General features: G+C 39.4%; 1 protein-coding gene across 1 annotated transcript; it reads left to right on the forward strand.

Annotated features, from left to right (window-relative positions):
• Nucleotides 1-58057: 58057 nt before the first annotated feature.
• Ntng1 (netrin G1) lies at nucleotides 58058-117459 on the forward strand. The gene is made up of 2 exons (XM_032897449.1): nucleotides 58058-58694; nucleotides 117214-117459. The coding sequence occupies exons 1-2, from the start codon at nucleotides 58066-58068 to the stop codon at nucleotides 117392-117394; spliced, it is 810 nt and encodes a 269-aa protein (XP_032753340.1). The 5' UTR covers nucleotides 58058-58065; the 3' UTR covers nucleotides 117395-117459.
• The last annotated feature ends 14591 nt before the right edge of the window (nucleotides 117460-132050 follow it).

Here is a 132050-nt window from a genome sequence, read left to right on the forward strand (position 1 = left end):
TTTAGCATATGTTACTATTGTTGCCACTATGATTACTAAGTTTATAGTACTAGGGCTAAGTATAAAACCTTGAGCATGGCAGGAAACAGTTCTAACACTGAGCTACATCCCAGCTTTTAATATTATTTAGATTTTAAGCAATAACACTTATATTGCTCAAATGCCACTTGTCCACAATAATATTAGATATATACAATGTTTCATTAGTTTCAATACTAAGAAAATAAACTACATACAGTCAGTAGAGAAGGAATTATGATAATTTCAAACATAAACATGCCCAATTCAAAGATATGAAAATCGAACCAAGTACCACAAAAAGTACTTGTTTAGACACAAATTGTAAGGCTAAGAAAATTTAGTTCCAACAGCTTTGTCAAAAATATCTGTTGAAAGTTTGAATTTCCAAATACTAAAAGTCAATCCAAAATTCTATTGCGATTGTGATTTGGGGATTTCAGATAATATTATCACTTTCAAATACATTTTAATTGGGAGGTGTCAATAAATCCAGTCTCAACCAATATATACTCTTTAAACATGGATCTATCTGTTTGTTTATGACCTCTATGTTTTTTTCACACTTTGTTCCAGCTTATGAATGATTAACATTATATACTAGGAAGTTGTATATTAAATGACAACAGCATATTGCTAACTGGCAGACATGAAACACTTCAATAAATCTGATGAGTATATGAATAAACCCCCTAAACAACTGACTACAATCCCAAAGTTCTACACTCTATTGAAAGCTTTTCTTCTGTGCATTGTTATTTAAATACAAGCATATAATAAAGATAGGCTTATATATAAATGTCCTGCATGGAGAAGGATTGTTGACTCTCAGGGTATTTTTAGAAAGATATATCCTCATCTTTAGGTCAAAAATGATGCTAATCTATGACAAGAATAAAACAAGGCACAGAGCACTGCAGATAACAGTTCCGATTGTGTTTACCTCATGAATATATATTAGTGACTCTAGAATGTAGGGCATGAGCTGTCTTTTCAATACATTGAAAAAACTGACATTAATGAAAAGAAGGAATTATGGGGAGGTAAGACCTTGTTCTGTCAAGTTTGGTACCTCTTCTAAAAACAATGATTCCCAATTTTAAGCTAAGATCGTCTCTTCTAGTTAAAATTTCCTTCTGACCAAACAGCGATGCAAAGAACATTTAAAAGTCAAATGGAAGTCAGCTTTGCTGAAGTATCTTTGGGTTTTCTCAGTGACTGACAAATACTTAATGAGTACCATCTTGAAACAGTGTCCTGCTTTCCAAACGACTCAATTACAACAGCACTGTGTAGTTTTGAATAATGTCATTAACAGTATGACTAATAACGTTGTTGAAGGGATTAGAAGGGGCACACTTGGTCCTTTTAGCTAGCATTTCTTTTTCTTTGTGTCAAAGTATTTAAGAACAGAATAATCAGCAGCTTTCCTCCTCTGAGTTTATCTTACAAATTAGTCATTCTTCACATGTAACAAGGGATGACTTTTTAACTCTCTGCTGGACTGATTCAAGCATCAGAATCTTTGGCAGTCAATAAATGAGCACTTTAGGAAAAATATCCACTAAGAAATTGATACTCAAATAAGACCTCCAGGGCGTTTTGTTCCAGTGAGTTCCCTCAGGTATGTGGAATCTGGAAGATGAAAATGCTCCCTTGGGAATCTCCCTTGGGAAGGTAATTTATGTGCTTCAGCCTAGCTGGAGAGAATAGCTGAAAATCCTCAGAGGCAGCCATCAACCCTCAATGAACCCATGTTCGTGTGTGTGTGTGTGTGTGTGTGTGTGTGTTGTATGTGTGTGCATGCACGTGTGCACATGAATATACACACGGTTGAGCAAGTATAATATAATATGGATCTGAGGCAAAGTCATTGAGGGACGGTGCTGAGATTTGATAGTATTTAGCAAGTCATATGGGGAAAAAACTCTTCAAAATCAGATGCAGTATATAAAATTGGCTTCCCGTGCTGATGTATTAAGAAATCAGGCTATATCATGGTGTAACCATTTAGTTAAAAAGCTTAAGTCATTTGAAGCACTAAAGCCAGAAGCACTTAGAAGTCCTATTAAAGTTGTCGATCCTACAAGCTAGTCTGAAGCATCATAAATACTTAACAATTGCTTTGCATATTCTTCCTAGCATTGTTTTCAAATAATTTTCTTTCGCATGAACAATCATTCCTGCAAACACCAATGGCTTTCCTCTTTGTTGGTAAAGAAAAGCAAATGTGGCTGGGTTTTCCTCCTCTGTGAGGGCTATTGGTTTTGGCTATGATATTTATTTACTGAACGGAATCGAGCCTTGTTATGGGTAACTCAGAAGCTGATGTCAAGGAAAAGAGTGCCTGATAGCCATAGCAAGGTGTGGCCCAGCAGGGACAGAAGCAGGAGAAGACAGCAGCTAAGCCCTGTGGCAGAAACTGAATGGAACTGCAAGTGAGAAGGAATTGGATGCCTGGGTGTTTAAATCTTGATGGGCGAGTTTGTTGGTTAGTGAAACAAAGGGAATTTCTATAAACTTTATGAATGTCAGCCTTCGGCCCTTAGGGGAATAGTTCAATAGTTCACACAAGCATAAGGACCCTGCTTCGGTCTCCAGAACTCAAATGAACAATAAACGTGCAATGTGGGGTGCTCAGGGCTAGGGAGAGAGCCTATCTCCAAAAGAAAGGGTGACGTGTTCTTAAGACCATTTTCTGCACACATACATGCATGCACATGCTCCTTCATACATACATGAGTGTACACACACACACACACACACACACACGCACGCACGCACGCACGCACACACACACCCCTCAGCCTCAGAGAACTAGAAAATGCAAATGTAAATCAATGGCTGTTTGTTGTTGCTGCCCTGTGGAGCACCGTTAGTTTTCTTTCCCCTCTCCACTGCTGTCTTCCAGAGCTTGCATGGGACTGCGTACCTCACTATTTTGTGCCTAAAAGGTATGGGATATGTATTTGAAGAATGAACAGAAACTTTTCTCCCTCCTCTAGACTTGGCACTATGAATTCCATACTTGCTTATAATGGTTGTGCTATATGTGTCACTGCTCCTGTTTGCGGCCTTCCTGGTGACCACCGTGTACTCATGCAGACAAGTATGAAGCTACTGCTTCATGGCTGTGTTCAGCAAACTGAGAGTGAGCAGGAGAAGCCTCCATATTTTGTAGTTATACTGCAGTAATATTTTATTTCCTGGTGTTTTCTTCTCTCACAAATTTCTACAGTGATTTATCATTAGGATCTGGTGACTGGATTACGTGCTGTGAATATGAGAACCCTGTCAAAGCTCTGTCTGTGTGCTAGAAGCTTAAAACTTACCAATATCAAACATTTAGCAACCACTTGCTAAGTGCTCCCTTCCTCGCTAAAGACCACCAATGTCTTACTTCTCTCTCTCTCTCTCTCTCTCTCTCTCTCTGTCTCTCTCTGTCTCTCTGTCTCTCTGTCTCTCTCTCTCTCTGTCTCTCTCTCTCTCTCTCTCTCTCTCTCTCTCTCTCTCTCTCTCTCTCTCGCCTCTCTCTCTCTCTGCCACTGAGGTTGTAAATAAACCCACAAAGATAGCTAATACTAATCACAGTTTACAAATCAGAGGGATTAGAATTTAGGAATCAAATTTTTCCAAGTCTGCAAGTGAGTTTTCTTCAGGGGCCATTCTGGGACACCAGCTAGGAGAATGGCAAGAGATTCTGTGCTATGTCCCCACACAGTTTCAAGTGGATCATCACATATAGGAGCCCAAAAGATTTCTACATGGGTGCTCTTTGAACAGGACTGACAGAGTGGGCAGAACTTGAGCTTGAACAGCTATGAGCAGGAACGTGGTTACAAATTCTTGAGGAGACTCAGCCTGTGCTGCGACCATTTGTTTACAACAGTCATGTGTGCCTCAAAACATGCACGTGATGGAGGCACTGATCTTCCTTTCGCTTTTCAGATGAGGACTCAGAAGCACAGTGGTTAGATAGCCTACCCGGGCCTCCCTGCTAGTGCAGGTCAGCCCAAGTGGGCATAGGCTATCCAGATGCAGAGAGAGATGTGCTGGGAACTCTAGAAATAAGCCAAGCACCCTGTGCTCACTGAATGGCCTTTCAGTCTAAGCAGTGGGCAGGGAAACTCTGGAAACAAATTATTGTCTATGGCTAGGAGACAGTAAGTGCTAAAATATCAACCCTTGACTGCATGTGAGCATGGGAGGACTGCGAAGCCTCAACTGCTTAATATACTATCCGTTTACAGCCTGCTTCAGGAAGCTTCCTGACCACCCCTCTGGTGACTGCAGTGCCTAGCCAATGGTACTCTCTGCATCTAGCGATCTGAGAACTCACACTATTATGGGGTCTCAATAACTTGAATGTCTTGAGGCAGGAATGGTCCTTTTTTTAAAAAAAAAATCTTCTACCAAGGAGCGCTACTCAAGACACGTTAAGTGGTGTGGATACGGATATTAAAGCCACTTGAAGGCACTGGAGGTCTAGGTAAGCTGTATCTATTACCTAATTCCGACAGTTTAGAAAAAATACTACATTGAACAAAATTAAAATACTGCAGGAAATTCAGAGCAAGGATAGCTGTCAGAGAAAAATAATCAAGGATTTCCGCTTTAACATTCCCTTTTTTCATGAGTAGAATTTGACTTAGGTCAAATGTATTTTGGGTCTTAGAGGTTAAATTTAAATGACTTCTTCAAAGGGAACACATTTAACAAACTTTAGATGCTGTGTACCTTGTGAGAAAGGACATGTGGAAGTCCATTGTGTGGGGCAGAGCATATCTAATTTACAGGAGGTTAAATGACAAGCCTTCTCTAAATTCCAGAAGACTTTTGAAATTTGCATTCTTATAAATAAACCAGTTTCTCATAGAAGCAAACTTAATTCTAATAAATAAACAAAAGACCAACAGTTATTTCATACAGCAATTTTCATGCCAGAGAGAAATGATTCAAGATAATGCACGGCATAGCTTCCAGAAGGCAGCTAGATGAAACGCTACTTAGCATGATTTCTCTGCTCAGTGTCCACATAACCTGGCAACCCTGCTCTTGACCACAGTTTACCTGTTTGGATATTTTCTCGTGAGTTTCATCTCGTGGACAAAAGCCTTTTACATTTCTTTCCCCTCCTCTGTGAGTCCATTATTTCTTCGAGGATACCTTGAGTTGGTAAAGGCTAGCCCCTTTCCTGAAGAACTATTTTATGGAAACGATTTATAGAAACGATGAGATAACACTGTCTCGGTTCCCCCAGGTCTTCCACAGGTGTACTGAGCACACAGCACTGGGTCTGTGTTGACTTCCTATGCTTTCCTAAAGTTGAAGAGGGAAGATTGGGGGGGGGTGTAACTGATTACTTCTTTTTCCTCTACTTCATTCACAACAAAATCTTCACCTATCTGCTTCTTCTATTCCCTCTTTAAAACCCCATATGAGTGATCAAGAAAAGAAAACCCAAGATTGAGAGATGTTTCATTTATTCATTCTCACTGCCCAGAGCCAACCTCTTAATTATTTCAGGGCTTTGATTTTATGGCATTTCCATCCTAATGTGCATTTATCGTGCTTTCTTCGTTAGCACTTTTACATATCTGCTGGCTCTCTGCTATGAAACGTGAGAAAAAAAAATAAAGACATGCTACTATTTTGACTAATTCTCCTTTCCCCACTATTTGATCAGTACTGGTGTTAAGCCTTCTACTAATGGTTTTGGTAGCGTTAAAAGAAACTGTCTCTTATTTCTTGCTCTGCCAACTTTAGTGAATGTGATTTCCTTACAGAAAAGCTCCCATGCCCATACATGTTCTTTCCCTTTCCTCATCCCGCTGACCAGCTTCCCAATTATTCTTATGTTCTCAAGACTCCATGTTTTGCCCTTTGCTCTACACAGATCATGGATAGGCAGGCTCTTCCCTGACTTTTTTCCGCATCGCTTTGTAATCTCTGGCGATGGACAGCAGCACGTGTGAGGGAGCAGCTGCTGGTGATCCCCTTTATGGTCCAGCTCTTGTTCGGCTCTGGCAGAGAGGCCCTGAATTCTATGCGTTATAACACTGATACAGGCCTGGGGTCATAGAACTCCTTAGCCCTTGACAGCAGCTGCTTTTCCAGCTTCCTGGGAAGGCCTCGCTCATCAGGATCATCAGCCCTTGGTAGTGGAGACCGTCACAGCTCTCAGGCCTGGCGGTGTCTGAGCACCTCAATTCTGAATGTTTGACTACGCTTTGGAACGCCTAGGGCCAGGTCCTGTAGTTTTTCCTCCAGTGGCGATTCGTAGCCTTCTGTCCTTCTCCAGCCTCGTCTTCTCTCTCTTCCTGCCCACCTCTCCTTGTTCCTGCTCTAACTTCCTTTAACCGTTCAGCCACCTCTCGTTGCTGTGGCCTCTGTCACAGTTGCTGCTGGAGAGAGGCGGCTACTGTCGGTTTTTTTATTGTTTCTGTACTTTCTTTTAGCCTGACCTCCTTTTGCAGCTGTCCATGTAGTTAGCCACTCTGACACTCACACAGCGTGGCCTGCCATCTGTTCGGCTTCACCTCTTCCTCAGCTTCCAAAGAGCCAGCCTGTCCGCAGCATCCTCATCTTGGCATACTGTCACCACTGCCGGCTGCTACCGCTCCCGCTGCCACTTTGCTGTTTCTGCAGCTTCCCATTTCAGCTGTGGAGGCTCTGCTCGAAAGAGGCAGACTCTGGAGAAGCCTTTAATTGGGCCTAATGTTCCAATATTACAGGAAAAAACAGAGAAAACTGTCTCCTCGCTTCCTGGCCAAGTGAGGAAGCAGACTGCTTACAGAGCCGGAGAAGACATATTTGTACCAGTCATGGGAACTCTCAAATGCTAATGAAGGTTTGTGCTTCCCCAGTCACACCATATTTTCTTTAGAACAAGCCACAATGTCCCTCTGCTATGTCACCAAGGTTTGACTGATGTGGAAGTGATTGCAGGGTTATCTAGACTAGATATCTAGAGGTGTGAGAGCAAAAAGCCCGGTTTAAAAAAAAATTAAAACAGTCCTAATTGAACGTGTGGCCTCTAGAGCTGGACTCATTAGCTGGGATGGTTGGATAGTTCTCTGAATGTATCTCAGAACTCTTTGTGGTGGTCATCGTGGTAGGATCCTTTGCTGTGTGACTGAGAATCTTTGAGCGACCAGACAGAGACATACCGCTGCCAATGAAGAAGTTAAATTTGCTCTATCCTAGCACACTTGCTTATTTACAAGAAATGGATGTCAGAAATACCTACAATAAAACTTAAGGAACTACCACAATGAATGAATGAATGATTTAAGTTTTTATGCTGTTTTGATATCAATATTTAATACCTTCCATATATCCCAGGAAGTGGTTGCTGTCCCCCTCCCATCCCTACACTGTAATAGTGTCAACTTTGGTGTTATGGTAGAATTGAATACTAAGGGTATATTTTATTATCTATACTACCAATGTCTTGATGCTAATCACTCAAAATCACCAATGTCAAATTGATCAGGCTAACAAAATGTCTAACTGGTTCAAAGCACGCCATGTAGGATTTTTGATCCATATCTACTTCATATAAAATTTCTACCTTCTAAATAACAGCTCTCTTTCTTTCCTGTGTTCTTACTGATAAAGGCATGTTATTTCACCATAATCTGAAGTTTTGTCTACTCACGTTAAAATCTATTGTTTTCTTTTTATAAATGATTTCCTTCTTACATCCACGCTGAAGTAGAATTGTAAACAACAAACGGTAGAGCATTGCTTATCAACCAAGGCAGAGTTCACCGACCAATCAGGAATGCCAACGAAGGCAGATGACCTAGGTATATGACCAGCAGCCCTGTTTTCTTAGAGCCAGCTGCTGGACACAATCCTGGCGTTCCTCATTCCAGTTCATCTGGACTAATTTAATAATGTCCAAACTTTCTTGTGTCCTGCTTTCTCCTTCATTTTCTGGAATACTGCTTCAACTGCCTTAAAGGGTAAAATGGGACTTTAATCTTATAAGAATGAAAGTCTTTATCTCCCTTCTAGTCAATAATTGGCTAGAAATGGAATTCTGGATTCAAAACAATATTATTATAGTATTTTAAACCACTGTTGTATTAACTTTTGATTTCTAAGTGCTGATAAAAAGTTGCTTTCTGAACCCCTCTTCCTCAATAGACATGTGCTTCTGTCTATCTAATTGTCTCTCTGTCTGTCTGTCCCTGTCTCTGTCTGTCTGTCTCTCTCTCCATATATATATGTATATATATCCATATATATATCTATCCATATATATATATATGTATATATATCCATATATAGTTTTTACTTACCTTTTTGAATTATAATCCTTGTTTTCTTAGACTTGTAAAAGATTAGCAGTGATTAAAACCCTTTTTACTTTTTCTTTTTGAGATTATGGACTAAAACAGTGGTTTTCAACCTATGGGTCTCGACCCCTTTGGATTCCTCCGACCTTTTCACAGGATTGCATATCAGATATCCTATACATCAAACATTTGCACTACAATCCATAAGAGTAGCAAAATTACAGTTATGAAGTAGTAACATGATTTTATGGTTGGGGGCCACCACAGCATGAGGAACTGTATTAAAGTGTCACGGTGGTTAAAGGCTGAGAACCACTGCCCTAACCCCCTTATACCCTTTCTTGCTCTATTCAAACTCAAGGCCACTTTCATATTTGTTGTTTCTACATTCATAAATATAACATGCTCAATCTCTATAATATTTCTTCTACGTGTGTTTTTAGGGCTGACCATTTACTATTGGGTAACCAATTCTGGGGGAAGACAATGTCCTTCGCTCTCAGCATTCCTTAGTTGCGTGTAGCTCTTTGTGTGAGAACATGGCATCATGGTCTTTTCCCAATCTACTTTGGCATGTCTATTGTTGGGCTGCTGAGGCTTTGTGGATGTAGCATCTCATATTGCCGAATTACAGTCTTACCACAAACTTCATTATGGTCTACAATGTTTCCTTCAACTTGCTAAAGCTGAGTATTGTCTTGACCATTAAAACAAACAAACAAACAAACAACAAAACCAAAACCACATTTTTTCTATAAGGCTTTTCAAACCAAAATTAGTTTCATTCTTTACTTTTAAAATTGTTTTAATTTTTGATCATTTCTTATTCTGCATATTCCCTGCTCTTTTCCTCAAAAAAATTTTTTATTTATTCTGTATCTGATCCACATATCACCTCTCTCTCTCTCTCTCTCTCTCTCTCTCTCTCTCTCTCTCTCTCTCTCTCTGTGTGTGGGTGTGTGTGTGTGTGTGTGTGTGTGTGTGTGTGTGTGTGTGTGTGTGTGTGTGTGTGTGGTGTGTGTGTGTGTGGTGTGTGTGTGTGTGTGAGATTGTGGGTGACTGTGTGTATATGTGTTTTCCTGTGTGTGTGTAACTTTTCATCTATGGGCACAGTAATTATAATTTTTATCCTGGTCTTTGCTCCCTGAATTATTTTTGTTTCCTTAAAGGTCAGTTTTCTTTTTGTTTACCTCAAATCCTCTAGTTATTTTTCTCTAATATCTCCTGATTTTTGGTTCTTCATCCTTATATATGGACCAAGATTTGGGAAGTTGGCACAGTTCCCTTTGACTTCTTGTTGAGTATATCACCCTATACAGTTCTTTCAAAGTCTGATTTAGAGCTCTCCCTGTTATTGGGCAGGTACTCCCAACTAGTAGCTTTTGTTTAGGCTAATTGATAAGGAATCAAGAATGATCTGCAATGTGCAATTCTTAGGACCATAAATGCCAAAGTAAGAAGGGATTTTCACTTGAGTTTTAAAACCCAGGACACTAGATTTATTTAATTAAAAGAAATCTTATTTTGTTTATTTATTAAATTATTTTTAAAATGTGATTAGAATCCAGGCAGTGATGGCACATGCCTTTAATCTCATACTTGGGAGGCAGAGGCAGGCAGATCTCTGTGAGTTCAAGACCAGTCTGTTCTACAGAGTGAGTTCTAGGACAGCTAGGGTTATATAGAGAAACCCTGTCTTGAACAAATATAAGTAAGTAAGTAAATAAATAAATAAATAGTTATTAGGGACCAATGCCAGGGACCTTTGCAGTGTAAGAGAGTCCAGTTGCTCTTTATGAAGCCATTATTCAATTTCCAATTTCAAGCCCCAATTCTTATCTTTCCTCTCATCTAATCCCCTAGCCCTTGCCTGGAGCCATTGTGTTTCCAACACTCTCACATCCTTAACTCCCTTGAAATTCTTTTTCTCTTATCTCTTATAATTTCCTTCTATTGTCTTCTTTAATAATGCTACAATCAGGGGTTGGAGAGATGGCTCAGTGGTTAAGAGCACTGACTGCTCTTCCAGAGGTCCTGAGTTCAATTCCCAGCAATCACATGGTGGCTCACAATCATCTGTAAAGGGATTGGATGCCCTCTTCTGCTGTGTCTGAGGATAGCTACAGTGTACTCACATTTCTAAAATAAATAAATAATTCTTAAAAAAATAATGCCGCAATCCTGTACACATCCAGTGAATCCATGTTGTTATCTTTGCCATTTTGTAGTCCCATACAACTGTAGTTCCATATAATTACACATATAGTATAATACTCTCTCTCTCTAGTTCCCTACCAGAACTTAGAGATGAGTGACTAACCTCAGCCTGCCTTCTCTCATGAGCCCATTTGGTGACTTTGAAATTTACAGTGAGTAAAGTATTATGCATATATTTTCATATACTAAATAGCCTATAGTTGTGCATGAGTGACTAACACTTTCTCAAACAAAAGAAGGATGTACTTATTGGTTTTTGTCTAACCTCCATAAATCTTGATGGCTTTGGTCAAGAATCTTCAAGAATTCGAGATAGTTCACAACTATTTGAGAGCTGTATGATTTTCAGGTTGTTAATGTAAGATGGTGTGGTAATGATCCAATCTTAAATTCAATAACTGCTGACCGTCTTTCCCTCAGCTACATATCGCAAATCACTTTTGACTTCTGTACCTGTTCCAAGGGTATGTAAAACTCTGTTTTGCCTAGAATGTGAGCTGTACATTCTGTATTCTTTGAGCTGCTCCACGTACAAGAAAAGAAACTTGCAAATCAGGAGAAACTACTAAGCACCCTCCATTATTGGCTGACATTTTTTTTTCTGGTGAAACTCTCACAATGAAAGAAATGGTGAATTAATTAACATTTTGACAAAAGTTACATACCATACTGTAGATAGGTAATGGTTTGGGGATCAGTACAGCCTTTAAAGCACACATTGAGAACACTGGTAGATATCACTTAGCATGAGAAATGTCAGAGAAACTGCTGGATGAGGTGTTAGTTCAGTAAGACACATGTAATTCTGGAATTAAACTTGAAACAATCATTAAAAAACACAGGATGGTTGCTTGTGGGTTTTTTATTTTAAACTAAAGTAGTAAAAAGAAATTTGACTAGTTTCCCATGATGGAATATTTGTTTGTGTTTCTGGTTTTTTTTTTTTTTTTAGTGTAGTTTAAAAAAAAAAGAAAAAAGAAAAGAAAGAAATCCAGAAACTCTCTTGCTTTATTCAATAGAAACAATCCCAGTCGCCAAGAAAACAACAGCCAAAACTGTTTCAAATGTCTCCTCCTTGCCAAAACCTTGCCTGTCCATTCTCGCTCCAGTCCAGAGAGTGTTCATGCTCCAACGTCATGCCAGCTGATTCCAATTAATATCCTGGAGGCTGTAAACAGGTGTATTTTTGCTATCAAGATGGGTAATAAATAAATATATCAAGATTTGTTTTTTATAACACGCCCCACCCAATTTGGAAATGCCGTCTTCATTTGTATGTTTTTTTCAGTAAAAAACACACTGTTTATGCAATGCCTCTGAGGTGTTATTTCCTAACCGTGCACTATGTCCTGAGTACCATTTGGTCCACATCCTTTAGTAGATAATCTGGGTTCTTTGGTTTCTTTCCTTAGTATTCTGGCTCAGAATGAGACCCTAACCCTAGCTAAGTGTCTTGTCCCAGCTAGCCATTGGTTCCAGCAAGCTCTGGATTCCATCAGTCATGTCATAGCTTTGTTCTTCAATCTCATTTGGAACAACTTTCTTATATAGTAGATGGGTTTCCAGGTAAAATTTGCTTTAGTGTCTTAAGGCTACTGTAAAATAACAAAATAAATATTGAAAACTGAGCATCTTAAAAACAACAAAACCTATTTTTCACACCTCTGGAGGCTGAAAATCTCACATCTATCTGCCAGCAGACTTGGAAACTGCTAAGTGGCCACTTTCTGGTTCATAGATGACCAAAATGAACCATAGATGGTCCTTTCTCTCGCTGTAACTCTCTGAGCTAGGTAGTGGAGACAGCTCTTTCCAGGCCTTCTTTTTAAGTGTTTTGATCATGTTTCTGAGGCTTCCTCCCTCATATCTCAAAGCCCCCCAGATCTAAAATCCATCAGACAGGAAGTTGTTTTCAGATTATAGTTGTAAGAGCACAAACATATAGACTGCAGCAGGATGTGGTCCTCTTTATTTCATACTCCAAGATAATACCCATTCCTCCTCCTTAGAGATATCCTTTGTGCTAGAGAGAATATTCCATTAGCAGCTTAGCTAGAATCTCTATAGCCTTCCACATCCACCAAAGTTCTATTCTCTTTTAGGAGCATTTCACTCTTCCTTTACTGGTGGTCTGCTGTTAGGATTTCTTGGAAGGTTGTTATAGCTCTGCTGGACTTTACCTGTAAGCATCACTCTGTCCAAGCCTTGAGACAATGCCCATCAATAATCCTGGCTCATGTTAGTGAGGTAACCCCAATACATCAATATTATTTTTCTGTATGCAATGGCACCTTGGAATGAACATGTCAAATTTATACTGCAATTTTCAATGAGTTGTCCTTGTCTGGGCTAGACCATTTTAGCAGCTCTGACCCAGATACCTTGTTACTCACTCTCAGCCAATTCAGTCCTAAAATGTGACACTTTGGTTCTTCGGTTTTCTGCATAATTTCTCATACCTGTATTGAAGGATCTATAATGAATGACCTCTTAGAGCAAAACCAGATACCATCTCAAAACTACCTCCTGATGATTAAGCTATGTCATTATGTAAGACATTGACTTTTACCTCTTTCAATTATCCAGTAACACATCTTTAATTGTTGCTTTTAATTTTGTTCTAATGGTTAGAAACTAATCTAAATGTTAGAAGTCTTATTACATTTTGTTGTTTCTATTTTTATCTTTTAAAACCCACACAATATGAGCTCTCTTTGGAACACCTTAATAATTGTGACCAAGTATGACCTACATTTTTTAACTTCTATTTTATTTACTATTACTCTATCATTATTTCTCTCTCATCTTCTTGATATTGGATGCCTGAAAATAAATGACGCTCCTTCATCAGTCGATGTTTTGCTACAGATACTAAAACAAAATGTTCATATAGCTGATGATAAACAGCAAATAAGTAATTATTATATATCAAGAAAGGTCTAAGAAAGTATATAATAGTTGCTTCATGAAGATAATTTGTAAAAGTATGAGATGGACTTTGACAAAAAGAATGGAACCACTTTTGATGAATTAAACCTGATTGATTCTATTTTAGGTCATTTGACTATCCAGTGTTTTGTTCCTGGCCATCCAGGCAATGTAGGACATGGGCTCCTCTCCTGGTGTGGGCTTCAAGTTAAACCAGATCTTGGCTGGACTCTCCCATAGATTCTCTGCTACCCTTGCAGAGTGCATTGTGCAGGCAGGAGAGAGTGTATATAGGTCAAGGGTTTTGTGGCTAGCTTGGTGTTCAGGTTTCTCTTCCAGTGGCCTGTAGTTTTTAAAATAATATGTGTATGATAAGAATTGAGGGACTAATTCAATCAGCTACCAAATGGTAGAGAATGATCATTACTCCACTATAACTATGGGTCCCAGATTCTAAGTAATTTTATTTAATGCATTCTACATTTTATTTGATGAAGATACAGTAATACTGTACATAAAATGATGAATTAAAAATGAATAGAAAAGTACCAACTAGAATGAAATCCAACTCATTAGTAACTCTTGGTGGCTCAATGGCCTTTTGGCTTGGAATAGAGAATAGGAAATGGCGTATGTACTTTTAGGAGCAGCAAAAATTTCTTCATGGAACATAATTTTAATTTGGTTAGTCATAGATACATCTCAATGTGTCATTTTTATCTTGTTGACTGCTACTCACATACATAAAATATTTTGACATATCTTACATTTTTGTAGGCTAATTAGGAAGTACTGGGTTTTCTAAAAATTTGGTTTTTGTTACTTGATCCTGTAGGAAAACACAAGCTAAATTAAGGCATGAGTCTTCATAACTATCTAGTATGAGACAACGAAGATTAGATAATAGCATAGTTTCTTCCTAAGGGTTTTGCTTCATCATTTGAGAGCACAGGAAAGTCTAGCATCATCTCAGTGGTGGGAGGTACATTTTGCTTTGTTGTGTCCAGAGTTCTAACATTCTCTGTCAAAGGTTTCAGATCCTGTAATTGTTGATTATGTATAGCTCCAAAAATAAACAGCTGAGTGGATTTTCTTACAAAAGTGAAAAGTTAGGCTCCACTTAAAATTTTCATCTGTATTCAATGTTAAGCAACCATTGTTCAATGGCTCTGTTCACAAGGACTGAGAGCTGAGAGATGCAAGGAGGAATGATCAAATTCAATAAAGGGAGGATGGAATTTTATGATATGAATAAGACATGTTTTAATATATAATGCAGCATCTCTGCATTCAAGCAGATATTCTAATTGTAGTACTCAACTTTCAGTTAATCCACCAACTCTCAAGCTTATTAAAAATGGCAGCAGACACACTGGCAGCACAGAAGCTGGTCAGAAGCTGTCAAACACAATGGCAGCATTAGTATTAGCCTCAAAATGTTGATTGTCATATGAATCTGTCTTTTGCATGGAATTCACAGATATCCGATCAATAGCTGATAAATGATGCTCACAATTGCGGGATCACTTCATTGGTTGTTTTGGCTGTTGTCTTCGTTTTTTTTTAAACTTGATTTGTGGCTCCTCACTGCACCCCGTGGAATTAGCAATAGAATTAAAAATAAAAAATAAATGTCAGCCTTCCTTCGGCAAAGACAAAGAAGGAAACACATCAAAGAGGCTAGGAAGCAGCTGTGGGAGACCTGCAGTCACTTTGTCATTTGTGAAGGTGTTTGCTACAAATTCCCTTAAGCAGGTGTATAAGGTTGAGAGAGCTATTTATATTTTAGCTTCCATATCTAAATTCATCTAAAAGCCTCCCCTAAACACTTAAGTCCTTAATTATCCATATGCCATGGGAAAAGGGACAAACCCTCAATGGTATGGAAATTGTTGAAGGTGTAAAAGGGGGTATCATCTAATTTGGTGTGGTAATTTTCAGGTCCTCACTAAATGATTAAACCTGAGGACCTCATTTGTATTTCCCATCCAAACCCTATGCTTTGCAGCGTGTCTGACAAGCAAATCGCTTCACTGTTGAGTCCAGTGGTGAGATCTCCTAATGATCCTGAAGCCTTCTGCTGAGAAAACAAGAGCCATTCAAGGAAAGATTAGTAAACGGAAGCTGACAGCATCTTGTCCCCAACAGCAATTAATGGCTAGCATGAAGGAACTTAGGCTCCCCAGTCTTTGTATCTGCACTTTATACCTGGTTTTCAAAACATTATACAGAGGCATTGTGTGAATATTTGTTGTAGCTGTATCATCAGGGAAGCAATTAGCATTATTTCATAAACAGGTGGAAGGAAGAAGGGGAAATGAGTTGAAGCTCGCCATTTTAGAACTCTTCAACAAAGTATGCATCTTTGCAAATATACTAGCTAGCATTTGTTTGCTAATAGTAGGTTTCTTGGCATTAAAAGAAAGTCTGTTCTTTCCTCTCTCTGTACCCTTTCTCTTTCTCCTCCTGCCACACCTTTTTCTCTGTGGGAACTTCCCTGGCCTCCTTCTTTGAACCCAGTGAACTCTCTGGAGAACAACTTCCCAATAAACCTGCTTTTAATATAATCTAAAAAAAAGTCCTTTCAAGTAATTATTGTTTCCTGGTAAGTGATGCTGGTCACAGTGAGGCCTATGATCTTCAACTCCAAAGATTTTCCTAAGAGTGTGAATCTCTTCATGTAAACTGGTGAAATGGGTCACCATACTTCCCAGACCAACAGCAATGTGAAATATGTAATAACACTACTGTATTCATTATGTAGTACAGGGATTTTATACATTTAAATGATTAAAATGGTGCACAAAGCTTTGCAGACATATTCATCATTGTATTTGTTTTTCTGAGTGATTGTGAAGATGCCTTTCCCTTGTACTTCTATAGAACTTCTAATATACGAAATTCGAAGGAATCACAGAGTTATTCAGAAACATAAAACTAAGTCGTGCTCATTGGGAAGCTGAAACCCCCAGCAAGTTATAAATAGCAAACATATGGCTTTACATAAATTATATCAGTACGTTATTTACAACATATTTTGAAATATTTTCTTCATTGCCCTTCCAAATAAATTAGAGCTAGTTTACCAAAAAGAATGGCCTCAAAATGTAATCTTGGGGCTAGAAAGATGGTCCAGCAGTTAAGAGCACCGGTGGGTCTTACTGATTTGATTCCTAGCACTCACACGGTAACCCACACTCATCTGCAAGTTCAGTTTAAAGGAATCTAATACCCTTTTCTGGCTTCCACAGGCACCATGCATAGAAGTGTTGTATACATACAGGCAAAAATACCTATACACATAAACCAACTTTAAAAATTATTAAACAATGCAGTCTGTTGTCAAGGCATTCCTACTTATTTAATTAAATGCTGCAAAGAACATAAAAGTCACACAGCCCCTGTCCTTTGTAGCATTAGCATCTACAAAACAGTATAGATAGATTCTTGGGATAAATCTTGAAGACACTTGGTGTGAAGCCAGAGTCTGACCTTGCCTGTCTTGATAGGAAAACAATGGTAAGGAACACTCTGCTCAAGTCATGGCTGTAACAGTTGTTAATGTCTGAGTCCTACAGCACCCGGTTATAAAGCAAGGACAGTGCTCCTGTCCCAGATTGCAACAATGAGAGAAGGATACACAGTAAAAGTGTGTACAATAGGCCCACTTATGAAGAACTTAAATGACAACTCTTACACATGAAAGAATTTTAAGCATGAGAAAGGAATCACAACTGTATCTTAGGATAGAGACAGTGGAAAAAGTTTTGAGGGAAGAAAAACAACAGGAATATAAATACTGCTATAATTATTAAACCAATTGTTTCTGAGAGGCTGCAGAAACTATATGCATTCAGATAGATGTGCTCTAAAAAGCAAAGAATCAGTTGAGGTTGGGTCATTGATATGGAAGTAAAAATTACAAAGTAAGGAATTAGAAGAAAGTTGACAACAGGAATTAGCAAAGCCAAATGAAAAGAAGTAGGGCTTGGGCATTTTCTGTGCACAGCCACAGCAGACAATCTAGATAGGCCATTAAGAGACAAAGACCTGGGGGACTTGACTAGCTTACTTTTTGAGTTGTATATTTGGGAAGGATCTACAATAAAATGCAGAACATATAACACGAAAACTTGCAATTGTATGGGGAAAAAGAAAAATTCCCAAGTCACAACAGTGAAATATTTCAATGCTTTTGACAGAGCAGGAAGAGAATTAAAAAGAAATGGCAGTTATCCCAAGAGTCAATGAAAGCATTTTAAGAGGGCAGTAGGGGAAGGGCTTCAAAGATATCACACTCAGAGCAAAGCCAAAACAAGATGAAGCCAAGAAGTTGCCAATGAAACCTTAGTTCTCTGAAGCCTCAAGTGTTGTTGTTGCTGCTGCTTCTGCTGCTGCTGTTGCTGCTGCTGCTTTGTTTTAGCTAGGAGTGAAAGTAAGTAGATGATTGACAGGAAAGTGTGAAACTATGAGTTTTGATACTGAGTAGAACTCAAGAAAGCTCCATTTTCTGAGAAGGTCTAATTTGTTTCTTGTATTGGAAGATTAAAATGTAAGGGTCTATGATTCACTGAAGAATGAAACCCCAGACTCAAATAGTATGTAAATGCAAAGAGTGTTTTATTCTGCAGAAGTCCAGCATGCTGGGGTCTCCCCATTACCAAAATAAAGTTACACCCAAGTGAGCTTGTAGGCCTGATTTAAAGCACATTAGGGAATTCCGGAGCAGGTGACCCCTATATTAATCTGTTGGGTCCATCTCTATAGACTCTTCATTTCCACCAGGGTATGGGGGCTGGAAACTTGCAGGGGAGAGCTGGAAACTGTTCCTGAGGAAGTAGCTGAGGAATCCTAGAAACTGCTACATACCCATTGTTTTTGCTTCAGGCCAGGTGGCTGGGACACTCTATTACCTGGACAATGAAGGCTGGAGACTGGGCTTGCCTGGACTTGCCCATTTTTAGGCCTAGTCTCTTTAACTGCCAATTTGAAGTCTGTCATGGAATCAGCCTAGCATTCACAAATAGTCAATTTTACTTGACTAATTGTTTTTACTGAAGTCTTATTGGAATCAGGGTTCACCAATTTTCTTTGTCCTAGCTTCCCTCGTCTCTAATTTCTCAAGTGACTTCAATACAAAATTCAAGATGATTTATATAATCCAAGTTTATACATAAGAGACTTGCTCTTATTAATGAAACGTCAGCTGTTTCTTCATTGTCCTCAATGACAATTTCACAAACATCCCATTCTTCCAAACAAGTCTCCCATGCCTTCCTTCCCTTCAATCTACTCAGTAAGACTACAAACCACCAGATACGATAATTCTCCCATCTTTGAAGCATGAATTTAAAACATGTATGGTCTGCAAAGGCAGTGTTCTCCACGCTCTTTTAAATTAGAGAAAGTCAATCCCTTTGCCTAGTGCTCTTGGCTTTATCTCCCCTTCTCTTCCCTAAGAACTCTGCCCGCTCACTTCTCGCCTCAGTTTTACCCTTGTGTTCTCCTTGACGTCTTCATGTCAGTAATCAAGTAAGCTCAGCCCTCTGCTAACTTTTGGAAAACTTCTTTCACCACCCTTTTGTATTTGTGAGTTCCTCTGCGTTGACCATTCTGTCTCATATGCTTCTTCCCCCTCAGCTTCCCCCATCTCTTCAGTCTCAGTTCAATGTCGCTTCTGTAGGATAACGTTCCTCAAGGTGATCTTTTTTGTATTTATAAACTGTCACACTTCAGATTATATTTTGGATTTCTGAACTAAAATATAGTAAAATTTCTTGGTGGAGAATTTCTTGGTGGTCTTTCTTCCTTTTATTTTTTTCCTTTAAACATCATTTTTATTTTCTTTGAAATTTTTACATATATATGTATATATTCATACATACATACACACATGTGGTATTATACATAATGCTTGATGTATTCCAACTTGCTCTGGGACTATTTTTCTTCCAAACATATTCTCTTCCAGTTTTCATGTCTTAAAAAGTCCTCTGAGTTAAATTAAGCTTGTTTGCACATGTATGTATATGTTATAATTTCCTGGGTCATGAGTAACTTATAAGTTACTATACACTTGAGAAAGAAGAATGATTCTCCCTTTCCTAGCAGCTATTAATGCTAAATGCTCCTCACCTAGGGGTGAGATTTTATATCCCCACCAACACTCATGCTGAAATGTGAAAAGCTGGCTCTTATACAGGTATTGTGCAAGTTATTTCTGCTACTACGAGTTTATGAATAATAGCTATGTCATGTCTAAAAGACACAATTTTCTAGGACTTTCCCCATCCTTTGTTTCCTGATGTTGTGGAAGGGGCAGAAATACAGATGCTTTATTTAGTACTAAGCACTCACCAGTCACTCATTCTAAGCCCTTTGATCAATTTTGAGTGTCTAACCATTGCACAGTGCAGACATAAACTTTCCTAACCAAAACTGAGAGCAGCGCTGATCTGTAGATATAAGCAGAAGTATTTAGAAGACAATTTGACAACATCCCCATTTGGCAAAACAATAGTAATAAGTCATCCCTGGACCCTGTAACCTTTCAACCACGGGTACTTGACTGGGTTTATATTACCAGAAATGAATTCCCACCCATAGAGTAGGTTTTAAATACAACCAGCAAGTGGTTGCTTAGCCACATAACACTAATTTCACTATGGCACCAGTGGTGACATCTTGCCTGGAAGGTCAGTATTATAGCATGCAGTGTGTATTACAGAATAATGTGGTTGATGATTTTTCTCTTCCTTCCAGCACCATGGAAGGTATCAAGGAAAAGGTTTCTCTATATCCAGGAAGTAAATAGTGTAGTGTGTTCAGCAATCATCATCTTTCTTTCTAGTTATGGTGGGTAACCCACAGCCACAGCAATACCCAGCATTGTTTGGGGGAAAGGGGCTTTTAGAATATTTATGGTCAATATTCCTAGGGAGATATTCTATATCTGGCACTGTGACTTTTATTTAATAACCCATCTCAGCTCTGGGGAGTCAAATTACCTACCCATATTTACATTTAACTCCTGGAAATGTGTTTACACACTTACAAAATAGTAGGTGTCTTAAGCTTTTTCAAACATTGTCAGTTTTGATTAACCACTTGCCCTTTCTTCTCTTCTACCCCTTTCCCTTGCCCTCTCCCTGCATAAATATTTTCATCTACAGGAGTGCTGTAGTCTCGCATGTCACATGAACTCTACTTTAACCCCTGCCTAAGACCTCTTTTACTTCTTCTTTGCTCATTCTTATATGATGAATGCTATATATAGCCTAACAAGGAGTAATTTCTTTAAAATGTTGTGTTGATGTTTATCGCACATTCTTATTAGTAGATAGGGTTTCCGGCTCATATATTATGATATAATTTGCCTAAAGAATAGATTTGTATTCAATTGATTTTTATGTTAATTTTCATGCATTGATTTAACAATAAAGAAAAGAATATTTTGTATGAAATCACATTCCAATGAAAAACAATTATACCTGCAGATAAACTACACTAAACAAGTTTTGACCTCAATATTTGGTAAAACAATCTTCAACTTTTTTTGTATTTAATTCAGTGAGCATTATTTTTTGCCATGTGTGTTCATTTTCTGTATTCAATTCTCCTATTTCATTAGGTACTCATTCAGACAGACAGACAATGTGTAAATAAATGTATGGAGAACTATTTCTCAAACTGAGTTTGTCTATGACTTCCTAAGTTACCTAAACTTACACTCAAAAGCTCTAAGGACCCACCTTAGTATCAACATGCACTGCAGAAGAGATTCAAATGGGACACTATTAGAGAAAAAAATGTCACAGTGAGAGCCTTAAGATGATGAGGGGGAGTTCTTGGATGTGAACCTAACATAGCTAACACAGTCAGTGATTTACTGGATGACTCAGATACAGAATTTGTTAAGTAGTGTGAAAGGTATTGCTAAGAATAGGCACAACCTGCATCTATCCACAGCTTCTGTTTTTCATATGGACACAAATAAAATGGCTCCAAAAGTACACAAAAACATGCTTTTGTATGTGAGATAGCTAAGTGCCTAATAAAGAGGAGAGTCTTACTTAAATATATAATAATAATAAAATTGAAAAAAATTTTAACTCTGTCCCTTGTCTGTTAAATTGTTCATAAATATGCATAAACTGGGTAAATGATACCAGATGGATCAATCAATAAATTAGATTGCTTATTGATTGCATTTGAAGGGATATTTAAAAATCTTTCAGAGGTATACAGTACATGTATTCAAGGGCAAACTTTCACAGAGGAAAGAATGAATTATTCAAGAAATATTGCTGACTTAGCTGATTAATTGTATGACCGAAGAACAAATATAAAATAGTTTTTATATTGTCTACCCTTAAGTTATGCTGCAAATGTACCAAAGGTAGTGATTTGACATATATAAATGATACTGAAAAGTATATATGAATATTTATATTTGGTGTAAAGGGAATAAATTTTCTAAATTCTATCTAAACCCAAAGTTAGGTGTGCAAAGGAAAATATTTATAGACACAACCATGGCAGAAATGACAAACTAGAGGCATTTAACGACTTGTATAAGTTAATCATTGTAATATATGACTCCTTTGAATTAGTGAGAAAAATATTTATATCTAAAATACTTTGTAAATAATTGTAAGACACCACAGGAAAGTTGGAAAATGAAAATTAAAAGTGGCGAGTCAACAAACATGAAAAGATGATCTAATTGGTTACCTCTTCAACATATAGATTGAAAGAAGATGTTCCATGTTGACAAGAGTTTAAGGAAGCAGCCATTCACAGCTTTTGCTGATGGGAATAAAAAGGTGCCCTTTACAACAGACAGCTTAGAAATGTTCTCAAATATTAACAGCTTTGAAAATGTGTGTACTTATTGATTCAGCAATCCCTTTAGGAATTACCCTCAAGAAACAATGAGAAATGTTACCACAGATGCATGAATGGATATGATCATCTGTAGTAAATTGGTAGGAAAAATGAAAGTTGGCTGGCTTATTATTTTGGTCAGGATAGTTTTAAGAATTAAAAATAGTTTCTATAACCTTTTTAAAAAATAATTTGGCACTGCATATCAAGAATTACATTAAATAAAATATTACATTTAAAATATATTTTTATTCTTTGGCATGTTGATTTATTTTCTGGGACTTTCTCCCAAGGACGGAATTGGGAATACATATAAAGGTAAATCATATATTCATCTAAGTGTAATCCATTTTTGGATTATGAGCATTTGGTGAGTGCATGGAAGAGTCTTAATTCCAAGAATATGTGATCACCATGAGTGCTCCTTCTAATGGTTTGTAATATCTGGAAAATATGCCTATGTTGAGCAAGTAAGAAGGAAAGATGATATTCTTGTGACCAAACCCGGAATCAGTCATTATCTCTATGGCCCCTCTAAGCTCCAGCTTCATAAAATACAATAGTAGTACGTAATGATTTATTCCATATAAGGATGTAATGATGTAAAGATCACATAATTTCATTAATTAATCCATAGGCATGTATTCAATACTAATGAACATGATTCCGTAAATTGCTATAACTGTTTAAGAACACAATGCAGGTAACATACTACAAGATTAACAACAGCTACCATGGACCAGTATGGTAATCAGTGATTATCTTTCACGTGTACGTTTTCTAGATTTCTCTACTTCTGTGTTTTTAAAAGTATGCTGGTTTGGCTTTTAGTTTTTCTTTGTTTCTAAGTGGAAGAAAGACGGAGGATTTTTAAGGAGAGTAGATTTGACAGGCAGCAGCCACTGCCAACACCTAGGCTACCAGGCCAGAGCCTCCGCCATTAGCACCATCTGCCACACAGCAAATGATTACAGTCCAGGCTAGAAGGGGCTGAGGGCCAGAGAAATGGTTCTGTAGTTGTGATTGGTATCAGAACCAGGACCAGAGCTGAGGGCAGCAGGATGGCCAGGGGCCTATCTCCAGAGATTTTCATGTAATAGGACTAAAGTGGAATCCAAGAAATTTAATTTTTAATAACACCTCCACCTGTGATTGTAACTCACACCAAAAATTGAAAAACCCTTGGGCTATACTGTGGTCTGAATGCAGCCAAAGTCCCATGCTGTATCCCCAAGGGACTTTCACAAGGAGCGTGTTTGAGGACCTGCAGGCTAAAGGCATGTTTAGCACCATATGTCTCAGTATGCCAGAGCCAGGTTAGAGCATGAATGGGAGGGTGACTATTCTCTTCATCTGCATTTCTGTCTCTACTAAGCCAATAACTCAAAATGCAGGGGCTTCTGTCAGTGAATCCATAACATCGTCTTTGCCAGGCCAAACAAAGACATGTTTTGAAAGCAGATAATCTGAAAAGCTGGTCAGTGTGGTGGGATTGATGTTTGAGAGGACAGAATAGTTTTGCTTTTCCTAGAGATGCTTATAGATGTTGGTCAGTGCCCACAGTTAGTGTTTGCACATAATCTCCCTCAGCGTTTCCTTTATGTTGGTTCCATTTACTTATCTATAATGTATAACTTTGCCTTAAATACATTGAATATTTTGAATTCTGAACTCATCTGAAGTTCAGAGTGTCCCAACACATAGGATCAATTGACCATATTTAAGTCAAAAGTCCTTTTACCCAAAGTAATGCCAACCTAAGAGCACCCAACATGCAGTCTCTGCAACACTCAGACATCTGATTTTCACTGGCCCTTATGCAAATTCCATTCATGTTTGCTTTTGAAAATACTTTTTAATTAAAATCGTCCTCAGAATTTTACACTGTATTCAGTTTTTCAATGTCAGAAAGAAAGTGTATGATTACACTGGAGTTGTTTGGGAAGTGTAAGAAGCATTGTTTGAACTCCTGCTTTGTGAATCTGACCTGGTGGAGTGAATTACATCCCTGACTTTCCCACATATACCCACTCCCACTGTGTGTTTGTGGTGTTAGCAAAAAGTGAATGGGGCTTGGCATCTTCACGATTTAGCCTCAGATCTGTATTTCATTACAACAACAAAAACATTATTTTTCCATTTTAAAACAATAGTGACCATGCAGGTTTTACAGGTCTGTAAATGGACGATTTATGTGTACAATGTGTGTAAAACTCAGGGTTGTCATTTATAGTTATTGCTATAAATGCAAACAAAAGAAATATATATAGCATATTCAGCATATATATACATATATAGCATATTCAGATGATGTGAACAGGAAATATTAGCTAGTATAAGGCATGGCAGAGTATAGACGGCCTGTAGTCCCAGCTAATCAGAAGGCTAGGACAGAAGGACTACAAGTTCAAGGCCCTCTGGAGTTACAGAGCTTGGATGAGGCCAATTTAAGTCACTTAATTAGACCCATTCCAAATTACAAAGAGAAAGCAAGTTGAGGGTAGAACTCACCCTAGAGTTGCTACATAGCATGTAAAATGCCCTTGAGTCAATTTCCAGAACCAAACAAACACTTTCAAACAAATATTTAACAAATATTCAATTTAGAGTCCAGAAGTGGATGATTAATTGCTGAATTCAGTAGACATCTCCCTAACATCTTTTTTCCACTGGGCTGTTACTATTCATTGGTCCTTGTTAACTACTGGAACTATCTGTTACTTTATCCACTCTCACTTCTTTTAGCCTATCCATCCCTATGCCTTTTTCATCTGTATTTACCCCGTCAATAGTGGTATTATTCAGATTTCATCTTCAGTCATCTGATCTGGCTATTTCTATAGCCTTTTGATGCTTGTCTATGCTTTTCCCCCTCAGCATAGCCTAGCCCATTGCTCTTGGCCCAAGGTGGGTAGGTGCAATGCAGGCACTTGGTTGATAGTGAGTACTTGGATAAAGAATACTCCCTACCCCTGAAGAGCTTCAGAGAATTGGTTCAGGTTAATGGGGTGGGGGATATGTGAGAGAAAGGGGTATTTATGTCCCTAGGGAGGTGGTCAGGGTCTCTGAGGCAAGGTTTATATGGCTGTGTACAATTGGCCAGAACAGGAGTATTGGAAGACACTTCATACGCGTACTCAGGGGGTCTGGGGTAAAACCTTATCAAGTGTAAAAAGGAGTAAAGTCTGATAAGTGTCAAGGTAGTAAATTCTTCTAGGGTTGATAGTAGGGTGGCCAACTTCCTCCTTTAATCCTGGATCATTACAGTCCCACAATCTTTCGTGAATTTGACTGTCAAATTCCCTGATGAACACAGGATTCACATAAGCTGCCCATACATCCTAGATTGTTCTGAATACCTCACACCTGGAACCTTTCTGTGAGTATTGGCAATAATACCTTTCATTCTCAAAGGATACGTTGAGACATCAGTATCGTCTGTGTCTATAGCTCTCCCCGTCCCCTGTCTGCTTTATATCTCGATGTTTTTAAATGGTAATTATTTCACAAACTCCCATTTCACCAAGTCTCTCACTAGAGCACTAGAGCTTGGAAAACATACATTTTATCTCATTTTTCTTTCCACCATTGACTTCTAACAGTGCCAAGAAAGTATGAAGTTCTACATATTAATTACATTCTTCTATTTTTCTTATTCTATTTTACCCAAGTGAAGTAAACAAGATCTATAAGGAAGAATTAAAAAGTTAATGGAAGCTAAGTTCGATCTCTCCTGTGTTTACAACACAATTGCATCAGCTATGGTCACCATTGAAGAAGGCCTGCATTGAGCATGTTGTCCTGCCTGGCCCATCATTGCTTCTTGCTATTCAGCTCTATTTCTGCATTTCTTTTTTGTCACCTGCCACAACATTCTGCATTGTATCAGAAAACATTTATAAATGTTAGGGTTTCTTTTCTGCCTTCAATGACTGACTATGTCTCCAAATAAGACTCTATATGACTAAGTAACTATAACAATATCTTGCCTTTAATAAAAGGTTATCTTATGTCAGCTATCTTTAGGCATTTACATACTATATATTTAACTATGTGAATGTTAAACAGTGAGTATCCTTAGCGTTATAGTGCAAAGCTGTACTACAAATTTGCTTTTAGTTCTAGATTTCGTTTCCTGACCCACAGTTAAGGCAATTCGTGTTCATCTCCATCCACCATTGCTATAAGATAGAATGGTTCCAGTATGTGTGAGTAAAACAGCTTCACAAACTACAGAAGAGCTCTTGGATTACTAGATGTTAGAAATGGACTGTCCTGATGAGCTTTAAAATGCTCCTTTTAATGAACTAGAACGGTGATAGATGATCAATGTAATTGTCTAAAGAAAAGGAGTCTCAACAGATGGGAAAGGTTTTACTAGATTTGGAAGGATGAATGATCCTGATGAGCTATTAAGAAATATATTTTACATGCACTATATGTGATTTATCAATTGTAATTGTCTAAGGAAAAGGATCTCAACAGATGGGAAAGGTTTTACAGATTTAAGGATGAATGATACAGCACTTAAGATATATTTTACAATATTACACCAAAATATTCCTTATCAAAATGAAGAAAAATGTGAGCTATGATGAGGGAAGAATCCTGACTAGCAAAATACAGATGTTGTCCGAAACAATGATAGATGTATACTGGATCACTGTATCACTGTTTTAATTTTGTGCATATCTAAAATTTTCATATTATGCCCATAACAAGTGATGAGTCTGGATACACAATTAGGCTTACACTGAGCTACAGACAGAGGGGCATAGGTCCTAGAATCTAGATTCTTAAAAACATTCTTATTTGTTCTGAAGTTTGAGCGCTACTAGTTGAGATTTAAGTTGGCAGAATCAACTCTCTAATAAATCCTTCTCTCCCCAAAAGAACCATTGCTACTGTTTAAGGTACTCAAGAAAAACTTAACGCCAAGGGCAACGATATCAAGACATCAGTCTCAAAGATGAAAACAACTGCAGTAATTCTGCATCACAGCAGAGTTGGCGTACAAATGTTTAGAGATGTGGCTGTCGGTTTCGTGAGATGGAAGGCATACTTTCAGAAATTACCTATGATTTACTCCTAATGAAATTAGAGAGGTCAGTGCCATTGTGGAGTAAAAGCAGACCTGGGGAAGCAGAGCAAGTTCTAGAATACAAATGACAATAACTGAAATAAAACTCTTATTTGAAAATAGGAAAGAGCAGACCCAACATTGCAGCTAATCAAATCACCCAGATGCAGGATATTGAGACAATGAAATCAAGAATTAAAAAAAATCATTCTGAATATAATGAGCAGAGATGTTAGTCATGAAGATCAAAACAATAAACTGTACAATTTCTTAATTACTCAGTAAAGATACAATAAAGTAAAATTTAAATTTTAGAGATATAATATAGCATTATATATTTATGATGCTCAGATAACATTAGTAAATCGGTTTTATAAAACAGGAACACCTTTTTATTATTTCTAAGATATAGAATATAGTAAGAATGAAGTCCACCTTTAAGCAGAGACAACCCTGATCTCCTCTGTAGGATCATATCTTTACTGGTTAATTGTTTTCTTAGTTCTTAATTGCATCATTCTATGCTCAGAGACAGCGGAAGTGTTTGGGAGGAGGATAGGCGATTTTTAAATTGCTTTTGATATGAAAAGGCATCCTGGGATATTACATAGCAGAGAATATGCCGTCCAAGAGTTTGTTTTGGTGAAGTCATTTGTAAATACAATTAATGCCACTGAAAGAGAAATCAAGTTCTTAAATCTCCTGGGTTGTTTTGTGATGTTGTGCTATTGTGTCAAACTGAAGGTACAGCTCTGCTTGTCATTTCCACATAGATAAGGCAAGATGTTCCTTCCTATCCTTAGTGTCCTATGGTCATTGCTTGACAGGTGCAGAGGTGGCTCTTTGTCATTATCTACATGTGCACAAGCCGGGCTGGAATGCTTATGACATGACTGGACAAGGACAGCTCCTTGATATTTGAAAAATAAATCATATCAGGGTGACTGGGAAAAAAATAGAAATCCAGATCCTTGCCTGAGAACCTTCCTTTGAAGGTTTTGTGCTAATATAAAGAAAATGTAAGCATCAAAACTTACAAAATGTTAGCAGCTTGGGAGGAAAAAAACCTGCAGATGGGGGAAAAAACCCTTTTATGAAGATTGCTGCCCTAGATTTTGTGTATTCCTGGAAAGGGTCACCTTGGGTTATGAGCATACTATATTATTCTCTATACTAATATGTGTCTTGTAAAAATTTGAAATTAAATTCTTTTTTTTTTAAGGGAAGAGAGAGGAGGAGGGAGAGAGAAAGAGGAAATTATCATGGTGTATTTTCAACCCTCCCAATTGTCGGCTCATGTTGGACGGAAATATGGTGGTATAGATAGCGCCAAATCGCAAAGTGTTCAGCAAAGATAATACAATCAATTAAAGATTCATTGTCCTTTTCATATATGTATACAAATAGTTTCTATGAAATTGTATGTAAAGGCCTAGGGACTTTTTATTTATTTATAAAATAGATTTTCTACAAATAAAGCATTATAATTTGAAATTTTTTTTCTTTCCTGGGTAGGACTTGCAATGGTACTTTTAATAATAGATGGTTTATCAGAGCCTGAGCTACTGAAATAGCCATCGTTTCATATACGGTTGCCATGTTCCAGACATACTTCTAAAGGTTTCATGTCGCTTTTTATTAGAACCCTATAAGGTAGGTCATATTATCTCCACTTCATTATGATATTATATATCCCATGCCTCTCAGAGGGCATCCCTTGGGATTTAAAACCGGTCTGACTCCCCTGCTCTCAACTCTTAACCAGTAGACCAGTTTCCTGGACTGACTTTAGAAACCTGAGCTGCAGAGGCCTCTCAGGAAGCAGGTGGGAAGGTACTGACAATTCGCAGACTTTTCCCTTTCTACATCCTTTCACAAACCAGAAGCCAAAGCACATCATGAGAACAACGCAGAAAGCTTAGAGGAGGCCCCAACTTCACACAATTGCTCTGCTTCTCATCATTTGGCAACAACAGTAAAGAAATCATTTAGTTTTATTAGAAGGGAGCCTGGCTGTTTGTTTACATCATGTAACCATCATAATAATGCTTCAAGGCTATTGCCTCTGGCGTCTGTGTAGCAGCTGAAAACCTTGAGGAGATCAAGAACTTTGTGCCAAGGTTTACCTTTCTTTGGTGACAAAACAAAAGTCAAACCAAAGGCAGACTTGCCTGGGAAGCCTGGACTCTGATTTTGCCAACAAAAATCAAACTGATCACTGAAAGGAAGCTTGTTGCTACAGCACAAATTCCACTGGAAATCGTGACTTGACTTTACCCTTAGATATGGTCACCTAAACTTAGGGCTTTCAAGCTTTCCCTTGAAAAATACAATCATAGAATGTGTCAGAACTGGATATGAACTTCTAATGGGTACCTTTGGCTCCCTTCTCTGATGTATAAACTCAGGGATTTCTTCTAGATTCCTTCAGTTCATCCCATTTACGCAGAGCACCTCTGCCTACCTGGTTCATTCAAGATTTAAAACTGCGGCTTCAGTTTTTACGTGAGTGTTATCATTAAGACAGCCACTCAAGAACACTGCAGTGTAGTCCTTATAGAAACCTATGAGGATTTTAAAATTAGGGATGAGTATTTTGATCTGTTTTGTGACCAGAATTAATACTTACTGTCTGTTAGAAAAGAATCTATATTAAGAAACTGCCTCCTTACTTTCTAGGGATGGGAGTCATGTTTGTGCTTCAAAATGTAACATTTTACTGTCATATTTGTCTTTATGTGTAGATGTGCTCACCTATAATGGGTATGGAGAACTAGAGTGTCCTGCTTCACGTCTCTACCTTATTTTGGAGACATAGTCTTTCAATGAGCTTACAGTGCATGGTTGTAGCTAGACTCTTTGGGCCACCAAGGCCCAGAGATCCTTCTGTGTTTGTCTACCCAGCATTGGGATCTTGGACCCAAGATACCATGTCTAGCTTTGATCTTGGTTCTGGGGGTGTGAACTCAGTTCTTGATGCTTGTGTGACAGGCATTTTATTAACCACATTCTCTCCAGTCTTTTCAGGTGTTATTAAAATCCCTGCAGTGTTAAAATCATAAGACTTAGGAATCCAAGCAAGATTGGGTATTTTAAGGTTAATAATATTTTAGCAAATCCAGATTTTATTTTTAAATTCACAAACTTATTTAGAGAGAATTTTAAGGGCTTTGCAGAAAAGGATTTTATAAATCCCAATAACTACAGTGACTGAATGGCTTTTCTCCTCTCTTCTTTCTTCGTGTTTTTCTACCTGAAAACTGAGAGCTTTTTGAGGTCAATTCTTTGAGAATGGTAGCTGGGAGGCTGGGGGTGGTGGAGGGCTTATAAAAATCTTCTATTTGAAATCAAATAGATTCAATATTAGACCTAAAATAATTGTTGGTTTACACTTCAAAAACCTACCTACATGTGAATTGTTGTATACTTTTTAAAACTTTTTGATAGCAATAAAAATATCTAACAGTGCCTAGATTTGTCTTCCTATTTACTCTGAAGTAGAAAGCACTTGAATTAGCTTTGAACTTCTTCATATACCATTGTTCCAACTGTTGCTGGTGCTTACAAGGGACAGTTCTCAATGGGTAGCATGATACTACAGGAGCTAAAATTGATCTTGGACAAACACGGAAAGAAACTAAAGTAGAGGAGAACCATGAAACAGCCTCCAGGTTTGTAGAGAGTAAGGCTGCATTCTGTCTGGGAATGTCTCCCCCGCTCAATAGTCATCTTCCTACCCTCATAATTTCCAAATGTGTTTGATGGGCAGTTCTGCAGGACATGCACATCTACTTACAGAAGAAATGCTATTGTGCAGATACGTATTGAAATGATGAATTTTAAAGGATGAGATAACAAAAGCAAAAATAGATGTTCTGATATTTTCTTCACTCCCCCCACCCACAGTGGGTTTCTTTGTGTTTCTTTTACATTGTTTCTTTCCCAGCTGTTTTGCAGCATTTATTCTGGACAATGACTGTCAGATCAATGCCATTGTAATAACCATTGCATGACAAGGGGTTTAACTCGTCAAGAGGGCCTGAGATATACTAGGTCATAATGAGGCAAGTGTCCTCGTCATGTGTCTTCTCATTTTAAATTCAGAATCTTGTTGTGAATGCCTTTGATGGAGAGGACCCTTGTAACTAATATTTCTGTGAGATCGATTGGGCAAATCCTGCTCCACTCTATTTCTCTGAAGGTTGTCTTTTCTCCCTGCTTAGCATTTCTTCCCAGAGGGTGTCTACGTAATCTCAGGGAAGACCAGCCACTCTTCACTCTGGCTACGTTATAGTTTCAGCTTGCAGTATTTTTTTCTTCTTTAGGACCTGTGTCCATTTTTCTGCTTCCAGAACCTATAATCCTTATGGATAAGTTCTATCTAAGCCTTGGTTTCCTCCTAGCACGTGGAACTAGGGTTTCTTTAAATTGCCCAACTGCTTTTGCTACTGTATTTAGAATAAATACCTATTTTGCATTAAATGGACTCCAGTAATGTGCATCTCAGCCATCACTCTTCCTTTTCATTTTGGTCGTATATTAAAATCCAAATTCCAACTATCTTCCCAGGGAAGAGTCTCCAGTTTGTACTCGGTTGGTAGTGATCAGATTATTACTCACCTATCTGACACCTGACCAGGCTACGAACATTTTATGCTTTTGCTCGTCAGAGAATATGAGTATTAAAACATCAGCTAGGTTCTGTGCCAGTCAACTGTGGTGAACCAGTCTGATCCATGAAAGAAAGTCCATTGGAAACTTTATATCCCACAGCTTATAAATATTGAGGCCTTGACCGTCATTTCAGTCCAGCTTCCTCATGTGTAAACATAGGAAAAAAGCATGGTATAGCCCTAGTTGTGCTCTTTGTTCACTTTGAGATTATTTAATACAGGAAAAAGTACCTGGGGGTAAAGAACTTAGAATGGCCTCAATATATAAAGAGTAAGAATATATATTACCTGACTGTTTACTGTTATTAATATTACTGTTTTAAATAAATGCAATAGATCTTTTTCTTTTAAAAAAAAAGTTGAACCTGATTTATAAATCCACGAAATTAAGTATGTGAATTTTCCTTTTACAATTAAGTAATTATTTACTCTTTGCATCCAATTGGTGCTAGCCATATGCATATGGTTGTGGTGTCATTTACTGAGGAATAGAAAATGTGCTAGTGGCCTTACCATAAACAGTGACTCCTCTGGTAACCATTAACTACCAATAGCTCAGCTTGGGGTATGGCCTTGGTAGAGCCTCTTCTATCCATTTTGAAGTTTTTGCCTGGCTTGATTTTCCTTCAATCATGTCTTGATGACCATGGTACATGGGTTCATGTATACTGCAGCCATGTCTTAGCCACTGGACAGCATCTCATAAGACTGTCCCGCGTCCTCCGGTTCTTTCATACTTTCAGTCTCCTCTTTCACAATAATCTATGAGACTTCAGTGTGGTGGCAGTGGTGGTCGTGGTGGTATTTAGTAGATGATTTGAAGAAAATGACCTCTTATAGAAAACATCAGTAGATTCTCTCTCCCCTAGAAACCATGATATTTCTAGCCAGGGATTTTGACCAGGTTTACAATACCAGGCATGATTTTCCTTGCTTCAAATGCAATCAATAGCACAGTTGGTTATCTCTAGAACCAGTCTTGCCACAGTTGATCCAGTGGGCACATCTTGCATGACCAAATGAGTATGAGTCCCCATCATCTTCCTTTCTGTGTTCTTTTGTTTCACACTGCCTGTTAGCGATGTCAGCACAACCAGCTGCACACAGGAGCCCTCCTTGGGGGACTGTTTCTTTTGAAGGCAGGGTTGCAGATGACTCCCAAACAGAATACCTTATTTCTTTGAAGATGGGCTTAGTATTTCTCTTCACTATTGTTGTAGGTACAGTCCAACTCTGGAAAAGATCATTGATAAATTTTCCTCTCCCAGTATCCTCTGTGGTATCTTTCAGCACCAGGAAAACTAGTCAGCAGAGAGATGGTTAGTTCAAGATGAATTTCTCTGTGTCTGCAATGAATGTGTGTGGTGTCTTCAGCAATAGGATCTTACCATGTAGTTATGAGGGAAAGTCAAGAGCAACGGCAACAGCCAATGATGCTTTGGGGGACTTCTGAGTCCTCTTTGTCTAATAACTTACTGCTGTTATACCTGTCCCCAGCAGTAGGATAGTCATTTTACATCCTATGTCTTCTGGGAGTAACATTGTTCGCACTAATATGCAGTATATCTGTTCATACTTTTCAAAACAAGTTATATTTTTAATTAGCTTTTAAACTAGTGGATTTTCATAAGGTTTCTTTATAACATGCATTCTTAGCTCTGGCTAACCCATACCCTATGACTGCTTTCCCTTCCTCCCAACCCCATCTTAAACACTGGGACAATAAACAGCATCTTCAACAAAAGGTGCTGGGAAAGTTGGATTTCAACATTCAGAAAAGTGAAACTAGACTGACCTCTTACCTTGCACACATTCAACTCCGAACTAAAACCTGATATCCTGAAACTATGAAAAAGTAAAAAGTATACGTCTATGTAAAGATGTGTGTAAAATATTTTCTAAATATGACACTGGAATTTCAAGGAATAAGACAACTAAAAAATTAGATCACAGGAAAATCAAAAGCACCTGTACAGAAGGAAACTGTTACTAGTGTGAACAAGTAGCCCACAGAGTAGCAGAAAAGTCCTTGCTCGTTATTTATGTGTTCTAGTTACTTTCATGTCAAGTTGATGAATGCTAGAGTTATCGGAAAGAGGGAGCCTCAATTGAGAAAAGTCCTCTGTAAGACTGGGTTCTAAGCAAGCGTGTGGACATTTTTCTAATTAGGAATTGATGTGGGATTACTCAGCTAATTTTGGGTGGGGCTTCCCCTGAACTGTTGTTTCTGGGTTCTATAATCATGGGGAGCAAACCAGTAAGCAATATCCCTCCGTGGCTTCTACATAAGCCCTGCCTCAAGATTCTGGCTGTGTTTGAGTTTCTGTCCCAACTTCCCCCAGCGATGGACTATGATGTGGAAGTATAAGCTAAATATATGCTTTCCTTCCCAATTTGCTTTTGGTCATGGTTTTACAACATAGTCATAGTAACTCTAACTAAGAACATCAAACATTGGGTAAGAGTCTAGAATATACAGAAATCGAGTTGACAAGAAAAAATATTAATGGGCTATGGAACTGAACAGAAAGTTCTCAGAAGAAAAAAATTAACTGACTAGTAAATACTTCAAGAAGACAAAAGGACATCTGAATAAATGCTGGTGTGGGTATCTGGAGAGGGAAAGCCTTCTATACTGTTGATGAGAATATAAATTGATGAAGCCATTGTAGAAATCAGCCTGACGTTTTCACAAAAACCTAGAAATAGGTCTAACATGTCATAGCTATACCACTCTTAAGAATATACCCAAATAACACAGCATCTTACTACAGAGATACTTATACATTTGTTCACTGCTGCTTTATTTACAATACCTTGTAAACGGAATCAACCTATATCCATCAAGCATCTTCTCAACTGAGGCTCCCTTCTCTCTAATCATAATGAAAATGTAGTATATATATAAACATTGGAATATCACTCACTTATCCAGACAAATAAAAGCATGAAATTCTCAGGTAAATGGATGAAACTGGAAACCAGTATGCTTAGTAAGATCATACAGGTCCCCCCAAACCAATGCTACATGCTCGCTCTCTCTCTCTCTCTCTCTCTCTCTCTCTCTCTCTCTCTCTCTCTCTCTCATATGAGATTTAAATCTTGTGTTTTGTGTTAACCATGGAGTACATATGGAAACTAGAAGCAGGCCCTCAGTAGGCAGGACGCACTGAGGGCAATAGAGAGTCTAGGTGTAATAACAGGAGAGGGGGGAGAGTACTGGTCACAGAAGGCTTCAAACAAGTAGTGAAGTGACAGGGATAAGGAAATGAGGGGCCAGGTAAAAGCTTCAACAAAGGGAAGCATGCATAGAGGAGTTACTTGGGAGTGAATCATCTTGCAATTCAAGTTTTAAAAAAGTGTGCATGGAAGAACATATATAATATAAAATAACAAAGTAGATGCTACTGGGGGCAAATGTGTGTTTTATTAAAGGGCTCAATGGCATATATGATGTTTCTGATTTTACAGAGTTTTCAAAGTATTACCCAAATAATGACTTAGGTAACATATGTAAAAATAGTATAGTTGAAAAACAGTGATAAGCCAGTGGATGAGTCCAACGGTCTTCTGTCTGTTTGCTTTGTTTCGTGTTGGCTTTGTTGTGGTGTCAGCTCACCCAGCTGTATAGAGCATCCTCCTTGGAGGGCTGTTTCTTTTGAAGGCAGCATTGCAGAGGACACAGAAACAGAATTCCTTTCTTCTTTGTAGATGAGCTTAGGATTTCACTCCATTTTGTTTTGCTTTAGATTTCTTTTGCTACCATAGTAAACTATGTTTTTGCTATCACCTGTTAATAAATTACAGTATTTAAACTTGGGCAACATTTGTTTTAAAGTTCCAGCTGTCCACCATTCAATAAGTAGTGAAAATATTTTCCCTTGTGCTGTAGGCTCTGGAGCCATCAAATACTGTACTAAAACAATACTGATCCTTCAGCAAGATAAAGAAGAAGGCTAGCAATAAGGGCAATGTGATTTTACACTTTAATATCTAATATTAGATCCAAAGTCCAATATAAAATAATCTAATATTTAAAATTCAATATCTTCTGATTTCCCATTTTTGAAATCACTTGAGTAGCCTTGTGCAATCCATTCAGGACAAGTGGATTTTCTCCTAGTATGGACCTGAACTAATATTGAGGAAGATTTAAAATTGCCTAAAATCAATCCTTATATTGGTTCCCGTTAGTGAGAGTTAACCAAAGCAGATTAATGAGATTAGAAGGTGAAGAAACCAGGGACATTTACCCAATAATTTTAGCCATGGAGTATGCTGGCTCCTAACTAAAATAACTTAGCCAGGAAATAAGAGAGGTTTTATATTAGAAATGCATCCTGCAATTCCAGTTACAACGTAGATTCTACCAACTCAGACACACACTTAACCCTTCTACCACGAGTACATTTCTCTTCTCTCTTGGTGTTTCTTTGAACTGTCATCAGACATTGATCAGTCTGACAAGCGTGTTACTTCATCTAGGGCCCAATTGAAACTACTGTCCCGTTTTCCCCTGCCTTCATTTTCCAGCTTCTGTAATGAGTGTTTGGAACCCCTGCTTCCCTTTAAAAAAGAGATCATTACAGCATTCTCTAGTAAAATGGCTTCGGTCTCAGCACCCTATTATAACACACACTTCCAGGACTTTGACACCCACTTTCAAGACAAATAGAGAGATTTTTCTCACTCCTTATCTTTTCTCAAATATCTGGCACTATTGATCACACACATACTTTTTTCCCTTCTGACATTTCAAAAGAATTTTTCCTCTCTATTCTCTAGTATTTGAATTGCCTTTTCATTCTTTTTAGAGGTCAGATTAAATTTTTATTTTTCTCTGTGTACAGACGTTCAACTATCTAGAGTGCCCTAAATTATATACAGGAGCTCAAATATTGGCTGTTAGCTGTCAATAAAGTCAGCTATAACCAAGTTTACCATTTTCACATTTATGACTAGATACACAGACTCCTATTAGATGAGCTGACCATGACCAACTATCTAAACAGTAGATCTAAGAGAGGCACTTCTCGGGTGGCCCTCTTCTATGCACTCACTGATATTAGCCCAAAAACTTGGAATACCCAAGAGACAATTTACAGACCATATGAAGCTCAACAAGAAGGAAGACCAAACTGTAGATGGACCAGTCTTTCTTAAAAGGGGGAACAAAATACTCACAGGGAAATATAGGGACAAAGAGTGGAGCAGAGACTGAAGGAAAGGCCATTCAGAGACTGTTCCACCTGGGGATCCATCCCATATGCAACCACCAAACCCAGTCATTATTACTGATGCCAAGAAGAGCTTGCTGACAGGATGCTGATATGTATGTCTCCTGAGAGGCTCTTCCAGAGCCTTACTGATGGTATAGGTAAGGATAGTTACAGCTAACCATCAGATTGAGCATGGGGACCCCAGTGGAGGAATTAGAGAAAGGACTGAAGGAGCTGAAGGAGTTTGCAACTCCATAGGAAGAACAACAATATCAATCAACCAGACTCACCCCCCAGAGCTCCCAGGGATTAAACCATCAACCAAAGAGTACACATGGGAGGTGGGGGAGTGGACCCAAGGCTCCAGCTACATATGTAGGAGAGGATGACATTGTCTGGCATCAATAGGCGGAGAAGCCCTTGGTCCTGTGAAGGCTTGTTTCCCCAGTGTAGGGGAACACCAGGGTGTTGAGGTGGCAGGTGGTGAATGGAAAGGGAGAGCATTCCTCATAGAAGCAGGGGAAGGGAGGATGGGGAGGAGTGGACCTGGAAAGGAGATAGCATTCGAAATATAAATACATAAACTCTCCAATAAAAAAGATCATGGTTGAAGAATTTCTAAATTAATTTTGTACACACAGATAAAATTCCTCCTCATAGCAGCTTGAGTGTTGTCCATTCTCTTAATGTAGTATCAAATGTTGGTGCTTGACTTTGAGATATATATCTAGACAGAGACAGAGAGGTGTGGGAGTAGGGGAAGGAGAGGGAGAGGGAGAAATAGAGATAGAGAGAAGTAGAGAGCTATAGGTTGGTAGAGACTCTTGAGATGACAGAATTGGAAGAGCTGTAGATGCACAAATATAAATAATAAAGGTGACCTTGATGGCAGTACTTACAGGCATTTATTAAGATCCTATCACATTGGAGACATTCCGTTTAACTCTTTTTGCTGGTTAATTCATTCAGTTCCCTCAGAAGTTCTATGAAACTTGAGCCTTTACTGGTCCTATTGTATGGATAAGAAAACTGAGGCACAGGCAGGATTACAAGATGGAAAGGTAAACCTTGACCAAGGCATTCCTGTGTGTTTAGTAAAGGAGAGAATTATAGTCCTCAGTAGTTCATCATTTATTCCAGCTGACCAGGCTTACATAGCTTCATCTTTGCCCAGAGCCAGTATCCATACAGCAGCCTTACTAATCTCACTCTAATGTGGATCATGCTTAGCTTCTTCCTAATCTGCTTCTGCCTGTTAAGGGTTTCTATTTGCTTTCACAAACTCTTAGCCCTGTTCACACATTCTCTCTCTCAAGCTTGTCTTGTTATTTATTCTTGGCCTTCAACCTTCTTGTAACTACTGTAGGGAAGGACACAAACCTTGTCCTTTACCTAGATTTTTAATATCTAGCTACTGCCTCACCTTCAAAACACCACTGTACCCACTTATCTCCTTAAAAACGTTTACAGCTGCTTGTACCAATTTCTGGAGGTTTTGCTTTGTCTCTTTGGCTCCTGAGCCGTATTTTAATAAACGAGTAATGTGTAATGAGACTATATAAAGAAACAGAAGGGACCATTTGGATTTGTAATAAAATGGGTGAACAGACTAAGAGGAGATAAAAAAGAGGAGGAAGAAGAAAGCAGGAGGCAGAAATGAGCCTGTGCAAGCTGATCCTGGGACTGAGCTAATGGGAGCTTTGAGTGAGAAAGGGAAGATTTACAGGTCAGTAATTATGCATGCGGGATATTTAGAGAGAAAAGGAGGATGGAGAATTTTAAACTGCTTTGTTGTGCATTATAAATTGAATCTCCATGGCATTTTCCTCATTTTCAATTACATTGGATGTCAAACTAATGTTTCTCAAATAGAACTGCTGGGATGGGGCAATGAGTCCCAGTTTTACACTAGGCTCAAATAGAAACTTCATCACCGCCATTTTTGATGCTTCTTGGGCATTTCATCTTCTAGACACCACAGATTCTTGCCTTCTCTTTGTTCTCTACTTCCAATCAACCTAATACTTGCTGAGTGTATATCATCTCGTTTTAATTGATGTACACCAGCCACGTGTTCTGATACCCATTTAGTTAAAACTAGTTCCTAGTTAGCCTTCCTTCCTTCACGCCACCCCCGTTTGGAAGCAGTAACCATGACATTCTCTTACAAAGACTCCCTACTTCCTTGAGCTTTGGCAAGGTTACCAGCTCTAGACTGATTTTTCACCATTCTTAGCCTATAGTATCTCTCCGTGTGTAATTGATACATACATGACTTCAATTTGATGAACTAATGTTTGAAGACTAATGGCTAAGATCAAGTGTAGCGTATTTATGAGAAGGGACCATTTGGATTTGTAATAAAATGGGTGTATATTTATAATTGATTTCTAATCAGTTTATACAACAAATAGACAATTACATGTCAAAGACATTTAGGTGATCCTCCAATATTGTGGAATATTCATACTTTATTAAGTAGAAAAATTAATCACAAAATAGCTTGCATTCATTCACTTGTCATCATCACTTGTTGTATGTCCACATGGTATAAATTAGGATACATACAGAGACAATATCTTGAATTATGTACATGTCCATAAGTAGAATTTGATTGTAATCATACTTTCAATTATTCTCCATAACTTAAGCGACTCCTAAAATTCAATTCACCTTGAGTGATTTTTTTTCTCTCTCTCTAGAAGAAAATCTGGAAAACTAATTTTTAAAAAGGCTAACCATGTATGATGTCTGCTTCTAGAAAACACTGATAATTTTATTTTCTCTAATTCATTAAACTCAAAGAATTTCTACCTAGCTTTTTGTGCTATCTAAACCCAGCTTCCACTATATATTTAAATGGATTCCCTATTTCAGCATGACTGAGTATGAACTTCCAAATAAAGTATACCTGATTCGATAGCTCACCTTTACTACATTTCATGACATTGTGAAGCTCAGTTTCTTCTCAGTAGAGTGAGGACATGAGTTTTAAGGAATTGTATTAAACTGACACACATAACAGCCCTCCTCTTCACCTAGATAATGCACAGACATTTTCTAAAACCTAGGCTTTACCTCATTTAAATACTTCACAATGGCTGTCTAATAAAATGCCTCTTTAACAGTAGACATTTGAACATATGGTCTGCTAACAGAAATTGGCAATCATTTTATTACCATAAAACCCAATGCCCTCTCATACCTGTTTTCCTGTTTTCAAGAGGATGTATTCTCTCCTTCTTGTCATGCTACTGCACCACAACCGCAGGATAAATTAACCTTATCTTCAGTTAATCTGTAATGTTGAGCGTGTCTGGCACATGCTAGTTGCTTAATACTGTTTGTCGTTTGATTTATTCCAGTTCATGATGGTGGCCCTGGTAAAATAACAACCACCTTTACAAATAGGTGAAAGTGGTACCTGTCGCTGTTAATGCACCAGGATGTGTCCATTAATCCATATAAAATATGCTCCTATTTTAAGGACATATTAGTATACTATGAATTATGAATGAACTTTAAAACGGGAAATTCTGAAAGGTGAATGTAAAAACAAACAATAGATTTAAAGGAAATTTATTTCACTGTTAGAAATGTTAAGAATGGATATCTGGGCTAAGAGAGTCTCTTAGGGTTCTACCGCTGTGAAGAGACACCTGACCACGACAACTCTTATAAAGGAAAGCATTTCATTGGAGCTGGCCATAGTTTCAGAGGTTTAGTCCATTATCATCATGGTTGATAATGTTGATAATGCCATGGCAACATGCAGACAGATGTGGTTGCTGGGAGAAGAAATTCAGAGTTCTTTATCTTGATCCCAAGGCAACACAAGGAGACTGTATGCCACACTGGGCATATATAAGCTTAAGCATATATAAGACCTCAAGTGACACCACAACAGCGACACACTGTTTCCAGCAAGGCTGCAGTTTTCCAACGAGGCCACACTTATGTAGTGCCACTCTCATAGGCTAACCATTCAAATAGGTGAACCTATTTGAACTCCACAGGGAATAATAGTTACATCGGAAAAGAAAGTTTGTGAATGTATCTTTTATTTACCAGATGTAATTGTCTTGGAGGCTGACTGCTGAAGACGTTCACCCTTTCTAGTTCTTTCTGAACTCTGGCTGGCTGGTTAAAGTCAGCTGTTCTGGCTCCAACTTCTCTCCAAGCTCACAGATTCAATCTGGATTCTCTCAGCTTCTCACTGAATTGCTCTGCTTGGCTTCAAACTAACTGTGGCCATTTGTTCTAACCTTCTGGATCCTTCTTATTCTCCACCTTCAACTACCTCTGCTGACCTGCACTGAACTGCACGAACTCAGGAACCCAACTCTGCTGCACGGCACTCACTTTAATGACTCCCAACTAACTTGACTACATCCCTTCACTCTCCCTGCAATGCTCTTAAATAGGTTTGCTCCTTAGAGTTGGACATGTCTATCTCTGATTCATTCTATCAATTCTGTCTCTGATTTGTCATTTTTTTGCACCTCAAATATATGTTACTGTGTGTAATTGAAGGTGTATACTAAAGGATTCCAGCCAGAGAGATTCAAGATATATACTAAAGGCATGTCTGTATTTCAGCTATATCACACAGAACTGAAATCGCATAAGAGCTAAGAGCTAAGGCACAAAGACTGCTGTGAGTTTGAAGCAAGACTGGGTTACACAATTGCACTCTCTCTCCAAAACTGAACAAAGAAAAAAAAGTTTAAAAAAGAGGGGGGAAGAGGGTTTACAATGAAAATTTTGGAAACTCACATGTCCCTGGAATATGCTATCCGTGTACCAGGTAGTGGGAAGATGATGATTTCTGTGCCTTCATCTATACAGGTAGCAAACGCATCTTTAAAAGGAAAAAAAGAAAAAAGAAAGACAGACAGAACTATATATAGAATGCAGCTTATAAGCTTGTGAAGCAGCTCTCCTAATTTAGTGGCCTCAAGAGTTAAATTCAACTCATCAAGAACCAAACCCCGGATTTAAGTAGAACTTTGAAGGTCCTTCTAATTAGCCACCAGAAACAAAGATCACCTTCCTCTTCTGCAGCAAATCATGCCTGGCCTTTGTCTCTATGGCCATTCACTTCAGGCTTTACATGGGCTCATTCCTACTGAGTCTCTTCATAGCTGGGCATTAGAAAGCTACACCCACCCCATTCGTTGCTGCTTCATCACAGTTTGCAGCCACTCAAGAATGAATCAAGTTCTTGGTGTTCTGCTTCTTGACTAGGATGGGATCAGGAAAAGAGATGTTCCACTCTGAGACCAACAGACACAACACTGCTTTGACTGATGAGGAAATGAAGATAAAGTGAACACCAGGAAAGGACTAGGATATAGTTACAGCTATGTAATTTGTCATTGTCCTCTAACCTCACCAGAAACTGGAGTGACTATATCAATCACAAAGAGACAGGGCACTTGAAGCAAGGCTTCTTTTTCCTATTTACAATGTGTATATGTTCATATAAATTCTATACACAACTTAGAGAGGTCAGTTAATTCTTTAAACTTGGTTATCTCTTTAATTCTTAATTCCCATCCATTTCATCCCATACTATCAAAAATTCATTCTCCTTTTCTGTTTGTCTCTCTTACTCTTTTAAATGAGTAAATATTTTCCTGTGAATAAATGTGTTAATTATTCTTCTATATGGAAGGACACTTAAAAATAATTGCAATTTAATATAACTGCCTTTCCCCCATATTGGGATGACTCATGCATGGAACATGAACAAATATGGACAAGACAAAAGATGCTTTCAGAGGCCACGCCTGGGAAGAGCTTACATGCAGCTAAGGAGTTTGAACTGTCCCTAATAAATACCTTTAAGAGAGAACACGATACACAGGCAGATTTGTATTTTTAAAAGATCTGTTTAGCAGCTCCACAGATAACAGATTATAAAATTCTAAAGATCTACAGCAGGAGACAATTTTAAGGCAATTATCAGTTTAGAAAATGAAGGAGGTAGTGGAGGTAGGAACACTCCTCCTTCAGTAACAGTGGGCTGTGCCTTGGGAACCTGTTTGGCAAAAAGGTATTATTCTGTTAGCCAAGGGAAGCAAGTAGAGCATATTCATGCTAACTACTATTTATCGAGCATAACTGCATTCAAAGGAAACATTAAGCATTTAACATGCATTCTGTACTGTTTTATCAAGTTGATATCATAAAGGACAGACAGACTGTCATTGTGTCATTGGCTTTTTAAAAACGACAAAATCAGGGTTTGAAAAACTTGCTTGTGAAACATTACATAGTGAAAAGGAGCTGAATTTAGACAAAAACCAATCAAACAGGACCCTCAGTTATAGAGAAGCATCATGTCGATCCTAATGAAGTGAGGTCCAGAGGGACCTGAATGAGTGCCATGTAAGGACGTAACAAATACATGGTACTGAACACGGCTCAGGACACAAGGATCTAATCCCTGGAATGGAGGGATTGAACTCGTCAACTATTTCTTATACATTTTGAAACATAGGCTACAGACTTGTTGGGGGAAAATCCTTTTTAATACTGATACTTGATTTTTAAAATTATGAATTTGCTTTCTTGGCTTGATACCTAATAACCATCATTGCATTTGTCTACATCTCAAACATACAGAAGTTGTGTGTGTGTGTGATATAAAAAGCATTTTTTTCACAGAATCACTTGAGCACAAGTTGTCACCCTAATGCCTTGTAATCTCTCACAAGTGGTGACATGCTCCTACATAATTATACTTACACCACCTCAAGTGGAAAATTAATATGGACCTTCTGCTGGGATATAATACTCAACCACTATTCTAGTTCTATCACATGTCTCTTTACAGGTTTAAATAAAATGGTTTTTGGGGGAAGGGGGTGGCATTAGCACCTGTTTACTCTGTAAATCTGGCATCTGGCCCTGATCCTCTGTCTTTCATGAAGACTTACTTTTCATAAGAGCAGTTCATTGGTATAAAGCCTCCTCAGTTTCAGTTTGTCTGATACTTTCTCACTGCTGGATTCAGATTAAATATCTTTAGTGGAATACTATCCAAGTCAAGCCATCCTTGCTTAGAGCAATCGTATTGGTCAAATTCATCATCGCTGTGATCAAATACCTGACAAGGAGCAGCTTAAGGAAGAAAGGGTTTGTCTTTGCTTATAATTTAAGGGGAAGAGTCCACAATGCTAGAGACCATGAGATAGCTGGTCACATTGCATGTACAGTCAAGAAGCAAGAGGAGACAAAAAGAAGGACCAGATTATAAAAAAAATAGATGCCTCCAGCTAATTATTCCACCATGTACCAAAATAGCATCATGTTCACATTGATAAATATTTCACATTCAAGCCACCGCATCCGTGTAATTTCCAGGAAGGAGAAGAAAAGAAAAAGTTAACTTTTCAATGTGTTGTGTTTGGGATTCCTATGCATGAATCAGAATTTTGATGATATTCAGATAGGTAGTTGAAGAGATGTGTCTGAAATGTATCTGGGAAATAAGAACTAGAGACAGAACCATAGGCTCATCAAAGTACAAGTGACAGTTGAAGTTGCAGCATGAGTTATCTAAGAAATACAAGAGAAATGGAAGCAAAAAAATACCAAAAGATTGGGCCATGGGGAAATCTTAATTGTAAGGATCTGAAGGAAGAAGAACATGTAAAGGAAGCAAAGAGGAAAAGATGCTGGGAGACTAAAATCATTAACTATTATTAGGGGAACAGATCAGTAGGAAAGTTTCAGCCCCAGCAGAATTCCACGCTCGAATTAGTTTGAGGCCAAGCAGAGCAGAGCATCAGAGAAGGATAGAGAAGCCACATTGAATCAGTCAGCTTGAAGAGGACTTTTGAGCCAGAAAAGCTGAGTTGAGTCAGCCAATCAGAGATCAGAAGCAACAAGGAAGGGTGAGCTTACTCAGCAACAGGTCTCAGAGGCTGAAAACATCCTAGGCCTGGATAAGACTGTATGGAGGCTAGAAGATTCCAGGACTGAGCCTAGGTTAGCAGACTGAGGCAGTAAGCCTCCAGACAACAATTACATCAGGCGAAGAAAAGTCATCATCTTTCCACTCTAATTAACCCCTTGCTGTAATTCCACTTTAAATGATAATATGGATTTTTTAAAGGAATTTTTCTTTTGAGGGAGGGTTGCTCATTTTCTCACAGCTCTAAATAAACTAATAAAAGAAAGGTACATTTCCAGACAGTTTATCTTCAAATGCTTTTTCCTTCCCTCTAGCAAGCACTGTACTGTGATTTTACTCACCAGGCATTAACGCTTTGCTAGAAGAATATCTTCTCCTAATACCAAAGGAAAACCAAGTATTTTAAAATTAAAATTTACCCTTTGTGTATTTGAACATCTCATTTATTCTAGAATTGCTCCACTCAAACCAACTTGAAAAGTAAAGAATGAGGGGCTGGAGACGTGGCTCAGCTGTGTTGGCTGCTTTTGCAGAGGACTTGGATTCAATTCTCAGCAACAACACAGCAGCTCACAACTGTCTGTAACTCCAGTTCCAGGACATCCATGGCACCAGGCATGCACGGGGTGCACATGCCTGTGCATGTAGGCAAAATACCCATAGACATTAAATTTAAAAGTCTTTTTCTTTTTAAAAAGTAAAGAATGAGTCATATGCATTTGTTGAGATGATTTTTCCAGAAAGAGCTATATAGTACCCTTGAAGCTAACAAACAAGTACTGGCCATTGATTTTACTGGGACACAGTCCTCATCTCAATTCTTCCACCTCCAGCATCCTCATCCATCCTCAGTTTCAAATATCTTCTTAAGCCAATGTCTCAAGCATTGACTATATCTGCCCCAGGGGTCCAGACTCATATTGACTCATGATCATGAAGATGGAGGGAGAGAGAGACAGGGACAGCAGCATACAGCACAACAGTTTCATGTTTGACTCCTTTGACTAATTGGGTTTTACAATCACTGTGAATGTTAGTGGCTCTGTGATTCTGAGCAAGCTATTTAAATGATTTGTGCTTCCGTTCCAGCATCTACAAAACCATGACCTCTATTACTGTTATGAAGATCCCAACGTGTTAATGTAAGCATTTAGAATAGTGTTGAACACACAGTGAGTGATATGTAAGCTTAACTCTACCGTTTGTCCAATGAGAATATCAAGTCCAGCGTTTCTGAATTTAGACATCCTGATCACCTTACAATTTCAAATCTAGTATTTCACAGCTCAGTAAAAATGACCACCAAATATCTAGTTACAACAATCACTTCTCAGTGGTTGCTGCAGGTCCTCATGTTCTATCCAAGCTCAGGTCTGGCATCTGCTATATCCCTCTCCCTCCCTCCCTCCCTCCCTCCTTTCTGTCTCTCTCTCTCTCTCTCTCTCTCTCTCTCTCTCTGTTGGTTTTTCTTTTAAGTTTTGAGTTAAGTATGATCCTCTAAAACGGCGTTTCTCAATCTGGGGCTCATGGGTCACAACCATTTGGAGATTCTCATATCAGATATCCTATTCCATATCAAAGATCAAAAGTTTATATTACAGTTCATAACAGTAGCAAAATTACAGTTATGAAGTAGCAAGGAAATAATTTCATGGGTGGGGTTCACCAAAACAGGAGGAACTAGATTAAAGGGTTACAGCATTAGGAAGGTCGAGAACCACTGCTCTAAAAGAACTCTTCCTCTCGACCTCGATCAAGTGACCTTGACTCTATTTTCTTCCACAAAAACAAATTATCCCTGGAAGTTATTCATTTCATTGATCATAATTATTTATTTTTTAGAGTCTGCCTTTCCAACTAAACTTCAAGTCTCGTTGAAATAGGGACTGTGTTTCTCTCTTGGCATACAACACAGTGACACATTCAAACATAATTCAGAAGTACAGAGGTACAGATGAACAAGTGCTTTAGGCTCTACAGAGTCCTCGGGAGCTGAAGATTAAAAAGGAATATTCTCTTTTTAGGAGGGTCACTGACTACATAAGCTTAAGTCTACTATTTGCCTAGTGAGAATATCCAGTCCAGTATTCCTGAATTGAGACACCCTGATCACCTTACAATTTAATAAACATGTTTCTCTGGTGTCTGCCATGAAAATGCCAGTACCTATCCTCAGAGACAAATTATCAGAGGTCCTTGGGGTAGAGTGTACAGATCAATATTATGAAGATGACATCAAGGCCCATTACCATGAGGATGAACACCAGTGAGAGCAAGGGGAAGGCAAGGGGTGGCTGGGCTCCAGGTTCCGTGCCTTATTCTGTGGAGAACTACTAGGATTGCTAAAGGGTCAAAGGCAACAGATTTTTGTTTGTTTGTTTGTTTTGGTTTTTTGTTTTGTTTTTTTTGTTGTTTTGTTTTTTTGTTGTTGTTGTTGTTTTTCTGACTAGAGATTCAATGTTGGGATAGATAAACTCATGATTCTGAAGATAAATTGTATGAAACAAGCAGAGGCAGAAGCAGGCTGCAAATTATCGTGCCGCTGTAGAGCCTCAGAGTCCTCCTCCTCCTCCATCATGTGGGTTTAGCACAAGCCAACCCCCAACCCACAGATCTGCACTGTGGTGTCCACCATGCCTTTATTTACTTGCTAGGGACAGAGTGCTGTCCCTGGGGGTATGGATGGGGCTTGCTTGTTGTGGAATGTGCACACTCCCTGTTCTTGCCATGTTGCTATTTGCGTGTTCTTCACAATCTCCCTTTAAAGGTGAATATTCTCTTTAATTAGTATCCCATAAGCAAGGGAAGAGTTTGGGAGAGACTGAAATCAATGAGGAGTATGAGGAATTCAGATGACAAGTCAATCCTTTTGGACGTCCATAAATTAGGAATCCCTTTCTCCTTCTTACGATCAGCAAAGGATAGCATTGTTCCTCTCAAATTCTCTCACACCCGGTGGCCTCCAGAAAGCAGGCTTCGCTGGCCTTGGACCTTTCGTTTCATGAAGAAAGGAAGGAACATGGTTTTGAGCATCGCGCCAGAGCTTTCGGCTCAAGCCAGCCATCTCTTACAGTGCCTTCAGGATGGCTCCTCTCACTGCGTGGTGTCTAACCGCCCTTGTTTTCCACAAACTGCTCTAACTGAAGTGTCCCCTGCCCTCTTGAGCTATTTCTATTTTGTACCTCTGTTCTGGTTTCGTATAAAGCAAACTAGTTCACCCAGTATTTGTGCATTTTTAGGACAGTAACTTTTAAAAAGCCATTTTCCAACCACCTTCACCATATTGCCTTATTACAATGTTTACCTATAGACACCCCTTGGCTTGGTTCTGTTGAGATTTTGTTCCTCCCCAGAACACTGGAAACATTGGTTTAGGTTCCATTCATTTGTGTGGCTTGTGAGGGAAGAGCACACTTGGCTCCTTTTTAGAAGTGTGTCTGCTTGACCCCTGTGGCCTTCACCAGTCTGAAAGGCCAGAACATAACCTTCTGGGGGGATTAGTGCGGGTGTCTATTATGGCCCACAATCTGTGATGCGGCTCCCAGTGTTCTCACTATGGTAAGGTTAAGCTGTCCTGACTTTATTTTTTGAGTGAAAATGTCCACAAGGTGTTAGTACTGTCAGAGAACAGATTGAAACAAGCTGTAACTTCAACCAGACATTAAGCCTGTGCCTGCTCTGGAAAGGAGACTCCACCGTGAACAAAGGGGTTCCTTAGAAAATGGAGCAATCACTTTCAAACTCCAAAGTTATAAAACTAACAGTTTTGAAGGCTGAGACAGAAGGATCATGAGTTTGAGGCCAGCCTACACTATATGGATATTTCCAGAACAGCCTGTGCTACCTAGGATGGCCCTTTTCTCAACAACAACAACAACAACAACAACAACAACAACAACAACAACAGTTATAAAAACAAACCCTTTTGTCTCCTATTATTCTTGGAGTGCTATATTTTGCAAACTAAAATCTGAGATTCATGCATTTACAAATACATAAATGATTTTGTTCTAAAGGTTTTGCATATCTAATATCTCGAAGACTCAGAGTATAACAGGCTATACTGTCATAAATCCACCCGATGTCAAGACCCAGTGTACTAACTCTGATGTCTTACTAGTTGAGATCTTCGTTCTGCTTGCAGTATCATAACACTTCATTTCTTAATGACTTCAGGCAATGGGAACATGCTACCTATAGGCCTTTCTTCTATGTCTGTGCTCACCAGGGCTTGAAAGTGTGTTCGTGTTGGTGGTACCGATAAATGTTCTTCTGATTTCTGGTAACAATGTCCTCTCTCTTGGATCTTACTACTCTGCTTCTAACTTCTTTCTGCTTCTTCCCAGTGCCAGTAGTAGAGCTGCTGGACCAAAAGAGGGAAGCTCAAAATAGCCTGAGTCCCATGTTCCATTTCAGGGATATCTTGATATCTTCAGAAAAACCAGACAACCTGGGTCTCCATGTGTGAATCATGAAATCATTTGAGGCAGAAGGAGGCTGAGACAGAGAAGTTCCAAGAAGGGGCTGGGAAAACAACAGTAATTACAGCTCTCATATAAAGATGTCAATCACCAGCCTCTCTGAAACTGGTAGCCTAGGCTCCAAGCAGACAAGCGAAAGTAAAACAGGAGTGCCCGAGGTGGTGCCACAGTCTGGCAGTTAGAACATACTCTAGGATCATGGCTCCTCTGTGAATCTGCCAGTTCTGGAATCTTTGGAAAGGTCTTACCTTGGCAAATAGCTAGTGATGTCTATTTCTAAAACACAGCAGCAACCGGGTGGGTGGGCCATCCCACAGCGCTGCTTCTTGCTTTTGTCTGTTTGACTTTCACTGGTCAATATGAGTAAAGATAAGCCAGACAAAAATGTCAATAGAGCTCTCTGTTTTCCAAGATAGTTTTGAGTGTAAACCCAAATGTTTCCCACAGCCTTCTGCAAGCACGTGCTGTTCAGCATGGAACTTCCAGTAACATCAACCAACAAATCGGCCCTGAGTACGATTTCCATTTCCAGCTGTAATTCCCAGTTGTTTGATGATAGGTAAATCCTTGAGAGAAAAAGTCAAGCTGATAATTCTTCAAGTCCATACTGGGCATGTAAGATTTCTTTTTAACTCTGAAAGGCCTCACAGAGCTTAGGTGAAAAGATGGTCTTTCAAAATACCAATTGGCAGAAGAAAGGGCCCCCAACTACTGAAACAGGGGACACGTATCAGCAGCCGTACTGGTCCTTTGAATTCTGAAAGCACATGGAGAAAAAATAACAACATTATACTGTGCCAACACATTGCTAATTAATAAGTAATTTCAATTTTCCCAGAGGTAAAATATTAATATTTTGAAAATGGAAGTATCACATGTGATGTTCTAATTGTTATAAAGATATTTAATACTGAAATGAGTTTAATTATTTAAAACCTCATAGTGATGTAAATACTATCTACCCAGTCATACATCTTTCCTGCTTTCCCATAGACAAAGGATCTTAAATTAAGAACTACTTAAGGCTGCCTGCTGGGCCACAGAGTAACTACTTACAATGTAGATGCCTGCATCTGTGAGATTTAATAGCAAGAAACAAGGTCTTTGTTTTCATAAGTAGGGAAAAGTTGCATTTTCTTACATAAATTTCATTCTTGATGTTATTAGAAGGGATTAGGGTGGAGTTGGCGTCGTCTAAAATTTAATTAACCTAATCCTTTTAACAAGAATTGTTTTCATACTGATAATTCTCTGTAACAACAGTATTATAGATCACAACCACGTGAAATATTTACACTAAATATTTTCGCAAATAATCTTTCCTTCAGCTCTATCGGGGCTGGTAAGATTTTTGATTCCTTTAGCTGTCTTTGTTTTCTTTCTTACCTACCTCCCCTTTATTTCATCCTCTGCTAATTTTCTCCTGCTGTCCCTGTCTCTGGGTAAATTATGTTAATAGCTATCAAACCGTCAATCCCCTCACGGGGTGTGAGTGCTGCGAAGTAAGAGGAAGAGTGGATGGGTTTGTTGTATTTTTATTCATTTATTTATTTATTTTGGTATCAGCAGTCATTTGGTGTAGATTCCCATTTCAGATGATTTGTTTACCCATCGATTGCAATAAATTTGCTGTGCTGCTGAAAATACCCCTAAGAGTAGAGTCAGATGAAGGACGAACCTGTCATTCTGGTCACCTCCTCTGATGATCCCCTGTGTAAATTACAAATTGTTCTTAATCTGCTCAAATGTCATGTTATCAGTGAGACCTTCTCTGACCTCGAAGGATAAAATTACAATCAACATCCCTTCCTCAAGGCCGCTCTCCTTCAGTTGGCTTCATTATCCCATAGTCCCTATCACCACATAGCGTTATACAGCGTTGCCTGTGTATTTATTTGCTTAGTCCCTCCCCTCCACCTGGGAAGGAAACGCCACAGAAAGCAAAGACCAGAATTTGTTCACTGCTGTCTCTTAGGAACCCAGACAAGCCCCTTTAGTACAGTCATATAGTGGGCGATCGATATGAATTGTTGAACATATGAAATTTTTCTCTCACCTTTCAGGTACCTGAAACACCAGGTCTATGTGAAGCTATGAGAAACTATGTTTTTGTCAGCCTTCCCACAGAGCTGGTTGTGCTGCCGAGTCCAATGTGACGCATATATATATATATATATATATATATATATATATATATATATATACACACACACACACACACACACACACACACACACACACAGCCAACAAAACTAGATAAGAGTAATGAAGCTAAAAAAATGCATGCAGAAAGAGACTGGATATAGATCTCTCCTGAGAGACACATCCAGAGCATGTCCAATACAGAGGTCAATGCTAGCGGGCAAACCACTGAACTGAGAACAGGACCCCCTTGGGGGGAATTAGAGGAAGGATTGAAAGAGTTGAAGGAGCTTGCAACCCCATAAAAACAACAATGCCAACCAACCAGAGCTTCCAGGGACTAAACCACTACTTAAAGACTACACATGGACTGACCCAGGGCTCCAACTGCATATGTAGCAGAGAATAGCCTTGTTGGGGCACCAGTGGAAGGGGAAGCCCTTGGTCCTGCCAAGGTTGGACCCTCAGTGCAGGGGAATATGGGAGAGGGCAATAAGGGGGATGTATAGGGGGAATACCCGTCTGGGGGAGGGGCAGGGGAAGGAATGGGGGCTTATGGACAGGAAACCAGGAAGGGGAATAACCTTTGAAATATAAGTAAAGAAATATATAATGAAAAAATTTTTAAAAAGAAAACAAACAAACAAACAAACAAAAACTACTTCCGAAAAGACAAATCACAGCCCAGGCTTTCTGTGGCCTTTAGGAAAGGACTAAAGTAGAGGTGCGAGGTGCCCTCTGAACCTAGCATGCTTACAATACTAAGAATAACATAGAGGATCTCAAAGGATGGCACTAGCTTTTTAGGATACAAAGAGGTTATTTAGCTCAAGAGGGGCTTGAGTGACAGTAGATATAGCTGGTGAAACTAGGCAAGGTTTCTGTTGTTGTTGTTGTTGTTGTTGCTGCTGCTGCTGCTGCTGCTGCTACTGCTGCTTGTCTCTTGAACCCTCAGCTTTTTTAAAATTAAAATTAAATTTATTTATTTATTTATTTATTTATTTATTTATTCACTTTACATCCTGCTCACTGCCCTCTTCCCTGTCACCCTCTCCTACAATCCTTCCTCTATCTCCCCTCTCCCCTTCTCCTCTGATGAAGTAGAAACCTCCCTGGGTGTTTCCCCACTTTGGCACTTCAGATCTCTTAGGCTAGGTGCTTCCTCTCCCACTGAGGCCAGACAAGGCAACCCAGGTAGAAGAATATATCACACATGCAGACAGCAAACAGCTTTGGGGATAGCCCTTGCTCCACATGAAGGTCAAGCTGCACATCTGTTACACATGTGTGGAGAGGCCTAGGTTCAGCCTATGTATGTTCTTTGGTTGGTGGTTGGGTCTCTGAGAGCCCCAAGGGTCCAGGTTAGTTGATTCTGCTTGTCTTTCTGCAGAATTCCCTTTCCCTTAGAGGCCACAATTTTTCCTCCTGTTCTTTCATAAACTTCCCCAAGCTATAATCACTGTTTGGCTGTGGGTGTGTGCCTCTGTTTGAGTCAGTTGGTGGGTGGGGCCTCTTAGAGGACAGCCGTGTTAGACTCCTGTCTGAAAGTTTAATGGAGTAATATCATTAACAGTGTCAGGGTTTGCTGTTTGAACATAGGATAGGTCTCACGTTGTCCTGGTTGTTGGTTGGCACTCCTTCAGTCTCTGCTCCATCCCAAATCCCTGCATTTTCTGTAGACAGGATAAATTTTGGGTGAAAAGTTGGTGTCCCTATCTATCCACCAGAGTTTCTGCCTGGCCATAGGAGGCAGCCTCTTCGGGCTCCATATCCTCAATTCTGTGAATCACAGGTTAGGACACCTGCATTGATTCTTGGGTCCCTCCCTTATCTGAAGTCTCTGTCTCTTCCTGGAGACACCTCCTAGCTCCCCCCTTGGTTGTAGATTTCCATTCATTCTCAAGACCATTGAGCCCCCCTCCGCCTGCACCCCTCCCACTCAGTTCTCTCCCTCCATTTGCCTTCCATTACCATTCCATTCCTCCAAGTGAGGCTCAAGCATCCTTAGACAAGTTTTCTCATTTCAAGGTGTCTCCGATGCTCATGATGCTCATCCAAGTTAAAACACAATCTTAAGCTGCCTTTCAAAATTAAAAAATTAAAAACAACTCACTGGGCCTTGGGCACTTTCTCAGGACTGGTCAGCACTGCTTCTAAGGCAAAGTTGTAAGACGGGAACTTGGGTGTAGCTATCAGGGGTTCTTGCTGGCTCTGCTTCTTACACTCTTTAAGTGATTTTGGCAAGTTTCCCAACACTTTCCTATGCTTGATTCCCCTCTACTCTAAGGGAGGAATGACAGGATACGCAAAGTGCCTTTGCCAACTGAATGGGGCTGCGGTATTGACCTGACCTTTAATTCCGTGAATGGGTGAGTGCCTTTTGGACAGATGTCTTCAACAACCTATTTTAGAAGGGGTTTGTTAGTATTTATGCACCCCCAGAATCAGACTGACGTGCCTCTACTTCCTTTGGTCCTAATTCCTTGACCCCCATCTGAGAATCTTTGCACATGAAGGCTGAAGGTGAACACGTGCTGTCTTCCACCAACGGTGAATACTAAGGCACGATTATTCCCTCCAGTGCACCTAACAAAGCCACCTTCCTTTGTTCTCACTCCTGGCCACAAGTGAAGGTGTTCTAGTCAGGAGGAAGGAGTTAGCATCCACATTTGAGGTTATAGAGATGGCTGCCTGCTGACAGCTGTTGAAGCCACCATATTTTAAAAGTAAATTTCAAATAAAGGTATGATCTTTGTAAATCTGACCCCTTCCAGTAAAATGTGCATTTACATCTATTTGGAATTTATAAATCCTGACAGATTCCACAATATTTATAGCCCTCCATAAAAAGCCTTTGCCAGTTTGCAGAGCTTTGCATTTGGCGCTCCGGTATGCTTAAGAGAGTTTAAATAATAATAAATTTGGTGATTTATTCCACCTGGAACAGAAAGTTACCCGCCCCCACTCCCACCCTCCTCCCGCCCCGGCTCATTTTGAAGGGGAGGCCTATAAATAGTGGCGCAGACGCTGGGATCAGGAATAGGGAATTGAAATTTGAGAAAGAAGTACAGCAACATTTCCATTATCACTGATTTCTTGAGTATATTTTTAAAACACTTCTGTTCCTCACATAATATCCCTTCTCTCCTTTCTCCTGCCTCATCTCAATTAGAACTGAGTCTCCCACACCTGTTGCCAATGTTCGGATTCAGTTGCTTTAATGGGGAATTGGGGGAAAGTATTGGCTGACGAGGTAGGGCAGGCTGCCTCTAGGGAGACAGCAACTCTTCAGTCTCCATCTTGTATTTCACGGGAGTCAGCAGGTAACTGAGTGTCTATATCTACAGTGTAAATTAATTGCTTGAGATCCATCTCACACATCCAACAGACGATATGATCAAAAGCTCACAGTTTCATGAAAAGAATAAGAAAGGAGTTCTAAGTGTAATTCCAAGAGAAAGACTGAGGACCATATGAGAATGTTAATTCTTCCAGCCAGTGTTGCTCACCAATGCCCAGAACAGAGTGAGGAAACTATAGTAACCCTCTTCTCCATAGTTTCTTTTTGAATAGTGTCAGCTACTTGTGGTCAACTGGGGTCCAAAATGTTAGATGGGAAAACCTAGAAGTAGACAATGTGTTACAGATTCACATTGTGCACTGATGTAAGTGGCGTGATGAAATCTCTTACTGTCTGAATCCATCCCACCCTTCGAGGATAAGAATAGCATTGTCTGTGTATTCACACTGCAGACACTGCCCGCTGATTAGTCACTGAGTAGCAGGCTCAGTTCTCAGAGCAGCAATCCCCAGCCTCCCAGTATTCATATCGCACTAGCCTAGCATTATATCAAGAACATTCACCTATATCCCCCATTTAAGGCATTTCATCACATGGACACTGAGCAGTCCATATCTGCCTAAGAAGGAAGAGGATGTAAAACTATTTTAAGAGTGACCTCATTTACATAGTTTTTATTTTTAACATGTTGTTCTGTTTAATTATGAGTCATCGTTAATGTTTTACTGTACAAAATTATAAATACTTTTTTTCATAGATTAAATAGGGGTAAGGGGAAAACATATATACCAGAAGTTTTTCAGTATTCCCTAAGGGTCTTGTAATATATCCCCTGAAAATAAGGAAGACTATATATTGTACCGGAATAGCAGACTTTGTAGGTTATTCTTTGCTTTTCTTTGTAAAGAAGAATTAAGAAATATTGTGTCCCTCTCTATAGATTCTGCTGTTGGAAGCTGAGAAGAGGCATTTAGGGTAGCAGAAACAGCATTACAACTTGTGACATGACAAGAAGCTCTATTTCCAGCTTCTTGTTTGAGTGGGTTGTAAAGGAAGCAGCATTTGTAAGGAGAATAATAATCAACATTCACTGGGAGTTGCCTATGGGCTTGTGCAAAGAAATAAACATACAAGTGTCAGGTTTGGTACAGCACCTTCTTCATTGCCTAGAGCTGGTGCCCCACAACCTACCATCAACCATCAAGGGTCCACATCTACCGTGAACATCTGCAGTCAGCCACGAGTAGTAGAAAGAAGACATGAGGGTTGGTGGGGGGGCAGTATACAGAAAGTTACCAATGGCAAAACATGACTCTGCCCCTGTAGAGTACTGTGTTGATCCATTAGAATAAGCAACTTGAAGGCACCCTGTGTCGCAGCCTCCTGCCATTTATAGGTCCTCACTCTGCAAATGTTCCCTGTTTGATGGTTTCATGTGCTGCATAGTCAAGACCAGAACGGTTAGCTCGGCACTGCAAACATACAGATTATTCCTTGTCAATGTTCCCAAAAGAATGTGATGTAGTAACTATTTACATAACATTTACATTTAAATCATCTCCAGATGATCTAAAGTATGTGGAGGGTATATGCAAATGCTTTGGATTTTAGATTAGGCAGATTTGGGTATCCATGGAGGACCTGGAACCAATCCTTCGAGAATACTGCAGCATAACTATAGTGGGCTTCTGTGCCCCATTGCTTGGAACACATTCTCAGTCCAAGACATTCCTGAGCTCTCCTCTCATCTCTAGCTATTAGGATGCCAGATGTTTGGACCAAGCCCCAGAGCCTGCAGTGTACCACATTTTAATGATTTGTGGTGAATAAAGTAAATGTTTTAAAACCAGATTTTATGAAGCAGGGACCCAGTTCAGTATGATGGACTGGGGGCAAAGCCAAGAGGAAGCTGAATGTTAATGAGGGTATCCGTGACTGTAGAGGACATGGGCTAGGCATTCATGGTTAATTCTAAAACCCTGCTTGAAACATGAGCTGTTAAAGAACCATGACTTACTAAGACCTGGATCAGGATGACATCAGTAGACAAAGAACTACAGGCAACTAAGGAATCCTGAGAGTGGAAGAAATAATCTTCCCTGGGAAAAACACACTAATTGATCATCCAGTACCAAATGATCAGCCCTAAAAACTTATATACAAGTAACATCATAGGTACTGAACAGATTAAATTGATGTATTTAGGAATACACATGCGCGTATACACACACACACACACACACACACACACACACACACACACACACACACAATTTTTTAAGCCCTGAATTTAAGAGAGAGCAAGGAGCATATATCGGAGGAGTTGGAGGAAGAAAGGAAAAGAGAGAAATGATATAATTATATGCTAACTGCAAAAATGAATAATAAAAAGAAACCATGTTCTAAGGAATGTCAAGTCAAAGGATTCCCTCTACCTCCCTAGGAGGAAGTAGAAGGCTTGAGGCATCAGGCAATTATGAGTCTCTGTGGTCACACTCTGGGTCTAACACACATGGGATAAAGAAACTGTTCTCGTACTTTGAAGTCCAGGGCAAGACAAAACATTACTATATTAATTTTGCAAGATTTATTTGTATATGTTACGTTTGTATGTGTTTTGTTTGTCCGTGTACCTCTCCCGTGCCTAGCGCCTGTGGAGGTCAGAATGGTCCATCGGAGTTCCAGACAGCTGTGAGCTGTCACATAGGTGCTAAGAATTGAACACTGAAAAAAGTCGCAAAGTACTTTCTTTAGAGGCCATTTTAGAGGAAAATCCAGTTAGGGAAAGTGAAATGTTTAGTGATTTTTGTTATTGTTTTCTGTCCTAGCTTGCTAGCAATGAGTATTTAATGTGCCCTCCTTTCTTTGTCTTCCATAGGGCAACCCTTACATGTGCAATAACGAGTGTGATGCGAGTACCCCCGAACTGGCACACCCTCCTGAGCTGATGTTTGATTTTGAAGGAAGACACCCCTCCACATTTTGGCAGTCTGCTACTTGGAAGGAGTACCCCAAACCTCTCCAGGTTAACATCACTCTGTCTTGGAGCAAAACCATTGAACTCACAGACAACATAGTTATTACCTTTGAATCGGGGCGTCCAGATCAAATGATTCTAGAGAAATCTCTCGATTACGGACGAACATGGCAGCCCTATCAGTATTACGCCACGGACTGCCTACACGCATTCCACATGGACCCGAAATCCGTGAAGGATTTATCCCAGCACACGGTTTTAGAGATCATTTGCACAGAAGAGTACTCCACGGGGTACTCCACAAATAGCAAAATAATCCACTTCGAGATCAAAGACAGGTTTGCGTTTTTTGCTGGACCTCGGCTACGAAATATGGCTTCCCTCTATGGACAGCTGGATACAACCAAGAAACTCAGAGATTTCTTCACAGTCACGGACCTGAGGATCAGGCTGTTGAGACCCGCCGTTGGGGAAATATTTGTAGATGAACTACATTTGGCACGTTACTTTTATGCGATCTCAGACATAAAGGTGCGAGGAAGGTAAGAGAACACCTGTCCATCGTAAATGGAAAAAAAATGACCATGTCCAAAAATTATGCCCACTGTTATATAATGACTTAAGTCATTTTTTCCTTATTTCTGAGGAGCATCATTAAGCAAGTAGGTTCTCTTTTTTTTATTGGATTTTTTTTTTAAATAAAATGTTATCCTTTTTCCGGTTTCCCGGTACTTAAACTCCCTATCCCAAACCCTTCCCCCTGCTTCTGTGAGGGTGTTCCCCCACCCACCCACCCCTGCCTCCCCACCCACCCCTGCCTCCCCACCCTGACATTCCCTACAGTGACCAGTAGAGCCTTGGCAGAACCAAGGGCCTCTCCACCCATTGGTGCCCAACAAGGCCATCTTCTGCTACATATGCAGCTGGAGCCATGGGTCTGCCCATGTGTACTCTTGGATAGTGGTTTAGTCCCTGGGAACTCTGGTTGGTTGGCACTGTTGTTCTTACCGGTCGCAAGCCCCTTCAGCTCCTTCAATCCGTTCTCTGACTCCTCCACTGGGGACCAGTTCTCAGTTCAGTGGTTTGCTACAAGTGCTTCTGTATTTGCCACGCTCTGGCAGAGCCTCTTAGCAAGTTCTAAAGGCATTTGAGACCCTTTGGCTCAATGATGATTTGTAAACCCACATTGGCTGTCACTCTTCAGGCAGCCTTTAGAATTTAAACAAAGGAAAACGTAAGTATCTTATCTGAAGCAAATGAACTCCCTAGGAGAGGTGATGCTAAATTCATCAACATAGTGAAGCTGGTTGATCTGTTGGAAGGTTAAAGGAAACAAGGCTATAACTTGCATTTCCCAGTGCAAGCAAGAATCACTGTGCAGTGTTAGACTCAAAAGCATCTAAGAAGTAAAATCCATTTCTTTAAGAATGGTAAGGTTCCCTCTATTGTAGTAAACAATACTTCTCTTATAAAACACTGACTTGAGACTCTTTATAGGTCAAGTACAGATGGTTGAGGGTTGCAACATCACTGGTTATAATTGGGGATACCTGGTTTTAGAAATATTAAAAAAAAAAACTACAATTACGTTACAAAGAATTTGAAGATGTTTGAAGGAAAAACTCCAATAATGAGAACAAAAACTCTCAACATAGAGAGTTTTCATTCAGCAATGCATGATGGGAATGGAGGCATGAGGTAATGGCTGGGAAATAAATATAAACAACAACATAATCATTTCTAAACTGTGAAACTATACGAGGATAAGTGTGTAAATGTTACACCTGGCATATGGATCTAAACAAGCAAATTGAACAAACCCAGATAAATCAGGCTTCGATCAGTTGGCCGGCTTTCAGATTCTCTTAGGTCTCTCTAGTCCTCAGAGACTGGAGGTGCGGAGACTCTGGTCCCTCAGAGAGTTGTCTGCCACATGGTGATGAATAGGCATTTGTTGTGGTTGAGTGTCACAGTGATTAAAAAAAAAAGATGCAATGGTAATCTTTACTGCTTAGAGAGGCATCTAAGGTTACAGGATGTTAATTTTGGAAAAAAAATAGCATGAATTTGTGGGTGTCCCCTCTGTTTAGTGCTGTGTTCCTCGTGGCCAGTGAAGTGTCTTTATCTCTGGACCTTACTGTCAACTTTCGACCAAGGTCTCAGTGATGTATGATGACAATATCTTAAAAGCAAGTTAATATTTTTGAGAGATTTATGCCCTGGTATATTGATACCCACACTGAGCTTGGGTCCCCTGGTGTTAAGAGAAGAGTGCATGGATCAGCAGGAGATTATGACAGCACAATATGACAGCACAATGGGAGGCTGTCCTCTCTGAGTTGAGTGTGCGTGCTACCAGAATGCTCCATTACATCCAGGAACAACTTTGTCAAAGACTATCAATTTAAAGTGTGATCGTATTTATTCTTGTTTGTATATACCCTATGAAAATATTTGATATTTTAACAATAGCACACCAACATCAAGTGACAAATACTATGACTAAAAGAATAAAGCTCAAAATTAGTAGCCAGAGATTTATGTGATTTTGTTATACTAAATTCAGGTAGGCCAGTTTCTGGCATTTTGAAGACTCCTTAATGTGTACTTGAGTTTCTAGAGATCACTATACCCCAAAAGCTTTCATTTGGCCTTGTCAGAAAGGCAACCTTTCAGAGGTTTTCAGTTATGAAATAACCAGTGATAGAGCTTATTTTCTGCATTGAAAATTCATTTTTCTATTCTCTGATTCTTTTGAAAGAAAGTGTACAACACGTTTTCGAGCTAAGGACAGCTTTATGCATGCTCCACTGGAGTTAGACAGGCCGTCTCCTAAAGGTGGCATGCCAAGAACACTGAATCCCTCCAGACTTCTCACCTTTCTCTTAAGCCTCGCCTTACCAATGACCTCCAGCTGCTTTTCACTGGCTGTGAGGGTTGAGCTGGACCCAGATTCTATCAAGCCGCCTTCCCTGATCTCACCTCCGCTGTCATTCTGTTCAGCAGATCGCTGTGAGCTAGTGAGAAGCAGCTGGGCAAAAAAGAAAGGTCCAGTAGAGGTGAGGCTCTTCCATACGGTGCTGCTCTGTCACCTCCACCCTCTGTCCAAATTCCTCAGGGCAAACTGATGCTGGCATGTACTGCACTAGGCACCAGATGGCTGGAGTATTTTTAGTCCTGGGGGAGGGACTAAAGAAGCAAGGCCTGATGGCTCCGGCGTGTCTCCAGCTTTCAAGTTATGTAAGGAATATTTGCCTATGATGGAACCACTAAACAGAAAACTGAGCAATGGTGGTTCATGAGGCCTCCCAGCCTAGAACCATCATGATTATTGTCCCTTGAAGCTTTCCGGATTAATGTCCTCTGTTATCTCTCCCTTAAATGACAAGCCATCTATACAAAGCTTGCCTGCTAGACGATGATGTCTAAGAGAAAGTTCTAAATTTTCCAAAATATAAGCAAGGATGTTGTTTTCCACACCTTACCTATACCATCATCCCATGACCACACAGTCATGGAATCTTATATGTCTATATGTGTTTGTATCCAGGATTAATAATGATATTTTCCTGTTGTCACTTCCAATACCACCCAAGCAAAATGTGGGAATTTATATGAACTATTGTATAAAATGTGGATGGAAACCAGATATAAATGTTTGCAAAACAGGCAACAGAAAATATATTTTCCATCTCAACATATTAAACTATGAGATCGACTAGTGTTATTCCACCTAAAAGCAATGTTTTGACTGTCATTAGATTAACGGATCCTTTAGGCTCTTCCTACCATGTGATATATCCAGTATCTATTGAGCTGATGGCAAAATCTATGATATTGTCATAAAATGTATTTCTCTCTTGCCACATGCCTTTTCTGCTTTCAGTTGCCTCTTCTCGCCGAGTATTTATTAAGATAATAGAGGAAACAGAAGAAGCAGTGCTACTGGCAATCTCAGCAACTCCATGGCACTTACATTGTTCAATAAACCTAATAATCTTCATGGGCTAATTCTGACTTATGGCTGTCCTGCTTCAGTAAATCAGGGTGATTTTCTCTAGTGAATAATAGAGGAGTTCGGTGTGCCAGGACCTTAATTAAAGAGCCACTCTCTTAGTCTTGATCTCATTTTAATTTACAGGGTAATACTACAATAATATCACTAATGGAAGGTACATTAAAGGACATCAAGTAGCATTAACTGTATTAAATTATGGTACTTGCGTTAATTAACTGCTGAAGGAAGATGGTTCTAATGGCCAAGAGTTCGTCCAGTGCAGAAATAAAGCGTACCTGAATGAGAGGTGAGAGGAGAAACGAAGAGGACATATTTGTTCTGAACATTTTCCCCCATACAGACGGGGTTAAATTCAAAAGTCATTCAATCTATAGTGTCCAAAATGTTTCTGAGTTACACAGTGGGAGGCTTAGGTTTTCAAACACCATGTTTCTGTCTGAGCATTCTTTCCGCAATTAAGTTAACTAAACCTGAATCCTTGTCAGATGCACGGGTTTCTATCAGAATATAAACTCCATATTCTTCTGTGCTTCCTGGAGGTTAAGATTGAGGAAGTAGTGTGATTTATTATAATAGTTTTTTTAAATCTGAATGATAAATGAGCATTTGATAATAAGCTCATTTGTTTTTGAGATGTATGATCAGCAATGTATCAAACTACTGGCTTTGGACATTGGATAATAGAATGTCTCCTTTAACAGCATAAACAGGAAGGTAGACTTAAAGGAAGTATTCACATCTGATCAGCATCTCAGTTTCTTGTCTTTGAAAGTCCATTCCTAGCAGTGACCCACACCTTTCAATGCAGTGAATGCCGTTCTCATCCCATCCAGTGCCTGCTCTCCTTCCTTCACAGGCTGGCTGGCACAGTAACGAATGCTCTCCAGTATTCTTCTCTGTAGCTTAGCTTTCTCAAGTTTACATTGAGTCAGTGCAAAGATTTTAGAAAACATCAGAAATATGTAATTAATAAGTTTCAAGTGGATTTTGTTAAATGCTGTAGTTATAACTACGTTTGCCATGGAATTATATGTTAGACACTTACTGTGATAAATTTCTAACTTAAACATTATAGATATGTACACATAAGATAAACATAGTATGTGTGGGACTCAGTGCTCTCTTTGATTTCAGACACCCCCTGAGGGTTTTGAAATGTAACCTTTTCCCAGTTACAGAAGTCAAATGATACTTAATTAATTAATTGTCAATTTACTTACTTTCTTTCCTGTTTCCAGTGGTGCTTTCTCCTAAGAATGACTCTGAGGATATTAGGACAGAAGCCCTATTTTAACATATGTATCCTGACTATAGTTTCCTGCCCCTCCTCTCCTCCAAGCTCCCCACCCAACTCCCCTCCTTAAGACCCCATCCATTCCTCCCCCCTTTCACTTCAGAAAAGAGCTGGCCTCCATGGAGATCAACCAGCCATGGCATATCAAGTTGTAGTAAACTTAGGTGCATCTTCTCCTGTGGACACCAGACAAGGCAATCCAGTAGGAGGAAAGCATCCTAAAGGCCGGCAATAGAGTCAGAGACAGCTTCCACTCCCACTGTTGGGACAACTGTAAAATACATGTGGAGGGCTTAGGTCAGGCCTGGCCAACCCTGTCTCCTTTGCCAGAAGACAGGGTATGAAACAGGACAGTGACAAAGCTAGCTATATTACCAGGGTGTCACAGGGAGAACAGCTCCATATCTTCCCACTCCCAGGAGTCACACTTTGCACTCAGAACCATAACCAATGAAATGTCGCCATCTTGGAGTTTATGTAAGTAGAATAAGGCCAAGAAGTTAGTACCCAAACTATATATTCTTGAGTAGGCAGAAACATTTGTGAATGGTACTAGAGAGATGTCTCAGCAGCTCAGAACACTGACTATTCTTCCAGAGGTCCTAAGGTTTGATTCCTTCTAGACAGCTAAGAAGTATTGATAATTCCACTTTGAGGCAAACCATGCCCTCTTTTTTGACCCCTATGGGCACCAGAGACACACATGGTATGTTAACATAAATGCAAACAAAATGCCCATTTAAAATATTCATAAATATTTCAAATATATAGACAATTTTGAATTTTAAAAATATTTGGAAAACATAGTGTCATACTAAAGCCTCTACTTTCAAAGCTACAAAAGGTAGGTCAGTTTTTGTGCAGGTTCCCTAAATGTCATTCTTAGCCAAAGTTAAAATAAATTTGCCAACATCTTTACATCTCCCTTCTCATGTTGAAAGCATCATGCCATACACTTCGAGAAGAGCAGACGCCTTTGTTTTCTCGTCCGCGATTAGTCCTAATTGTTGAACCTGGGCTTTGTACCCACTTAGCAGATTCTGCTTGTATAGCGTCTCCCTTTTCTCTGTTATCAACTTACATTTATTTATCGTCCACCATGGGACAGATTGCAGTGAACACACAGCAATGCACACGGCAAAGCCTCTTCTTGCAAAAGGCTATGCCTGGAAGGGCATAGGCAACATTGGCCAAGGGTTCCTAGTCTTTGCTTCTTGTGTTTTTTCATTATTACAACAAATTTAAAATTGGGTAACTCTTAAACAAAACAGGCTTATTTATATCTCTGTTCTGAGGGCTCATGGAGCTGTATCTGATGACTTCTTCTTGGAGGGCATGGTCCCAAGGCAGCCCAGAGTGTGAAACTTCTGGTCCTGCTATTCTCTAAAGCCAATAGAATTAAATTGAAGACACTCATTTTGGTCATCTTATTTAATCCTAACTGCTTCCAAGGCCTCATGAAATTATTTAATTATTATCATTAAAAGCCATCATCAAGTTATTTCTATCCTCTTAATACTGCACAGTGGGTTAAAGTTCAGTACACGAACTTCCTGGCGATACATCCAAATCACATCTAATCCATAGCACTGCACGAACCCTTTTAGATAAAAGAACTACTAATTTAATGAGAGAAGACTAGTAAAAAGTTTGACATTTGTACAGTATCTTGAAATGTGCGGTGCAGTGTGCCAAGCAGCCTAGGTGGATGGATATTCTAGGCAGACAAATTATGCACGACCCAGCACAGCTTGTTGAGGAATTCCAGATAGGAAATGAAGTGCGGAATCCTGGGAGATTCCTTCCCATCTTCTCCCAGTGGATCATCATCATCTTTAAGAAGTGCTAAAGAATTTCTACATCTTGCTCTTGCAGTTGCTCATGTTATAATACATCTAAATTTATGAATTTTCACATGAGAGCTGAACACAGAGGAGAAACGCTTTAAGGCGGTAGTAGAAAATATTCCATTGTGCGAATACTGAGAGCTGTAGCATTTGTTTAACTTAGAAGCAATTATGACTCCCAGACCCGGTGCTCAAGTCGAGAGTCAAGAAAGGCTCTTCAAATCCTTGGAAGTCAGCACAGAGTGATGGTTTGAGATTCTCTTGTAGAGGCGGTAGGGCTTCAAAAGCAATTACAATCTGAGCAAAGACTGGGGAGAGATTCCTTAATCAGCTGAAGGGATGTCATGCTACTGAACTACTGAAGCAGGTTTTTATGCAATCAGGGGTTAGTTATGTCTTTGTATTACACCACTCCATGTTTCACAGTAGGAAACCAAGTTGAGATTCCAGTTCAGACTTTTAAACAGGCACTCTACTGTTCCAAAGAGGTGTAGATTAGAAATTCTCCAACTATATGGAGGGAGTAAAACTTGGGCAATGGATCACCTTTATTTAAAAAAAAAGTCATGTATAAATCGTTTACACTGATGTTTAAAGGTGCCGTCCAAAGGAAACTGAGACATAATCTTAAAAAAAAAATCAAGTTAGAGGCAAATGTGCTCCTTGACAAAATGTGAGTAATGACGCTTAGCATTTGTACAAGCTTCAGCTTCTAAGATTCTTGTTGTTTATTTACTTCTATTGGTCCTCACAAAAGACTTGCAAGACACATGGATCTAACTTTGTTCACTGGCGAGAAAATCGAGGATGAGAGATGGTTCATGGCTTTGTTTTTTCTGACATCACTCACATGATAAAGTTATCAGTCAGTCTGACTGCGATGGTCTGTAATCCAAGCTTTTGCATCCACAGTGGCCTGCATGGAGCTTAATAAACTCAGAAGACTCAGGAAATCCCTAAAGGATATACCACTGTACAGCAGAACAAACCATTACCTCTCTGCTATTTTTGGTGTGTTGAGGGGTCACAGACTCCATGGTTTTTGCTGCTCGCTCTAGCACTACACCGGGTTGTTCTCTGCTTATCTGCTTTCTGGCTTCTTAGTTTTACTTTGATCCATTGTCAAGGTGAAATGGAGCTAAATTACTCTACCATATTAGATGTAGCGATTTTACCGCCAAAGTAAAATTATGATACTATCTTACTTCCTTGGAGAAGAAATGAGTTGAATCTTCTGAATATTTTCTTCTATGTTTCTCTGAAAATTTAAGTACCTACAACTGTATTTCATTAAAATAAAAACAGAAAATTATTAAATAATTAGAAATACAACAGGTCACTGATATTAATGGATAAAATTGGAAATGGTGAGTCATTACTAGCCCTTTTAAAAGCAATCTCACCTTTTACGTGAGGGCCTCCAGCTTTCCTGTTGATACTGTACAGCACTATCTGTCCTTTAGAAGCTCCCTGACGAAGTGCACTGCCCGTTTTGTAACATGCAATTGTATACGGTTACATTAAGTGATCCTATCACACGGGTGTTTTTTCCAAGCTAAATGGATTTTCACCATTCTACTAGCATCAACATTTTCACTTGCTTTCTTTTTAAAGGGAGAACAAAGCTCCATAGCTAAGACTAACTAAGTAAAGATTCGATGACCACAAAATAAAAATAAAAGTCAGCACTGATCAGGCGATCACTCAGGCAGTGAGGATGCTAGAGAGAGAACAGCTGCTTTGAGCACTCGCTTTGGGAGGCAGTAGGGAGGGGGCAGTCTGACTTGAAGCATATTTTTTAAATCCTTGAAAATTTGAACTGTAAAGAGAATCTACACACAAACATCTCCTTTTCCTTTGAGATTTCTGCCATTAAAAGCAGAGAATGTACCTAATGATGCCTTTATTTAAACTATGGACTTCATTAGGATGCAGGAACGCAACACAGTCTAAGAACTTGTCTTTTTATTCTCCCTTCCCAAATGCTAAAGATTTTTCTTAAGATAGTAGATCATTAAAAATGTCTTTAAAAAAAAGAAACAAAGATATTTGAAGAAACTACCACATAATAAAGTAGTAAAAGAAATTAACCTAGCATTTGTATGGGAAGGTACAACCACATTGACAGATCTGAAAAACAGCCAGGTATGGACTTGGGGCTCCTGTCTAATGGGTAGAGCCATATTCTGTGTTTTAATTCCTAATTTAGTGGTTGATATTATCCCCCAACAGTGATGCAGTCAGAGGGTGTGTGTGTGTGTGTGTGTGTGTGTGTGTGTGTGTGTGTGTGTGTGTTTGTGTGTTTGTGTGTGTGTGTGTGTGCGTGCTCACGCGCGCGCGCATGGGTGCATGTCTGTTCAAGTGCACCCTCAACAAAATCATGTCAATTCAAAGATCCTGACCCAATGCATTAAAGTTGAGATAGGTACTCTACTCTGATGGTTCTTGTTAACACTGCGGTTGTGCCAAAAATAATAGATATTGTCTTGGAAACACAATGAGAGTAAATAAATGAAACTATTAAGGTTTCAAACTAATTCTCAATCTTAATGACTTATTGGCTATGAGCCAAGAGAAGTAAGTCCTGTACTAATGACACCTGGAGAGCTCAGAGTCAGTCAAAAGAAACAGAAGTAGCGTCTCCCTTCTACAAAATGGGGTATTTTCATATGCTCCTCAGAATTAATCCTCAAATATCCTGATGCTCAAATACTTTTGAGAAACCCTCACACATATTTTCTTCTGTTAAAACCACAATACTGAATATAAGTTAAAGTCTCTGGGCTGTTCAACAATAAACATTACCATTTTATTTAAGTCAGAGTCTTTAACAGCACACTTGGTTGAAGTGTGTGTGTGTGTGTGGAGTGCGAACGCATGGGCATGTTCTTATACATGCATGTGCATTTGTGTCTGTATTAATACACCCAAAAACTAGCATTCACAGAAATCATGTGTTGGGGTAGCAAAATTTTTCATTATTAAACTAGATAATTAAACTTTTATTGTGATAATACAAAATAAATTAAAGCATCCGTGGACTGTGTGAGTGAGCATACATGTGTGTGAATATGCACGTCTATGTTTGCATTTGTGCTTGAGTATGCACATGTGTGTTAGAATATGTGTATGTGTGCATGCACACATGCCTGGGTGTGTAAACAGTGCAAAAGAACAGATTGATTTTTCAGAGCAAGCTAATTTTAGCGATCATCCTCTCTACACTGTTACTACCATAGGTAAAGGCTAGCTTTGATATGGACTTTGATCAATTTTTGCTGCATCTTTTTTTAATCTTACAAAGTGTCTCTTAGAAATCATAAGAATTAAGTACCGAGTTGGAATAGATAAGAAGGATTTTGTTTTCTGTTTTGGTTTAGGCTAGAGAAATTATGGCGGGAGCCTTAGCATGTAAAATATGAACTATCAAGTGGAGCAATCTGGTGTGCTCTGAGATAAATAGAGATGCTAACAGCTTTTGATCTCTCAGGCTGTGAGTTCTTTATACTCTATACAGTGAGTTAAAACCATGCATTTAAAGGAAATTAAGATTAACTAGTAACTAATATATATTTCCATTTGTTTGGGTGATATTCTTAAGCTTACAGAGTATTTTTAGTTAAATGAACAAGTTCGAGCCCAGTAAGACAGAGCTAAGGGTTATTACCTTGTCTCAGACTCCTGTTGCTGTCCTGGTTGCTTTTACTCATTTGAAGCTACCAGAATATCAGGCGAGCAATGCTGTTACAACATATTGGTGACATCCATGTGTAATTATAGATCCTTCAGAGCTGCTGGGAACAGAGAACAGATGGGGGGGAGGGTGGGCCAAGAAAGGACGGGAGGGGGAGTCTAAGAGGTCAAAGATTTGGCAGGTTGGAGAGAGACAGCATGATGAACTCCTGTACTGGGTTTTATATAGGCAGTGTGTGTGCCAAATAGGGAGTCATAACATTACAAAATCACTTATTTTAGAACTGAAAGAAATCACAGAAATAATTTCATCTAACTCCCTTTTCAGACTGAAACAGAAAATAGTTGAGTGAATTGGCTAGGAACAATATTGTTGTATAACTAGAATCTAGGCCCAGAATGTATTGGTGTTTTACTGGTTGACCTGTACCTAGAACTAGGGCCGATGCCTATTAGAAACTCAGTGAAGGACTAGTAGAGACCTGAGGGGAATTTTGTGGAGCACTCTTCACGCATCACATATTCATTCAGCATATCGGGACGCTTCCTTTTGTCATCCTGTGCCAGTCTTTGCTTATTTCACACATAAGAGCAAAGGAATAGGAGAAAATCCTGTTTTTTTCTCAGGGGATGAGTTGGTAATGCTATTTCACCCAACTTCACCAAACACACAAAGCTTCAGATTTCAACCACTGTCCAAACTTAAGGAATATAATTTAATTACCTTAGGTTCCAATATAAATGTCATACCAAGAGGGTAAGTGAATACCATGACACACAGCTACAAACTATTTGTGTTTCTGGTCCTTTCTAGAATACTCAGTGAGGATGGGACAATCTTCAACAAATGGGTTTGAAAAACTAGACACTAGCAAATAGAAAGACAGAAGTATGAAGAAGAGGAGGAAAGGGAAGGAAGGAGAGAGCGCATCAAACCTACACCTTAAACCACATAACTAGTTTTAAGTGGATCAAAGATCTAAAGGTTAGTGCTGAAAGTATTAAACCTTTAGAGAAAAACACAGGGTAAAATTTCATGACGTCAAATCCAGCAAAAATGTCTTAGATCGGATACTAAACAGTCAACAAAAGAAGTGGCTTGAATTTTGCCAAGTTAAAAATCTGTGTGTTTCAAAAAAAAATTATGAATAGGGTAGAAAATCAGCCAATAGAGTGAAAGTCTTGAGGCAGTGGTGGGTCTCCAGCTCCACTAGGGCTTCTCGGATGCGCTCCGGTTCTCAGAGCTCCACCTGTCACTTCTGCCACTGGAGATCTGGGGAGTCATCAGGTACCAGACTTTGAGATGAGGCTTTTCTATGCCCCAGGGAGACTCATTGCGAGAAGAAGATGAAACCTGTTAAAAGTGTGTTAGTGTTGATATCAAATAATATGGCGAGCCGATTATTCATCTCAGCACTAAAAGGATGTTAAATATATAAAATCCTGAAATGTGTAATAGAATTATGAGAAAAATAGGATGGGGAGTCTGGAATGGTCTGTAATTATGAAAAGAACAGGGTCCATTTTGCACACTGCAATAACCATTTTTTTCTATCCTTTTAGAAAAAGATTAATTTTATTTATATGAGAGCACTGTGGCTGTCACCAGGCACACCAGAAGAGGGCATCGGATCCCATTACAGATGGTTGTGAGCCACTATGTGGTTGCTGGGAATTGAACTCAGTATTTCTGGAAGAGCAGCCAGTGCTCTTGACTTCTGAGCCATCTCCGGCTCTTTTTCTATCTTAAGAATAACTTTGGAGTAAGATAGCTCAGAGGGCAAAGCGCTATTCCACAGGCTGTAAGTCCAGTTTGCATCCCCAAAACCTAAATGAAAGGCAGGTAAGTGTGGTCGCCTGTCTAATCTAATGTTCTTGTTGAGGAGACAGAGAGTCCCAGAAGCAAGCTAGCTATATAAATTAGCTAAGGGAATTTAGTGAGAGACCCCACCTCAGTGTATCTCAAGGAGATGGATGGAAGAAAATGCTTGAAATCAACTTTGGGCCTCTCATATGTACTGGCATACACATGAACTCACATGTAATCAGACACACCTACATAAACTCATGTACACCATAGTATACACAAAAGAGAATAACTTAGTCTGGGATTAAGAATCAAAAAAGTAACCCATTACTTTTAGTCTACTTGAAATGATATTATAATAAATGTGGGAACACATAATTGGTGCATTACGAAGGAATGAGCCGAGACTCAGACAGACTCCGTGACACCTAGTCCCAGAACTGTAACGTGGAAAAGTAATAATCTCTTCCCTGTGCATTTCTGATGAGTTTTTTATGTGTAACAATGTAAAAGGAGGAAGAAGAAAGGAAAAACCAGATATAAGTGCTTGCCTAGTTTGTGCTTGCTAGTTTGTGGTACTGTGCCTTTCCTCCAGAGAAAGATGAACGGTGGTAGTTCCTGTCTTCAAGATGTTGCCATCTGCATGGACTGACAGATACTTCAAAAGGAAAATTACAAAACAACGTGATAAGGTTTCTGTGGCAACAGTGGACAGGATGAAGGGTGCCAGTCCATACTTCTGGGAAGAGAGAAGCTAGGCAAAAGACATCCTGCCCCATCAAGACTATCACAATGAACTACCACTGTAGTGAAGCAAAGGTATTTGAAGTGATCATGATTAATAAAAAAAAAGTCAACATTGTATAGCAATTCAAACACATGCTATGGTACCAAGTAAATATACAACACATTAGACACATTTTTCTTCCCATTTCTATAATATAAGCGTATCTAAAAAATTAGTCCACAGTAGAGTTGTCTCAGACATAGGGAAGAATTGAGTCAAGTGTAGATTGGCAAGCTTGCATGCCCACTGTTTAATCACACTGAATGGCAGGCTCAACTTCCAATACAAAGTTAATCCCGTTTTCATTAAATATAAATGTTCTTTATGGAAGACAAATGTCCTTCAGAAGCAGAGGGATCTCTCTCAGGGTTTCATGTTGCATCTTTGTTTAGAAGCAACGGGTTTAAAACAAGAAGCTTCTTGCAATGCTGTTGCTTCATCTTGTCCTCGATATTGATTATTCCATTACGTTTCCCACGAACAACAGCGGAAGTAAAGATTCCTGTAGTGTTTTACTTCCAAAACAAGATGCCGAAGGAAATCACATGCCACAGGTGAATTTTTGACACACAGTAAAATAAGAAAATATCACCACAAGTGTGCCATGTTTGTTAACCAGCTCTCCTTCTCATAAAAAGGCTGCAGTGGCTTTTTGCTAGCTAAACCCTCTATCCACTGATAGATAGAATGTAGAAAATTATTAACTTAAGTTTTGTCTCAGTGCCTTAGTCCCTTCAACTGTAAGACAGACAAAGCCTACCGTAAACAACAGGTGGGAGCTTATTAACATAAGTGAAATGAAAATATATACTAAATACATATTTTATCTTAACCCTCATGAATGCAGCCAGAATGTGGCATCATCACGTTGAAAGAAACTGTGTTTATTGTTAATATTATTTCTTCCGAGACCTACAACACATCGTCTTCATCTCCACCAGATAATTATTGTTTTCTTTAGCACTACTTACACCTTTCACCCCATGGGCTGAGTTCATAACTATACCAATATATAATAATTCATATTGATTCATACTCTACCGAGTTGTCATTAATGTCATCTTATGTGTTTCCAGATTAATCACTATTGATTGCTCAATAGGTAGAAATTTCTGTGAAATTAAAACTTTCAGGGACCAAGAGAGGAGAGCAGTCATTTTTGTAAGATGGCTCCCGGAGTCCTGAGTGAATGCAGTTAAGTCATATCTTATTTCCTCCGGGTCACAGGCGAGCATTTATCCTAACGGATGATGGATGGGCTCCTTTGACATTTTGCATGGATGGCTCTTGAGAATGAAAATCATACTTATAAAAGATTCATTGGTTCATTCTACAGTTCTTACATTGTCACCTTGACTCATAGTGACAGTATCATGATATTCATTGACCCTGATGGTCATTTCAAAGGGGGAGGAAATGTCTCAGGGTCCCTCTGAGAGAGAAATAGAGTTTCTTTCCCACAGGATATAATAACTAAGGCAATTTTTAGTTCTGTTGCTCCTTTGGCTTTAAGATTCTTGTAATAGGCAGCAAAACCCCAGTGTCTAAGGGAGAGTCAGAGGTTACTAGTTTGAGAAGCAAGTCCAGGTTAGAGGGGAATCCGGGAGGTATGAGAGAATTGCAACATAGTTTGAGCAGGTGACAGGGTACAATTACGTGGGTCAACTAAAGCGTACAACTAATAAGATTAAGAAGGAATTATGCTGTTAATAAATGTGACATTTAAAACCCAATTAAAATGAGCCATTCTTTTACTTTGCTTTTTCATTAGCGGTCTTACCTCACATCCATTTTGTGCAAAGGATAGCCCACTTTGCAGGTGCAGTGGCCTCCTCGTAAACAAGCTCTCCTGAGAGCCTGGTGATAAGTTACAAGCCATCTAAACCATTGAACAGTAACTGCGACTGACCTATCGGTGCCTGGGAAATTCTAACCTGCCAATGCTTTTGCTTCCTGGATGAATAAAGGAACAAGGTTGACTGAGGCATTAATAGAACCATAATTGCAGAGGCATTACCATAATCATAAGAGGAATGTCACAGTTCAGATTTAACTGCTTTGCACAAATAAAATGCTAAACTATAAAAACTGTAAAACATAGTTAGAGGAGGGCTCCGCACATTGAGATATGCGTCTTTACACTCAACTAATTAGTCGCTACTGAATGTTTTTGCTTTGCTCGGTGGCATGTGGTACATAAATCATTGCAATATGTTAAATGCAAATGGCTGTTAATAGAGGAACCATCTGCTCTGAGCCGGAGAGTTTGTTCAAAAGAATGTGGCGAGCCTACTTTGGATAATGTTGAAAAACTCAAATATCAAATTTCTAAAATGAGCTGCCTCTGTTAACCCCAACATTACTAATACTCTCCCGGCCTTTCAAGTTCTACCAATGCATCCCGGAACAACTCCTCACAGTCTGTGCTGTTTAAAGCAACACCACAGGCTACTTCTAAAGGCAGCTTACCTCACCGACACATGTATCACACAGCACAGACACTTGCGACGTCTTAAAATTGTGCTCAGAAATTTAGAACAACCAGTAAATAATCGAACTGTCCTCTCCAAAGCATCTCTGCTACCATGAATAACACAGGCTCTCCATCCACATCCCTCCTGGAAGCTACTCATTTAAAGCTGTAGATCACTGGCACGCTGCTGGCTCGTGATGAATTACCATGGGTATCATCAGGGTTTGCAACCTCCACCTCCTATAATCTACAATACTGTATTTCTCCAAAAGATCATCAGGGTAGAGGGGAGCGATGATTTCTTTCCCAACATGCTTTATTAGATGCTGTCACAGAGCATCCTAATAATGTCCATCGGACTCACCGGTGACACTGTAAAACATGGAAACATTAGCGATAGGACAGGAATCAAAGTCTTCAGGTTCCCAATGTCATGTGCCACTTTGCTGCAGAAAAAAGCAAGCCTCAATCCTGCCCTTTCTAATCAGCCCCTGGTCAAGGTCGCTCTCCGGATATTTAAGAGCAAGATGCCATGATGATCTATTATATTAATCCCCATTGGAAGTGTACTCGAATGATGTAATGGTGAAACAGAATCTTGGCCATGAAAGAACGAGTTTAGGAATTAACTATGGGGATGAAAATCTTCAGGCACACAACTTCTCTGAAGCCAGATACAGGTATGATTCTTGGCATACTGCTAACTTGGCTTTCTTGACCTTACTTTTTTCTCTTTCATCCCACCCCTTTTTTTCTTCTTTTTGCTTTTATAGTATCTGATTTAAGACTGTGCTTTTGGGGATTCGCCTGCGGGAGAAGAGGCTGCAGGAGAGCTCATTAGCTCAGCAGATGTTCTATCCCTGGACGAATTATACAATGAAAGCTGCTTCTGAGGGCCACCAAAAAAAGAGCCAGGGCTTTGTGGAGGTGGGCAGCCCTGCAGTGCAATACAAGCCCTGTATTTGTTAAAAGGGGATTTTTGTACTAAAAACATTTCCCTTTGTTTGTTCTCATGAAAAGAAGAGCCTCATGAAGGCTGCCCACATTTGATGACTCCATTTCAAAACGAACACTTGTCTATTTCCAAACGGGGCTGCTTCACTTGAAAGTTACACAAAACCATTCGGAGATGGAGAGGCTAGAGCACAATCAGACAAGCAATACCTAAAAGGCAGAACATGCTAGCTCTGAATTTGAGTTCAAATATTGCATTGGCTTCTAACAGTGATCCCGAGCAGGGATAGAGTCCATGTTTTAGATTGTAGCTGGAAAGAAAGGAAAAAAAAAAACCTCTTACGTTGTCTAATTACATTCTTTTATTGAGCTGTATTACCTCTCTGGTTCCCAGAACACCACTTTAATTTAATTTAGATTTTGTTACTTCTTCCCCTCCAAAAGTATAACTTCACCACAGAGGCATATTTATTGTTTTTCCATGTTTGTGTTTGGAAACATTCACTAATTCATTTTCCCACTTAATTACAAGGAACAGGAGGATTGATTCTTAGAACCTACAGATGATATTTACCTAAGTACTTATGGAAATATAAATGGACAGTTTCTTTGATCTAAAAATTATGGTTTGATTTTTTATTTTAAAGAATAGGACAGACCACCTAGAGAGATGCGCAAAGCCAACAGAAGCCAGCTGCATTCATCAACCTTGAGCCCTCTGCGAAGGGAGGCGGATTGGGGTCACTGCTGTCATGGCAGGATCCTGTGGGGCCTCCTTGGTGCATTCTGCTGATATTTAGTGACACATATAATACCAGCAGGGAGGGAATCTAAACATATCCCATCTGTTGGTGCTTTAATTTTTGTTTCAAATCCATTTGATAAGTTCCTTGTCAGCAAAATTGTCAGTCTGCTGCATTTTAGAGGACTGGGCCACTGTCTCATGCCCAGTGATAGCCCAGTGATTTGAGGAACTTCAAACCACTCCTTTAATATGTATGCATATGTCCGAGCCCTTAATTCCAAAACCCTCATCCTTTTTTCTGGTTGGAAAGTTCCATCTGTGCCATTGAGCAAAGGAGGGCAGGTATTTATTACCTACTCCGAGAATGCCAGGAAGGTTCTGTTAGGAAAATGCTTACCACATTAAGAAGAGGACCCAAATTCAGTCACACGGGAAACATGTTGTAAATTCCAGGTGTGATGGTATGTATCTGCAATCCCAGTGCCAGTGGGGTGGAGACAGAGGGGCCCTGGGGTTTGCCGAACAGCTACTGTTGCTGAATTCACAAGCTTGGGGTTTACAGAGAGACCTCGTCTCAATAATAAGGTGGAGACCATTGAGAAAGATACTAGACACACTACAAACATATACACACACACATAAATACCCAAAAGAAACAAAAAAAAAGAGACTTTTTTTTGTAAACTGCTGGGCAGTGAGCTACATCCCCAGCTTAAAGATAATGTGGCTAAATTTGGCTTCTTCTAAGTTTGACCTATGGATAAAGTATGACTTTCTTTAATATGAATGAAAAGGGTTGTATTTTACTGTTTGCTGTCAGGTAAAAAAAAAAGCCACCTCCCATTGTCAAGCATTGCTACTGCTGGAATAGTTTCAAAATACCATTTAGAAACAAATATATCTGTCTTTCTAAGAAGGATAAGACTCAAAAATTCCAAGAGAGAATGGGGATGCCGTTGCGTTGCAAGTCTGATTAAGAAAATCCCTCCACATGTTTGAGTTAGCCTCAGGTATGTACCTGAGAAATGAAACGTAATGTTCAAGAGTTCTATGGAAAACCCAGGTAGTATCAGATATCTAATGCCAGCACTGCTGGGTACCACAATACATTATTAAAATGGAAAGGAGTTAATATTTTGAAGCAGGGTGTAGACTGGAATCACTCACTAGCGAATGCTCTGAATAGCAAGCATATATTTATTGTTCTTTGTGTGACACTGAAGAACCCAGAGGATGACTTTCAAAGTCTGTAGACTGTGCTGGAAGGAAGGATACTCAGGGGCCGATAGTCAGATGTGAGCCGCGGTGGCACAGATATTTCCGCATCCTGGGAAAGCATGGTTGTTTGGCTTTCTTGTTGGAAAAGGCATTGCCTTCCCCGGGGCAGGAAAAATGGTATTTCACATTATTCATGAGGGTAGCCCATCATTCCCGATCTATCGTTCTAGAAAAATCTCTGGCAGACTGATAACAGTTCTTATCCTGAATATCATCCTCTGTTTTATATGCAACCTTCAGAGCACCGTAGAGAGCCCTTGTGCTTAGTGAAACCCCACATGAAAACTGGGCTACCTGCTTGGGGCTTCTGCTATTCTTTTTTTTTTGCCCTAAAATCATTCAGGAAGCTTTTCATTCCTCACGCTGTATCTGTTATTAAGACCAGGGGTAGAGTCTTTTCAGAGTCGGGCTGCTCACCAGTTCACTAGTCTGGCAGACCTGCTCTCTGAAAATGGTCTTCACGCATCTTCCTAGCTCACCTTATACCTGTGGACGAACAGTTGTAATAATGCCAGTAGCGAGCCACAAAGCCTTGACTGGCGCTGCAGTCTGCAGTGTGTCTGTTTGTGTGACTGATGTGTTCCACCATGATTTGTCAGGCTCCTGCATTTGATTGGCTACAGCTTGAACAAGAGAACGTATGACCCTGCGCTAAGACCTAAGGCCAACTGGGAATGAATGGAGGTTTTTGTGTTTTGTGTTTTGTGTTTTGTGTTTTTGTCCTCCACAGAGAAAGTGGCTTTGGGGGAAGATTGCTCCCTGGACACTTCAATTCTCTAAGGAAAATCTCCTTTTATTGGAGTAAAAGTTTGATAGGATGGGCAGGCCAGGGACATGAAGGGGATCCTATAAAATATTTGGGATCCACGTAGGTTGGAGTAAAAGATCATTCATCTCAGACCAAGCCTGATGCTGAGAGAGACTTCTCCCAGGAAGAATGTTCCAGTCAGTGGCCCAGACATGGCCTCTGGTTTTCTCTGATTGACATCCTGCCTACGCAGGCTGTAGAGTCTGCTCTGAATCTCAAACACATTTCTTTTAAGGTAGTCTCACAAATACGTTATATATATATTTAGATTTTTCCCCCTTTTGGTGAGTTAAAAAAGGCTCTTCAGAGATGTCAAAACAAGTGAAATATTTATATCCGAGATAAATGTTCAGTAGCAGGTTTAAGATGCAGCCGATCTAGCTTAGGAAACTAGAATAGCATTTGGGGATTGATTGCAAAGCACCCCTTATTTTTTTACAAATTCCCTCAAAATCGCTTAAAGATCTCTTTGACGTTGCCCTATGACAGCTAGGATTTTATATTGTATGTTCATGTATAAAGAACCAAAACATAGTCAGACTTTTTTTTTTAAATAATAGGAGTAGAGCAACCTTATTTTAGTTCCCTGTCTCCTCTTTCCGACCCTGGAAAACTTGAGTTTTGTTCCGGGGACTTGCGCTGATCCTGGAAAGGCATGGCAGAAGCAGCATCATATGGTTTGAAGACAAGGGCCAATGAGGAAGAGCGAGGAAGGGAAAAGCCAGAAAGGTAGACTCATAGTGAGACCAAAATGGTTCCATCAGGAGCATCTCAGCCTCTGCCAGGAACCTTCATGCTCAGGCAGAGCGGCCTTAACCTGTCTCTCCATCTGTGCATCTAGGGAAGATGTCTTTATCTTTCACACGGGAGAGTTAATAGATAGCTTAGAAACGTTCAGAAGGTGCCAGGCCAGTGCATGGCATACAGCTGAGATCTGTTATAGCTCATCTGTGACTGGGTCATGCTTTTCCTCTTTTCCCAACACTGTCTATCCCTTAACTAGGATCCTTAATAAATGCCTTATTATTACCTCAGTTTCCCCAGGTTCTGTGTATGACTGTGTTCTTATCAAATATTGTCTACTGTTGTGAACCTCCATTGTCAGTGGTACCCCCATTGCCTCCTGCCATCAAGCCAGCTCACTCCTTCCTCCTCTATTCATGGTGTTCACACTGCTCTCATTGCTTCTGACGATGGCCACAAGGAATCCTCATCTAATGACTTAATTCAAGCCTATCAGTTCATGTCATGGTGATGTAGAAAAACTTTGCATCCCGTTAGGGATTTGGGGATGTGTCATAAGTCCAGTGCATAAAAACCTCACGGCAAAACCTGGTTGCTGTTGTTATCCCTGTCGGTAAGGCTTGGAACTCATTGATTTTCAATAGAAAATCAGTGTTCTACTATGCAGCCGGAGTTCTCTCTCAGGAACTTAAATCACAATGTGTTTATACTTAACACCCTTCAGTGGCCCCCCAGTGTCTGAGATAACACACACCGACCTCTGACATCTAGCACTCTGGCCCTGCCTCTCACCTCTGGCCTCTTCCAATGGTATTTGCCCATTGATTCCTTAGCTTGACTTACTTAGTCACAGAACCTTCGGTTCCTCAAATGTCAACCTTGTTCTTCAGGATTCTGTAACCCGCTGGCATTCACAGGACCTTCCACAGCAGATCAGATACCACCACCGAGTAGACACATCCCCAGGAAAGACACATTCCCAGCAGAGACACATCCCCAAGAGAGACACATTCCCAGGAGAGAGACATCCCCAAGAGAGACACATCCCCAGGAGAGACACATTCCCAGCAGAGACACCACCAATGGAGACACATTCCTAGCCCCATCCTCACACTGCTACGTATGCAGTAATGATCTTCACTATCTGTTTTCTTTATATATATTTATTTGACTCCTTCCAGAAAATATAATTTAACTTTATGCATAAAACCTCATTTTTATCAAAAAATACCAAGCCTTCAAACGCATACTGAGCCATGCAGTGGTGGCTCAGCCCTTTAATCGCTCTGGAGGCAGAGGGAGGTGGATCTCTGTGAGTTGAGGCCAACACGGTCTACAGAATTAGTTCCAGGACAGCCAGGACTGCACAGAGAAACAACGCTGTCTTGAAAATAGAGACAAAACCAAAAACAGAACAAAACAAACAAAAAACCTAAAAGCCAAATTTTAGCCAATATTGACCAGCCAAATACGTAAACATTCAATGAAACTGTAATACATATTTCTTATCACTCAGAAAAGAAATGTACTAAACATTTCTGTGGTTTTCAATATCTACTGTTCATTACCATTTTCCTACATTAAGGTTGAGTGGATGTCTGAAGGCAGAGCCTCCCACTTGCTTGATGAGCATTTTACCACTCAACTTCTCCCCCAGCTCTCTTTGTGCCTTTTACTTGGGGATGGAGTCTCATTAAGTTGCTCAGAAAAACTTTGAACTTGAGATGCTGCTGTCTCAGCCACCCAAGTCTCAGACCTTTCACATGTGAACCACCCTGCCTGAATCAAATGTGATTTTAAACTATTGGAGTGGCACAGGCATGCTCTGCATAGAGAAAGCAGGGAACCCAGTGATAGAGTTAAACAATGGCAAGTGAAATTGTACTCTCTTATCTGCCCTGTTTTAGGGAATGGTCTATTCACCGAGTGCGTAACAATGAAGCCTATTCTAGACGTTATACATTTATGTAACTGAAAAATACATAGGAAATGCTCAAGAATGACCACATGCAGAGAAAATAGGAGAAATGTGACTGAGTTGGGGGGATGAAGAAGAAAATTATTTACCTGTGCAGCTTCCACAGGACCTGAGAAATCAAGCACTCAATGTTACGTGCATCCTTTGTCTCGGCCTTCCAACAGCAACAAAAGAGTTGCCACGCCCCTGACTATTTAAAACTTCTGTACACAATTCTGGAGCAATAGTTACCTTGAAATACTATTTTTTTCATTCTCTTCTTTTGGTCTGTATTTTGAAACATAAATATTTAGCTCGACCAATGTCCAGTTCAGTTAGTTTCTAGTGCCACAGTGAATACATAGTTCTGTGGTACCTTTTTTCACTCAGTATTTGCTCCTGGGATTTATAAACAATCAAATCGTACTCCACTCTGGAGAAGCCAAAACTGCTACTCTGTCCACTGTATCATTAATGGACACTGGATTATTTTCAACTACAGCTTTTACTGATGCTCCTGTTAAAAACGTTCTGGTCCAAGGATGGAAAAAGTTATCTAGGGAGTGAGTACCTTGGAAGAGAATGATTTACTGTAGGGTACATAGCCCAGAGTCAATAGAATAAGGCAAGCTCTATTTTGCCCTGAATAGCTGCACCTAATTTATTTCTCCACTAGCAGGCTAAAAGTTTTACAGCCTCATAAACACCAGCTATTTTTAAACTTACTGATTTTTTTTCTATCTCTTGACTATAAATGGTAACTCGTGTTTTTAATTAACAGTTTCTTTACTAATGAAGACAAGCCTCACCTCAAATGTTTATCACTCACGTGTATTTGGAGAAATGACTTCTGCTGTGTTTCGACCATTCTTTATGAAATCATTTTCTTTCATTTTTAATTGACTCCTGGGAATACATACTCCTTGATTTTAATCTTCCCTCGGTTTTGCTTTTCCTGCCCCAGTTTATGGCTTGAACTTTCATTCCCTTTACAGTGACTTTTAATGATCACGTGTTCATAAATGTTAATGAATCGAGTATATTAAATAGTTTCCTTTATGGATGGCACACTTAAGATTTCACTTAAGAAATCCAATCTTTGTTTAACTGTCATACGATCAAACAGTACCATTTATGAGAATACAGAACAGAGAGACATGAGATTGGTATTTCAGTCAACAGCATTTTACTGTTCATTGAGGCATTGCACACTTTTAAAATATTGAATCAACCACAGTGTCCAACAGCAAATGAGTAAAGAAAATATATACATACAGAAGACACATGGTTTCCATTCTACATACAACTGAGTAGTATTCTGCCTTAAAACTACAGAAGCTCTGCCACGACAAAAATGAGCCTGCAAAACATTTTTCTAATTAAGTCCCAGGGAGATGTGAGCAAATGTCTACTTATTTCATATAAAATGCCAATAGCAAATAAATTACTCCACCCAAGTCTGTCACGGTAAACCACGAGGTTTATTGGACTTCTAAAACATTGGGGAGATGTCACCTATAAGAGTGTGTGTGGGTCTTCAGAATATCGATATCACCCAAATGTCTGACCAGTTGGGATGACAACCTCCGAAATCTGTGGAGGTGATTGTCCCCTCTCAAGTACTAGCCCCTCTAGAGAGCATGCGCAACAGGCGGAGTGATAAGCAACTAAAAAGGGAAACCAGAGAGAGCGGGTTCCTAGAACGTCCGGTGAGCATCTCGCCCTCCTCCACGCACCTCTTCTTCCGTGAAGAGGCGGCATCAGGGATACCCTTGTTGGTTGGGGTGTCTGTGACTGATCAGCGCTGCTCTGATTAATATGGCAAAGGGCTGGGTTATGTTCCGAGGACAGTGGCACACGCCCGATAAATACTACAACCTCATCTATCACAGGAGCAGAAGGTGAAATGGTTGCTAGAAAGTCATGAAGTGAGAAAAGGGCGCTCAAAGGGCATAGTCAAGGGTGCAGTCTGTTATTCAGAATGAATGAAGGCTGAGGATCTAATGCTCAACTAGTGGGAATACAGTATCGTAAACCTAAAATTATGGAGAGAGTACCTGTCACCCCTTAACATAACTCACATACACATACAGGCCCACAAGACGCTCCTTGTAAGCTGTTGTTCAGGGGAGTCCAAGCATCTCCCAAATCAATGTAGGGCATTGTTCTTGGTTACTTTCCAAAACAGAAGGCAGGCACCTATTGCTGAAGACATCACCCCCTTTGGACAAGAACTTACTGTTTCCAATTTTCTCTTCTGAAGGTTCTCAGTATGTGTACTTACATATGAGATTTTATTTCTTTACTGTGAGGACACATATACTTCATGGTTAGTGTGTGAGGGCCATAGAGCAACCCCAGGGAGTTGGCTCTCTCCTTCTATTGTGTGGATCCCAAAAAAATGCAGCTTAGGCCATCAGGCTTGGGGGCAAGCACCTTACCCACTGTGCCACCTCACCAACCTTCAGTGCGTGGCATCAGATACCTGTTCTCATTACTTCTGTTCTGAAATCTCTGCAGGTCTAATTCCTTTTAACTTTGTTGTTGTTGTTGTTGTTGTTGTTGTTGTTTAATTGGCAACTTAGTTCCCGTCATTCCCATGACTCTTTTTACCATTTTCCTGGATTTTCAAATGTGATTTACTATTTTGATGATGATAGTTTTTTTCAATTCTTCTCTAAAATGATAGAACTTTGTATCAACTTTTTAAATAATAACATGCATCTCAATTTTTTTCTGGTATCTAAAGGCAGTGCTATTTCTTGAACAGAGTCATGTCACTGTGTCTGTCCTGTGAGTGTAGGTATAAAAGGCCAACATGAGGAAGGAGGGATCTGTTGCAGAAGTTATTTTTACTGAGAAATGATCTCAACTAAAACAAATACCTAAATTTATCCCTTAAATTACATGGAAAAAGGAGACAGCATACAAAAGAATGAGGAATAAAACTAAATTGTATTAACTCAGGGAAAATCTTGTTTTCTGGGTAGCCTTAATTCCTAACATCCCTGTGTTAAAAGCATAACCCTGAATTTCTTGCAGATATGTGGTTCCATTTTGTTTTACCTGTAAAGTTCATTTCTTCCAAAAAAAGGTGTTCCATAACGTCCTTATAAAATGTTCTGGACTTGAAAGGACCAAAATTATGGTATCTAAAATTCACACTGGAGGAAAGAAGGAGGGCTGGATTGTAAAGCTAAGGAAGTAGGAGAGAAGTTGGGATAAAACATACTTCCAACACAGCCCCCCCCCAAAAAAAAATCAACACTATTTGTCAATGGTATCTAACAATTAGTTTTTCAATGACAGTTGTAAATTATCTATAATGAGTTCTACGGTGTTAGCCTTTTCAATTATAGTTGGTTACAATGGCAAGTTGATAAGAAGTGAAGATATTAATTAGAAACATTTGAAATGCTGATGGAGTTTCACTTTGTTTTGGACGGTCAAGGATCATTTTGGCAGGATTTAGAGCAGTCCATACTATTTGACTATATAAGTCAAATTGCTTCCTTAGAAGTTCTAAGTACTCTGAAATAATTGATTATTCTATTCAAATATATAATGATGATGTTGAAAAGCATTAAATTCCATAATATTTGCATTATACCACCACTTTTGGAAATAGAGTCTTACTCTTGAGCCTAGACTGGCCTAGATGTCACCATGTAGCTGAGGCTAGCACTGAATTCAGGCTAATCCTCAACTTCAGCCTCCCAAATGCTTGATTAGGCAGGAATTTCTTTAAAAATATGAGAAAATGTGTCATAATGTCCTCCTTAGAATGGAATGGGAAATTACGTTTGTAAAATTTTTAATTCAGGAAAAAGCAATGGTTGATTCTAAAGCTAAGGGCTCAGAGAAGTTGGGATAAGACATGATCCCAAAAAAAAATCAAGCTCTATTTGTCAATGGTATAAAATGGCTGGAATATAGAATTATCTTAATATGTTCCTTTAATCCTTTTAACAATGGTTGGCAAAGGTTAGTTTGTAGAAGCAGAAGATATTAATTAAATTTGACATCTATGGAGGACCAGACTTTGTGACAAACCAGAGTCAAAGATTTTGGCAGAATTCAGAGAGGAGTGCCCAACTATTTGACTATATAAGAATTGCAGAGGAAGAAGGGAACTCAAAGCAGCAATTGATTAACAAATTAAAATGGTAATGATGATGTGTGTGTGTGTTAAATTGTGTCTGTGTGTCTGTGTGTGTCTGTGTGTGTGTGTGTGTGTCTGTGTGTGTGTGTGTGTGATGTGTGACAATTTTAGTGGGACAGTTTTAGCAGAGACAGGTACAGAGAGAAATAATCCTCAGACACAGGTGAAAACAAATGCTGTGATTGGGGAACAGATTCTCAAGTTAGTATGAGACCAGGTGCAAGAAAATTGTCATAGATTGGAAAATGGCCTAATGGGGCCAATCAGCTTGGAAGATTAATTCATAGAAACCAGAAGCACTCAGGACATGAGCCAAAAGCAGGACAGCTGAAAGTATAAAATGGCTGGGATTTAGCCCATGCCCATATGTATGCACATTTGTGTAATAATGGCTCTCAGGTTTTTGTGCCTCTGAAGAAACACATGTTTAAATGTGCATTATATAAAAAACAATGACAAAAATCTGGAGAAAATATTGTCATTAAGAATGTGATAGAAAATTCCCCTTCCTCCCTGAGAGCTGTTGGCCACCATTGCGTTCAGGTCATTTCTAAGGCTGAGTTCCACTCCAAGGCTGAGTGCAGGGATAGACTGTGTGAGGAGATGATGTGCAGGGTTTGTGCTCTTGTGTGTGTGATCCTGTGTTGAAGATCTGAGAGAGAGAAGATGGATGGGACAGTTTTGCAAAGACAGAAGGAGAGAGAACAATCCTAGACACAGGAAAAACAGAGCAAATACAGATTGCCAAAGTTAATGACCAGGCAAACCTCTGAACTGAGAAAACCCCTAGTTGGACCAATCAGCTTGGAAGAAACTGTATAGAAAAGAAGCTTTGAAGGGCCAAAGGACCCTAGAACAGAAAAGGAAACCCTAATGGGGTTAGCAACCAGAGCCATGGGACTACATTTGTTATACCTAAAGACTCTATTTCATGGCTACCCTGGACACCTCATATACCTTATATAAAACAATATCCAAAAGAGCAAGTAAATGTCTGGGTCATTAAGAATGTGATAGAAAATTCTCCTTCCTCCCTGAGAGCTGTTGGCCACCATTGCGTTCAGGTCATTTCTAAGGCTGAGTTCCACTCCAAGGCTGAGTGCAGGGATAGACCTCTGTGAGGAGATAGCATGCAGGGTTTGTGCTCTTGCCATTCGTGATCCTCCCTTTGAAGATCATAGAATGAATCAACAGCAAATGACCACTCAAGTTTGGCCACAATGAGGGGTTTCTGCTTGGCTTATTTTGTTTGTCTGGACGAGTCTCAGATAATAGTTTTCAGTTGTGGATTCATTGGCTGCATTCCCGCCCTGGACTAGCCCGTTGAACATTTGGGCCATTTTTCTTAAACTGGTATTTTATTTTTCTAAGCCTAAATTATGATATCTGTTTTGAAAGTAATCAATTCCATGAATACCTTAAGGCACTAGTCAAATCATCCCAGCATGGGGTGGAGAGGAGGCAGAGAATTTAACAGCCTCTATGAACTGCTATTGCTTAAGAAGACACTATTTGAACTGCAGTTTGAGCATATTTCTACCCTTTAGACATTACAAACATGGCATAGCTCCCTGCTGTGACGACAGCTTTGTTGCCCCAGAAGTAAAAAGAGTTTAGCTGTGATTAAAGAATTCAAGGCTCTGCCTTGAACTGACAGATTACTTTTCACTAGGTTTTCTCTGTTAATTCCGGGCTTGACAGCTCGACCATAAATTAATCTAAATTATAGCAAGCTTCTTCAAGGATAATCATTGTCTCATAAAGTTCCGCTGAAAATGCTGACATCTCTATCACAAAATGTTCCTGCAATTTAGCAGAAATCTGAATAAGGTAACGAAGAAAAAAAAATCTCCAGCTTAAGAGGTTGAAACACACACAGGGAGCCACGAGGGAGAATGTTCCTGAGTTCTGTGGTCACTGATGTGTGAGGCTCAGTGTTTGTTTCCTAGTAACTCGTGACAATGTAATTACATCCTGCCTGCCCAATTTTTCTCGTAGCTGAAATTGATAAATATAAACTACAGTTTATGACTGCAAATCACAGCCTGAGGCAACATAACAGGGACATTGATTGCACAAAAATATAAATAGTGGGTGGTAATATATTGACTGAATCTGAACCCTGTCACAGACCAGTTAGGACTCTGGGAATAGAGAATTACATAGACTCACCCAAAGTGTCCCAGAAAGAAAGCGCAGAGCTGACAGGTACAGTGGGCAAGTAAAGGCTTTGTTACCTTATTCACCCCATCCAGTCAAAGGATGAACACCTCGAGAATTCACCTCTCTGCAGACTTCAGTGAGCATCAGGACTGGAGGATAGAATTTTTGGTTTTCCCTCCTGTCCTTAGCAATGCATTCTACTGCCCATGCTCACCACTAGCTTGGCTTCTTAAGTTTGCCGTTTCTTGTGTCTGAGCTGAGATGGGGTTTTACATTCATTGTTCCCATCGTTTGGGAGCTAAAGGGTCAGGATTGAACACGGGCTGGTTAATTGACCTTTGGATCTTAGAGAGAAATGTTAAGGATGTAAGAACAGATGAAAGAGATGGAAAGAAACAGAAATAAATAATGATGGAAATACATTCTGCAAAATTCTCCTCAATGGCTATCGCTCTTGACATCATGTAGATCGGAAGTATTTGGCCATGCTGTGGTTCTTAGATGCATTGTAATTGGTCAACATGGTGTTGTTGCTGTTGTTGTTGTTGTTGCTGTTGCTGTTGTTGTTGATGATGGTGGTGGTGGTGGTTTGGGTTTTTTTTTTTTCATTCATTTATTTATTCATTTTATCTTCTGATTGATGTACTTCTCCGGATCCCTCATCACACAGTCCATCCCTCCATTGCCCCTTCCCTTTCTCCTCTGAGAGGTAGGAGTATGCCCTGGATATGCTCCCCACCCCCACCCTGGCAAATCTCTGTAAGGTTAGGCCATTTTATGCTCTTTGCTTGGTGGTTCAATTTCTGAGAGCCCCCAAGAGTCCACATTAGTTGATTCTGTTGATCTTCCTGTCTCAAGAGGCCACCTCCTGTAGCCAGGCAGGACTCCCAGTGGAAAGACGAGGACACCAACCTATTCACAAAACTTTTGACCCAAAATCCATCCTCTCTACAAGAAATGTAGAAACAAAAATGGAGCAGAAACTGGGGGAATGGCCATCCAATAACCGGCCCAATTTGAGACTCATTCCATGGGCAAGCACCAATCCCTGACAGTATTAATGATACTCTCTTATGTTTGTAGACAGGAGCCCAGCATAAGTATCCTCTGAGAGTTCTATCCAGTAGCTGGCTAAAACGGATGCAGAGACCCACAGCTAAACACTGGATGGAAATTGGGGACTCCTATGGAAGAGTTGGGGCAATGATTGAGGGCCCCAACAGGGAAAGGAACATGGTGTTTTTGTTACAGTTTTATTTAAATGCATTTTTATGGAGCATGAACTCCACATGGATCTCAATCCCACCATATTTGTCTTGACACTGAAAGTATCTGAGTTTGCACCTCTTGGTCTGCTCTAACCAGAAGACTGATAAGAAAACACTGATTTTCTGTGAAATTCTCGGGTGTTTTACTGGAGATAAGGCTTGTCAGAAGTTGACACAATAAAAACAACAAATATAACCAGGGATACCATAAATATTAGCAAATTAGGATAAAACAAAAAGATCAAGAATATAGCCAGTTTAGAAGGGTTAGCGGATGTAGAGTATCAGGGCAAAAATCATGTGATGTGAACGAATGGAGTGTGCAAATATCTGTTTCTAAGGAAGAAATAGCAAGGGGCATGATCCTAAAGAGAAAGGTGGGTGAGCTGAAATTGGGGTGGGGAGTTTCAATGCCGTATTATGACATCTTGTAGGCTAATTTGAGGGATTGAGAATCTACCGGAAAATTTAGGGCAGAAAAATCAAGCAATTTAATTTATATGATAATAGACAGGTAATTTCTAATTTATAAGAGATGCATAAATATTTTAACTTTTGAAGTATTTTCAAAATTAAGTAATGCTCCTGAAGTTTAGTTTGCATTTCTAATATACTCAGATTATCAGTATAGACTAGATAATACCTATTGTACATATACTATATATAAAGTTGTGTTAATTTGATTAGGGTCTAAGGATCAATTAATATTTTTTGAGTTTTTGCCCAAGGAATTTAGACATTTCTTTAAGCTCTGATCACCAGTAAATGTTATTTTTCTGACCATGATTTTCAAAAGGGGCCTTAAAATATTAACTTTGTGAGCAATTAATATACATTGTGCATATGTCTAATTTTAGTGGAAGTTCTGGTTCAATTCTTTAATTCTTTTATTCATTACATCATTTTTAAAGATAATTAAATTCTCATGCTGCATTATGGGAATTCACAGCTCTGGGAAGGAAAAGATGAAAGGTTCTGGAAATGGATATGAAAAACAAATATTTTAGTCCCTACCGACAACACCTCCTCACTCTGTGGAAAGCTGAGATCATTATTGACACTCAGAAAACAATGTTTGTATGGGAGGAGAAAAAAAGCTCAACTATAACAACCCCATGAACGATTGTTTACTATTTTAATAATTGTAGAACCATTTCAAAGTAAGCATCATGGCTTCTGTGAAAGCTATTTGGTAGAAACTATGTGACTGGTGGATCTGTGGTACATTCAGAAAGGACAGGCTGGTTTGAATATGACAGCAACTAGGGCAGGGAAGGGGCTCTCCCTGAGCACAGTTCCAGGAAGTCCTAGCTCTGTCTCAGCTCCGCCCCTCCCTCACCCAGGCCTCTCTTCCTTGCGGTGTAGCCACTCACAGAGCTTAGTGACTTCATTCAGTTTTCCTACAGGCTCTCTCCTTTACTCTTCTTTCCATTCTGACTCCTCCTTCTGTCCTCCCCCTTCCTTCCCTTCCCTCTTCATCTCCCCTTTTCTCTTGTTCTCTCCTAAGTTTTACCCAGTCTATGTGCCATGAATTTGCCACCTTAGTGATGTTTGGTTTTCAAAAAAAGAAAGAAAGAGAAAAGAAAGAGAGAGGGAGAGAGAGAGAGAGAGAGAGAGAGAGAGAGAGAGAAGAGAAGGAAGAAAGAGAGAGAAGAAGAGAGAGAGAGAGAGAGAGAGAAGAAGGAAAGAGAGGAGAGAGAAGGAAGGAAGAGAAAGAAAGAAAGAAAGAAAGAAAAGAAAGAAAGAAAGAAAAGAAAGAAAAGAAAGAAAGAAAGTTAATATCTTACTCAATGGAGTAACTGGGATGCCAGAGGGTCTAGATGTGCTGACTGGCGGATTTAGAGAGGGATCCCATATTTCTTTGGAGCACCAGCACTCCGGCCTGAGCAGAGGCTGACAGTACATATAGTTGCGGGACACACATAATTGCCTAAAACCCTGGTTGCCTGTAGGGTTGTCTTACTGGCTTCATGACAAGAAGGGCAGATGCTTATCCTCCTCCTCATCTGCCACCACTACCTTACAGAAGGATTAATAGAAAAATGAATATGTATGTATGTTATCTTTGAGCACATGAAGCCGGGCACACGATCCTGTGCAGTAAAAAAGAGCAAGAACTGTGTCAGGTTTTTTGTTTTTTTTTTTGTTTGTTTGTTTGTTTTGTTTTTGTCAACTTCACCCAAGGAGGAGCCATCTGGGAAGAGGGACCCTCAGTTGAGAAAATGCTTTCATCAGATTGGCCTGTAAGCAAGTATGTGGGACATGTTCTTGAATGGTATTTGGTGTGGAAGAACCCAGCTGTGAGCATTACTACCCCTGGTAAGGGGTGGTCCTGGGTTTAATAACCAAGCCTTGAGGAGAGACCTAGAAAGCAGTTTTGTTTCAAGATTTCCGTCTCTGCTACTGCATGAGTTCCTGTTCAGACCACCCCATTTCCCTTGTTATGATGGACTGTGATCAGGATGTATGAACTGAAGCAAACCCTTTTGCAGTAGCTTTTGGTCATGGTATTTATCCCAGAAACAGGAGGTAAACAAATACAAGAGATTTGACTCTGGAAACCTAAGTCATCGTCTCTACTTCTTGGGATGGGGAGTGTGAGTGGGTCCCTCTGCCTCTGAGACTCTGACATCATTTATAAAATCTCACACGATCCAAATGTACTGTATTAAATTCTCAAACAATTAGAAAACATGTATTTTTAACAATCTCAGAGTCGTTGTGAAACTTAAACATAGGGTATATGTTAAAACGCTTTGTAAACTGTAAATCACAAGGCAAATGCTGCTGTTGGGTTGTGAGCAAAAATAGAATAAGGGCAGATGAAATCTCAAGGCCTTTTAGATTTGTTTGTTTCTGTACCTCCTTTAGCAATCTGTTTTGATTTGGGTTGGACTCCTGAGAATGAGCTCAGAACCTTCAGAGTGAATGTCTGGCTCCGGCCTTAGGGACTCTTCCCCGCTCATTCTGTCACTGGGTTTTTCTGGAGCTTTCTTTTTTCCCACATGAAAGTTTGGCTTCCTGTAGTCCCGAGGGCCATTTGTCAAACCCATTGTGAGAATTCCAAACTGTACTTCCAAAGAATTAAAATATCACTTTCTTCATAAACAAAAATTAATACAACAAAGCTTTTCAAAAATGACATTTAATGAATTTTAATTTCAACAAAATAAGGGTAAACGAAAGGTTTGTTTTTTGTGTGTTATTTTCTGAAGGAAAAGAAACCCCACGTTGTGAGTACAGATACACAGAATTGCACCTCAGTGTGTTAAGGGAGTAGAGCTTCCTCGTAGTCTAAGGGTAAAAAAAAGCTGTGAGAGGCAGAATTTCAGAAGGCCCAGCATCCAGCCCACTGCAGTCATCATTCAGAATAAAGGAGATTTGATTTGCCACAGAAACTCCTTATAATCCCATGCTGAATTTCATCTCCTTACTGAACTACAGTTAGCATTTAATAAACAGTAATTAAGTAGAATGACTAATTATCCCACTATCTTTTCCCTCCAAAAAGGAAATTTGCTAATGATCCCAGTCTCTTTCGTGATTAATTCTATTCCCCCCACACTTTCATCCACTCTCCCACTTTCTGCAATATGGATCCTCTCCTGCCACTTATACAAAATTGCCTGTCCTTCAAAGTGAGAAGCTAATCTCCACGAGGCCCCGTTTCATAGTGATCATCCTTTTCCCTCTTGCCTCTTACCTAAGCGCAGTTCCACACAGCATTCAATCATCTCATACAGTTACGCTCACATGCTTCCTGGGACATCGCACAGCTTTCATTATTAAGCAAGATAAGATAATAATTACTAATACTTTTAGTCACCAATATTTCGTGTTGTTGGCAAAATCTTAGGGAGAGAAAAGGGTAGCCATTCCTTTAGTTTTGCCTCCTGGTACTGTCCAATAAAGAAGATAAGAGAAAATAGACCATAAACAAATAATTAATGAAACAAGAGAAATCTATATGTGTTTCTGGGATAAACTGCTTCTACTTATTTTATTTAAAATATGATATAACAACATTACAGCATGATTTAACTTAATTTAGCCTAATACTGTTAGTTTTATTTTTTGCAAATTATCTTCCATGCCATCACCAATCAAATCATACATTTGTTATATTATTGTTTTGTACCACACATCATTTTGTATTCTGAATTTTAATGTCCATTTACTACCCTTCAGCTAATGAGTCCCCATTAAACTTTGATCATTTTCCATTTCTTTCACAGGTAGCAGTGCAGTGAAAACCTTCAATGACATATTTTGTTTCACTTGAGAGATTTCTTCAAATGCATTGAAGAAATTAGTTGTGTTGAAACCACATTTCATTTCCCCACTACCTTGCCCCTATGTTTTTGTAAGGGAAGTCAACAGCAGTTTGTAGCATCTCCAGCAGGGTGGAGATCAACTGAGTGTAGAAAGCTGAGGGAACCTTTCCTCAGTTTTCATCCCCAGGAATCACCACCATCCCTTCTTCTTCCTCTCGTTTATTGAACCACTGTACCACATCAGGCAACGTACTAATTGATGTGTTTATAAAATGATAAAGAGAGGATATGTCCCGGGTTTCAGCACTGACGCGTTTATAAAAGAATAAAGGGGGATTATGTTCTATGGAGGTGTGGTGAGGTGTGGGAAAGGGGTACCTCAGCAGGCCCATGCTGAGACATTCCTTCCCCATGAGGTACCAGCCACAGATGGTATAGTATAGAATAGAGTTCATTCAGGGCATGGGGAGGGGAGTTAAGAGGGTAGTAGGGGAGAGAGAGAGAGAGAGAGAGAGAGAGAGAGAGAGAGGGAGAGAGAGAGAGAGAGAGACAGTCATGAGCACTTGGAGAGAAGCAGGGAGGGGAATGGGGAGAGAAAGGACAAAGGGGTAAGAGGGTAAGAGCAAGAGAGCAAGAGAGAATAAGAGGGAACAAGAGAGTGAGGAGGGGGCAAGCAGCCTCTTTTCTAGTGTCAGGCTTACCTGGCTCTTGCCATGTAACTGTGAGGTGGAGCATTCGGGGCTGTTGCCAGGTAACTGTGGGGGTGGAGCTTAGACAGAATGCTAACACTAATTGCTTTGAATGTTTACTGAATCTGACAGGTATCATTATTTTCCCTTTAAAGAATAGAGTGGCTTATAGTGGTAAGTAAGCCTTCTGTCTGTTTAAGAAAGATAATTTCACAAATATAGCACTTGCAGCATCACTGAGATACACTCTATCTTCATATCCTGTACAGCTGTATGTGCTTACCGAGAAACATTAGAGCATATAGCAAAACATTTGCTCTCGGTATATTAGCTTAAACACATTGTTACAATTAACTTTACCTACTGATTTTTAATGGAGGTAGGCAGAATATTTAAACTTATCAACACGGTGCGGGTTGGATCTGTAGCATGAATTATATTTCTACTCGAAAGAGCTGAAATAACTAAGCACCGAGACTCCTTGTAGTGCCTGGACTCCTGGAGAGGAGTTCCTCTATAAAAGTTATTTACAATGGTCTAAGCCAACCCCAGAATCTTGCCTTCACTCACTCTATGACTCAAAATGCTAGCTTGAAGTAGAAACTGCTTCCCCCAACAAAGGAAATTTATGGTCCTTGGCAATGAAATCTCCTCAAAGGATTACCAGTCTGGGAATGGGGAACTGGTGATACACAGTAATTATTTTTTGCAGGACAGGGCCCATGAGAAACAGCTGGATTCCAGCACTTTCAAGAAGTTAAGGGATAATAAAAAAAAAATGCATGCACATAGAATATGTATATTCATTTGCATATAGGTAAACCAACATTTTTTACACATCCATCTTTTACAGCCAATTACTATTTGTGATTTAATGATGCCTATAAATATACAAATTCAAATTTAGTCATAATGTAGGGTAGACAGAATCTTCAATGAACTCTCATAGTTTTGCATATTTTTGTATATGCCACTTGGCATGGGATATCATTTGTAACAACCACTTAACATAATCCCTTGGGATCTGAATTCATAAGAATTTAAAATCTATTTTAAAGGTCTAAAACTACATTCAGTTTATTTTGCTGGGGGGGAGGGTGGCTTTTTTTTTATTAACTCACCACCATTCTGTTTAGCACACCACCATTCTGTCTAAATAGTGTTTTATTTTGCATCCTTCTAAAGAATTAACCAATGTGAAATTAACCTCTCTTGTTTCTCCAGCAGCCCGTAAACAATTCAACAGGAGCCTCAATTTTCTTTCAGTTCAAAAATGTACTATCCTCCCCACTGTGTCAAAGTACCTTCTAGTTTTTCTCCCCAGTAAGCTGATGACAGTAAACGTTCAGCTACCCTCGTGAGTTCCGTGTAACAGCAGCAGTTGACACAAGCTCTTTCGCAGCTAACCTGGATAATTCTGAGAGGGGGAAACAGAAATCGAGCAGGGAGTTAAGTAATATTTTTGAATGGTATTGAAACCACGTCCACTCAGAAAGTAATTTAATCCCCAGAATTTTAGACCTCCCACAGAACAAATCTTTCCCTTTTAGGGGCACAGTAGGGAGAAGCATGCAGGGTACTGGCTGGCAGCTGTTGCTATGGAACGCCACCTACAGAAATGGACTCGAAGATGCAGGTCATCGCTCCTACCTCAGAAGACAGTTTTCAGGGTGGCATCCGAGCAGATGTAAGGGCACTTTTAATTAAACATAAACCCAAAAATCAGTTGAAAAGTTTGCTATGACATATTCTCTCCAGAGCCCTGAGAACTCAGAGCTAAAATTAATGTAAGAATGGAGGGTCACAGACTCAGGGATGATGTTTCAAAGGACAAAACGTCAACATGATAGAGTCATAGGTCTGCAGACAAAGCTTCTCTTTGTATAAAGATCTCTCTCTCTCTCTCTCTCTCTCTCTCTCTCTGGTGTGTGTGTGTGTGTGTGTGTGTGTGTTTGCAAGCGAGCGCATGTGAGGAGGGGGGGGGGGGGAGGGAGGAGAAAGAGAGAGAGACAGAGAGAAAGAGAGAGCCTTATATATAAAAGCACTTAAAATAAAAGGATGAATTCATACTTCAGATTCTTCCCAAAATATTGACACAAAAGCTACTAAAATAAAATGAAACCTTTCCACACTTTATAGAGAACTTGAAATGATAAAATTAGAACATTGTCTCTCAGGAATGTGTTCTGATTCTTAAAACATTTTTTTTCCAGAAAAAAAATAATATAGCATAAGAGTGAAGTAACCATTTTAAGACCCTACGCTTCATTTTGCCCATGAAAGTTGTGAACCTGTAATTTTCAGTCATTTGGAATCCAATTTTAGTGTTCCAAGAAGTCTGTTTGTCAGTTACTGTACAAAATCTTTATTAAATATTTATAAATTTCTTAAAATGTATGTTGTTCTCTTGATCTATTGAATACATATATTTGTTCATTAGTCTTTTACAGAGGGCTGCTAAGCAGAAATGATGACTTTTATCTATTTTCTCTCTGTCTAGCACACTATGGGTGCTTAATAAATTTTAATGACATTAAGTCCCTATGATAGATCAGCCCTGTCACGTAGACCTAATGGGTAAAGGGTCTGCACACTGAATGGAGACTTGGCTATTCTAGACTGGTTCCTGTCCCAAGCAGGAAGCATACATACATCTTAACTGCCTTGCATTGATTTTTTTTTTTAAAACACAGCCTTAAGAAATGGAGGGAGGGACAAGAGAAATGGCTCATCATTTAAAACTGCTTGATGCCCTGGCACTGGACCAGAGTCAGTTCCTAGCACTCATGTCAAGTTGTCAAGTGACCCACAATTACCTGTAATCTCCAGCTCCAGGAATCAGAGGACTCTTCTGGCCTTCAGAGTCCTATGTGCCTGCATGTACACACACACACACACACACACACACACACACACACACACACACACACACAGTAAAAACAAGTAAAAATTAACACTCAATAAGTAACTGGAAGTAGAAATAAAACACACAGACTAGCAACTTCTTGACTTATTGACATAGAGTGAACCACCAGCTAATTGTCTGGATTGAATATGTGTATATTAGTATCTATAGATGACTGGATACCTAAATAGGTCCTTGAATCAATCTCAGAAGAGACGTGACTGTGTACTAGTAAAACTGACTGAGTGTTCTCAATAGACTGGTATTTTTCTGTTCTGTACCTGTTTTGTTCTGCACTCTTCATGCTTGTATGGTCAGCACCTCAGCCTGATGAATGAGGAAATCATGACGCAAAAGGCTAAGCACACGGCCCACAGTCAGGTGACAGGGGTATAGTGGTGTCAGAGTCAGTCCCAGGCATCTGGAAACCTTCATATCCGTGTATTGAGATGTAATTGACGGGCAGTAAACTGTATGCTTGCGCTCTACAATCTGAAGTTTTTGAGTTATGTACACTTCAGTGAAATTATCATTTGAACGGCATATTCTTGATTAGCTTTCTGTTTTACTTGAAGTTTCCCACACTTTTATCTAAGTTATTTAATGTTTTGTCCTTTTATTTAAAAAGAAATAAACTATCTCATTGATTCTTTAAGGATCTCATACAAGGTATTAAGATCATTACACCCCCCCTTAGCTCCTCCCAGATCTTCCCCTTCCTCCCTACTCCTTTCTGTTTCATGTCCTCCATTTTTACCCTTTCAAAAACAACACAGAGTGTGAGGTGTGCTGCTCATGGACTTCTGAGTGTGGGGCTGTCCACTGAAGCATGGCTGGCCTGCCAGAGGTTCACGCTATTAGAAAACAAAACCAAACAACGAAACAACCAAACTGCCTCCCCTTCTGCCATCATCCAGCAGTCGCCAATTGCTCCTTAGCTAGGACTTGATGAACAACTCCCTTCCCCCCTAGTATTTTATGGGGCTTGAGCTTGTGCAACTGCCCTATTGTGTCTGAAAAACACCATTTCCTCGTGGTCATCCACATACTCTGACTCTTACACCCTGAGCTTTGGTGGTGGGGACGTGATATAGATGTCCCCTTTAAGACTGACTATTTCACACTCTTTATTTTCCTTTTTTAAGATTTATTTTATTCTACATGTATATGAGTACACTGTAGCTGTCTTCAGACACACCAGAAGAGGGCATCACATCCCATTACATATGGTTGTGAGCCACTGTGTGGTTGCTGAGAATTGAACTCAGGACCTTTGGAAGAGCAGTCAGTATTCTTAACTGTTGAGCTACAAACCCAGTCTTTTATTCTCTACACCCAAACCAGTTATGGGTCTCTGTGTTAATCACTATCTACTGTAAAAACATGAGATGCTCATGGTTGAAAGATATGCTAACTAATTAATGGATATAGTGATAAATCATTATGATTTGTTTTAATACTATATCTGTTTAATAGAATAATGCTAGTAGATTATCCCCTAGAGCTTTGACCTATCAGCTACATATTATTATCCACTAAGGGTGCCAGGAATGACCTGGCATAAAGAAGACAGCCATAAATTCCACCAGAAAGAGCTTGCTTACTCCCATGACTATTCATGACACTCTTGTACCAGTGCACATGATCCTGGCAGGCTGGTATTTGCTAAAGCCAACAGATAGGAAGATATAAAGCCAATAACATTGGGTAATAGTTATGATTTTTTTTTCCCCCTCTGGTACTCCCATAGCATCTACTATTACTATGAAAGTTCTGGGTCAGTACTAGTTTGATTTCACCTTGTTCTAAGACTCAATCATACTGTGTCTTCAGTTTCAGCAATAGCATCTTACCACTAAGTTCTGGAGACTACCCAAGATTATCAGCAAGATTAACTATCATAAATTATTATCCCACCAACATGCATTTTAAAATTTTCATTTCTATTTTTATGTTTGTGCATGTGAGCACATACATGGACATACATGTGTGTGCCACAACATGAATGTAGAGGTCAAAAGATAACTTCCAAAAGTGGGTTCTCTCCTTCCAGCATGTGGGTCTCAGGGACGGAGCTCAAGTCATAGGACTTTCACAGTAAGTGTATTTTCCTACTGCGCCATCTTGGCGCTCCCACACTGTGATTTTTATTAGCCCTTTAAAAATGATTAATGGCACCAGGCCATGGTGTGGTGGTGCATGCCGTCAATCCCAGTACTCGGGAGGCAGAGGGAAAGTTCCGAGACAGCCTAAGCTACACAGAAAAACCCTGCCTAAAAAAAAAAAATAAAAAAATAAAAGAAAAGAAAGGAAGAAAAAAAGAAAGGAAAGAAAAGAAAAAGATTAATGGCATTGAGACTCATTTTCCAAGTTCCCATGTAATTTAAAATCTTTAACGGTTTTTACAACCATTTTTTTTTTATTTTTAAATAAATTAGGGCTAGAGAGTTGTTTAGTGACTAAAACTTTTACCAAGCAAGCGTGAAGAATGGATTTTAGATCTCCGGAACCCACTTAAATGTTGTGCAGAAGGGAGACTTGCCTTTTATTCCAGCACACTGGGAAATTTGAGAGACTGCCTCATGAGAAGAGAGAGAACAAGAGAGAAAAATCCCCGATGTCATCTTCAGGCCTCCACCTATGAACACACACATGCACCCCGTACACATGTGAGCTCACACATATGAACATACATATGCATACACAATACATATTATACATGCAAAAAGTAAACTTATTACATACTTAGATTGTTTGTCTTCTTGTGATACATTTTTTGTCAATGTATCTTATAAATACTTCTTTCCACACTACACTTTTTTCCCTGTTAACATGGTTCTTTCTTCTTTTTTCCATTTTCATGTGTACGTGTTGTGTGTGTGTGTGTGTGTGTGTGTGTGTGTGTGTGTGTGTTTCAATGTGTTTGGCACATGTGTGGAACATAATCTTTCAGAGAAAAGATCATTTCAATTTCAAAATTCATTCTTAGGAATTGATTAGATTACTGTTAGGATTGCACAGTATTTTCCAGCTCAATGTTGTCTGTGTTTTCTTCTGATAAGTTTTGGGTGTTTATATTTAGTTGTATGATCAACTTTTACATCATTTTTCAAATGATATAGATAGAAATCCATTTTTATGTGACCAACTGTTCTAGACCCAGTTAGTGTTGGAATAAAAGTACCCTTTATCTACTGAACTGCCTTTGCATTCTTGTGAAAAATTACTTGTCCGTGTGTGTGTGTGTGTGTGTGTGTGTGTGTGTGTGTATGTGTGTGTGTGTGTGTGTGTGTGTGTGTGTGTATTTCTGGACACTTCTGTTCTCTAATCTATCTTTACACCAATATCACACTGTTTTAACTAATTCAGCTTCATGAGTCATGGTGTGACAGAGTGTTAGTCTCCAATTTTTGCTCTTTTTACAGAATCGCTTTGGCCATTTTAGGCCTCATATATCCATGTGAATGTTAGACTTCTAAGATGATTGTCCGTTTCTAAAGAAAAAAGAAACAGATGCTTTAAGAAGCATGTTGAACCTCCATCTTTAATGATATAAATGGTGATAACTCTTTTGTTTCCTTGAGTTACTAAATCTTTTATCAGTGTTAAATTACCCACTTTTCCCTGGGTTGTGTCCAGAAGTCTGTTGTGTCTGACTCAGTCCCATTTCAGTTTCCTCTTTAGTCTTTTTTAACATGACGTGACACTTTAGACCACATACATCAGTCTTTCTTTAGATCACATACATCAGTCTTTTTATAACCTTTGTGTCTTAACTAGTGTACCCACATAATTTACATTGAATATGACTATCAATAGATTAGGTTTAATCTAACATTTTATTTGCTTTCTGTTAGTCCCACTCTTACTCTCCACTCCCCTTTTACATTCTTCAGATTAGTGAAGTGTTTAGGAATCTTCTCTCTGCCCTTCGCCTGCATCCCTTTTGTTTTGATATTTGGGGATTGCTTTAAAAGACGTTACAAACCTGTTTCATTCTACACTGAATTCAGATGTTGCCATACTCCTCCAGCTATAGGCAAGCAAGCTAACCACCATGATTTCAATTCTCTCACCTTTATATTTTACAATGCATGTTAACCAGCATGTTTCACATAGTCAGTTGTCCTCATTGTGTGTGTGTGTGTGTGTGTGTGTGTGTGTGTGTGTGTGTGTGTGCTTGTGTCTGCCTGTGTCTGTGTGTCTGTGTGTGTCTGTGTGTCTCTGTGTGTGTCCATCTGACTTTCCATCTGCTCCTGTTTTCCTTCTACCTCAGAACTTAGAGAACGTCCATTAGCCTTGTATAGTGTGCAACTCCATAAGAACAACTATACCAACCAACCAGAACTGCCAGGAAATAAACCACCATCCAAAGGGTACACATGGACAGACCCATGGCTCCAGCTGCATATGTAGCAGAGGATGGCCTTGTTGGGAACCAATGGGAGGAGAAGTCCTTGGTTCTGTCAAGGATTAACCACCTAGGGAAAAGGAATGTCAGGGTGGGGAGGCAGGAAGGGGTGGGTGGATGAGTAGGGGAACACCCTCATAGAAAAAGGAGGAAGGGGATGAGATAGGAGATAGGAGGTTTAGGGACAGGAAACCAGGAAAGGGGATAACATTTGAAATGTAAACTAAAAAAAGCCAATAACGGGGTTGGGGATTTAGCTTAGCCTTAGAGCACTTGCCTAGCAAGTTCAAGGCCCTGGGTTCGGTCCCCAGCTCCGAAAAAAAGAAAAAAGAAAAAAGAAAAAAAAAAGCCAATAACAACAACAGAAACCTTTGCATAGTGTGGAAAGAAATAGTAAAGATTTTGAGTCTTTGAACCTGTTTTTAATCTTGCCTCATTTTTTAAACTTAACTTATTAGGTAAAGAACTCTCGGTTGACACCTTTTTTTTTACTTGCTTAATTTTCATGTGCTTCGCTGCCTTCTCAGCTGTAATATTTCCAAGGAAATACCTGAATACAATGTGTCACCTCTCCTCCTCCTACATTTACAGAGCTCTTTGTCACAGATCTGGGGAGGTTTGTTTGTGAAATTTTGATATAATTTTCTTTATACTTGGAGCTTATTATGTTTGCCATTTTGAATACTTGACATTTATCACATTTCTTGCAGTTGGTAGTAATTACAATATTTTGGCAATTCCCCCCAGATGTTCTGCCTGTTGTTCTCTTTGACCCTACAGGGACATACATTTTCTAACTTTGCATCCTGTGTCACTTGATGCTGGCTTACATTTCACAATGCTTTCCCCATTCCTCTATGTATTTCATTTTAAAGAATTTCTACTGCAGGGCCTACAAATTCACTATTATTTTATTTCAGCTCTTTCTGGTGAATTTTTCATCTGCCTTGAATTGTTTCCTATCTTAAATCTTTATTATGTTTTTCAATTTATGTATCATGGGAATTTGTGTTTTAGACAGCCTCTCTGTGTACCCCTGGATGCCTAGAACTCAATATGTAGACCAGTCTGTTTCTAAGTTTACAGATATCTGCCTGCCTTGGCCTCTGGAAGTGAAGGCATGTGTAGCTACATCTGTCCCTGCATGGAAATTTTTAATGTGGCTATAGACAAAATACCTCAAGTGAAATCTGCTAAACAATCTGGGTTTTCTTTGTCCTGCCATCTTCTCTTGCTGTTTCCTAAATTCTATCCTGAGTGCCTGTGAAAATGGTTCTTTATTCTTGCTTCATGTTCACAGGTCCGTCCATCCCAAACTATGTGAGAAATGCCTTCTATCCTTAAATACTTACAGCTGCTATCCACTTATTCAAGTGTAGTATATCCTCAATCAGAATGGCATGTTAGCCCCATTAACTGAATCTACAGCTCTGCCAGGGGCACCTGAAGTCCCTGGATTAGAGAGATGTGTAACCTGTTCCCCTAGCCCATTCTGCTATATTACAAGGGGTTGATCAAGCTTCTAGTTAGGTACTTTTTCTCCTAGCTGTGAGCACAGAGTTCCCTAAAATAAGTAGTTAAATTTAGTAACATTTGGTGGAAAGTGTGAGGGACATTAAATGACTACACAGACAATAAATGAGGAGCATTACCGTGTTATGCAAATTTCCCAGAAGGCTTTGCCTGGCACCAATGTGAACGGGCTTCTCTATCCAGTCACTGCCACTTCTCACCCAATGGCTTCCTTATTTTGTAGACATCATAATACTTCTGTGATACTTCCAAGCCCCCTAATTTCCAGCATAAAAATGATTTGGAAAATTGCATTTCTGTAAGGAATATTCTCCCTCCTCACTGGAGATGACGAGATACTCTTATGTGTCCTGTCCAATAGAAGGCTTCCTCAACTTTCTCCCTTCCTCCATTACACCTCTGTTCAGCCTGACACCTCTGCTAAACGTTTTCTCTGAAGAGGTCATACTTGTTCTTTCTCACAGACTCTCCTAATTTCCCATGGGCAAGTGTTGAAGAAACTATACATTAATTTCCCATATGTGGGTGGTAATGTTCAGGATCCTTAGAAATTTACATCTGCAAAACACACATGTATACACACACACACACACACACACACACACACACACACACACACATTGGGTTACTCCATAACTGCCTTTGGATTATATTCCATAGGTGGGGCTTTCCTGAGAATAAGGAATTATTGTTTGTATTGCCACATGGATGAGAAATTCACCCAAGTATCATTTCTAGAACAAAGGTCATCAATTTTATCCCCCATTTTATCAGACCCACTGTTGATATTTCTAACAGAGCCAACGAGTGAATTTTGCAGCCATAATTAATATAAAAATAGCTTCTAACTAAGAGATTATCCTCATTGGATGTCAATGCTTACTTTGAAAATATAAACAGAGAACAAATGACGTTGCAGTCTTGTTATGTAAGAGACAAAGGTGGGTGTGGCTGACGGAACTAGAAGACCATGCCTAAAGCACTGTGTCTTCTGATGTAATGGCCAAGAAACTCACAATGTTTCTTCCGGTAAAATAGCATGAATTAACAGCAAAACAAGAGGGCCTAACCAGGGAGGAGACATGACCAAAGATTTAGCCAGGTAGGTGCTTTAGGGTGATCAGAATGAAAAAAGCTAATAATCCAAATCTGATTACCCACAGAGGCAGAAAGCAGGAAGGATGTGCCTTAATACTGTTTGAAGGGAAAATTCAATTCTGGAGCAGAAAGAGTGGAGGAGCAACCTTGGACTAGAGTCATAACTGGGGGGTGGGACACACAAATGACCTTTATACTTTATTCAGCCATCCCGGGGAGTAGAGCTGCTGCTTATCTTGTGTCAGATTCACAGGGAGTGTGTCAGAAGAGGAGTCAAGCCAAGTGACAAAGAACATAGGTCAGACAACCCAGAGACAGGGAGACAGGGATGGAACTGCACAGGGTGTCTTCATAGCTTTAAACCTCTGTGCCACCCACAGCACCACCTGTTCCTTGGAGTCTCGTGGCTGCAGCCAGTCTGCCTGCTTCCCGGCAGGGTCCTGACACTAATCAATGACGACCACACCAACCCACACATCGAGCAGAGGGCACTCTGTCGGGCAGATTCCTTGTCAGCCTCCTATTTCCCTCTTTGACATAAAGCTCTTGTGTTTACCAGGGCATTAAATATAACCCTGCAATAAAAAAAATCCTCATTTTCATGCTTGAAATACATTATCTAACAGCCGTATCTATTTGACTTTTACTACATGCCTTTCATTTCTCTAAGTGAGGTAATTGACCTTTACTTTGCTACCCTGTGGATTAAAAGGCTACACCACGCTCCGCATTTGATATTTCCAGTCCTGCCGGAGAAGCAATTTCCATTTGCTTTTGTTGTAGGCTGCTCTTCTGGAGGGCCCTCAAGCGAAGGCAAACCTCAAGCCTCAGGGCTGCATTGTGACCATTCTTGCCACCATCACATGGTTTTTATTAGGAAAAACACAGGTCACTTCTTTTCTACGGTCATATCAGTGGACCTCTAAAGACTGTAGGTCTTTTGGACTTCCAGAACCTTCTACTTTAGTTTCAGGAAACCTATTTTCATGTCTGGGCACCTGAGAGGGACAGCATCCTTCATATTTCGTTCAAGTACCTTAAATTTTAATATTGCATCTGTGTGGGCACCAAAAACACTAGAATTGGTGGAAGATCCTAGGTTCCTATATCAGGAAACCGTCTCTCTGAAAGCAGAGGTGTTGTGCAAAACTGTGCACATTGAGATGTTTGAAGCCTTGATGTTTAGTTAGCTGTTCATCTCCTAAACAAAGTAACGGCAAGCATAGTGAAGACCAAGTGAATGGTGGGGATTCTAAAGATGGCAGATGATGTTTATAATTTGTTCTGCATTATAACCCTATGAGATTGCCCAGGCTTGCAGATAAGGAAACAGAAGTCTGAGTGGTAGAGCAACATTGAAAGGAAAATCAGGATTCTGCAGAACACTTTTTATTTTTTTCAAGTGAAGGAAACAAAAACAGAAGAAAAGAAAAAAAAGAAGAAAGAGAAAACCTTACCTCTCTCCTCTTCCACTATTCCACTAAATGGTTTTGATAACACTTTAAATACAGACTAGACATGTTTGGCAACTAAAATCAGGATCAAAATAAACTCAATTTTTATGTTCTAGGAGGAAAGAAAAATGTCTTACTTTAGTGTGGTTAATGGAAGGGGAAGGAGGGGGAAGGAAGGGGAAGGAGGGGGAAAGAGGGGAAGGGGTAATGAGCTGAGCAGCAGAACTCGAAGGAAATGGAGTCTGGCTTTGTATTCCACACCATGCAGACTCCTTAGGACTGAGGTCTGGGGTTTGGGGCTATGCTCTTGTTTTCCTGTTTGCTTCCCTATAAAATGGAGCAATGGTTCCTGTCTGTCTGTCTGTCTTTGAGAAAGCTTCTGTAGTTATGAAATTGATTATTATCAGGAAACTGTTCTTTAAAACTGGACATTCAAAATAGACCAGAAGAGCAGGGCTGGAGAGTTTCTTGTAATTATTTCTCTAAACTGGTATTTTCATATTTCCATAGTAAAGGAGTGGATTTAGATAATCCTTCCAATAAACATTGAAGAGTACTTCACACTAGGCATCATTGAAAGCCCTGTTCAGGGGATGAAAGTTTAGGCCTGCACAACAGAGGTCTTATGCCTGTGCTCTAAGATATGGTGTTTGATATGCAAAGGTTTATTTTTCTCTCATTTTTTTGTTATATGCAAAACAAGATTGAGAAACTCAGGAGTAATTGGATTGAAACAATAAGTCCCTCCTTGTGAGTTTCATATAATCACAGTCTCATATATGACAAATGTTTAACATATGTTTATTACAACTTCTGGTGATATCTGGTGTATACTACAATTTATTGGGCACCTGCTTATAAGTTTTGTTGGTGGCTTGTGACATCTTACCCCATTCAGAAATTATAAGGCAAGAAAACAGCTCATCTCTGTCTCTGTCTTGCAGGTAAGGTACTAGACTCTGAGAGGCATAGCAATAACCTAAGGGTAAATGTTTAAGAGTGGTCAAGGGTGAACTCTATCTAATGCAGGGCTCCCCAACTCCAAAAACACATCATTTCAAACTTTACCTTTAAAAGGCTATCTCATTTCACAAAGCAAAGGAATAAGGAAGGTAAAGGAAAAAAGGAGAAGACAAAAGAAAGGAGATCTAAGTGTCATCTAACATCAGAACAACAGGTGAAGGAAAGCTTTGAAATTGTCTAGCTGGTCTAATGGCTGCCTCTGACTGGTCATGTTTCTCATTCACTAATCCTAAATCCTTCACAGAACAGAGTGGTCATCCAGTACACCTTTCCTATCCATGTCCTCTCTGTCATCGGTGACTTGAAGTAGTGGGACCAGCCTAACTGAATCTGCCAGGAGCTAGTAGGAACACAGAAAAAAATGACATGATTTATGCTTACTCGTGTTTGTTAGAATCCTTTGGTAGGTAGAAATATAACTTAAGATAGTTTAAACAAAATAGATAGGTTGAGCATTCTGATTCACACAAGCAGAAATCCAGGTTAGAGCTGGGTTCAGGCAGGTTGTAGCTCAGAAGCCAAGAAGTTTACAGCTCATGCCCCTACCCTTTGTTTTGCTCTCTTCTCTAACTTTATTTTCTGCTAGGATTTCTCAGTGACCCCTAAAACTTCCAAGTTTACCTTCTAGAAATATAATATTAATGAAAGAAAAAAGACACTGTCTAATGATATCAAAAAGGACCCCAAGGTCAACTTCAACAGCAACTGGGACACATTCTCATGCTTGCACCAATATTTTTGCATAGGGAGATGAAACCTGTTGGTTGAGTAAACCTGGCTTTTCTGATGACCTCTGAAGCTGACAGTTGGAATTTTCTACCTAAATTTACCATGATAATAGGAGGCTTAGGACAAAATTTATATTGCAGAGCAAGAACTGAAGACCTACATTTATTTTCACATGCATTATGGCTAAGATGTTGTCACAAGGTGAGGTCAGTGAAGCCCTCAGTATGGCACATTCATCAAACTTGCAACAAATCCTTTACATCTCAGAGAAATTATTCCCAAAAGTTTGCCTAGCCTACTATTTTAAGCAACTTTCCATTATAATAAAATGCCTGTTGAAGTTAACATATAAAGAGAAAATGTTTGTTTGTTTGTTTGTTTGTTTGTTTGGTTGGTTGGTTGGTTGGTTGGTTGGTTTTGTTTTTGAAGACAGAGTAACAATGTGTAGCCCTGGCTATCCTGAAACTCTCTCTGAAGACCAAATTGGCCTCAAACTCAGAGGTTGGCTTGTTTCTGCTTCCTGAGTTCTGATTGATGGCATGTGTCACCACTGTCTAGTTTTATTTTCATTGATAGTTTTGGACTTTGTTGTCCTAGATGAATTTTCTCTATTGTATTGGGCCTAAGGTGAGGTAGCTTATCATGGATGAAAATGTATAAGAACAGACTTTTTACCTCTTGTCTGAAAGAAAGGACGTGGTGGTGGCTATGTCCCTCTATTCCTTTTGAGGATATGTTGTTGATGGTCTCTTCCTAAATAATACAACCTTTCCAATACCAAGTTGGGCATCACTCAAGTAGACTTACCTGAACAGAATTAGCCAGTGTTTGCAATTGAACCCAGGTTTCTTGGTCATATTTCACTTGTCTGTAAAGTCTGACTTTGACCCATGTTGAATTAATTAAAACATTTCTTTACACTAAGACATTCCCATGGCTCTAGTTTTGAGCCCTCTTCTGATCTTCAACTGTGACAGAAAGTCGTGGACTGACTATTCCAGTGGTATTGATAAACCCAATGGCCATGGCCTACTTGTGTTTTCTTGTTGATGCCATTTCTCTTGGATTATGTCATAGCTCATTGTTCTTTTAAATTCTGTCACAGGGGCTTTTGTTTCTTTGCTTTATAATCTTTGAATCTACGATTGTCACAGTTTGCATCACTGGTCACGAAGCAGAATGAAGGTCATAGAGCTATAGTTGGGTAATCAGTCACAAAGTGGAATCAGGTTCTTATTGGCACCATTTTCCCTCTTTGGGGCATGTCTTTTGTTTTTGTTCTTATCATTTGTTTGGTTATTTGTTTTTGCCTTTAAAACTTTGTCTTTTCTACAGGTTAATAAAACTAGGCCACCAAATATAGGGACTAAAAACAGTTGGTGCCAGGTGCACACTTTTTTACTGGATATTATCTTATTTTTCAAGAAGGGAGAATTAGAAGAAACCTATTTCCCCCAATTTTCCATACTACCCATGGGAATCTAATTCAATTTCCTCTCAAAATGTTTAGTGAAAACTAAAGTACAGAGGAAGGCTGACGAAGTGGCTGCTGTTACTGCACACTGGCTGGCTATTCAGGTTTCTTCCATGGAGCTATTTATCTAGCCTGCTCCATGTAATCTACCTTTCATACATCTGCTTAGATAAGCCTGGTTTTAGGAAAGTGAGCATACACACTGAAGAGCTGCCTACACCAAGGTGAAAGAAAGTATTTCCTGTATTATTCTATGAATTGTTTTAAAGTAGGAGTTTGAGTTTGTTAGTATGAGCCACAGGATGGATGAGTATGAACTTCCCAAATGCATCAAAAGTCCTTCTAACTGTTAAGACTATTGAATGTGGTCTTCATTGTAAACCTGTATTCCAGGTTCTAATACCATGGGGAAGTCAGTAGGTTCATGGCAGACCAAAAACATGAGTTCATAATCCTGGTTATCCGGACTCCAAGCATTTAGGACCACACTGTCTCCTCTCTTACAAAGCCTAGCTGCTTGAATGCTAGGTAATCTATAGGAACCTGCATCTCTGGGACTGGACACCCCAGTGTTGGTATGCTCTCTCTGTGAATAAAGCAAGCATCAGGGGGTCATCTCCTAACTATAACTTGGCCTGGCGATCTTTTAGTTTTAATTTAATAAGCTCTTTACTTGCCCATCTTCAGAACAGAGTGGCAACCTGGACCGCAGGATGCATCTCATATTGCCTTTTTTCTTTGGGCTAACCATTAGCTGGCTGCCCATGAGTTTAGTAACAGGTCACACAGGACCATCATGTCTCTGCACTGATCTCAGACAGTGCATTATCTGAAATGTATAAGCTCCTATTTTTAATTTTACAGTCATGGCACTTTACCCTTGCTAAACTAGCTTAGGAATAGAAAAAGAAAAGGGCTATTTTTAATATCACTTAAAATAACCAGCAGCTCAGTGAATCAGACAATTCACTGTAAGCAAGTTTAGGGTCTCAAGGAAGGGTTAAATGAAACTTTTAAAAAAAATTTAAGGTGCAAGGTATCTAACTCACTTTAATTAATAAGTTCAGAAAAGACTGGTTTTTATTCTGTTACTCTGCAAGCAAGAAATAACCTTATATTTTTTTGAAATGGCCAAAGGATCATGATGTTGGTGAAGGACTGATCATGATCTTCATCTTTGTTTTAAATTCCCAAAGAAAACTACAGCTGCTATTACTTGTGCTTCTAAAGCAAGTCTGTGAGAATCTATTTACAGAACTTATTTTCTAAAGAACAGAGCTCAGAAAAAAGGGAGGCCCAATTAGTCAGGGCCCTGGTTGATACTCAAATCCTTTGTGGCAGAAGAACTTTTCACAGTGGATGGCAAGCTGCCCCTTTGTCTTGCAGGGGTAATCATTTCACTCCTGGTATCTTCTTACGTCCAAACGCAAACCCACTGTTCCAGGCTCTTCCTCTTCCACTCGCGTGCATGGGGAAGCTTACTTTAAAACATTTATTATTTGCAACTTTCTACTTCAACTTGCACTTTGCATATTGTATATTTTGCCAAAAGTACTTTCAGTGATAAGCTGCCTTCAAGTCTATGATTAAAGGAAGAAATGTATAGGAAGATCCCGGAAAGATCAGGACCTCTTTATTTCCTTGTGGGATTATGATCAATCCAGACAAGTGTTCACTCATAATGATGGTGGTAGTAATAATACTTTCTGTTGACTAAGTACTTACCACGTACATAGGCAAAGATGGGTTAGTATGCAGTTATGATAAACATATTGTTGAAACAAAGCAGATGTTTCTTGTCATTTCAGTGGTCAGGCAGATGCTCCCTCTAGGTTTGACCTGTTTTTCCCTAACTGTAGTTGAGCCAATCTGAGAGCTAGGGTTCCTCATCTTACGCCACCCACATCCCCTGATTCTTCTACTTTCCAGTGGCAGAAACCCAAAGAGCAAGCCATTGTCACCAGGACCCACAGAAGACACCACAGCAGTTCCTAGCCTCCCACATTCTTTGAACAGTAGAAGTAGTTCCTCTGATGGCTGAAAGTGAATTCATCATCTGTAACTCAGAAACAATATGGACTCATCAACCTATGTCCTGATTCCATCATGACTAAATAGACAAACTATTACCATTTTATGGACTATGTTCCATGTATGTCTCCTCTTCCCTACACAATAGATTATATGGTCTCCCTTTTGAATACCTGTAGGCATTTCCAGGCTGCTTCATACATGCTATTAGAATACTTACAGGAAGAATCGGCAGCTCAGTTCATAGTAGACATAGCAATTATAGAAATATTAATAGTTTAAGGACACTTATTAGGGCTTTTGGGCTACGAAGCTGGCATGCATTATTTAGTTCAGTCTCCACAAGAGTCCGCAGAAACACATCCATCTGTTGTCATTTAGCAATGAAACAACTGAGGCTAAAGCATACTTTAAAAAGAGAAGTCCTCTATGCATTAAGAACAGGGCTCTGGAGGCAGGCTGCCCATACTCTGAATGACTGCCCCGTCTTGTCTGAGGTTTTTATAACCCCTTAGTATCCAATTGCATCACCTGCAGTTCTTAGTGACAAACTCTTGGCATTATTATGAGGTTTTGTAGAAAGCTGTGTGACATCTACAAACAAACACACACAAAACTTGGTACAGTGCCATGTGCTCGGGAGTATTCTGTCCATATTAGATGAACATCACTGTTTATTACGTTGGCCATCTGCAAATAGTTGTTTTCTTGTTTACTCTGACAGAATACCAAACAAAAGTAACTTAAGGGAAGAAGGCTTATTCTGAGTCACAATTTAAAGTACATTCCATCATGGTGGGCATGGCACAGAGCGTGTGTGATTACAACCGTTACATTACAACCGCAATCAGGAAGCAAAGAGTAGGGAATACTGCTCAGCTCCACTCTTCTTTTGTAGTCAACCAGGACCTCAGCCCATGGAATGCTGCCAGCCACATTTAGGGAAGAATTTCTGGTCTAGAATCTACCTCACCAAACAGATCCAAAGGCTTATTTTTAATGATGGCTTTAAATCTCATCAAGTTAATCATCAGGATTCACCATTAATTCATCTTTGGGTTAATAGCAAGGAAGTGGAGACGTCAGCATTTGGGTTCACATTTTTTTTAATGCTAACATCAGAACACAAAATCTGGAAGTTCCTTTATTGCAAACTTCATTTCAAACAACCTATTGAGGTAAGAGTCAGAAATTCATGTGTCAGTGGGAAGCAAGATAAGGAGCTTCTGAGGCAGAAAAGCATGACAGACCTATTGTGTATGATGGTCCTTCTACTTTAAAAGATATTTACAATGCTTCAATATCAATGCCGACACATTTTCTAAAACCATTTATATAATCAAGGGTAATCTAGAGTAGGAAGTGTAACAAAAGGCAGATCCGGGTTAGTTCTGGTAATGGCTAAAACATATCTTGTACAGCTATCGGAGAGGCGAGCTGAGACTCAGTTCATTAAGTAAAGGACCACTTCCACATAAAGTCTTACATGTGGAAATTTTAAGAAACCATATGACCATGTGACTTCATTGCTAGGGTCCTACTCTGTGTCTGAAATATCTATGATGCTTTAACTTCCTTTACTTCATGACAAATCCTTCCAGGAGAAAGAGTAGATAAACCCAGAACCTGCAAGACAGAACATGCAAGACAGAAGCTGCAAGACAGAGCCTGGACCTGCTTTCTATTTTACTTTTTAGATAGAAAGTTCCCCTTTATCCTGTGTCCTTTTTGGAAACATTTCTAATAGACTACACAGACCTCTGGCTGGCAGGAAATTCTGGCCCAGAATAGATATATTAAGTTATAAAGAAAAACCGGGCAGACTGCATGGGTTTTTCATACCTACTGGCAGGTGGCATAGAACTAAATATTGGAGCGATTTTATAAGCAAGATTAAATTGACTCATGACAGCTGGTCACTAAAACACAGGAAGTACAGACCTGGTTGAAAGCAAGAACATGCTGGTGTTCATTAAGTTTGGAGCACAAAATGGAGCTTATTTTTGTTTAAAAGTCGGAAAGAGAAGCTCTTATTTGACAGCGTCTGATATTTGTCACTTGTATACAAATAGATCTTCAAGGTACATGCAAGTCAATTAGTTCTATCTGCAGTGTCTTTACATGAGTTCTCTGTATGGAAACCACATGAGTGAATAGGTTCGTTCTTCAGAGCACCAGATATTTGACTATCAGCAGAGACTTAGATCTCTGCCTGTCCGGCAGGTAACAGTAAACTTGGGAGCTGGATGACCATGAAAATGAATAGTGACTCTGTCAGAAACAAGTGGGATGGATCAGAAATCTGCCCTCCACCCATCACAAGACCAGAGGTCATGACATCAAGAATTGAGAGCAATCTTCCAACACTGAAATCCATTTTCTTTGCTATCTTTCTTTTTTACTTTTTTATTTATTTATTTTTTACCTTCAGAGGAAAAGTCACTCTGGTTGGCAAGGGCCCTAAATAAAGGAGTTTAGCTTTTGATTGGAATGGGAGTGATGAGAATAAAGTGAGCTATAGAAGGGAAAGGAGTTATTTCCAAATACAGGCCAGATCTGTGGCACCATTGTATCTGCTTTCAACACTTGGCTTTTAAACATCACTGTCACAAGGAGTAGGAGGGACAGCTTCAAATCCTCCCAGGATCATCAGATTTACTTCTGGGGACATGTTAAGCATTATACAGTGCCAAAGCAAGGCTTCAACAGCACCAGATAAACCAGGGTTGCCTTCCCTGAATGAGGACCTGAAAATAAAAGGTACAGGCTCTACCGTGACTATGCTACACTATACCCTGTTTTTCTTCTCCCTTGGGCTGTGTCCTTTTCCTAGATCTTTCAGGATCATCATGGGATAGCTCTTAGGTTCAATTTCAGTCATCTGGCAAATCCTCAAGAGTTTAAATTAAAATTAAATTGGGTTTATAAGATCTCACCAATTTGATAGAATTCTCTTTGCCAAATAAGGGGTGATATTTGTGAAAACTAATAGCAAGTCATGTGACTATTTTTAGCATATGTCATAGAGGGTTTGGTCTGCTCTAATGCTTACTAACTCTGCTATCAATCCATTGCTATGCTAGACACAGTATGATATGCACATGAAGTTTCTCCCTTCATAGGGTCTCCTTAATTTCTAGTCACTTGCTTAAACATCTAATACCATTTGGGTACCTATAATGTGTCAAACACCTTGCTACATGCTGAGTTTGTTGCAAAAAATAGGCAGACATGACTGTTGCCTCTCAGTAGGGGCAACATCAGGAAAACAACTGAAACAGCCTGAACCTATTGCAAAGACATGAGCTTCATATAGACATGTGGAAAATCGGCATTCTACATGGTGGGAAATGCATTTAATTGACTGACAATTGGTGTTTGAATATCAGGTAAGAACCAGGCACTGAGCTTTCAAGATTCACTTCCAAATGGAAGAGTTATGAAGGTGAAAGAGAGTGGGATAGGGAAGAAAATGTTGAAGTAAGAATAAATAATTTGTAGTAGTACCTGACATGTATAGTTCAAAGAATCAAGAATGGAGTTAGGAGTTTTAACAGGAAAGCGAGAAAAGAAAAAGAGAGGTAAACTGCAGGGGGATTTGAAGGCATTTGAGTAAAAGACTGATTGAAACTAAGAATTGGTGTTGTACAAAGAGAAGTATAACTACAGCATTCACTTTTGTTTAGAAGTTGTTGTAAAAGACTAAGTCACACTGATAGTCACTATCAAGGACCTAATCTCTGCTAAAACTATGGATGACGAGATGCCAAAGGAGCAGGCCTCTGAGGACTGAGCATGATAAGGAGTGATGAGCAGTTAGATGATGCATGAAAGTGACGGGGACAAACCATTCTAGGTAAACTGAGGTAAAGGAGGTCCAGTTGACCCAGATAATAATTCCTGGGACAGAAAACTCAGAAATGGATGTAAGTAGGGGAAGAAAGCCCAGAAGTTTGGTTTGGGTCCCTTCAAACTATGTCCACAGGGCATTTTTGATAAATACATCCAAGACCAGTGGGAGAGACCTGTGATACAGCTACAGATGCAGGGATTATCAACACATCGATCACATACTGTTACCTGCTGATAATATGAGAGGCTTCTGTGTGGACCATTGTAGCATAGAGAATTCAAGTCTCCTTACATTTTCTTCATATTTTGAGGGTAATTTTTGCATTTGAGGGTTGATGAGAACAAGAAATTGGTTATAAAATGTCTATAACTGAAGAAACTTTAGGACAACAGAAGAAAGTGAAGGAAAAAGAGTGTCCAGGGCTGATAATGTTAAGATAGAAGCGAAAAAGAACAGCCTGTGCAGAGACTGGATAGTAAACAGTGTCCTGTAATTGAGCTCAGACATCCAGTAGGGATAGCTAGCAAGTGAAAGGATTCCACAGTCAACACATCTGAGGAAGCTAAAGCAAGTGAGAATATCTATTGGATTTCCCACAGAGAAGATACGGATGATTCTAACAGGAGATACTTGCCCCTTGGAAGGAGTGAGAAAGAGGAGAGTTAAAAAAGATACAAGTGCATGAAAGTCAAAAAGAAGAGTGGCTACAGTGTCCTGCCCAGGATTATATGTTGTTGTTAAGGTTGTTGTTACAGTTATGTTGTTGTTGTTTTGCTGTCGCTGCCCTCCCCATCGTCGTTGTCGGTCGTATTGCTATCGTCAACTTGCCATGTTGTGAGTTATTGTTAGTTGAATCCTAACGAGAAAATGCTTCCATAAACTGGCTTGTCAAAGGCATATGGGGGCCATTTTCTCTTGAGTACAATTGTCAGGAGGGCTCTAGATCTACTGTTACAGTGGTGCCACTCCAGAACAAGCAACCCAGGAGGTATAAAAAGGCAAACTGAAGGAGAGCATATATACTGAGTAAGCAGTGATCTTCTATGGCTCCTGCTTCAGCTCTGGCCACTCAGTTTCTTCCCTGCTGAGCCTTAAGATCCCTGAATGATGGACTTATATACTGTAAGATAAATGCTTCGATCTAAAGCTGTTTTTGGTCATGGTATTGTATCACAGCAACAGAAACCCCTAACTAAGACAAAAAAGTAGCTGGAAGGGCTTAGGTACACAGTGGATACTACTCTTTCCAGATGATAAAAGGGACTGAGTTAATAACTTTGAAAAATACAAAGAACCTTAAATAACGATTAAACAAACCAATACATGGAAGTAACTTAATAAATAACAAATTAATGCTGGAGATCTGTATGAGTCTTGGTTAAGGATTATGTACTGAGTTGAGCCTTCAATGACAAGCTTTAGACAAGTAAGAATGAATCTTTTACTGCAAGAAGTTTGAGAAAAATTGTAGCAACAATCTATCTTTCCTCCTTTCACCTCCTTTTTGTTATTCAAAGAATATTTTTTCCAGCTAATATAATGTCTTTAGAATAGAAATTGCCTGGACCTCAAAGAACATTTATGAGTATGCACATATTAAAAGTTGCAAGATATATAATCCAGTTCGTACTGACTATTTGCATTCTCAGTCTTCAAACATGAAACAAGTGTATTCTTTGGGGTCACATTGGTCATGTCCTCATTTGAAATTTTTAGCACCAGATAGGATGTTAAATCAATGGGAGCTGGTGCTTCTCACACTTGGGTTTCAAACATCCTCCATATGTACAAACACATCCATAAATAAAGGTGCTAATGTCAGGAAGGAACAAGGTCTTTTAATAAAATACACTAGCACATGTAGCTGCCTGCCTATCAGAGATTGTTCTAGGGCCTGGTTCACAACTAAACACTATTTAAATGAATTACTTCCTTCTTTCCTTTTAGGCAGATGGTGGGAAAAAATGCTATTTATATATTTAAGTTGGATTCCTATTATTTTAATGTGACCACTCTTCTACCTTATCATAAGTAAGTACACAGAGGGAGATGTAGCTAGGAGTATTATTCATTATAGAAGAGCCATTAGAAAACCAAGGCTTCTTGGGGATTTAGCTCAGTGGTAGAGCACTTGCCTAGCAAGCGCAAGGCCCTGGGTTCGGTCCCCAGCTCCGGAATAAAAAAAAAAAAAAACAAAAAACAAAACAAGGCTTGGTCTTCCCAGAGGATTTGACTGAATGGCTATTGCGTCCAGAGGTACACCTTCTTAGAAGAAAGCCAAGGATCTCTAGGTCACTGTCAGAACCATCCACTTTCTTCTTTGTAGTGAATAGGAGCCCATTTGACTCAAGAGAGAATAGCCATTGCTATGTAGATACAGTAGAACCAGCATCAGTAGTTCAACAATTCAATTTTCCACCCATTAAAAAATTATTCTATTTTTTTTCTAGTTTATGACGTCTTCCTCCAAAAAAATACACAAAACACCACAGTATTTGTCTTTATGAAACTTGGACCTGGCTATTCTTACCTAGTTCACAGAAGATTCTCATTTTAACACACCTACACGCAGGTGACATTTCAGTTTCCAGGTCTGACGTATGTTGGTATTTTATCCCTGGTCCTCTCTGTGTGGGCACATATCTCTATTCATGGTCATTCTGTTCTGTGTGGGTACATTCCTATTCATGGTCATTCTGTCAAGGTAGGTTTTTTTCCCCAGGAGGATGTGGCCTAAAAAGGATGTGAGACAATTTTCTACCTGCTGCTTTGACAAATAGCAAGTTGGCCTTCACAATTTCACTCAAAGACTTTGAATGTGGAAGTGGGTTAGGAAGTCATGTGTTCCATTGTTACTCCTAGTTTGTCATTGCTCTCTATAAGCCACAGTTAGTGGCCTCAAATCATTGTCACCGACATATTTGTTTCTTTATTTTGTATTTTCTAGGATTACTGCCCAGTTGGTCTGTTTCTGAGAGACCATGGAATTGCCATATAGGTTGATACACGTTGTGCATGGGAAGTATAAAGATTGCTGCCTTACCTCCCCTGGAGGCAGGGGAAGACTTAATGCAAAAGTTCCTGGGATTATTTAGTGCCAGAATGAGAAACCCTGATTATAAGCTGTCAAGTCCTTAGAAAAATACTGAGTAGCAAGTTGTTTCAATGGTTGTCACATTTTTCAACAAATGAGATTCGCCTTAATGATATGAAGAAAGACAATATCTTTCTTTAATAAATGCCAAAGAAACTCATGACATTATCAAACTTTTGATGTCACCCATGAACCATCCACTGGAGACAGTATGTTGGATGGCTGTTTAGGAGAGCTTAAGGCCATGTAGATTGGACTAGTATTAGGCCTCCTCAGAATGTAGCCTGCAGATGAGCACATGTCAACGGTCCCTTCTCCAAAAGGCCTTCGTTTCATAGCTCCTTATGGCTAAGCCTGCAGGTCTCCATGTTTTGCTACTTATTTCTGTAAAGCATAAAAATGCTGTGTGGTTTGAGAGCTCCACGCGACACTTCTGTAGTTAGACTGCTAAAACCAACTTGACTGAAGTGCACTCTTGGTCTCTCCTTTGCCTAGGTGCAAGTGCAACCTGCATGCCACCATGTGTGTGTATGACAACAGCAAACTGACATGTGAGTGCGAGCACAACACTACAGGTCCAGACTGTGGGAAATGCAAGAAGAATTACCAGGGCCGACCGTGGAGTCCAGGCTCTTACCTCCCCATCCCCAAAGGCACCGCTAACACCTGTGAGTAGCACCGCTCCATTACCAACACGTTCTGTGCATGCTGAGTCGATTCTGTCTGGGTTCCACTTTCAATTGTGACTTTGCCCCTTTCCTTTTCAAAACGCAGAATAAGATTTATTCCTGATTTTGCCATTTGTAAGCATGTGTTAGCACTCTAATCGCCTGTTAGATTCAGTTCTCTAACCTTCCCATTAAATGTGTTGCAAAATAGTTCTTTAAAATTACAGAAGCAATTTTGTTCTAAGTAGGTGAGACAGGAGGCGACTTTTTTTTTCCTCTCCCAAGTTAATATCCTATTACAATAGCACAGGCCTTGAAAACTCTTAATACTGACTACCCAGAAACAAGTTCCAGAAATCTTTGGCTATTGACGGTTCTCCCAAAAGATGCTTGGTCCCTCCAGTTCTCGGTGGCCCACAATGTTGCCTAGTGAGAAAGCCGGCTTTTCCCAAATGCCAGCCATTGAGTTGTGCCTGCTCTGGATTCTCTGAGCTGTGGATGCCTTTGGATATAAAGCACGACTGTAATCCTCAGGGTGTCACATGAAGAAAACAGGCTTTTGTCTGTTTGTGAAAGAGCACAGACAGTATCTTTGTTCACAGGACCCACTAAGACTCATGTGCATAGCCCAGTGATATCTTGCATATGTAAAGGCCAAACTTGACATGCTTAAGGAGTAAAAGAATGATTTCCTGAATAATCTACACAATTCTGAGGATGGACTGATTAGCCACCTGGAAAAGCTTAAGGTTTGGCCTCTTTAAAAAGCAGAGAAAGGGCAAGATTACCATAGAACCGCGCAGCAAGAAGTCGGAAGAGCCACAGGACAAATGAGAAGTTGAACAGCAAGCCGCACGCTCCATGCAAGGCTAAGAATGTTATCTGGTACTTCAAAGCAGCAGCTGGGAGAAGCCAGCGCTGAAAACCAATATCACAAGAACCTGAGCTTTATCAAGTTACATGTCGGAGTAATGGACCAGGTAACAAGCTACGAAGTGTGGGGGCATTGAAATCATGATAAATTTCTATGAAGCAGAAAAGAGTCCCCCAGAGGTTAAAAATGAATTCCTTTGTAAGAATGTTCAGTTTCACTCTGTGTAAAGGAGAAACTGACTTCTTGCTACTAAAATTAATATATTAAAGTTCTTTTCAGCAAAGACATTGATTCTTTTTTCAGGAAGAACATGCCATATTCATGGAAGCCATGAACTCACAACTTTGGAAGGGATTTCCTGAGATTATCTCAGGTGTCTGGCTACCTAAGAACTCCTGTCATCACAGTTGTCAAACTTAGTTTAAAGCTTTCCCTAAGTGGTAATGGTCCACATATCACCTCCAGGTTCTGATGATCCTTAGATGGGAGACTAGGAAGGCCAGCCAAGCACACACATACTTTCTAGCATCTGATTCATGTCTGAGGCCAAGACTTGCCAAGGTCAAGAGAAGGGCAACAGTTAGGCTACTATTTAAAACATCGGATTCACCCTAACACAGCCTTGTTCTACCTGTTCTACTAATTCTCCCTCAAATAATTGGTTTTTCAGAATATTTTCTCTAGCAAGACTTTGTTTCTGAGAAGCCCCTTCCTGAAATGAACACTTTACTCCCTTAACCCTTACATATTAAATGCCACCAAGTTAGTCCTGGCCAAGTTACCATAATCTCCTTTGTCTTTCCCTAATTGATTAGATATCATCTCTCCTGATTTGACTGGCCTTGTAGGGACTTCTGCAATTCTTCACAACTGTGTTCAAGCTAAAAAATGACTTATGGACCCAATGGCTAAGGAATCAATACAATGTTCCAGGCATCAATACAGCAAAAACTTGATGGAAGACTTTAAAATATTCAGAAAAGCCTTGAAATCAACACATTCTCTAACAATTCAGGCTGGGATTAAAATACCCCCAAACGGAAATGAACCCTTTCCCAATTTGGCAGTGTGTTGCAATATCAAGTCCGCATTCCTCTATTTTCTAATAATCTATCCTCACCAACATCCTGTTTCCCATTTTAGTGGGCAGAAAGGATAACAGTTCCTTTATTTTTTAAGTTTTTTATTGCACGTATTATGTATTTACATTTCAAAGTTATGACCTTTCCCACCTCTCCCATACTCCCTATCCCATCCACTTGCTTTTATGAGGACGCTCCCACTCTCACCCACTCCCACCTCAATGCCCTGGCAATCCCCTACACTGGGGAAATCAAGCCTTCACAGGACCAAGAGCTTCTCTTCCTATTGATGGCAGACAATGCCATACATATGCAGCTATAGCCACGGGTACCTCCATGTGTACTCTTTGGTTGATGATTTAGTCCCTAGGAACTCTGGGGGCTTCTGGTTGGTTAATATTGTTGTTCTTCCTATGGGGTTGTAAACCCCTTCAGCTCCTTCAGTCCTTTCATTAACTAATCCATTAGGGAACCCATCCTCAGTCCAATGGTTGGCTGTGAGGATTTACCTCTGTATTTATAAGGGTCTAGCAGAGTCTCTAAGGTGACAGCTTTATCAGGCTCTGTCAGCAAGCACTTCTTGGCATCCACAACAGTGTCTAGGTTTGGTGTCTGCATATGGGATGGATCCTCAAGGGAGAGCAGCCTCTAGATGGCCTTTCCTTCAGTCTCTGCTCTACTTTTTCCTCCCAGTATTTCTTCCCTTAAGTGTTATCTTCCCCCTTCTAAAAAAAACAGAAGCATCCGCACTTTGGTGTTTCTTCATCTTGAGCTTCATATTGCCTGTGAATTTTACTTTGGGTATTCCAAGCTTTTGGGCAAATATATACTTATCATTGAGTGCATACCATGTGTTTCTTTTGTGACTGGGTTACCTACTCAGGATGATGTTTTCTAATTCCATCCATTTGCCTAAGAATTTCATGAAGTCACTGCTTTTAATAGCTGAGCAGTATACCATTGTGTAAATGTACCACATTTTCTGTATCTATTTTTTTTTGAAGGACATCTGGGTTCTTTCCAGATCCTGGCTATTATAAATAAGGCTGCTATGAACATAGTAGAGCATGTGTTCTTTTTATATGTTGAAGCATCTTTTGGGTGTATATGCCCAGGAGTGATATAGCTGGGTCCTGAGGTAGCAATATGTCCAGTTTCCTGAGGAACTGCCAGACTGATTTCCAGAGTGATTGTCCCAGCTTGCAATCCCACCAACAATGAAGGAGTGTTCCTATTTCTCCCCATCCTCTACAGCTGTCACCTGAGTTTTTAACCTTAGCCATTCTGACTGATGTGAGGTAGAATCTCAGGGTTGTTGTGATTTGCATTTCCCTGATGACTAAGGATGTTGAACATTTCTTTAGGTGCTTTGTGATCATTCAGTATTCCTCACGTGAGAATTCTTTGTTTAGCTCTGTATCCTATTTTTAATAGAATTATTTGATTCTCTGGAGTCTAACTACCTTCTTTGTATATATTGGATATTAGCCCTCTATTGGATGTAGGATTGGTAAAGATCTTTTCCCTATCTGTTGGACGCTGTTTTTTACTATTGACAGTGTCCTTTGCCTTACAAAAAATAAATAAATAAATTTCATTACAGGAATTTTAAAACCTTTAAGAACCTAATTCACAAATCCCACCTGGAGAAGTCTGGTCTCCCAGGAGTGCTGTCACTCCTAAGTTCACAGGCTCACAGAAGAAACAGGCTCCAGTCAGAGACATTAAAACCAACTAACACCAGAGATAACCAGATGATGAGAGACAAGTGCAAGAACCTAACAAACAGAAACCACGGCTACTTGGCATCATAAGAGCCGAGTTCTCCCACTACAGCAAATCATGGATAACCCAACACATCAGAAAAGCATGATTCGGATTTAAAATCACACCTCATGATGATTATAAAGGACATTAAGAAGGACATAAATAACTCCCTTCAAGAAATGCAGGACAACACAGGTAAACAGGTGGAAGCCCTTAAAGAGGAAACACAAAAATCCCTTAAATAATTACAGGAAAACACAACCAAACAGGTGAAGAAATTGAATAAAACCCAAACCATCCAGGATCTAAAAATGGAAATAGAAACAATAAAGAAAGCACAAAGGGAGACAATCCTGGAGATAGATAACCTAGGAAAGAGATCAGGGGTCATAGACACAAGCATCACCAACAGAATACAAGAGCTAGAAGAGAGAATCTCAGGTGTAGAAGATACCATACTAAACATTGACATAACAGCCAAAAAAATGCAAAATGCAAAAAGCTCCTAACCCAAAACATCCAGGAAATCCAGGACACAATGAAAAGATAAAACCCAAGGATAATAGGTATAGAAGAGAGCAAAGATTCCCAACCTAAAGGGCCAGTAAATATCTTCAACAAAATTATAGAAGAAAACTTCTCTAACCTAAAGAAAGAGATGCTCATGAACTTACAAGACACCTGCAGAACTCCAAATAGACCAGACCAAAAAAGAAATTCACCCTGTCACATAATAATCAAATCACTGAATGTACAAAGAAAGAATATTAAAAACAGTAAGGGAAAATGGTCAAGTAACATATAAGGTCAGACCTATCAGAATTATACCAGACTTCTCACCAGAGACTATGAAAGCCAGAAGATCCTGGGCAGATGTGATACAGACCCTAACAGAACACAAATGCTACCCCAAGCTACTATATTCAGCAAAGTTCTCAATTACCATCGACAGAAAAACTAAGATATTCAATGACAAAACCAAATTTACACAATATCTTCCCACAAATCCTGCCCCACAAAGAATAATAGACAGAAAAATGCAACAGAAGGAGGGAAATTATACCCTAGAAAAAGCAAGAAAGTAATCTTGCTATAAAACCAAAAGAAGAGAGACATACAAACATAATCCCACCTCTAGCAACAAAAAGAACAGGAAGAAACAATTACTTTTCCTTAATAGCTCTTTAACATCAATGGACTCCATTCCCCAATAAAAAGACATAGACTAACAGACTGGATACATAAAGAGGACCCAGCATTTTGCTACATACAGTAGACATACCTCAGTGACAAAGAAAGACACTACCTCCAAGTAAAAGGCTGGAAAAAAAATTCCAAACTAATGGTCCCATGAAACAAGCTAGAGTAGCCATTCTAATATAGAATATAATCGACTTCCAACAATAAGTTATCAAAAACAGAATAAGGAAGGACATGTCATACCACCAAAGGACACTTTTATTTCACCAGAAGAAAAATCTACCAGGATGAATGCTCAATCCTGAACATCTATGCTACCAATGCAAAAGAAACTTTACTGAAGCTCAAAGCACACATTCCATCACACACAAAATAATGGGAGACTTCAAAACCTCACTTTGGTCAATGGACAGATCATGGAAACAGAAACTAAATAGTCACAGTGAAACTAACAGATGTTATGAAGCAAATGAATTTAACAGACACCTATAGAACATTTCATCCTAAAACAAAAGAATATAACTTCTTCTCAGTACCTCATGCTACCTCCTCCAAAACAGGCCTCAACAGATACAAATAGATTGAAATAATCCCATGCATTCTATCAGACCACCAAGGATTAAGGCTGATCTTCAATAACAACAAAAACAACAGAAAGACCACATACAAATTGGAAGGTGAAAAATGCTCTACTCAATGATAACTTGGTCAAGGAAGAAATAAAGAAATTAAAGACTTTTTAGGATTTAATGTAAATGAAGGCACAACATACCCAAACTTATGGGATACAATGAGGAGCAGTGCTAAGAGGAAAACTCATAGCTCTGAGTGCCTCCAAAAAAGACACTGGAGAGAGCATATACTCACTCTACTCACAGCTTAAGCACTCCTGAAAGATATAAAACAAACAGAAGAAAATATACCCAAGAGGAATAGGTGGCAGGAAATAATCGAACTCAGGGCTGAAATCAACCAAGTAGAAACAAAAAGAACTAGGGGAGGGAGGCAGTAAGCAGAGGGAGGTGACATCCTTATAGAAGGGGAAGGGGAGGGGTAAGGGGGCTATGTACAGGAAACTGGGAAAGGGAATAACATTTGAAATGTAAATAAGAAATACCCAATAAATATATATATATATATTTATTCCAAAAAAAGAAATCTGTACAAATAATCAACAAAACCAGGAGTTGGTTCTTTGAGAAAATCTACAAGATACATAAACGCTTAGCCAGACTAACCAGGGGGCATAGACACAGTAACTAAATTAAGAAAATCAGAAATGAAAAGGAAGACATATCAGAAACTGAGGAAATCCAAAAAGTCATCAGATCCTATTACAAAAGCTTCTACTCAGCAAAACTGGAAAATCTGGATAAAATGGACAATTCTCTAGACAGATACTAGATACCAAAGTTAAATCAGGATCAGACAAACCTTCTAAACATTCCCATAACCCTTAAAGATAAGTCATTAAGAGTTACCCAACCAAAAACACCACAGGATCAGATGGGTTTAGTGTAGAATTCTATCAGACCTTCAAGAAGACCTAATTCCAATACTCTTCAGACTATTGTACAAAATAGGGACAAAAGGAACACTACCCAATTCTTTCTTTGAAGCCACAATTACGTTCATACCTAAACCACACAAAGACTCAACAAAGGAAGAGAAATTCAGGCTAGTTGCACTTATGGATATCATTGCAAAAATACTCCATATAATTTTCACAAACTAAATCCAAGAACACATCAAAATGATCATCTATCATGATCAAATAGGCTTCATCTCAAGGAAGCAGGGATGGATCTGAAACCCAACAAAGTAGTCCACTTTATAAACAAACTCAAAGAAAAAAACCACGTAATTATCGCAATAGATGCTGAGAAAGCGTTTGACAAAATTCAACACCCTTTCATGATAAAAGATTTGCAAAGATCAGGAATTCAAGGCCCATAACTAAACATAGTAAAAGCCATATACAGCAAACCAGTAGCTAACATCAAACTAAATGGAGAGAAATTTGAAGCAATCCTACTAAAATCAAGGAACTGACAAAGCTGCCTACTCTCTCTTTAACTATTCAATACAGTACTCAAATCCTAGCCAAAGTAATTAGAGGACAAAAGGAGGTCAAAGGATACAATTATTGGAAAAATTGGAAAGGAAGAAGTCAAAGTATCACTATTTGCAGATGATATGATAGTATACTTAAGTGACTCCAAAATTTCTACCAGAGAACTTCTAAACCTGATAAATAACTTCAGCAAAGTGGCTGGGTGTAAAATTAACTCAAACAAGTCAGTAGCCTTCATCTACTCAAAGGATAAACAGGCTCAGAAAGAAATAGGGAAATGATACCCTTCACAATAGTCACAAACAATGTAAAATAACTTGGTGACTCTAACCAAGCAAGTGAAAGATCTGTATGGCAAGAACTTCAAGTCTCTGAAGAAAAAAAATCAAAGAAGATCTCAGAAGATGGAAAGACCTCCCACTCTCATGGATTGGCAGAATTAATATAGTAAAATTGCCATCTTGCTGAAGGCAATCTACAGATTCAGTGCAATCCCTATCAAAATTCCAACTCAATTCTTCATAGAGTTAGAAAGAGCAATTTGCAAATTCATTTGGAATAACAAAAAAACCCTCAGGATAGCAAAAACTATTCTCAACAATAAAAGAACTTCTGGGGTAATCACCGTCCCTGACCTCAAGATGTATTACAGAGCAATCGTGATAAAAACTGCATGGTATTGGTACATAGACAGGCAGGTAGATTGATAGAATAGAATTAAAAACCCAGAAATGAACCCACACACTTATGGTTACTTGATGTTTGACAAAGAAACTAAAGCCATTCAGTGGGAAAAAGATAACATGTTCAACAAATGGTGCTAGTTTAACTGGATTTCAGCATGTAGAAGAATGTAAATGGATCCATTCCTATCTCCTTGTACAAAACTCAAGTCCAAGTGGATCAAAGACCTCCACATAAAGCCAGATAGACTGACACTAATAGAAGAGAAAGTGGGGAAGAGCCTTAAACAAATGAGCACAGGGGAAAATTTCCTGAGCAAAAGACTTATGGTCGAAGATCAACAATCAACAAATGGGATCTCATAAAATTGCAAAGCTTTTTGTAAGGCAAAAGATACTGTCCATAGGACAGAACAGCAACCAACAGTTGGGAAAAGATCTTTACCAATCTTACATTTGATAGAGAACTAATATCCAATATATACAAAAAACTCAAGAAGTTACACTCCAGACAAAATAACCATACTAAAAATATGGAACACAGAGCTAAACAAAGAATTCTCATGTGAGGAATACTGAATGATCAAGAAGCACCTAAAGAAATGTTCAACATCCTTAGTCATCAGGGAAATACAAATCACAACAACCCTACTATTCCACCTCACACCAGTCAGAATGGCTAAGGTCAAAAACTCACATGATAGCAGATGCTGGAGAAGATGGGGAGAAAGAGGAACACTCCTCCATTGTTGGTGGGTTTGCAAGCTGATACAACAACTCTGGAAATCAGTCTGGCAGTTCCTCAGAAAACTGGACATACTGCTACCTCAGGAGCCAGCTATATCACTCCTGGGCATATGCCCAAAAGATGCTTCAACATATAAAAAGAACACATGCTCTACTATGTTCATAGCAGCCTTATTTATAATAGCCAGGAGCTGGAAAGAACCCAGATGTCCTTCAAAAGAAAAATAGATACAGAAAATGTGGTGCATCTACACAAAGGAGTACTAATCTGCTATTAAAACCAATGACTTCATGAAATTCTTAGGCAAATGGATGGAATTGGAAAATATCATCCTTAGTAGGTAACCCAGTCACAAATTAAACACATGGTATATACTCAATGATAAGTGGGTATTTGCCCAAAAGCTTGGAATACCCAAGGTAAAATTCACAGACTATATGAAGCTCAAGATGAAGGAACACCAAAGTGTGAATGCTTCAGTTTTTCTTAGAGAGGGGAACAAATACAGGGACACTTAAGGGAAGAAATACAGGGACACTGAGTGGAGCAGATACTGCTCCACCTGGGGAATCCATCCCATGCACAGACAGCATTGTGGTTGCCAAGAAGTGCTTGCTGACAGGAGCCTGATATGGTTGTCACTTGAGAGACTCTGCCAGACACTCACAAATACAGAGGCAGATGCTCACAGCCAACCAACAGGGTCCCCAATGGAGGAGTTAATGAAAGGACTGAAGGAGCTGAAGGGGTTTCAACCACATAGGAAGAACAACAATATCAATCAACCAGAACTTTAGAGCTCCCAGGGACTAAACCACCAACCACAGAGTACACATGGAGGGACCCATGGCTGCAGCCACATATGTAGCAGAGGATGACCTTGTGGGACATCAATGGAAGGTGAGGCCTTTGGTTCTGGGAAGTCTCGATGCCCCAGCATAGGGAAATGCCAGGGTAGGGTGGCAGGAGTGGGTGGGTGATGGAGTACCCTCCCAGAAGCAGGAGGAAGGGGAATGTGTAAATAAATAAAATATCCAATAGAAAAGAAGCTAATTCACGAGATATGCTTTGCCTAACACCTGTCACAAAGTGTACAAAATAATTTTAAGATTCTTTTATATAAGACAGCCTTGTCCTCTGTGGGGCAGCTTTATTAACGTAATTTCTTTTTTAATTTCAGTGTTGAAAGTCTTTTTAACCCGACCCTTTCTTTCTTTCTAAGTAGTATAAGAACTCTATTTGTCCTGGTTTTATTTATTCCAGGTTAACAATTTCCTAACACTTGACTTATCATCGTATGAAAGTGTTTTCATAGCTCATACTTGGTTGCCTGTCTAAGAAGTCTATTACTATCATTCTTCAACTCAAGTACCAAGCTCTTCACATCTCCAAAGCTTACAGAAGAGGCATCTTTCTTGTCTCCCTAATTATCTCTACTTTATTTTGTAATGTTATTTTTAAAAAAATCTTTTGAATTTCATTTTGTTCTCCAGAACTTATTGCAATTTCATTGTTTGGGGGAGGATGTCATGTCTCCACAAAAATCAAGTCATTAAAATGGAAAGGAAGTGACTGCAACCTTCAACACCTAGCTTGGTGGCCTAGATGCCACCAATCACTCACAATCTATATACTTAGAATCACAATGGGGCAAGACCGTGTCAGATTCTGTATACCTTCACAGGGTTGAGCTAGAAAGGCAGGAGATCTTTGTGTTAAGCTCCTTTTCAAGAACACTCACCCTTAGGAGCTCCATTGAGGAACAACTCAAACTGGGACCTTGCTGGGAGTCCCTGAGCTCTGAAGTTATCCCATTTTAGAGCAACTCGAAGCCTTTCGCCCATGGCATGTACAGCACCAGGAAAGAAGTGAATAGAATACCAACACTTGAATCTGAAATTACCTAGGTCTGCTGGATAGATCTTACTTCTCTGCTTTTCCTATGATAAACTTGGCCAATGCCAAGTTTGACCTTCTCTGATGTTTTTTCATTGTAATTATCTTTAAGACTCAGTGCCTTTAAAGACATATACATGTTCACCAAGATCTTCCTCTTTTCTCCTAAAAAGCTTATGTTTCCTAGAAAAGGCATCATTTCTTGTCTCCCTAATGATCTTTGTTTGTTTCTTTTTAAAAGATGTATTCTTATATATTCTTTGAATTTTATTTTTATTTTTTAAGTAGAGAGAAACTCTGTCCAACATAATACCTACTCATTATTTTCTTGATTCCTCTTGTTCAGATCATGAATAAAGATATTAAGTAACAGTCCTCATTTCTTACCCATGATGTTTTTCTAAATGCAATTTAATAATCCTGTGCGAAAGTCTTATCTCCAACAAAATATAATGTTTGTTCATCTCCTTCTCAAATGGTGCATTTCTACCCTTAGTAAAACTCTACAACAGGCTTGAGAGATGGGTCAGTGGATAAAGCACTTTTTACATATAAAGTGTTTAAGCACCACAGTTTGGAGCCACGAAATCAACGTAAAGCCAGATATGTTAGTGAACCTCTTTAATCCTAGCACTCCTACACTGAGCTGAGAGATGAAGATACGAAAGTGGAGAACAGTGGTTCTCAACCTGTGGGTCATGACCACTCTAAAGTCAAAAGAGCCCTTTCAAGGGAGTTGTTCCAAAATCATCAGAACACAGAGATATTTACATTGTAATTCATAACTATAGAAAAATATAGTTATGAAGTAGCAAAGAGAATAATTTTATGGTTATGGGTCGTCACACTATGAGGCACCTATTAAAGGCTCACGGCATTAGGATGGTTGAGAAATTGTGCTGTCCAGACTCATTAGCGAGCTAGACAAGGTTGTGCAAAGCAATTTCTGACACCAGAGGCTGCCTTCTGACTGCTACATATGCAACACGTCAGGTACACACAAGATTTATACATGTGAATACCCGCCTATACACACTGTACACAAAACACACACCATCTTTTTAAATTCTATGGCAAAATAAGAATTAGAAAATTTTGTTCTACTAATTTCTACATGTTCACATGATATTATTAGAAATGTCTAGGAAGCTCGGCCGTAAAGTAGCCTGTTTGACTCGGTATTTGTCAAACTTATTTATTTCGTTGAACACTTAATAGCTTTCTACAAAATATTCATCATGGTCTAAAGAATTTCTTGCAGCCTGGCCTTAAAAGAATGCCATGGAAACAGACAAAGGCATAATCAGCTCAGTTTTAGTTTATATCTTACCTTTCTCTAATGTCCTTCAAATAAGGAAAATTAAATTGATCTGAATTGACATTATTTGTCTTTTCAGATACCCAACTGGAATTGTTATACAATATTTCCTACTCCTCTGAGTAATGGGAAGTAATTTGATAACTATTATATTATTTTCTCCGATATGAAATTTGCATTGACCAGTTTCTATAGTCCCAGATGTACACATTGGTGCGTCATTAGCCAGTCAGTTTCCGAAGCACTTCAAATGCATTAGTCCCTTCTAGACGCACACTGGTCATATCAGGTTGATGCAGTGGTTTTACATTTTCAAATATGGAAACATGTGGCTATGATTCATGTGATTCCTGTTTGCACAGGTAGTAGGGGTGAGATGAAGACATAAACCAAGGTTTTTCTTCCTTTTCATGACTATTCATTTCATGTTTACTTCTCTGGGTCTTTGAGTGGCTGTCTCTGTCTCCACTGGGCATAGAGCTCCACTTTGACATCCATTCAAACAAGAAGCTCTGCTCTAAGTCTCCTGGCTCCACAGAACTCTGACTGCTATTTCTTGCCCCTGAAACCTCCCTTCCCTCCTGCATTTGTTCATAATTTCCCAGCTCTGTCCATGAGAATTCTGTAAGACTATTTTGTTTTGGTGTTTGATTTTGGATTTTTGGGTTTTCCCCCCTTTAGCATCTGGTCTGCCATCTTAGTTTAGTTCCTAGCTTAGCAGCCATGAGCCAATTCTAGTTCCAGACTTTTCAGTGAGTTCAGACCAACGTTACCACCTCTCTTTATAGATCATAACATTCACTTCTTTCTCCAAGAGTACTTTCTCTTCTCTCGACTGAAATTCTGCTTATGCCTTGAAGACTCTGTGCTAACTCATCAATAAAGCCTACTTAAACTCTCCTATGCAAAGCTAGCTAGTCCTCTCTTTCTCTTTCACTTTACTCTGTTATAACATGTCTGGGCTTAATGGAACTGCTTGGCTATTTCTAACGAAAATGTCCAAACAACAGCTATGGATGCTTACTTAGGCTTTCGAACTTCATTAAAAGCTTTAGATACATTACAAGCTCAAATTTCCCCACAATATCTCCATTCGTTTTGAACTACTATTATCCCTTTCAAAATATGGGGGAACACCAGTGCAGAGAATGAGCCCGATTTCCTAAGATATTACAGCTAATCCATGTCAAAAAGCCAGACTTACACTCAGCTCTGTCTATCTATGGGATCTGAAACATTAGCTATTTAATAGCACGGCTGTGTTTTATTCTTGGTCCTTTCGAGTGTTTATAGAAGTGGTAATCCTAACTAATCCTATAAAGCATGCATGGCTGGATTGGCTTCACATCCATCTTCTTAGATCTTCTGGAATATGTGGCCTTCACAGTCCATCAGCTCTAACACCACAGTCTTCAGTCTCCCACAGCGAAAGACCATCTGAGATCTTGGAGGAAATCCAATAGTAAAAGAGGCTTTTTGGTACTCACTACTCATGCAAGCATCTAGAACCAGCATGCTGTCAGGCTGGTTTTCACAGGCTTCCATGGGCACCATTCCGGAAACACCCAGGATAGTGGACTACTTCCAGCCTCTGACCTCAGCCCTTGAAGCTGAGATTTTCTATTCAGTCACCATGGTGTGAAATGTGCAGGACCAATTATGCATACAGCAACCTTCTAAAGCCAAATCCACAAGCAGAGTTCGAAGCTGTTCACGTGTAAGTCCCAGCCCTTATCTGAAGCTCATGAGAAGAGTTAAGGCTTCGAATGCAACACTTTCAGGAATTTTGAATGGTAAGACAGTGCACATATATTATGCTGCGATAATACCCAAGGTAAAAAATCAACAGCCTTACTCAATCAAGCATTTTACACAATTATTCTCACCAGGGGAAGAAAAGGAGACAATACGTCGTTATTGGCTGTCTCTCCAAATTACTTTATATCACGTGAGGTTGTGTTTCAGGAGTACTTTGGGAAAAGGTCTTCGTTTTCACATTTTCTGTTTAAATTTGAGAATGGTAAATAAGAGATTTCTGTCTGTAATAAATAGAATGACTGGATATCATGGTGGTTATAGTCTAGAATTCGGAACTTGGTGAGTTCTAAGTTCAAAGTTCAGTTTTCTTCTCATTTGACAGGGTCGATCTTGGGCAAGTGGCACACCCTCTTCTATTTACACTCTCCCCGTCTGTAAAATTAGTCTGACTATTCATAGAGTTGACATAAAGATTAAATTAACTAATAAACATAAGACAGTGCTGGGTCATACCACATTGAATTTAGTTGCTATAATTATTGTGTTCACACTGGGAGCTAGCACGGGCTCAGCAAAGTTTCCCCACGGAGAAGGCTATATGGAAAGATAAACTGTGCTCAAACACCATGTTGTTATCTGCAATACAAAATAAGTGCCACGACATTAAAAACGCTCAAAACCTTATGACCAGTGTATCCTCTTTCCTGCAATTAAACCTGCACATGGCGTCAGATAATCTCCCAAAGTCTGCATTGTAAGTGCAGGAGCAGGAAATTTAAATGGCTTTCATGTTAATAACATCAGGCTGAAACATCCTGACATCCACATCTTACCAGATGCTCACTTCTTCCAAAGGGGAGGGGAGAGTTTGAGGGCATCCAGGTCGCCAGGCCTCTTCCTCAGGCAGCAATGACACCATAATGCCACCCTGTTTTTCAGGAGATTCCCTCTTCCTAGGCCTCCCATCATCAGTGAGTTTATTTTCCCATTTGTCAGATACATTAATATAGGAAGTAAGGTTAATGTCATCTCTGTTATGTCTGCCATGTATATTTCAGTCCCAGAGCACTTCTATGACAGAAAGGTGACGTTGACTCTCAATTTGGATAACTTCCATGATGAGTCTATAGTGTTGTTGTGTGAAGTGAACCTTATCTCCCTCACTTTCGAGTCCCTGGGAGATAACCCCCCACACCTGCTAACAAGAACTGCTTGGACTAGTGACACAGACTGGAGGACCCTGCAGCAATTCCTCTGGAATATG

This window comes from Rattus rattus, chromosome 3 (assembly GCF_011064425.1).
Source record: "Rattus rattus isolate New Zealand chromosome 3, Rrattus_CSIRO_v1, whole genome shotgun sequence".
NCBI lineage: Eukaryota > Metazoa > Chordata > Mammalia > Rodentia > Muridae > Rattus > Rattus rattus.

Excerpts from the sequence above, each read along its gene's own strand:
- Ntng1 (XM_032897449.1), top strand. The coding sequence starts at position 58,066 with ATGTGCAATAACGAGTGTGATGCGAGTACCCCCGAACTGGCACACCCT. Across the intron at positions 58,695-117,213 it reads GACATAAAGGTGCGAGGAAG|GTGCAAGTGCAACCTGCATG; the intron begins GTAAGAGAACAC and ends TCCTTTGCCTAG.